Source organism: Diceros bicornis, chromosome 10, assembly GCF_020826845.1.
Source record: "Diceros bicornis minor isolate mBicDic1 chromosome 10, mDicBic1.mat.cur, whole genome shotgun sequence".
In the NCBI taxonomy this organism is placed as follows: Eukaryota; Metazoa; Chordata; class Mammalia; order Perissodactyla; family Rhinocerotidae; genus Diceros; species Diceros bicornis.
The window spans coordinates 46,410,365-46,554,207 of NC_080749.1; the positions used below are offsets into that span (position 1 = coordinate 46,410,365).

Below are 143,843 nucleotides of genomic sequence, written 5' to 3' on the forward strand. Positions count from 1 at the left end.
AACGAAGAGGCCTGTGAATTCAGCTCCTCATCGCCCTTTGTGGTAGCTGTTGAGCCAGTGTGTTAGTAGGAAGGAGAAAGGATAATAGGGCTGGTAATTGGCAGGGCTGTCCAACTACGCCTCTCCTTGCTCCCACCACTTGGCCCTGCCCAATTTATCTCTTCCATAGCCCCTTGATGCCTCCTCGCTTCACCAAACTTTTAAAAAGTTGCCCCCTGTATCTGGCGGCTTGTTATGTAAGGATTTTCATCAAAGCTTCAACCCGAATGTTCTTCCACTTGTTAAATTAATATTAAAACAAGAAAGGACCCCTAGTTTAAAGCATCTGTGTTGCCAGTGCCCCAGCTGGATGGCCACTGCCAATGGTAAGTGGTGAGGGAAAAATATAATTAAAACTTAACTTTCAAATAGATCTCATAGTTTATACCCAGTAAGAAGCTCTTTTCGCCACATGAACTTTCAGGTAGCTGTTCCGAACCAACTAGGTGCTGATTCCTTTTATGTGAAACCCTTAAGATAACTTTCAGATGGTCTTTTGCGGTTTAATTTATCATAAATTCTGGCACCATTTATCACTAAATGCAAAATGATGAAGAAATGGCTCTATTAAATCTGAATAACGACTGAATTAAAAAGCTGTTAAATGAATTGAAGCACAAAGTATTGTTAACAATATGTGGAAGTGTGTTTGGCTGGAATAAATTACTTTCACAGTCATCATTTGAAGAGTGTACCTTTGGAGAAATACGTTCAAAATTTCACATCTTGATTCCCTGACTAAATCCACATGCACTGCTAATGTACTTTTAAATTGACTTCACAGAAAATGTGAGAAAATGCCTGGTCTGAAATTCTTAGGTATCCAAACAAAATTCCTCTATTTCAAAAGTGAGGAAAAGAGGACTTTAAAATAGGCATGTAAAATATAACAGATTCCAATTAAGATATATTTTATTTTCCCACACAATCTTTCCATAAACTGCTTTAAAATATTTTCATGTAATCTGGCACACTAATTTTCCAACAACAACTCTCCCAAGACAAATATTTTAGCATAGCCTATACATGGCATTTTTAAAAACAAGAGTAATAATAGGATTGGCTCAAACACCTAATGGATTGATTTTTATTCTGAGAAATTAGTTGGTAATTATAAACAGAACGATTGTTAAAATGAAGGTTCTATCACACAATCTGTATGCATTTATATTCTGAATAGCATTAAGTAAACAGGCTTAAATAGCAAGACATTTATCAGTTTCAGAATATAACGTCTGGATTCTAGACTTTTACAAAAAACACTCCTAGGATCTGAGCTGATTGAGCACTGTTCCCCAGATATGTCCCCTTGCAGTGTCTTAGCAGATAGTGAGGTGTTCTTAATCCTTACCCACATGAGGGCATTTTCTAATGTCTTTAATTATCACCCTGGTATTGTGATTAGAAACAAAGACTTTTTAATAACAGCATCCTATTGCATGTTTAGAAATATTTCAGTGTGAAATCTTTAAGAAAGAGGATTTGTGAATGAACTTAATTAGCCCTGTTAAAAACATCCAGCAGACAGCAATCTCATGACCACAGAGGAGGCTGTGTCGTGGCATGGGGGCAGGTTCCTTGGAGAGACTCTTTATGAAAAGCAAAGGTATTATTGTGCAAGAAAGCACAAGCTTTATTTATATGTTTACCAAACACAATATCTGGTTTATAGAAAGCAGTTTATTCAACCATTCTTAAAGCCAAACAGATTATGTTGTTTTACTGAGCTTAAAAAAATATCTATGGACACAATGCTAATTTACACACATACACACACACAAAGGCACATTCTTGAATTCCAAGGTGATATAGACATATTTTGTCTTTGTTTTTCTCTTTTTTTTAAGGAAGCTATATAACTCTGTTGAAAAGAAAACACATATCAATAATGTCTATTTATACAACATGGATTCTTTCCTTCTATTTTTTTCCATGCACCGTTCTTTGCCCTCCATTCTGCCAGCCCATCCACCCCAGGAAAGGAGCTTGAAAGTCTCTAGGTTATTATGTGGAGTGGAACAGAGAGAGAAAGAGAAGGAAAGACCACAGAAATTAGAAGATTGAGTGGTTGGAGAGAATACTTAGCTTCTGAGTGAAAGGAGAGTAGATCTAAGAGCTGTGAGAGATTCTAAGTAGGCTTTGGTGGCCGTTGGCTTGTGAGATCCTGGGGGACTTTGAATCTGGCACCCACATCATTTTCTCCTCTCCAATTTGATTTTCCCTGCGTGTGCTTTCTGCTTGGCATGTGGCCTTTAAGTCTACAAAGCTAGGAAGCCTCAGGGGACAGCCCAGAGCAGAGGAAGCTATTGAGTCGGCTACTAAGCTTAAAACTCCTTGTTTGCTTGTTTTCTTAGATTTTGATTGTAGCTTCTTTGTCCTAGTTTAATTAAAAAAAAAAAAAAAAGCAGGTCAGGATTTAGGGATAGTAATCTATCCAGGATTAAAAATTATGCATTTGGCTGAGTCTTCCTTGTGCTGTGATGCCGAGTCCGTGTGTTTAAGATGAAGGATCCTTTAAGCATAGATATTAAGGAACCTAATTAAAGGACGCAATCCAAACTAGAACCCTGGAAGTCATCTCCTATTTTTCCCTTATAGTCATCCACCCAGTGGTAGGAAAAATTCTAAAGATACACCATCCCCTTTCCCCCAAGATTCCTGTCCCCTGGCTATTAAGTGGAACACAATTCTAGGAACTTCTGTGAAGGGACATTGCAAATAGAACTAAGGTTATTATTCAGCTGATCTTAAAATTATCCAGGTGGAACCGATGTAATCACATGAGCCCTTAAATACGGAAGAGGAAGGCAGAAGAATCAGAGAAATAAGGCAGTGGAAGAAGAATCCAACGTGCCATTGCTGGTTCTGAGATTCAGGGGACTACGTGGAAGGACCAGAAGGAGGCTCGAGGAGCTCAGGGCCATCCCCAGATGACAGCCAGTGAGAAAACGGGGACCTTAGTCCTGCAACCACATGGGGCAGCGTTTAGTGAACCACCTAAATGAGCCTGGAAACAATTCTCTCCTAGAGCCTCCAGCCCTGCCAACACCTTGATTTCAGCCTTATAAGACTAGAATCAAAGAACCCAGCTGAGCCCCCTGAACTTCTGACCTACAAAACTGTGAGATAATAAATGGGTTTGATTTAACTGCCAAACTTGTGGTAATTTGTTATGGCAGCAACAACAAACTAATATACTCCTTCATCTGTTCTGACATTAAGTCCTATCTATCCTGTCTCCCTAATGTCTGGAATCTGTCCCTTCCCCTCTGTGCTCATCACCACTATACCATGAAACCCTCATCACTCCTTCCTGGCGTTACCAAATACTCCTAATGGGTTCCCCTTTTTATCTTTCTTTATCATCATTTATTGACCTTCGTGCTGTAGGGAGGATTTTTTTGAAACAAAAATCTATGGTTTTTATATCAAGATGGTTGATTTGCTACACACAACAACCTCTTTCCCCTTCAAGATCCAATTAAGATAATATCATATAAAATTTTAAAGTCATAAACCCATAATTTATAAAAAAAAAAATGGGAGGCAAGTCTATGAGTGGATAAAAAATTTTTCCACGTTCTGGAAAGTGGAAAGCAGATACACGACTGGCAACTCATGAAGCAAGACAAACAAAATCACTGCTTAAATTCTTGCAGAGGGTACTGCAGCCAAAGAGGGAGCCCACAAACCCAGCAAAACTCCAAAGAAACTTGGGATTTGAAAGGGCAAAGTATCTGAGGATGGAAAATGAGCAATGGGTTGAAATCAGGGGGCCTAATGAAAAGTCAATAAACATAACAATTGAATTCCCACTTCTTCTCTCACCTCTGTACACAGAATTGCAGCAGCCAGATGTTTAATTCCCAGGGAAAAAAACAAACAATAAGAACAAAACCAATGTTCTACTTAAAAAAAGTTAGCAAATTACCTATGGAGGCTAGAGTAGCTGATGCCATCTGGAGGGCACAGAACAAAAGCATTTCCACTCTGGGCTGCAGGTGAGTGCAATAACTAACTCATTGACAACTCCCCATGTAGGAAAGTCTACCGGTGGACAGGCAGATTTTCTCCCATTTCATTCTTAAATATGAATAATCTACTAAGGATCACCAGACATTTGATGAAATTCTACAATATGGAAGAGAAATTTCACAGGAAACAGAGATAACTCAATGAATACAAGATTCTGTTTAAGCTCTAAATAGCATAACCAGAAAGATTTAAGAAGATATTACAACCATAAAAAAAAAGACATGATGCTATGACAAGAAAAGGAATCTTAGAGCACAAGGAAGAAACTTTAGGGACTAAAATTCTGATTACCAAAATAAAAAATTTTGCAGATGGGTTTGAGGAGAAAAATCAGTAGTCCAGAAGTTGAATAACAGAAATCAGAAAACATGAGAAAAAATATTTTAAACATGTAGAAGATTCATCTAGAAATTCTATAATCACGTTATGAGGAATTCCAGAAAGTTGTAACAGTGGAAATAAGAAGTGATTAAATAACTAGCAAAGAATTTCTCAGGGCCAAAGGGCACAAGTATTTAAACTGAAAATGTCCAGCACAACTAATGAGAAAGAAGCAGAACCAGACATATTATCATGAACTTTCTAAATGCAGAGTGAAAATACTTGGAAACCTCTAGAAAGAAGAATAGGTCTCTTAATAAGAATCAGGCTGGCATCAGAGTTACCATCTTCAACAATGGATATTAGGAGAAAGAAAACACAACTTCAATGATCTCTGGAAAAATAAATTTCAACTTAGAATTCTATATACGGAAAAATTATAATTAAAATGTGAGGGTAGAAATAACTAAAATTTCTGACATGGAAGAATTCACCTAGTTTACCTCTCATACTCTTTCTTCTGAAATTATTTAAGATTTATTCTACTGAAATAAAAGTGAAAAATACAAAAAAAAAGATAAGCTGTATTCAGGAAACAATGAGGGCAAGTTAGGAGAGCAGTAAAGAGAAGTTGTAAGGTGAAAGCTGTGCCTAGGCCTAGAGAGAATCCAGTTTAGATGGGATATGAAGGAGGGAGATTTCTGAGATTTTATATTATTATCAATCCATTGGAAGTCCTTAAATATGGATTAAAAACTCGTTAAGTATGCCAAAAATGCATGAAAAAGGAAGGCACTAAGAAACTCAGAGAAAAAAAGTTGTTCAATAAAGATAGTATAACTGAATAAAATTTGTAGATTAGCTAATAATAATATACCAATATTAATTTCTTAGTTTTGATCATTGTACTATGGGCATGCAAGATGTCAACAATAGGGGAAGCAGGGTAAAGTGTGGACAGGAATTTTCCATACTATTTTTGTAACTTTTCTCTAAGTCTAAAATTAATTCAACAAAAAATTTTTAAAAATAGAAGCAAAAAAGATAGGATACTTGTATGCCACTTGAATGTACAGTGAACAACAATCACACAGTCAAGACATAAACAATGAAAAATGGTGGAGTAACAGCATAAAGCACTTAGTAATTTAGCGTGTGGTATGATTTTGGTTTTGTCTGCATCAAAAACAGTGTCACTTGAGTGAAACATTGCCAAGGTAGATGGTCAAAATGCCAAATATAAAAATCTTTAGCTATAGTTCCTACCAGGACTCATCTCAGAAAATTGTCTACTGTTTGGGAATGGAATTAAGCAAAGCGTTTACTTAAAAACTCAGCAACTAAGAGAGAGGTGTGGAAATTGGTGAGAGTGTGGCTGGCCAGGTAGATATTTACCTTCTTCAGAGTGGTTGAGGCAAAGTCAATGACAATCTGTTGGAGCTTCTAATCATGATTAAGGCCTTCAAGATTGCGACAGCCAACTAGGTCACTATATTTGTCCCACACTTCCCTTGGGCCTGGCAGAATAAGAAAAAATAAGAGCCAAGCCCTAATCTTGACCAAACTTGCTGCAAATATGTTATGCATGGCAAACGCTGACCATACCATCCTCATGATGTGCGTTTTTCTAAGATTCAGAGCTTGTTGACATCCCGATGAATAACTTGTATGTCATGCCAGCTGATCTAAAGGATGAAGAATAATATCTTTGAGTGAAGCAATTATTTTCTCACTTAATGCTCATGGAGCTAAGAAAGTGACCTCCAGCGAGGTATATATAAAATATACACATATACTTCTATATGTGTATATAAAATTATGTACTATTTATAAAAATATATAAATATATATATGTACACAAAAGGTTAAAATCACAATATCTGCCACCTATCCAATAAAAAAATTACCAGGCATGCAAAAAGAAGAAAAACACAACATAACAAGTAGAAAAATCAGTAAACCAAACTGCCTTTGAAATGACACAGCACATATAATTAGTAGGCAAGGACATTTAAAAAATACTAAAACTGTATTCCGTATATTCAACAAGCTAGAAGAAAGATTGAACATGTTAAGTAGAGGCATGGATGATATCTAAAAGACCAAAATCAAACCCCTAGAAATAGAAATTACAATGCCTGAAGTAAAAAATACACTGTTGAGTAGTTTCCTTCAAATCATCAAGAAATGAAAAATCATGTGAAATATCACTATCAGAAATAATCAGAGTTAACATGGTGAAACATCTTTTGCTAGTAATGACACAATACGCATATACATGTGTACATATGTGCAAGTAATTCTCCATAAAGTGGTTCATACAATACATTTAAATAGCATCAAACTTAGCAATGTAAAAATAAGTGAAAAGATGGCAGAAGTTCAAAACTAAGGAGTCAAGAAGGAAGGAAAACTATGCAAGCTAATCCCTTCTCGAGGAAATCAGCGTATGCTACTACTGTTGAATGAACACACACACACACGGATACACACAAATACAAACATACTGTTTAAAATTGTAGTGGAAAGCTGTTACCAAAAATAGTGATGCATCAGCACTGGTAGAAGGTAGGAAAGAAAGTAGGGGTGATAAAAGTAATCTTCATCCATTATAGCAGGTAGTAATCAATAATATCTAAGAGAGATGGATCAAGAAATAGATCTATTAAATATATTATTTGGAAGCATATAGCAAGCATTATAAAAATGGAAAACAGGAAGAGGTGTAAGAGATTCCCTCTAGGGAGTAGATAGAGATGATGCAAATTAAATATCTAACCTAAACAAAAGGCACTACAACACTGTCTAAAATCAACTATGCTGCTGGTGCACAAAAAGTAAACAATGTAGGGGCGGGCCTCATGGCCGAGCAGTGTGGCATGCTCTGCTTCGCCATCCCAGGTTCGAGAGTTCTGATCCCGGTCGCTGACCTAAACATCTCATCAGCCATGCTGTGGTGGCATCCCACATACAAACAATAGAGGAAGAGTGACACAGATGTTAGCTTGGAGCTAATCTTCCTCAAGCAAAAAAGAGGAAGATTGGCACCAGATGTTAGCTCAGGGCGAATCTTCCTTAGCAACAACAACAACAAAAATTAAACAATGTATATTTTTAAATTTTTTTCAACTTTTAGAATAAGTCCATGGACAATACAGTGAAGATTTAATTAGTTTTTATTTTAGCTATTTTAATGTTTCTATGTATGAATTCAAAATAATAATGTTGTCACTCCTTTTCCACTGTGTACCTAGAATTTTGTTCTCTTGACGAAATGCTTTGGACAGTGGTGACAACCAGTATTGTTCCTGAGTTGCAGCAAAAACTTTTACTCTTCCCTTCATGCACAAGCATGATATTGAGGTGGTGAGGGGAGGGGAGTGAATGAAGATGCCACCTATTTTAATAAGGGTTTTTGTCAGGAATAAAGTAGAATTTTATCATTTATTTGCTTCATAAAAATAATGTAATTGCTGGAAAGAACTGTTATAATGTCATAAATAATAAGCTGAGAAATTATTGATGATTATCTTTATTCTTCAACATTTTGTTGTCTATTAGTCCTTCTGAAGCAGCCAATCAGAAAGCCCTCCTTCTGAAGTTAGGGACTCGATGTTATATAATGAAGACTAACGCCCAAGGAGACTTATAATTAAGCTTTAGTTCTTTAAGCTGAGTATTGGCATATTGGACACGTGACCTAGGAGTGCAAATCTCTAAATGGTTACAAGTCAGCTTAAAATTAATTTCCCACTAAGATGAATGGGAGTTTTTAAACATGACACCTGGGTTAATGCTATTGTTTTGTAGCCCTGCAGACTCAAACAAGAGAGTTGGTAACAGCTCCATCAGAGGAAGGAGCTTATCAATACAATCAAAGGAGATTCATTAACTTCTAAAGAAACATTAGGTTTGCCTTGTTAATGTTGTGAAAAATGCTGCAAAACCATTTATTAAAAAAATTTCTACTATTGTTTCTTTAAAGAAGAATAATATACCTGTCAGAAAATATTTTTTGTTTATAATTCCTATCTTTCATAAAATGATTTGAGGAAAAGTTTTGAAATGACATATTACTATAAGATTAATAAAGGCAAAACAAGGAACTGATGAGAAGGGAAGGAAGGGGAAATACATATACCAATGTATATTAACACTGTAATTTGCATAAATTTTAATTCTGAGCTCCCATGAAGCAAGGGCAAAAAGGGAAATATATTGATTACATATAACACAGAAGAATGTTAAGTTTTTAGGAAAAAAAAATTTTTTGGCATTAAATTCTAAGAGAAATTTCTTATATGAGACCTTATAAGGTGGCATTGACAATGATTTATGACAAATGTGGAAACAATTTTTAGGTTCTTTCTTATTAAGAACCACATAAAAGTCAAAGAAAACATTAAACTTCAAGTAAGGGAAGGTGATTTTGTAGACTAAGTTAAAGTACAACTTTAGTTAATGTACAAATTTAATTTTCTAGTAAACTAACTTTATGCAGAAATAGAATTTAGAATGACTCGTGTTGAATGGCAAATAAATATGTTTAATATGTTATTTTGTACTATATCTATTGATTCTGGTTTTGAAGAATCCCAGAGATCTACCAAACCATTTAAATTGTGTAATTATCTTCTTCCACCACCATTTTAAGCATCTCTGGTATTCAAGGTATCACTAGTGCCAGGGGACATAAAAGTAGAAGACATAGTTCATTGCAGATTCAGTCAACATAAAAATACCAAGATGTGTGTGTCCATACATATAGGCACTCACAGGGATGGCTAGATAGGCAGATGGAGGAAGGGTCAGGGGAGCAATGTCCCACATCTAGAAGTAATTGTCTCTGGGATATTTACTATTTCACAATATTAAACTTATCCTTTAGATAAACTTACAGGAGATTTTGCTTTTTAACACAAGGAATGTTATTATAAGCTACATTCTATTAGGCACTATGGGGTCAATGACCCCTCACGACTGAGGTTCCCCTGACTTACTTGAGAAATTCTAACTTAAGTGAAAATAAACTCAAAAGAATTTGTTCTGGTTTTTTTTTTCCTGCGCTTACCTATCAGTATACCAGCCAATAAAAGCCAAAATTGTGTTAATACTAGCTCAAGTCACAATTATGGAAGCAGAAAAAATCAATTAAATGTTTCCGTAATTATTGCTATTTAACTCTGAAGGCCATTCCCCTTACTCCATGTTAACTGCTATACTTCCAAGCTTCCCTAATCTGGGGTGGGTTGAGGAGACAGCATGTGTCATGGCGCTCAAGGCCAGCTAGAGTCAGAGTTCCGCCTACTGTTCCCAAGTTTCTACAGTTTCACCCCTGATAGGCTTGTTTCTAACAGAATCTCTCAAAGAGTTTTACCTTAACTTGTTCAGTGATTAGCCTTTTCCCCAAATTAAGTCTTAAAATGAACCTTACACCCTAACTCATCCATTTCCAAATCTTCCTGGGTATGTGCCATCTTTGTGCGATAGCTAAATTATCTCATAAAATTCCTGACATTTTTGTCCCTGATCAGAAGGATTAGACTAAATGAGTTTCAGGAATTTAGAGATGGGGGACCATAATCTCTGGGTTTTAATGGAGAAAGTTAAAGAACAGAAGATTAATTAGCAAGGCACGAGGTTAGAACAAACACCTGAGGAGTAATATATTGAGGGAGGCCAAACGGATGAGGGTTCATGTTGTAATTAACATGTATATTGGGTTGAAAGCTATTTATAAAGCTATAGAAGCCTACCAAAGGGACATAGGACATAAAATAGGCTGCTCCTCTTCCTCCTGAAACAGGGAAAACTAAATGGGATCACACTTGGAACACAGACTATAAATACTCGAAAAAAAGAAGGTAATATGAGAGATGCAGTAAGCATAAGACGTTGGCAGTAAACCTTTATCAGAATTAGAATGAGTGTCATTATGGAAGAATTAATTCAGGAAAAATCCACAAGTCGTGAAATCAAGCACTCATTTATAGAAGTAAATCTATTCTAAGCAATAAGTTGACAATGGCATGTTGAGGTGAGCAGGGTGTGCTCTGAAAAATATGACCAATTAGGTATCCAAATCAATATACGTTTTAACATATGTTTTCCTTTTCTGAGTTGTCTTAGATTGCCTTAGAAGTAGACTCTGAGCAAAGATTTGAGTGCAAGCTTTTTATTTGGGAAATATAGGAAGTGATGGCAGGAAGAGGGGCAGTGAGACTGGACAGGAGGGGCAGCCAATACATGGGACATCATGAAAACCAGTAAAACAGTGAGTGAGGCAGTGAGCACCGAAGCTTAACCCCAAGAGAAAGCTATGGGAAACAACACACACACACACACACACACACACACCCCTTAGAGTTGTCATACATGTGGGGCAAAGGAGCTGCAGTATTTATACACCAATTCCATCAGTCATTGGTTGAGGAGTATTAATTCCCTGGTACTCCAGCCTGCCTTCCCTGGGGTATAGCCTCACAACAAGCACTCCAGCCTATTGGTAGTTGGAAGTCATTAAGGATTCCTGAAGAGATAAGATACTAGGGATACCAGCAGGGCATAGACAGCATCCCCTACGCTGAGGAAAGCACTATTTTTAACAGAAGGAGATGAATAACATGGATCCTTGAAATAAATCATCAACAATATCTCAGCAGGGGCCAGCCCGGTGGCGCAAGCGGTTAAGTGCGCGTGTTCTGCTTCGGTGGCCTGGGGTTCGCAGGTTCAGATCCCGGGAGTGCACTGACACATTGCTAGCTAAGCCATGCCGTGGCAGTGTCCCATATAAAGGACAGGAAGATGGGCATGGATGTTAGCCCAGGGCCACTCTTCCTCAAGAAAAAAGGGGAGGATTGGCATTGGATGTTAGCTCAGGGCTAGTCCTCCTCACACACACACAAAAAAGAATATCTCAGCATATGTTCAGCATTGTCCCATTTGTGATTGTCTTTAACACGTCACTGTCACACTGAGGGAAGTATCCAACTAATGTTTAAGATGATCCAACTCAGTCCTCTTGCTCTGATTTCCTATTTCCCATAATTGATTTGACATTCCATATGCACTTGATGACAGGTTAGGAGGACTCAGTATTCTAGTCATGGTCAAAGTTTTTTCCTTATTGTATATGAACATGCAGGTATGCTGGATGATACCTCCCTCTCTTTGATTTTGTTTAATTCCAGTTGGTTACTCTGAGCCTAAACATCTCTGGAGCTCTTACTAATCTAATGTCTAGATTTGCTTCTGAGGATCGGAGCCCAGAACATGGGGATTCTACTGAGGATTTATTATACTTACGGTAATTTGTACAGATAAAACACAGCCTGGTGAGGACATGTGGAACAGAGTAGTTTTCAGGGGGTGTGGGTGTATTTGTACATGCACAGACACTCACATCCAAATCCATTAATTTTTTGTTAATGTTGGGATAGACTATCTTTTTTATGAACCTCAGTGGCCATTCATTACAAGTTTACTTGAAACCACCTTAGGTATTCTGTTGTCGCTGTGATATGGACATCACCATAACCAGTATATGTAGACTATGAAGATTATGTTGCCTATATTATCCAAGAGATAAATATTTTAATGTCATTCTGAAGTGGTCTTGTGTTTCTCTTTTTGTTTCAATCAATGTAAAAACTCACATGAATCTTCCAAGAGAATTTACGAGTGCTTTCAGATCTTTAGATTTTCCCTCCAATGTTACAGGTGATAAAATACATACCTAAGGAACTGATGGTTAACATTTGAATTATCACCAGTATTAATAATCTTCATTTGAATGCCTTTATATAAGATATTAAAATATTAGGAATTTAAAATGTTTAGGACCTTGGTTCCAGATGTTTCTGAATCTTTGAAAAGGGAATATAAATTGTAAGACGCAAATTCCATTCTCTCTTTCTGTCTTCTGGTGTAGTTAAAAGACTAAAGACTTAAGGGATTGAAGTGGCAGTAGATAGAAATACCCTAGGACCTAATATCACAGGTATTTCAACAGAATATTTGAGGCTGGAGGGGAAGGTAGGGTAGGTAATGAAGAGATGAATTTCACCGGACACCAGGTGTCAGATGTAAAAAAAGAATAAGAGAAAGTTGCCCATGAGTTCTAATTTCTCTTCTTTCCCTAGCTGTTATCTTTTGGGGGCTCAGTATCACATCTATAAAATGGACATGATCGTGATTTACATGAAAGTAGTAGACTCGACTAGTTGATAATTTCCAGTGTTTTCTAGACCAAAGATTCAATAATAATCAGAAAATAGAGTTAATTGACCTCCACAGAAAGTTAAAAAATACTTAGTATTCATTGGAATTTTGAATAAAGAAATTAATTCAAAAATTTTAAATGAAAAACCGTGCTATGCTCAATAGATAATGTTGGTCTCTGATAATAAGAAGAGAAGCAAAGGAGATTGGACGCCAAATATATTAAAATTATCATAATTGAATAACCTCCTTGTTACTATATAGCCATTAAAAATCATGCAGAGCATGTAACATTTTTATTGGCTTGGAATTTAGCCATTGCTCCTATTTTTAATTTTAATGACTGTGTTTTAACTCTTCCTATAAGGCCCAGAGAACTCCTGTTTCTTTTCCATAACAGGAACATTCCATGAGTAAAATTAGGAGAGGTGTCCTTGGCAAATCCATAGTTGAGGAAAAGTGGCCTTCAGATGATCTAATCATTTCTTGAGTTTGGTTTGATAGATGAAATTAAAGAAGAACATAGCTCTTGGGGAAATCTTCTTGGATTAAAGATTATTCATAAAGCACATAATCATTCACTTCTATGTATTATAGAGCATATATTATAGCATATAGATTAAAAATGTATTCTGTGTAGACATGGAAGATTACCTTGTCTGAGAATCAGAAAAAACAGAATGTGGTCATGAGCAATATGCATTATCTCATGTGCAGAAACCATTCCTAAGCAATGGTTTATTTAGATAGAAAACAGAATTGGAAAAGTTATAAGGAAATCAAGCATTAATTGCAAACATTTATTAAAGCTCTACGACATGCTAGAAATTGTGCCAAGTGCTGAAATACAGAGAGGAATATGATTCAGCCCTTGCCTTCTTGGAACACGCATCTGAGCTGGGGAGACAGGCAAACAAGAACAGTGATATAATGTGCTAAATGCAACGAGGGAGATTTATACCAAATTGTAAGGATGCAAATGTCTCTCCTAGTCCCTTCAAACATGAGTACACCCAGATCTTTCATGAACGATGGCAGCCTTTCTGTTTCCAAGGGATTTCAGAAAAGGGCAGCCAGGATGGGGTTGGTCCATAGTCTCCCTCAGAAATGGATTCCCATATTAAATGTGCTCCATTGACAGGTTAGTTTTCTTTGTATTCCTTGGGGATCATTTTCTTTCTCAACAGGGGAGTTGATTCAGTGATCTAATTAATAGCACATTTTCATGTTGGAAACGATAAGTACAATGGTTGCCAACTAAGAGATGTAATTTGGCAGCAATGCACAAGAGATCATGATCTTCAAATTATGTTACTTCTTTGAATTAGTTAGAAGACAATGGTAATAAATGAAGGTCTAAGTATAAGGCCTAACTGCCACCTTCAAGAATGCAGAATTAAACATAAAATCTAGGTTGCTATTTTGTCCCACGTATATCAGAACTGGGTTAATTGAACAAATTATTTTTAAGGTTTTTCTATTACAAATAGGATCCCAAAGTAGAGTAATAGTGCAAAACCTACTAACTTGTTTATAATAAAATCATCCTTGCAGAAAATTTATTTTAAAATTTTGGAAAACAAATATTTGAAACAATACATTCTCAGAATCTGCTAAAAATTTGCACTGGTTATGTATAATACTCCTTTCTCCTGTTGATAGTCTCTCTCTTTTTTCAAGTTCCTTACCTAAAACAAGATCACAATAGTTGTTTATGAATATCACACAGAATTGGGAATAATATCCTCCTGTTTTCAATTTCCTCTCATCACCTCATTGCAAAATATAAAAATCTCATTGGTTGATGTATTACCCATTTTACAGTGAATAGCCTTGCCTTGATATGACATTCCAGATTGGTAGCTTTATTCAAACATATCATACAGTTTCAGTAAAATGGAACAATCTAAAATTAAATGATATTCTCCTCTATAAATAATATGTATATGCTGTTATACTCTCATTTGGCAAAAATATCAATTTGTTCCCGATAATTCTGTTAATTAGAATGTTTATTTCCTCAGCCAAGGCAGATGTGGCTTTTTTTTTCACCTTAACAGCTCATATTTCATTTATGAGTGCAATTATCTGAATGTTGTCAATTGTCATTTAAAATTATTATTTATACAATGAACGGTCTTATCTCCCTAAATATATTATAAGCTCTTTCAAGACAGGAATTAGGTGTTAGAACCACCAGCACCTAGCCTAGATGTTTACTTACAGTCAGTGCAAAGACAAATATTTAACTATGATGATAACTAAAAAGAAATTAAGATTATTATGAATAAGATCCCTTCTTTTAAGAATCATAGGAGCTCAGTGAAACAGGTCCAGATGTGTTTATTATGAGCGAAACTGGGTCGTTAATCTGAAGATATCTAACCAATAACATTAATTAAGTATCTAAATATCTTACTGAGGTATAATTACCTACACTTTATAGAGAAGGGAAAGAGGCAGATGGCAATAATGTACCGGGACCTCCTCAGATACTTGTGTTGCACTGTAATAATGTGGAAACCAAGCATCCTGTCTGGAAGGAAATGTCTACATCACCTATTTTGGCCTGCCTCTAGTGTTGGCTGTATGATAGCCTAGATAAAATGACATTCTTTCAAGATTATATTTTTCCTTTCTAATGGCATAGAACATGAGTTAAGAGTGTTATCTATTGAGTCAATCAGATTTAGACTCAAAATCCTGTTCTACTACTTACTAGCTGTAAGACCTGAGCAAATTACTATCCCTTTCCACACTTCAGTTCCCTCATCTGTAAAATGGGGAAAACAATAACCGTGCCTGCCTCAATAGGTTCTTGGGAAGATTAAAAGAAATCACGTGCAAAAAACACCTGGAACGTGAGTCACGGTCAAGAAATGGCAATTAATAGCAGCACAAGCACATCAAAGCCGCTTTCTTTCTAGAATTGTATTTGTGTCTGACGTGTATCTGCAGGTTGTGTTCAGAGAACATTTTAGAAAATCTAATTCTTCTCCAGATGCCTTGCTTCACTGCTGGCACTGAATGAACTGCAAAGCCTGATGAAAAGGAAAAAGGTTCTCAATTTCTATGGACTCCATTTTCTTCCATTTAAAATGATGTACTAAATTTAGACAACGTTTATGATCCCATCTCTGAATATACTCATGTACTCAGAGTATTCATGAGTATTCTCCACCACCCTCTTCTGAGCTGTCTCTCTGATGTTATTTTTGTGCTCAGTGTCATTAATATGATTATTAGCCAATATTTATTGAGTGTTTACTCTGCACCGGACAGTGGTGTAGGTGTTTTACATAGATTCTCTCATTTAATCCTAATAATCACCTTATTTCATGGATCAGAAAACAGAGGCTCAAGAATGTTAATTAACTTGCCTAAGCTCAAACGTGTAAGAAGCACATGACAAATTGAAATGTAAGTTTTTATGACTCCAAAACCACTGTACTTTCTCTCCCTAATAAATTATGTTTCTCAATCAAATGCTTTCTGTTTTAACTTCTGACCATCAAATGTGCTTCACCTTAAAATTGAGGAGCATTTCTATTACCTCACAGTATCAGCTGTCAAGATCTTGTGTGTGTGTGTTTAACCTAATGTCCTAAATCTATCCTAACCATAAAAATCTAGTTCAAATCGATTGTGATACAGAATAGTCCTAGGGACTAATCAATAAAAACCATATGCACCAAAAGAAAAGAATGAAAATATTTTAAGAACTTGATATAGTGAAAGAACTCCAGCCTGTCCTCATTAAATTAGACCTATGGTTATTTTTCTCATAGAAAAACTGAGAGACATCATATGAAAGTCTGTTGTATACATTTTCTTCAAAATTTAAAAAATACCTCTTCTCTGTACTTTCATTTCTTGTGGCAATACAATTTAGGCTTCACATTTAAGGATTAATCTAAATCTATTTTGAATTTATTTGAACTTTCAGCATTACAGCAGTAAATTCCTTAAATTTCCTCCCAACCTATGTGTTTACACTTCCTTTTACCTTTTCTACATTTATTTCTCTTAGGCTTCAAGGGGCACACTCCTTTCTCTTTCTCTTCCTTAAAAGGGTTTGTAGCTTTCAATCACTTTTTAGCCTTTCTCTTTGCGTTGTTTAATGTGCACTAATCTGCTTTAGGTCGTCTCCCAATTCATAGCCTCAGTGGCTCACTTCCATTGATGATTTATGCTATTCTTCCCTGTGCCTCTTAGGATTCCATTATATCTTTCTTGAGGTGTACTAACAACAATTGCAAGTGGCACCTCAGATGATAAGCACCAGGATCTTGTACAATTGGATTTTATTTTTTGTTTCCAATGCGCTTCTATATTATAGTCAACAGTCTATTCGACTTTTTAATCACAGTAATATATTAAATTTGATTTTTAACAGAATCTTAATAACTCTTGAGTATCACTATGAGCCCAGAATCCTATAAATATAGTTTGGATTATTTTACTCTAATTTTACATTGCACTTGTCCATATTGAAATACTTTTATCATCTTACCATTCACTTGGACATTCTTATAAGAACGCCCTGAAATTTATATCTATTGACTTACCTGATTGTTATCTATTGGATAAAATCCTCTCATCAGATCATATTAAATAGTTAAATAAGACTATTGCTAGGTCTTAAATATCAGCAAAACTTCTTCACTAACTCCCCCAGACCTTTAAATTCCCAAGCATAAGAAGCTCAAGGAAGCAGAGACAATGTGTGACATAAGCCAAATTTCCAGCCTGCCTGTTTCATTTTAGTTTACATACAAATGGAACTTGGAAATGAGCAGCTCTAGTAACTATCAAATAATTCCCAAACCCAGGCTCAGTCCAAGAGCTTGAGAGCATAATATTATCAAAGGTTTATGAATCAGCTTGGACTTTTCTCCACACTGACCCCTACTTACCCTCTGCCCTTCACTTCTGGGCAAAGATAAATTCTGCTTTTCACATAACATTTTATTATTTGTAATAACAACAATATTGTCACAAAATATTAAATCACAGTAGCTAGGGTTATTTTCATGTTTGGCCCTACAGCTTATTAGCAGGGAAAAAAAGCAACTTAAGGGAACTAAACACTGATACTGAAAAATTAATTTGTAATAATTACACTTTTCATTTACAAAGCTCTTTATATTTTATAACATACTTTCAAAAATATGATCTCAGGATGGTTCAGAACGCAGACAGCTTGAGTTGGAAAGCTGGCTCCATGGCTCATGTTCTGTGTGGCCCTATTATTTAACACATTTCGGTTTCCTCATCTGTAAAAAAACTCTGATGGTCACTGTACAGATATCAAAGGTTATCAAGATTCAATGAGTTAATGTTTATAAAATGCTTGGAACTGTGCCTGGCATGTAGAAAGTACTATATAATTGGAAAAAAAAGGAAAAGAAAAAAGAAACTAAAAGAATAATACTTGTTTTAACACTTTAAGGCAGATGTCATCATTGCCTTTCCAGAGCTAAGGATTTGCACATCAGGATGATAAAGGACAGGCCCAACCTCATATGAGTACTAAGGATTATAATTCTGATTCAAATCCAACTATTCTAGTCTAGTCAAGTCTAGTTTCCATTTTTTCTTCACAGCCATTAAATTCTGTCAATTAAATCTTCAGATTACGCATATCTAATCACTTACCTCATTTATGCATTGTGCAGCCAGTAATTGTGATACACAGTTTCTGTATAATAAGGTACCTTCATCCAGAAACCCTCCATAAACATTGTAACAAGTATAAGATCACTTACTTTCATTGCACGATAGACTTCACATCCGGCTTCTGAACACACTTCATCAACAACATTTAAAAACAGTTCTCAGACAAGATCTCCTCTAATGAGAGACTAGAAGACAGTTAAAAGTCAGTATTATTATAGCTGTATCTTTTATGGTCTGGAAAAAAATGAAGACTGGCTACTGAAGGTCATTCTACAATAGTTCCAGAATAACCTCCACACATCAACAGTCAGATTCTTCTCTGTGACAGCACTCTCAACGAACACAGCTGCTCTGGCCTCATTACCAAGCATTTATTTTGACTTTCCATGTGCCAAGTGTTGTGTTAGAGGCTGGAGAAACAGGAAAGATACAACCTGTTCTCAAGATGCTCACAGTCTAGTGATAGAGATATAGACATATTTATAGAATTACAATGGAATATAATTTCTTGAGTATTGGAGATATAATCCAGATACCAAACTGTTTTACAATCATTATCCCTGGGGGTGGATGTATACAGGAGTTAAAGGAAACTTCTGCTTTTTAATTTATGTACGTGTCTCTCTTTTGCACTCTTTTTAAAGTGCATATATTAGTTTTGTAATTTAAATATTTTTAAAGTGCAAAAATGAAAATTAAAGCTGAATCTAATACAAAAAGAAAAGTATCTGTGCAGAGGTAAGCAAGGGAATAATTGGACTGTGGGAGGAAGCATGTATAAAGAGAGGTAATAGTGATGTAGAAGTATTTTACTAGGTCTACGCACATTGAAAAGAGTAGGAAGAGTATTCTGGGAAAGCTTTACTGAGAGCGTGATGCCTATGCATGTACGGTTTGCAAAAATTTTAGTTGTTTACTAGGCAAATGATATAGGGGAGATATTTCAGGCTTCGGGAGAAGCACATGCAAAGTTGCAGAGGAATGAAGTAATGTGGGATGAGCAAGGAATGATAACAGTTTTCTCTTTAGCAGTATCATAAAACGTAATGCAGGGGCTGGTGGTGAGAGATAAGACTGCAGGAGTAGGCGGAACCCAAATCTTGAGGGACTCCATACAATCTGCTAAGAATATTGTATTCTTATATTCTACAGAATTTTAAGCAGAGAGCTATCATGGCAAGATTTATGTTTTCTACTGATTGCTTTTAGATCACTTCCTAGGTTCCACTCAATCATTCAATAAATATCAAATACCTATTAAGTGGTAGGCACTGTTCCATGTACTAGGGATACATCTAAGAGCAAAGCAGACAAAAATCCAGTGGTATGCTAAAGCCAGCTTGTACTGGTTTATGGGAGCTTATTTTTACATTTTGAGCAATTTTGCAAGGTGGTCATTAAAACTTGGTAGCTTGAAATGGGCATGATTGGAACATTTGCACCACAGAAACTGGCCTATGTTACAAATCAGGGCTTTGACTCATCTAGAGAGCTGATTGTTAAACATTTGCTAGCCCACCACTGCACAGATCCCAAATCTAATGGGCCTTATATTTAATATAAATATGTAATTATATCTATTATATATATCTTACATTTTATATAAAAGGTGCTATGGATAAAAAGTAGAACAGGGTACAGCTGATCAAAGTACTGACTTGTGGAAGGCGAAGGAGTAAACCGCTCTGTGCAGGACTCTGAGAGAGGAGTGAGCCTGGGGTGATGCTGGGAGACTGAGGCAGCCAGTTGGGGCAGAATAAGTGAGAGGAGGAGCATTTAGGGGGTAACAGTGCACATAGAAAGGGCCAGCATGAGAACAGGAACATCCCTTCTTGTATGGACTTTGCCTTTTAGGCTGCTTGAAATGGGGAGTTATTAGAGAGTTTCAAACAGAGGGAATGATATGTTCCATCTATGACAACTGTCATTTGATACTTCTACTCAGCATCTAAACTCTAGTTGCATGGCTTTATAAATAACAACTGAACTTTACAAAACTTCATTATACCCTTTGCCTGAATGTAGCCTTGGTTTTATAATATTAACAAATCTGCCCCTACAAAAGCTTGACTTCCCTAATTTGCTCACACATAGCTGATTCTCATCACCCTCAAATGGTGCAACTGAAAACCTGGCCAACGAAGAAAGGAGTCAACACTACTCACCAGGCAGACATCCTCCCCTTCTCCGATATTACCAGAGGGATCTGCAGCTCCAGGCTGGGCAGAGCCACTGCTTTACATACGATTGTCCATGACCAAGTCCAATGAAACCTGCCCTGACTAAATGGAAGAGGAAGCCATTTCTATCCTCCCCTTTCATATTTCACAATATGAAGCCTGTTAATACTAACCCATGAAGACGGCACAAAGTCTACCATTATAGGTTTTCCTCTTACACCTACTCCCAGCAAATTGCAATGGCATAAGTCTTTATTTACGCACACCGATCTTTTAAGTGGTAAATTCATAGAGGTCAGAGGCTGTGTTTCACTGATTTTAAGAACTCTGTAAGATTCTTATTAGCAAGGAACTATTTAATAAATATTACAATGCTAATGATGCTGATGGTGATTGAGCAAATGTCACCAATAGTGAAAATTATTTTAAGCCTGGTAGCAGATGACTTTTTTCTCATTTCCATGAAAGAATGAGCGGAGACAGTGTTATAAATCATAGTGGAAATGAATCAGAACAGGGAGGTTTGATGTAAACTAGAGCATAGTCAACAGAGAACCAAAGAGAAGATAAAGAACATGTAATAGTACCAAGAGTCACAGTCTGCATAACTTCTGGATGCATAGTGGGCAGCTGGTTCTACCCCTAGCTTTTCAGCCACCATAACACGGTAGTGACAAGGGAGTCTGAGCTTGGAAAAAGAAGGGAACTAAAATGTGCATTATGAACTATACAAGAGTAAATAAAACAAAATATTTCCAAGCCCTTGATCACTCAGCCATGTTCTGCACAAGCCACAAGGATAAAATAATGATATTTCTCAAAGACCTCAACTATGTAGCCACCACATTTAGAAGTAAAATAGTGAAAATATTTTAAAGCATCGTTTAGTCACGAAAATAATGTTGATAAGTATAAGGTATTCTTTAGGGGTATCTATTTTTTTCATCTTATTTCTGAGAATGAATAAGTGAATAAACTAGAGCCATTTTATTTCAGTCAATGCTATATAATTTAACTAGCTGAATTTTCTCTATTTATCATTTAGTTCATGGTCTCTCTAGTCTGAATACAAGCTCAATGATTAAAATGTGAGTGTAGTCCATTTCCAAAGGACAAATAGCGTGTTGGTGTTCCTTGTGAATTCCAAACAATTTAATAAATAGATGAAACAGTTAACAAATGCGATTTGGGGACTTTTTGAGGTGCAGATTATTGATAGCATACAACATCAATAGAATGAATATATGCCACTTTATCTTCACTCTGTTTCAATTCTTTGATAGCTGTAGCAGCGATCAATACAATAAGACTCAGCACTTCTCCATCAAATTTGTGTTTGGTACAAACATCAAAAAATACTACCTCTTCCTTGTCTGATATAGAAACAAGTATAATACAAGAGGATATCCATTCCAGTCATTGTGTAGATGCAATATGCTTTGCATTTTTAAATCTGTTTGGAAGACTAATATTTAAAATATAATTGCATTAATTATACTTCCTCGCATTGATGTAATAGAATGACGCCTATTTAAGACACTTCTAAATTTGTGTGCAACTAATAAAGCAAAGTAGAAAAATGAGTAGTTTAATGCATTTGTGTAAGCTACGTCTTTAAAATAATTTAGTGGATTCAAGCAGTAACTGAACTGGTTAATTAATATGGTGAAAAAATTAGAAAACTGTGAGAAAACACCTTATCATGTGAGAGAGACTTTCTTTTTTTAAAGACAGGTTTTTTAAAAGAACTACAAATTGTCAAATCTCACAGAAAACTGGAAGCAATTTTTGATAAGATTTTGATGAAAAAAATCAGCCACTTCTAACGTTTGTTTCTTAAATAGAATTCTTTCTGCATCAATGTTTCTTTTCTTTCCAGGAGCTTTTTCAGGTGGCAAAAGCTAAAATATCTCCAAAATAAACTCCAGATTTTAAATAATTACAAAAACCTATCATTATCTAGTTATGCTCTCTGTTTCTAAACAGTTGTGGCTTTGTAATAGTTAAAATTCCATCCATTTAATATCACTAATTATTTTCCCTCTGCAGTTTTGATGGGTTAGTTATAGCCTGGAATGAAAAACACTGTGGTAAGGACAACTGTACAGCAAGGTTAAGTGCCTTCTTGTCTTCAGTACCAATAATTACCTTTAAACAAAAAAAGGCTGTTTTCAGATTTGACAGTTAATTTACTAATGAGTATGTGGACCCAATTTATAATAAAGTAATATTGACCAGAAATAATCCTACATTGGTACTCATCTGAATTATTTTATTGTTCACGTCCTCTATTAAATAAATTGGAAAGGATTAATTTTGCAAGATGGGATTGTCAGAGACTGCTGCATAAACTAGATGCATGTCAGCACTAAATTTAATTATTGATCACAATACAATAGTGCTGAGTGTTCCAATCCCCAAACAGCTTCCAGTAACTATCAGCAGATTCCAAATATAGAGACTGAAGTAAAAATTTGATTGCAGATGACTACATTTCTAATAAATAAATATTTCATCAGCACTAAATAAAAATTTAATTTTACAGTACTATTTAGATCCTTCACTAAACCATGGAGCAAATGAACGATGAATGAGGGTGACTCCCTTTAAGATACGAATTTTATTTTAATGGTTTAATGGTCTCCCTATCCGTGGGATTATTTTGCTCCCTTCATTTTGGCAGAGAAATCAAACCTGTAAATAGAAGGTCTTTTAGAGCATACCCTTATGTTGTTGAAAAGCATAAAGCGGCATCTGACCGGCTTGGATTCATATCTAGAATTCTGGACCACAGTCTCCTGCTGCACCTTATAAACTGACGTAGTACAAAAATCAGTATTGGGATATGACTTGAACTGTGACAATTTGAAATGAGTTGAAAATTGAGAAATTCAATATGTTAATTGGCTATAAAATATGAAATAAATAAATAAGGGTTTTTCATTGAAATTTTCTGTATCCATGAACTGGTTGTATTGTTGAGCAGAATTTACTAGTCACAGTGGACACTTATCTTAATTGATAAATCATTTTGACATAATGTAAAATACTCCTTAAGCTTAGCAATCAAACAGACTCACAGTTGTTCTTCCTAGGATTACAGTTAAAGTATCAGTGAGTGTGTATCAAGATACAATATATCTATAAGAACTGAATTAGATGATGAGTTCTGCTACCAAGAAAATAAATATGATCTTAGTTTCAGGGCTGCTTTCCATGAAAACCCAAATACTCAGTGTATTCAAGGTTTCAGTATATAACCATAAAAATTTTGTTTCAAATGACAAAATAAAAAGATATATTAGCATTACTATTGCAGTTTGTATGACTTAAAATATCCACTCTATGGCTGGTGTTCAAATAAAAACATAAAAATATTTAATACTATGTGAAATATATTGCGAGAGTAGAAGTCATTTTATTTTAAATCAGAAAAAAAGCAGCAAAATTGCCCTACTAAATAAATCTTAAGAAAGAAAAATATGCTTATAGCTTTTATCTAGAATTTATAGAGTGAAATTCATGCAAATGTTGATTAGATCATTTGACTCATTCAACCTTTTTTTAATTTGATATAAAACTTTGGAAATTAATATACTGTTTTAATTTTGATAAGCATTGGTAAGGGAGAAAGTCATCATTATTCTAATACATTTTTAACATGTATCTTGACAATTTTTCAATTTCCTCTGACCTTTTGAACAATAGCTCTACACATAATTCTTTACTCTAAAATTCATCAGTTTTGTTTGAAGTAGAATTTATTCTTCTCTATCTTGAATTTGAATCCAGTTATTCATTTTTGTATTACTGTAATAAATTAGTAAATTAAAAATAAAAGGCTTAGATCCATCTCAGAACTTACTCATTTATGTGACAGCACAGTACATTAAAAAGAGTCCAGAGTGTTACAGCTCTTTTAGAATTTGTCTAGCAGGTTTTCCAGTCCTCACCAGAAAACCAACACCCTCCCCCCCCCCCCAAAAAAAAGAGTCCAGGCTTCAGGACCAGGCAGATGGTGGTTCAAAACCCAAATCAGCCATTGAAAATGATGCCATCCTAGCAATTCACTTCACTTCACTGTGTGTCAATTTATTTATCTGAATATTTAAAAATTACCTTTAATTAAAGAGTAGTCTAAGTTTGGATATATGTCTTTAAAACTGAAAGGTTAGTTTTAAGAAGATTTGGTCTGTAGCTAAACTCATCTTTTCACCAGTCCTCTCTCTCAATAGAGTAAATGGTATCTCATACATTATATGCCGTATCATACACCATTCATATTGTGAATACGCTATCATGTCATTGAGTGGTTTGGAGTCACTACAGCACTTTTAAACTATTAAGTACATCAAGTAATAATTAAGTTCATTAAGTACAATAAATACCTGTTGCAGAACTTCACAAGGAAGTAAACCAGAACATTGTTTGGTGTAAGGTAAGACTATTTACATTACAAGTAACAGAAAATCCAAATTAAACTGGCTTAAACAAGAAAGGCTGTTTATTGGCTGACGTATCTGAGAAAAACGGGAGGAAAGTGGTCTTCAGACACAGTCCAATAAAGGCTTTAAGTCCATTTGTCTGCAAGTCTCTCAGCTTGGCCCATTTCTTCATGTTAGCTTCATCTTCATGCTGTGTCCTCTCATGAATGCAAGATATTTGCTTCCTTGTCATTTCAAGGCAATAGAGGAGGGGTCTACAAATCAGACCTGCAGGAAAAGGCTGGTTGTCTTGTCTGGTCCATGAGCTAAGAATGGTTTTTACATTTTTAAGTAGTTGAAAAAAATCACAGGAAGAGTAATATTTTGCGGCACATAAAAATTATATGAAATTCTAATTTTTCAATGTCTGTAAATAAAACTTTATTGGAACACAGCCATCCTTACTCATATACTTATCTATGGTGGCTTCCACCTGATAATGGCAGGGAGAATTGAGTGGTCACAGCAGGGGCAGTATCACGTGACCAACTATAGACCATATCCTGAGTTCAGCTTTGAGGGGTAACCATAAAATAATCCCACGCAAGGGGAATGTCACACACTGATGGTCTAATCAATCAACGTGAATTTCTGCCTAAAAACAACCACTGAGGCAAACGGGATGGGATACCCTAATTGGCTTAGTTTATCTTTGCCATCCAGTACAGAAGCCACTGGCCACTTGTGCAAGTGTGACTGAGGACTGATTTTTTAATTTTATTTCATTTTAATTAATTTTTATTTTAATTTAAAAAACATATTAAATTCAGTATATTTTGAGTATACCTGGAACAACATCACAATGTGAATTTGCTTTTTAACTATAAACTTTATGAAATCTAAATATAGATCAAGCATTTCAGATGAAAATTTAGCATCCAATTGAGGTGTGCTGTTTGTGTAAAATATATACCAGATTTTGAGGACTTAGTACCAACAAAAGGATGTAAAATATTTCATTAATATGTTTATATTGGCTACATATTGAAGTGATAATCTTTTGGATGTCCTAGGCTAAATAAAACATATAAAATCGATCTCATCTGTTTCTTTTTACTTTTTCAAATATGACTATCTAAACATTTAAAATTATTTACATAGTTTGCATTATATTTCTCTTGGACAGAGCTACCTTTATTCAAAATATACTAGCTTTAAAACGATAGAAATTGATTTTTTCTAACAAAACGGTTAAGAAGGAGGGAAATGTTTCAGGATGAGAAGGTAGTTCTGCTCCTTTAGTTCGTCAAGGTATCCAAAGTCCTTCTTATAATGGCCATTAAATTGCACCTCTCAGATATCCTGAAGCATGAAGCATAGATGACCAACAACTCTGGCTGTCACCTTCTGGATCCACCACCACTGAGGCCACACTTACCCCAGGATGCTTCCAACCAATGACTGTACAACTGAGGTACCAATGCTTCTCTGCAGAGCACAGGTCTGTCTCACAGGCAACTTTAGCAAGAGGACTCCCTGCAACCTTGGCTGAAACTTGCTAATAATGTGTTGCCATCTCTCGGATAAGAGTCTCATTTTTCCTGCCCAATCTTTCTTCCTTCAGAATCCCTTTATCCTTCAGAAGTGTTTCCTCCAATAAATCTCTTGCACATCTAATTCCCTTTCAGTGTCTGCTTTCAGGATCTGCACTAATACATTTCTATTCTGCTCCTGTCCCAACCCCCGGCAGGGCCCTTGTCTGCACAGTCAAACTTGTCTGACCAGTAACAGACCCACACTCCAGCCCACAGGAAGTGGAAAAAGAATAAAGGAGAATTCACACTCAATCATATTACAAGAGAAAGCCCCAGAAGTTGCACAAACCCCTTCCATTCATTTTCCAGGCAAGAACTTAGTCACGTGGTCACACCTAGTTGCAAACAAGGGAAGAAAATCTAGTGTCTAACTGGGAGGATGTGCTCTGCTAAAAATCATGGGGTTCTAGTTCTAAAATGAAAAGAGAAACAGTAAAGCCTAGGGGACATTTAGAAGTTTCTGCCAAAATATACTGTAAAAGATTTAGCTGTTTGGAAGATTGTTTACTATCTTTTTCCTAGCAATCATAAATAAAGTACATGTTACTCCTTTTGTAGACACTGCCACTTAGGAAATAGAAATTATATTTTATATGAATCATTTGGAAAGAATTTCTTGAAATTATTAATAAAAAATTAATCACATTTGGATATTGAATAAAATCAGCTGAAAATGTTAACCCTAAAATTACCATTTTGGCATCCTAATTCACAAATGACACTCACAATATCATTTCTAGCAGCAGTTTAAAACAAATACTTCAGCTTTCAAAGAGATTGTATTTACACTGCTCCTTCAGGCCTAAGGGAGGTAAAAACTCAGTCCCCCCAGATACCTCTACACACCTCATCTGTTTCCTTTATTAACAAACATATTATACCCATACTCCTATAAACTGTCCTTTCGTTAAAAAGCCAGTTCAAGGGGCCAAATCCATGGCCTAGTGGTTAAGTTCAGCGCACTTCGCTTCCACGGCCTGGATTCAGTTCCTGGGCACGGACCTACACCACTCCTCAGCGGCCACGCTGTGGCAGCAACTCACATACTAAACAGAGGAAGACTGGCACAGATGTTAGCTCGGGAAGAATCTTCCTCAAACAAAAAGAGGAAGACTGGCAATGGATGTTAGCTCAGGGTGAATCTTCCTCAGCAGAAAAAATAAAAAAGCCTGTTCAAAAATTCCAGCTGAATATGCCATATGATTCCCGCAGGGACCCTACCTGATACACCAACCCAAACCACGTATACTTAAGTTTAAAAAGATAAGTGTAAAGGACCTAATAAAGAGGAAGCCACAAACTTAACTGAGAGAGAGACATTTTATCCTAGATACTCTCTGTCTCTCCACTTGTCTCCTCCGTGGTTTGGCCCCAGGAGGCTGATCTCTATAGATTGCTTCACCCTGATTCTCTTGTCTTCTGGATTCGGCCAATACAAGGCTCTAGCAAAACACAAAAGTATGGTTGGAGAGAGCACTCAAGGTATTTCTTATTCCCTCTTCTCTCTCTGGAGGCCTGGGGGTTGGTGGTAGTTGAATTTCTCAAGTGACAGTTGCAGCTTCTGCCAGGTAGCCCTCTTCTTCAGTTACAGATTTCACAGTGTTTTGGTAACCATTGTCCCTCCTTACTCCTTCAAGCCTAGGAGTGATAACGGTTTCCTACTGTTACTAATATCAAGGTGCTTCACCATCCCATCTTGCTCCCTTCCATATTTTTGCAAATAGTCCCTTCATTACAATCTCTTCAATCATCCTTTGGGTGTGTTGTCTGTCTCCTGCAAGGTTTCTGCCTGATATAGAAGTAAAAAAATCTCTAAACACATAAAGACCAACTGCTGTTCTAAATGTGAAAACAGAATACTACAAAAATGTTGTTTCCCGAAAGTAATTTATAGACAAATAATTCCAAGGAAAAGTCCAGTTTTTATAGTTTTTAACTTTATAGAATAAATCGAGGAAACAAACAGAAATCTTAGAATGTTGAAGAAAATTTTGAAAAATAATATTGATGGCAGGAGAATTCTGTTAAGAAATACTAAAACTATGAAGTAACGTTAATCAAAGAAATATGGTACCACATCAAGACCTGACATATGGACAATAGAAAAGAAAAGATTCTCTGCAAGCAGAACCTGTTATGAAAAATAATTTTAAATAAAGATGTCATCATATATTAGAAAGGGAGGGGAATTAATCATCACAGGATAATTATGTAGTCATTTAAAAATGAAAAAGAATTTTAGATTCTCCTCTGAACACTTAAACCTAAATAATTTCCGAAAGTAAAATAGCTAAATGAAATCATTCAAAAGATGAAAGAATAAACTGCAAAATGATGAAAGGCACCATAAATGAAAAAACTAGTAATTTTGACTACTTCTGACCCCTAAAAAGAATTCATAAACAAAAAAGTTGTGTAATTAACTGGAAAATATTTGTAATGAATATACGCATATGAAGGATTAAACATTTAATATAGAAGTCAGTAAGAAAAATATAAGCACAACTGGGAGAATATACAATGAAAAGAGAAAAAAATTCTACTGAAAAAATGTAAAAACACTTAATTCTGAAAAAATAATCAACTTCACTAGTAATCCAAAGGAGGACATTAAAACTATCAAATTGATGGATGAAAATGCTACTCACTGTCTATAATATTATAGTATAAGATGCTTAAATGCTTCTGGAGGTAAAATAAACTGTTATCATCTTTCTAGAACTATTTACCAATTATTATCAAAATATTTAAAAATATTCATAACCGGGGCCGGCCCCGTGGCTTAGCGGTTAAGTGTGCACGCTCTGTTGCTGGCGGCCCGGGTTCGAATCCCAGGTGCACGCCGATGCACCACTTCTCCGGCCATGCTGGGGCTGCATCCCACATACAGCAACTAGAGGGATGTGCAACTGTGACATACAACTGTCTACTGGGGCTTTGGGGGAAAAATAAATAAATAAAATTTTAAAAATATTCATAACCTTTAACACAGCATTCCAAACTGGCTAATCTCTTAAGAAACTATTTAGTGATATTTAGATTTGTTAATTTAGGTTTAGATTTATTAATGAGCATATCAATCACAGTTTTATTTATAATAGTGAGACATGGGGGGAAAATACCAAATTACATGGAAATGGTTAAATAAATTGTGAATCATCTGGTAAAAGAGAATAATACATGGCCACAAAAATAATAAAATAATCCAAAAATATTTAGTGTCATGCAAAATACTTTAAGTAATATTAAGTTAAAAAGAAAACAAGATATTAGCATTATAATAGTATGATCCCTATTTTATTGGTATCTGTATGTATACATAACATATCAATCAAAATTTTCTACATCCACTCAGTATGCTGACTAGATGCCAAAACCTGATAAATACCTAGTACTTTAATAGGTTTAATTCATTCTTAAGCAATTTTGTTTATAAAATAAGAATTTTAAAGTCCCAAATCTTTCATTTCTGTGTCTAGCATTTTATAAGAATATACCTGTGTTTTTTGTGTGTGTGTGTATACTCACACACAGAAACATAGAAAATAGAGATATACACAATGCATTACTCTTGGAACTATGGGTAATTTTTTTCTTTATATTTTTCTGCATTTTAATTTTTTTACAATGATTTTGTATTGCTTTTATAATATGAAAAAAATAAAATGTTACCAAAAACATATTCACAACTCCACTGCACAAATATTTTATATTATCTTTCATCTTTTGGATACTGTTGGGTTGGGATAATTAGGCTAAATATTGTAATCCATACCTTTTGCATAGTAAGAGAACTCTTCTTTGCTCTGGGCAACGCAGTGTAGATGTGAGGCCTAGAATCCCTAGTCATTTGGTTTTCATAAGGGAAGTCAGCTTAATAACAAAGCTGATGTATGGAGGAATACGAACTTGGGAAAACCACAGACAACAGAAGCAAGAGACCTCATCAAATTTTACTTGAAGACTATCTGCATAATATTGAAATTGCATCCAGCTGCTAGTTACCGAAACTTTAAAAATTAGAGGTTTAATTTATATTAATGAAATCTGGAAATAGGCAATCCAGGGCTGGAACAAAGACTCTCTACAATCAATAACCAATAATTCAGGCTCCTAATAGACCTTCCATCATTCTGTCCTCAAGATGGCTGCCAGAGTTCCACCCATCTTCACCCTTTTTCTGGCAGGAAGAAGAGAAAGGGCAAAGAGTAAAAATGAAGGGTGCAAGTTGACTCTAGCTGAGTCCTAGAAGCCTCTCACAGGTGTTTCCACTTTTTCCTCTTTGATCATAACAATAACACATGACCAGACCTAGCAATGGGAGAGGCAGGATATATAGGGTTTATTTATTTATTTATTTTTAAATCTACACATATTTCCTCCCTGAGTAAAATCAACGTTCTGTTAATATGGAAGAATGGGAACAGATATTTTGGTTACGTAACAAGCAGTCTCAGCTACCCCACCCACTCTTGGAGACTTCAGTTAAGTATACCAATAAATTAGTTCAGTATTAAAACAAAAATCGGACAAAACAAAATAGGAAAAGTCAACAGAGTTATTTGTTTCTTTTGTTGTTTATTTGGTTGGTTGGGCGAGTGGGAAGTTTTGGGTTTATTTATTCCTATATAGAAATGTGTTTTTTTCTCTAATACCACAATAGAGGACTCAAGATATTTAAAAAAGGCTATCATTTGATGAGATCTTTAATACCTCCTGGTATGCCAGCATTTAATTAACACCCAGTTCTTTAATGTTTAATGTGTTCTTGACCAATTCAGTTTTCAATATAGTGATTGACTTTGATTTAAAGTACTAGACTTTTTTATTTCTTTCACTTGTAAAACCTTATTTTCCTTGGAATATCTTTGAGATTGTGTCCCACAAAAAACAATACTCACAAACTGTAATAAAATTCTTCTATAAATTTATTTATCTTACATTCATGTTATCCCTGAAAACAATTACATTCGAGTCTATGGCATGCCAAAGTGGGGGTAAGCCAATCTCTGAAAACCTTAGTAGTAAAGAGATTTCAATATATTGAGTCACTGCTATAATAAGTATGATGTACTAGAACTTGTATTACAATACTATGTATTGATCTCATTTATTTTATTTCATTCCATTTGTATAATTTTTGCCATTCATCAACATAAACATGAATGTCTACTTAAACTTTCCTTTCAGTTCTTTCTGCTTCAGAAATTTCTGCTCTCTCCACTATTCCTCATCTTTCCAAATGGGACCTATGAAAAAATACATTTTCACCCACTTCTCTATTTATATTCACTTATATTTGTCTCTAATATATTTCAATACCACTTTACTAAGTGTTATGTAAACACATTATTAATATAACAGAAAGGAAATAAGTTGCTTTTATTTGACTCAGTCATGCTGAAGAGCTAGCTAAAATTCCAATATGCATCAAGCATAATTTCCTGAATATGTCTTTACTCAAAAAATTCTAGTATTTCGAACAATAAAATCTATAGAGTAGTTTCTGCTTTAACTGGCAATCAGACTTCAGATAACCGCAATCAGCTTCAACAAAACCACAACCCCCAAAAAAGGTAATAAAGGCTCAGAGAAAGTAGTTGTCACAAAGACCTTGTACTACAGGTTAGGCATGGAATTATCCTCAGGACAGAACAAATTGATTTAGTGTGTGTGTTTGACTAAAGTAAACAGTGAAGGGTAAATAGTACAAATCCAAAAGAGTCTGTGGGTAGATTAGAGAAAAACATTTCTCAAGAAGGACCTAGCAAACAATCAGGAGACTCAAAGGCTATTATTCATCCATCCATTGATCCCACAGGTATGTATTGAGCATTGTTAAGTGTTAAGCACTATTCCAGGTAGTAAAGATACAACAGCAAACAAAGCAAATAAATCTCCTGCTCTCAAGAGGCTTACTTTCTACTTGGGTGAGGGATGTACAGATAGACATATACAAAATAAACAAAGTAATATGTATATCAGAGTATCATGAGGATAAATAGAAAAGAGTGTGTAAGTCCTTTTATTAGGATGGTCAGGGAAGGACACTCTGATAATGTGACATTTGTGCTTAATTTAGTTGGAAAACAAGCTATAGACATATAGGGAAACAAGTATTGGGGTAGAAGAAAGAGCAGCAAACACAAAAGCTGTACTTGATATGTCTGATGAACAGCAAAGAGGCCAGTGTGCCTGCATCACAGTGGGAGACAGATGCATAGTAGGAAATGAGGTTGCAAACAAACCAAATGGCCAGATTACACAGCACCTTATGGGTCTTACAAGGCTTCTTGATTTTTATTTTTCACTCAACAAGAAACCATTGTAGAATGGGAAAAGAGGTGTGCATGATGAGATCTGGAGTTTCATTTTTTAAAGATTACTCTGGCTTCTGGGAGGAGATTGGGCTCTAGAAGGTGATGAATAGAAGCATGGAGATCAGCTAAGAGGCTACTGCTGTGGTCTAAGAGGTAAGGACCAGGGAGGCAAGGTTGAGAGAGCCAGTCAGATTCTGGATATATTTCTGAGGTAGAACTCACAGGATTTGCCAAAGAATTAGTTATGGAGTGAGAGAGAAAGAAAGTAATAAACATTTTCTCCAAGCTTTTAGGCCAGAGCAACTGGAAGACTGGAGTTGCTATTTCTGGAGAGGAGGAAGACAGAGGAGCCATTTTATGAGGGAAAACTAACAGTTTATTTCAAGACCTATTAAGTTTGGAGGTACCTTTTGGGCATCTGAGCAGAGATGATAAATAAGCAGTTAATGTTCAGGATTAAAAGCAGGGTTTGAGATACAAATTTGATGTTATCAGCATATAAATAATATTTAAATCTGCAGGACTGCATGAGGTCAGCCAGGGATTCAGTATAAACAGAGAAGAGGCCCAATGTAAGAAGGCTGAGATATTTCAATATTTCGAAATCTGTAGGAGGAGGCAGAACCAACAAGGAGACTTGGTTGTGGCAGTCCATACAATTGGAAGAAAATCAAAACATGATGAGGTCCTGGAAGCCAAGTGAAGAAAGGTGTTTCGAAGACAAAGGAGTGATGTACTCTGCCACATGCTGTGGATAGGTCAAGCAATATGAAAACCGAGGCTGAACCATTGGCTCTAGCAACATCTAGGTCATTGTTGACCTCAAAATTAGGAGTCAAAGAGAGTTTTAACAGAGAGTAGGCCCTAGGTCATGTGGCTTGTGGATTTCAGGAAAACCAAAGTAAATGGGAGGAGGGGACAGCTAAAGCAGGGGAAATGGTAATTTAGTTGAACAGATCTGAAAGATTATTGTTGACTATAGTGTGAACTGTATCTAAGAACTAAGATTGGGGAACTAATAAGCTGTTTATTCAAAAGAAAATATCTCATATATAAATTTGAAGGGAACAAAGAGTATTGTGGAATCGGGATAAATAGGCTGAATTCCAAAGCAAGGGTACTTTTACACACACACAGACACACATAGACACACACACACACACACACAGAGTCTTCCATTATCAGATCAGAAAAGATTTGCATCATCAACGTTTATGAGGGAGGAGAAAATCACACAGAAACTCTCAATGTCTATTAGAAGCTACAAACATTATTTATATGTGAGTTACCTACTATTTTCTATTAATTAAATATCTCAATGTATCTTTGAAAAAGAGAGTTTTCTCATTTCAGATTTTCCAGGAGTTCTAGAAAAGGGGAATATGCCAACTGACAGTATTCTATGAAATCAATTATTTGGGAGAATCCATGTCACAAATGAATCGATTCAGGTGTTACATGTCTAAAATTAAGATTACTGTTTTAACAAATGTGGTTGTATGGTTTCCCTAGCAACTGAGAGTCACAAGTGACAGAAGAAAAGCAGTGGAGAACAGAAGACCAACTAGAAAAATACAGCAATTTGAGTCCATTAGATATTTGGTGCAAACCGTTCTGCCTAGTTCAATGGTCACTAAGGTCTGCATTGTTTTGCTGTAAAGTACAATGATTAATGCTTATTATAATGGACCTGAGTCATCATGAAATGGTTAAATTAACTCAAGCTTATTCTCCTATCTACAGCATGTAATACAATTTTGAAAAGATGTTTATCAAAAGTGGTTAAAATAAAGAGGTTTGAGAGATTAGCTTCAGTTATCTGAAACATTCATTTACCCAGAAAGACTTTTCTGATGCCAGATAGAGAAGACATTAAATAAAGCCATCAAATAACTAAATGATTAAAAAATTTTTTGTTAAATAATTGTATAAATAAATCATTAATACATAAATTAATCAATTTATTCAACAAAAACTTGACTGCCAATTCATTGTTCTTGGCAATAAGAAGAGAGATAACAAAGACTCATCTTCTATCTTTTAGGAATTGGTATTCTAGCAGTAAGAAAAGAGTCAATGTCATCCAAATTTCTCAACAGTTTTTTAGGACCAGTGGAAAGCAGTGGCTTGCATGGTTATAATCAAGATATTCTTAGGGGAGGCGGATGAGTTTGGGCCTCCTAATAATGAAATGCTGAAAATTACTGCATAGGAGATAAGCCTAAAATTTGCATAGAGAACAGGTAGACAACATTTCTGATTTTGGTAGTTGTTTTCCAAATTGTGTATTAGGTAAAACTGTAGTATAATGCTGAGTGTTTTGATGACAGTTGCTACATTGAAATGGTCTTTTCTACCACAGCTATAGGAGAATTAAACTCCAGAAATATAACTAGATATTTCTAGGTAAATAATAAATTGTTATATACTAGTAGGTTTAGAAATTTGTATAATTTGTATTGGATTTGAACTCAAGACTTACGACTATCATAAGAGTCTGCCAGATGCTCCAAGCTGAATTTCTAATTGCGTGTTCAATGTTTCTACTATATTTCCTGTCACTTTAAACTTAAGGTGATTCTGTATATCAGATACATTTTTTACATATACGTAAGGGCATAATAATGATAATATAAATAGTCATAAGCACCACATACTCGGTGTATCTGAGTCAAAACTCAGATTTCTCATCACATTCCAAAATATAAAAACTCTTTGGATTCTTTTTCCCTAATAAGGTACCGTAAGTCTCTCAGCTACACAGACATGAAATCTACACTTACGATGAGTTTCCAAGTTTTAAAACCACCGATCTGGTTGTTTCTCTCCCTTTTTTCCCATTTACAGCGCCATAGCCTCTAGAATTTTCTATGTGCTTGCAGTCCTGCTATCATTAAATTATAATCCACACTATAGTCAGAATGATCTAATACACAACTATTACCCTAAAACACCTAGTATCTCTCCATTATCTGCAGGCCTCCTTAGCCTGATATCCAAAGACTCAAACTCCTGGCCCTTTCTAGAATCTCAAAGCTGATTTAATACCTTCTCCATTTCACTCTATATGTCCCAGCAGTACCGAATTGCTCATGGTCCTATGTCTCATTTTGCTCTTTTATATTTTTCATTCTGGCCCTTCTACCCAAGATGCCCTTCCCAAATTTCTAAACCAGGCTGTCTTTTATGCAGCATTTAGAGCTTGTCCCAGGCATCATTTCCTCCAGGCACATTCTTTTAAAGTATCTAATTCTCTGTATTTTCACACTTTTGCTGAGCACATTTCTGTATTAATGTCCACCATTTTGAATTTGAACCTCTTGAATTTGAACCAATTTGAACCTCTAACACGAGGCTGCACATTGCTTGTGAATAACAGATGTGTCTGATGCAGCATTGTCTCAAGATTATTTTTCACTGGTGAGAGCACTTAATAGGTATATAATAAGTATTTGCTAAGTTATATTAAATAAGTGTCCAAGTTCTTTTACAGTCTGATTCCTACCTTTCTTTTCAATTTATTTTCCCCATCAAATTTCTTCCTATTCCCAAATGTTCTACTCATCAATCCTTTAAAACCCTGTACTTTCCTTCTTCCAAGGTTTGTTCATTCCTTTGACTTAGCTCACTCTCACTCCTCTCATTGATTCCATTTTCATGATCCTTGTGTACAGTGCTCTCTTGGGACGCCTGGGTAAGGAGGCTCCCTGGACTTCCAGATTTGGCCTACGACTGCCATTGGGTAACTTACTCAGAGTTTCATTGGTTATCCTTCAAGTTTCTGCTATAAATATTATACCACTTATCTTTTAAAATTCACTTTCCTTACTGTAGAATTTAGAAAACATCTAATGAGGCCTTTGCTGTACTTTTAGATGCCTTCGCATGTTTGGTGTGTAGTAACCTTTATCACACCTCTACGCAGATGAAAGTACCCAAATGGAATTCCTACCCAAAGACAAGTAGGAAAAGGAGAAGAAGAGGATGGAAATGGGGGAGAAGGAGAGGTTGAGAAAATAATGACTGAAGGAAAAGTTCTTTTATAAGTGATAGTAATTCATTATGTGTTAGATCAAGGGATATCATCATTTGGGGTAAGAACAGAGTAGGAGTAGGAGCAGGAGTAACCATTTCAAAAGTCTTTCATGCTTTTGGACTTAGGTTGTCTAGTATTTTTTCAAGTTCCATTAAATTCTGGCAATGGTGGAATCTTTGTGTCCTCATTGTATTTTTAAACCAGTGTCAACAATATTGTCATTTCTGCTTTTTCTCTGCATGTTGAAAAATATTCATTTGAGAATAACCAAAGCATTCTAAAGTAGATATATTCTTTTAGCAGTAAGCACAGGAGATTTGTGGCCATGACAATAAAGTCCTGGTACCTGCAGTAACTTAGCTGAGCCTGTGACTGGCAAGTTCTCTATTCCTTCTACAAAGCACCCCAAACATGACATACTAAGTGCTTGACTGTGGTCTTTCATGATTGCTTCACATGAGATATCTTTTTCCTTTCCAAAAGAAATTTCACTGCTATATTCATTTGTGTATGGGGCCCCAAATGCAGTGATATTCCCCCAAATGACTGCTGATTTCAAAGGAAGTAAGGTCTTTTCCGTGAATGTCCGTCAAACTTCCAGTTCTCTGGAGCCATAAAAATGGGATCCTTTGAGCTCCTGAGTAAGTGGAAATTCTTCACACTGTGATATTGTTTTAGCAGCTCAAGCAAGGACTTTTATCCTTTGTCTGCTCCTTATTTCTCAACGAACAGAAATAGAACTGCCAAAATGCCACAAGAGAAGCTATTCTCATTGTCAGGTCAAATTGTAGTCCCATTAATAATGCTAGTGGAAGTAAGAAATATCATACAATTATACCAATGATTGTTCTTGTTAGAATTTCACTGTCTTGATTTGAAATAACCATTTTTTCCTATTACAAGGGAGTTTAAATTTATTGTTGCTTTCTTATTATTAAGGAAACTTGGAAATTGTGTGCTTTCTTCTAGTCTGGCATTATCCTTAGATAATTGATTTCAATGACAGGTAAATGCATCCTCTAACTAGAAATTGTGTTTTGAGCAATTCATAGGTTCAGTTTAAGGTCTAGTTCATGTTCTCCTATATGTTTATTCTTCAAGTTCTGATTTAATAAGAGTCTTCCACCCTCATAGTACAGAGAACAAATGGGAGAATAAGTCAAACCTCTGGCTCATCCCTTTCACGTCCTAGAGAAAGGGTTAGCAAAATTTTTCTGTAAAGGACCAGACAGTAAATATTTTAGGTTTTGTGGGCTATATAGTCTCTGTTGCAACTATGCAACTCTGCCATTGTAGTGTGAAAGCAGTGATAGGCAATACATAAATGAATGGATGTGGCCATGTTCCAATAAAACTTTATTAAAAATAGTATATGGGCTGGGCTCCTGTCCTAGAGGAATTACTCTGTCAATAGATTAGAGAACACCGTTACTGTGGACTAGAAAATAGTGGGGATAATTATTTGATTGGGCACTCAAGACCCCACAAGAGCTCTGTTACCTACATCTAAATTAGAATTCATCTTACTTTTGGTGACAAAGTATATTTACACCCAAATATAGGCTATGCTTATAAAACAGAGGCCTCAAAATATAATGACTTAAATTACATGGAAGTGTATGTCTTTCCGAAGTGTATGTCTTTCCCAAGTGTTATGGATTTAATTGTGTCCTCCAAAAGGATATGTTGAAGTCCTAACTCCCAGTCTCTGTGAATGTGATGTTATTTGGAAATAGGGTCTTTGCAGATATAATTAGTTAAAATGAGGTCATACTGCAGTAAGGTAGGCCCTTAATCCAATATGACTGGTGTCTTCATTAAAAGAGGGAAAACAACATGAATACACAGATGCACAGGGAGAATGTAAAGTGGAAGGCAGAGATTGGAGTGACACATCTACAAGCCAATGTACGCCTGGGGCTTACCGGAAGCTGGAAGAGGAAAGGAAGGATTCTCCTTTGGAAGCTTCAGAGGGAGCGTGGACCAGTCAGCACCTTAATTTTGGACTTCTAGTCTCCAGAGCTATGAGACAATAAATTTCTATTGTTTAAGCCACTCAGTTTGTGGTACCTCGTTACAGTAGCCCTGGAAAACAAAAACACCCAGTGATAGTCCAGCCATGAGGCTGGCAGGGCAACTATACTCTAGAAGCCCAGTCAGGAACCGAGAGGTCTCTTCTTCCATATTGCTCCCTGACACCCAATCATCTTGAACCAAGACCCCTTTGGCTATACTCAAAGGTCCTTTAATACCTTATTAGATTAACATTTTAGTTGCATAAAATAAAATAAATAGGGCTGCAAAGGAAACCAATTCATATTAAAATATAAATCTAATCAAAATATTAGAAAAACAAATTCATGATATAGCAATATATATAATTCTTTATTAACACATTAAATACCAAGATTAGGTGGTTGGTCTACTAACTACCAAAATTTTTTAGTAAGGATGAACATAAACAATGTTTTGATGTATCCTCAACTATAATGTAATATGAAAATATCTGTTATTTCTATAGATGTAAAAGGCACGGATACTGCTAAGATTACAATGGTTTTTCCTTACATTCATAATTGAAAGAAATATTAATTTTCAATTAGAGGTTAGTGAAAATTAAGATGCAATTGTTCCATTTCAAATTCATGCTCCTCTTGGGTTCTATTCACAGATCCCTAGGTTCATGGACTTCAGGAGGTTAAGAATCTCTCCCAGGATGTTCTCATTTGCAAGATTCAAGCTAGTTTTCCATAAATCCTTTGTTCTATCTCAGTAAAAGGAAGGTTAGAGTTTGTCCCAGATAAGGGGCTTTTTGTTTAATTAGGTGTCCCAGAAGTTGCATATAGTCACTTCTGCTATATCCAGTAGGAAGGAACTTAGTCATAGGACTACAATTAGCTGCAAAGGAGGCTGGAAATCTAGTCTATTGTTGCACTGCCATTTTACACTATGGGGTTCATTTAATAAAAAGAAAATATGGAAAACCAATAATTGGGAAATTATTAGCTGTCTCTGATCAAGAAATATATTTTCCCTTTGGACAGGCTTATTTCTAGAAAACTAGGAAAGAAAGGTGCCAAAATAAACTTTTAAATTTTTTTAATATTTAAGATACTAGTTAAAAGAAAATGCAGGAAGAATCAAGAGCTAGGCCTAAGGAAGAATTATACTGTTTGCCTTAGGTTTTGTTTTATATCTAATTGTGCCCTAACACAAAGAAAGAGGGTTATAGGGTATAAACAAATTTCACTGTTGTTCTTATCTGCTTTTGATCAGATCTCTCAGGAATCTGTGCATCTTTTCTCATATGTATTCCACATGGTTTACATGACACTAACCTCTGCTGCCGAGGTTGCAATGTTAGGCAATCAAAAATCACATCAGCGTGGCCCCAGTAACTGGTTGAACAACAGATCTCTTCAGAATTTTGACCTATGAGAAAAACACTTTTGAGTATCATAACCGGTGAAGGTAATGTGGTCCTGCTGTCATAGGGAGAGGACCTGTCTGGATATAGGCAGAGGTAAGCAAATCCTGGAGATTAAGAATTATAATCCTTGTGGCATCACATGGACATCTGGATCCAGTCATGACTAAGCCAGACACACCCATTGCCTAGTTGCATAGCCAATTAATTCCCCTTTAGGTTAAATGAATACAGGATGTATCTGCATTCCATGTACCTCTGTCTGAATCACAGTAATGGTTTTCATTGCATTTTAAAACTTTTGGACTGGTGCAGATGTTTGGAAACTATCTGGAATAAGCACCACAAGTATAATCTTATGACACTGCTATGCACCCCCTCAATGCTTTTCTTTATTTTGACCACGCTTCCTACTTGATTTGGAGCAAAACTGACAAAGATCTTGCATAATTCTACTTTCTGTAATACACTAGGGATATTAGCTAACGTCAGTATATATTTATTCTCATAATTGTAAAATAACTTTCTTAAATTGTCATTTGGTAAGATGCCATCATCCCATACTGAGGGATATCAGAAGAAATAGCATATGAAACTGGTTACTCTGCTCCCTGTGAGATGTGAATGCAGACAATATCCCCTAAGTTAAACAGTGCCTGCTCAATGGAGACCCAGAAGAAGAAGAAGTTTATCTTTGTTACCAGTATCTCTGTGTTGCCAAGGCAACTAGATCATTTTTAGATTATGGATACTATGAATTATATAACTCACAATGGTTTTTTTTTCTTATAGGTTACTTGAAAGCTTAAAGCCAATGTGTGACCCATCTCTACTAGGACAGCAAACTTATTCTGCACTTTGTGTACCAACCTCACCTACAGGTTCAATTTTTTTCTTTGTGTCAATTCACTCAACTTTAAAAGTTCTTTTATAATTTGTTGTATGGATCTTCACACATGGCTTTAAATTCTTCTTTTGGGAACAGAGTGAGGAGTAAATAAATATTTTCTCTTACTGTCTTATTAATGCAAAAATAAATTGTTATAATTAATTATGTAAATTAATGATGTCAATAACATAATTGGGAGTCACCCACGATGAGATATCATTGATGCCCCTATTACTACATATGGCTTCTTTATTAATTTAGAACTGTATTTTGGGTTTACTATTCCAGACAAACTGCTTATGTCTCATCATGGGTTTACCATGGCAACAGTGAAAGGAAGCGATAGAGTTTTGAATATTAAATTTTTATCAGTGACTCAATGCAAGTTTGAAGGCTTGGTTATATTGGATAGACATAATGCTTAATAAAATACAATGAGTTTTCAATAAAAAAAGAAAGGAAAATTTGAAAACATGGGCATTAGCCATGAAAATTATCTTTAATTGGAAAAGGAAATCACAGGCCACTGTCAAACAGAAGAATGATGTGGAATATTATAGTAAATTTATCTGAAATTGGCATCTAAATTATTAAATATACAGGTTTTCCCCTGACTTCTGTTATTTATTTTTTTCTTATTTCTCTAAGATATATCTGATACAACTGAAAAAAAAAATACACTATATTTTGCATAGCACTTAAGCAGTGCCTATTATATGTTAAGTAATTTTCCAGTTGGCTTACGATTTCCCCTGTTCCTGATTGCTTAATTCTAAACCCTATTTCATCTACATTGACAGCAATACTGAAAGCAGCCCTACATTTACAAGATGTAAATGAGAATAGCAACTCACGCCCTAACTAGAGCTCAGTTAATTAATATTTATTTGGACAGCTTTACCATCAGTTTGTTTATATAATTCAAAAACAATACCGATGCCAAATAAGATAAAATAGATTGGACATATGGACTTGAATATAAAGTCATTGACTGAATTTTTCACTTTGCTCTCTCATTGCTTTTATGCTGTGAGAGATCAAAATTGGCTACCCTGAAATATGTCTCTTTACCTTGATTATTTTCTCTGATGGACATTTGATCTCCCCCAAACTGCCTAAAGAATTTAACATAGAAGACCTGTTTCAAGAAGGAGCCACTATCATATGATGGCTGTAATATAATGTAAAATTGATGTTACCATAGGAAAGCCACCTACAAGCCCATCTTATCAAAAATTCTGTCTCTTCCAGGCCACATTCTCTAGGTGGCCCTGCAAAGAGTTGCCAGACAAACATTTACATTTACAAGGGAAATCTTCATTTGTAAAGGTATCTCCCTCTCTGTATTGCGAAGAGGGGGGGATGGCCTTCTCTGTGGAAACTCTTATCAGTACGGAAGGAGAGGACTTAAATCTGCATACTCTTGATTACTGTAATTTCTATCTCCCTTCTGTCTCCCTCCCCACCCCCAACGTCCTCCTTTGTCTTTAGCTGAAGGTGGTATTTAAGATGAGAATCTCCACTATTGTGTTGAGAAACTCAGTTTCTCTGGTTTCTCCCATGTATACATGTTATTAAACTTGGTATTATTTTCTCCTGCTAACCTGTCTTTTAATTATTTGCCCAGCCATAAGAACCTAAAGGGAAAGGGCGGAGGGGGATGCTCTCTCTTCCCTGGAAATGCCGTGGTGTCTTTAAGCAATGGTTTCATGGGAGATACAACCAAATTATTCCATCATGAATGTATCTTTTCCTGGAGTAGAGAAAAGATATATGATATAAACAAAGATGACATAAAGAGGAAAACCCTTGCAACACCGCTTCGCTCCAATCAGTGTTCTCAATCAAAGCAAAAAATAATTTTTGGTAAACCCTTTGAAGGCAATAGTACTGCATTATACTATTTTGCAGGCCCTAGGAGCACATACCACAGTGGTTTGTACATCCTAGGTACTAAGATATATAAGAACTCCTAGCCTTTGAGATAAAACCATTCTCCGTTAGTCCCTTCTTTTATTGAATCAATAGCTATTAATGAAGCACTTTCTATGAGTCAGACATAAGAGATCTCATTATTATATGGTAGGTGAGAATCCTGCCATCGTGGGATTTAGATGCTTTGTGACAATACAGCACTAAAAATAATGTTAAGGTTTGGGCTACGAGAAAGAAAAGGATCTTCCTTATTTTCTCAGGAAATCTTAACTATACAAGTGTCTGGGCAAAAAAAAAACTAAAACAAAATAAAATAAAGATAAAACTCAATGTCCAAAGGACAGTTTATAACAAGAAAAAGACACAATATCAACTATTGAAAGAAATAGCTTGGAAATATGGAAAGCATAAGTATATTCTGTCTAATCTCATTCAGATTAATTAACTAATCTTGGATCTTTTACATTATCAAAAATATTACATAATGGAGCCGGCCTGGTGGCATAATGGTTAAGTTTGTGCACTCTACTTTGGTGGGCAGCCTGGGGCTCATGGATTCAGATCTCTGGTGCAGACCTACACACTGCTCATCAAGCCATGCTGTGGTGGTGTCCCACATACAAAATGGAGGACGATGTTTGCTCAGGGCCAGTCTTCCTCACCAAAAAATAAATAAATGTATAATTACATAATATCCAGCAAAAGATTATATACTTTATGAACAAGCAATCAACAGTAATGATGAGAATGTTATGAACAGTCAATGATAAGAAGGAACAAACTGATGAGATGAAGAATATTCTATTCCTCTACTTTCTCTGTTTTTTGAGCAAATTTCATATATGATTTAAATTGAAATAAATTCCAGATATTTAGAAAAGAGCTATAGATTTCCCCTTCTAATAATATTCTATTTCCCTACAAATCAATATAGATTTAAAAAATTTTAAGTATTTTCATGATACGAAACATAATACTGACACACTCAAATTTCCAGTAACAAGCAAACTAATAAGAAGCAGAAAAATGCCAATGTTGTTCTCACCAAGCTGTACTCCAAGCTCCAGAAAGTAGTAACAATTTAATCATTGGGCTACTTCAATGACATTGAAAAGATGTAATGAAATCATTCTACTTCTTCATAATTCAATAATATAATTCATACCAGAGAATTTAAAATGGATTTCACACATTTAAGGATACATTTTTATTTTTATTAAATGTATTTTATATATTACCAGAGGGAGAAGCTAAACAGCTCTGATAACATTGTAACTGACTGAAAGCCTGAATTCCAGCCAAAAAAAAAAAAAAGCAAATTTCAAACTCTATTTTGTATTTTAATAGGATCAGTTAGCAAGTTTAAATTCCCTCTGCTCATTGTGCTTTCAGGTTACAAATGAGATCTAAAACCATAAAGCAAAAGGAGGAAGAAAATTATTTTCGGATTCTCTGATGCTGGAGAAAATATATACAATGGGTTATATGAAGAAATGACCTTTATCTGCCAAAGTAATCTGAATATATTTCATATACATTTTTGAATAGTCAACGAGAAAGCAAATTATGTGAGAGAAAGTTGTTAAAATAAAAGCTAAATGAGACAAAATGTCACTTGATTTAAAATGTAATGTTATAGAGATAAATTAATGCAATGTAACCAGGTATAAAAATGCAGAAAAGGTCTTTTTTTATATTTCTCTGTTTCTATGACTATTAGTAAGAAGCACGTAGCACGGCTTGCTGTACCAGAAGATACCACAGTATCATCGTCTATAAGACCTTCGGATTTAACCTGACCTCCTCAGAATGGATAGCCACACTACAGCATGTTAGGAGACCTTTTTGATACCACTTTGATAATTCTTTGCAAACCTCCACTAGAAACAGAGAAAAACCACTTCAAGAGTGTGCACTTAACAGCTTACTGTTTACCTATACACTCCTAAGATCAAAACCCCCGGTCTTACTGTTTTTGTTAACAAGGAGCAGTAAAAGTCTGCCCACATACTGAGTTTTGGTTTCCATTTTACAATCTGAGATGACAGACGGCAGAAAAATGATGAGAAAACTGTGGGGAGGCTTCCAGAAGATTGATTCTCTCATCAGCTGATTCTTTTCTAGTTAGTCTTTTATTGACTACAAAGGTATAGCCAATGCAGAAAAGGAAAACCAGACTGCCCTGTTTAATCCTGAGGGCATTGGCAAAAGGTGATCACTTTTTGAGAAAACAGAGGCCTACAAGGAAATCAGCACTCTGTATGAGCCGTTAAGCTGATTTAAACACACAAGGGATGCCTGGGGTTGAGCGCAAGATCTCTGAGGTGTGAGATGAGAATGAAACCATTCCACAGACTAACATTACTGAGCTTTAGTCGCAGGTGGTACAGTTGATCAGTCAGGAACCTGTCATTTGGAGAATAGGCCAATATATCTGAGAGACACGGAAAATCCTTCATTTTTTTTCCTCCTTCTCACCAAGAGTAAAAATATTGCGATTTCGAACTTTTGACAATTATCGACTGTAAGTTATCACAATTTAAGCACCTGTAAGAAGTGAGCAAAACCAAAACATATCTACATTTTCTAATGTTTGTCTAAGATGGCAAACAATAATAACTCATAGTGGCCAAACCAGATATTTAGTTCTGATGTAAGTCCATCTGGAACGAAATCTTTACATGTTGTCAGCATAACCTGCAATCCTGACAGCCCAGAAAAATCTACATGAAATTTTCATAGCTAGAGACAGAAGATTCACATTTCCCCTTTTGTTTTGCTGATTTTATGGTTTGGATGGTCAGTTTTATTACTGGTGTATTATTACTTAAACAATTGCAGAGAAAAATCTGCAATTTGACAATATTCAGTTACTGATTGGAGTCTTAGAGAGAGAGCAAAATGTTAAAATGTGTCATTAACTTATATTTGTAATGGCTGTATATGATTCTATCACTCTACGTTTGCTTATTGCTACAGACATTTCAACACCAATCTAAGACTGAAGTGACAAATTAAATAAAACATAGTAAATGAAATACTACATGTTTTAAAAGGGTATTTTCACTACAACCAATTCTGCGTCATGAACGTTTAGGTTTACAATATAAGCTAATAAGGATGTTAAGATATTTTATTAAAATGAAGATACCATCAATTTCAAATGCACCTAATTTCAAACATGTGATGTCCTGAATTAAGAAAACACAATATTTGATTTTGCCTTTATTTACAAAGGGTAAACCGTAGAATTCCTAGATATAGTAGTCTTCTCTTCACATAACACTCTATGACAGTACATATCATTAATGATTATACCAACAATTATTTTTTGAGTGTCCACCAGATGTCATGTAATTTCCTCAATTCTAGGAGACTATGTAGTAGTGTGGATTTTTTGCAGTTTACAGTCAATAATCAAAAATTGAAGAAAAATTTGATTCATGACCTCATCTATTTACCTCCTTACTAGAATCTTTTAAATAATAGAGTCTAGAAATAATAGACTAAAAAAATACCAGAAAGAAATACATACCAGAAATAACTTTGCAGAGGATAAATTCTTTTTAGAATTTTAACCTATTAAGCTTTACATGTTTTTAAAGACATGTTTGCAATATACTGCCTTCTCATTACTTCTCCCAGCTCTTTGGTTTAAACCCTGGCATAATGCAGTAATGCTTACACGCATGAGCTCAAATCATGAAATTATTTTCTCTGACTACAATCCTCTGTGTTTATGCCCCTCTCACCCCCTTACACCTACTGATTTCATATTGTTTCTAGTCCACTCATACTTGCTTATTGTAAAAGCCAATCAGCTCCCTTTGGCCCCCATTTATCTCCCTATCTCTAGTTAGTCATAACCAAGATCTGTCCTTCTTCAAGCTAGAGATGATGTCTCTAGACTTTTTGATTGTCAGAATATGGCCAAGCAGCACACACACATACACCAGAATGGCAGACAGCATTCACGGGGGCAAATTCAAGGAACAGGCATTGTGGCAGGTACTCAGGCCCAGTAGCCCCATCACAGACTGTGCAGAGCACAGAAATCTTTCAGGACCAAACCTCAGACTCCTGATAAAGATCACAGACCCCTGGACCATGGAACCTTTAGACTGCAGGATTAGAAAAGTATCATCCCTCCACTGGCATGATCAGGAGTCGGGATACAACAATAATATGATATGCCACAAACTGATTCCAACCTTAACCTTGCAGTACCAGCCCCTCCCCAACACAATCATGGAGCTGGAGGACAGCCATGCGGTTGAAGTTGTGTCATATGACAAGCACAGTTATTCAGTCATCACAAGCGAGGAAACACCAGTCCCTTCACTGGTGGGGTAATGAAGCTGGGGTCCAAGTCTCGCACAGGAACCTGCACTATGTAGTAAGCAGAGCGCATCAGCCTTCAGGACTGATGAAGCACCAGCCTCTTCCTGAGCATAATGTGGGGCTGGGATCCAAGCCATGTCATTGACAAGGATCACTTGCCTGAAGCATTAGGTCAAAACTGGTTTTCATGGAACTTTGTAGGAAGCCTGTGCCTTCTCTGAGTGGCCAGGCTGCAGGGGTTAAGTCTTAAAAACTTTTAACTTTTACCTCTTAGGGATTAAAAATTCAAAATGAAATAGAAGTTCTAATCGTTTATTTTCATATCCCAATTTTTACATTCTCTGGAGCTCACATTTTCTCCAACCCTGGGTAAATGGTAACACCTGTGTTCTCAGCTCCTGCTGCCTCTCTGCCAGGCATTGCTGAGAAAGTCATTAAATTGTGTCCACTTATTCCATTATCAGTTGGGTGCTTACCTGTCCTTTTAAGCAACTCTCATTTAATCTCTATGCAATTTCTTTCAATATCAATTACAAACTGTCCCTCTCTGTGCAGGCTCTCATTCTCAGGAGAAACTTTGCTGCTATAACTACAGAATCTTAGAAAATGAACATCTTCAATGTTTCTATTCCAACCTGAAAATGTTTCTCCATACTCCTTTATTCTTTTTCCTGTTTTACTCTTTCTGTATTAGAGTACACAATCCTTTTTTCCTCTAGCTCTATATTCTATTAGTTACCCATTAGTTATTTATTAGTTATTCTATTAGACATGGCTCATGCCTTCAATTTCTTATTTATACATTTCCCCTCCCCATATCCCAATGAATCAAAATATAATTTAATAAAATCTCCATTTGTCCTCTAGTTATCTTTGCTCTGTTGCATTCCTTTCATTATAAATTTCTTAAAAGAAAAGTCTTTCTCTTTGTCTTGATTTTCTTTACCAATTCACTCATCTCTTAATTCCTATTAACCAGGTTTTCACCACCAAAAATGTTCTCTTGGAGATCTACAACATCAGAAGTACTGCTCTGGGTGAAATCTGTTAAGCACTTTACAAATATAAGAGGTCAGTCTTATCAATTGTCCTCAAATTTTTACTTCTCTTCCTGTCTCTGATTTCTCCTGGTTTCTTGGGTGAACCTCAGATCAGAGCAATTCTTCCATCTTTAAAAATCTTATTTTATTTTATTTATTTTTTGTGAGGAAGATCGGCCCTGAGCTAACATCTGCCAATCTTCCTCTTTTTGCTGAGGAAGACTGGCCCTGGGCTAACATCCATGCCCATATTCCTCCACTTTACATGGGATGCGGCCACAGCATGGCCTGACAAGTGGTGCGTGATGGGTGGGTGCCCGGGATCCAAACCGGCGAACCCCGGGCCACCCCAGTGGAGCGTGGGCACTCAACCACTTGTGCCACCGGGGCCTGCCCATTTTTTTTTCTTTTTTTTGTGAGGAAGATCAGCCCTGAGCTAACATCCATGCCAATCCTCCTCTTTTTGCTGAGGAAGACCGGCCCTGAGCTAACATCTATTGCCAACCCTCCTCCTTTTTTTTCCCCCTTTTTCTCCCCAAAGCCCCAGTAGATAGTTATATGTCATAGTTGCACATCCTGCTAGTTGCTGTATGTGGGACGCGGCCTCAGCATGTCCGGATAAGCGGTGCGTCAGTGTGCGCCCGCATCCGAACCTGGGCCGCCAGTAGTGGAGCACGCGCACTTAACCTCTAAGCCACGGGGCGGCCCCTTTAAAAATCTTTCTATCCCCTATCTTATCGTATTAGCCTGACCCATACTGAATAAAGATATCGAAAGAATTAGCAAGGATGTAAGCAAATTAAAGTGATGAAACGAATGCATTCAATAGCAATAGCATAAAAATTACATGTATACATGTATGTATTTAATCTCCTTCTCCTCTCATACATTATGTGCTTATTGTGAGTCATATGAATCTGCCAAAAGAAAATTACATATGTTTTTTAAACTGTGCTTTTAAAATAAGCTTTGCCAACTGCATATTTGTGTTGCTTTGCATTAGGATTAGAATTAATTCTTCATGGTGTTTTAGATGTTTTGTGAAATCAAGTCTTTAAATGATTCCTCTCTAACACTATGGCAGTTTTTGCTTTCAGCTATGCATATATTATATATGACATGCGTATTTAATATAAATATTTCACACATAGATGAAAAAGTATGATTGTACAATTTACCACACCTTCAGGAATGGGGGTTAAGAGACATTTTATTTTTAAAAGAAATTGCTTGAATTAAAGATAGACAGATCTTCTCACTACCAAGCCAAATGTCATGGTAAAAAAAGAAACTCCTAGAAAATGTAGACATACAATGGAATTGATTGATGGATAAAATAAAAGCCTTGTTTATCTACAGTACCAAAAGATATATTTCAATATTCCCTTTGCAAACAGGAAAAAAAACATAGCAGGGGAGAAATTTTATTTCTCAGTCTTTAAAGACAGAAAGGAAAATTCTGTGGAAGAATACATAAATTGTAAATGACATTTAACAGATATCACATGTGAAAGTGCCTTCAGTGCACTATTTCCAATTTGCTTAGACATCTTGAAAGTCAAACATCAAGATAAGTGCCTATAACTTGCCCCAGAATGGCCAAGCTTTAAAGAGAAACGGTGTTTTCTGATTTAACTTATTACTATTGATTCACAAGGGAGAAGTTGCATTCAAATATATATTTTCAAAATAACATATCATAGACTAAAAACATCAAAATACATTGAAACAGTGTTTAAACAAAGAAAGAAAAATGAGAATAAAACTATAGTAATTCACATACAAACATATCCATTCTAGCTCACACTGGCAGCTTAAAATATCAATAATTTGTTTCTTTTAATATACACTTGTTAGAAATCCAATTAAAACCAATGGTGAGAAGAAGAATGAATCTACCAAATATTTATTTTTACACTATATTCAAGGTTCTTTTGTATCTCATTCCAAGTTGTAACCTCATTTAAACAGCTCAATCACCTAGCATATCACAAAAGCATAATTACTGGCTTATCTCATTCAATCTTGCTTTTCATGCCCCGCCTTAGCGCAGCTGGCACTGAACCATAGTTATACCACAGGAAATCTACTAGCTGGAAGGACTCTGCCATACATCTCACAGGGAAGCTTTTAATACAGCCCTTATTTTAAACAGTTACTCAAGCATTGCTAAGCAGAGGGTTCAAAGAAGTCTGGGTTCTTACTCACTTTTGCACATCTTTACTCCCAAACCTGGGATATACACCAGATTCAAGTTTAGTTTCCATAGTGTGAAATCAAGTAAAATTTAGGACAGTCTTTGAATAATTCACTATATGAAGCTGCAAACCTAGACTATCAACTATCTCTGTAATATTCTGACACAAAAGCAGTTTCAAAAATTAAAGTATCATGATAATTACATTATTAAATTTGAAAACCTATGTGAAATGGACATATTCCAAGAAAATTACAAAATGCCCAAATTGACAAAAGATGAAATAAAGCAGTGAATAGGCCACTAAATCTTACGGAAATTTAAATGTTAACCAATTGCTCCCTTTCTCCAAACTAGGTCTAAATGGCTTTACCTGTCAGTTCTACTAAACTTTCAATGAGTAACTAACTTCCGTCTTTCTCCTAGGGCTGCTGTAATGCTAAGACAAGGCAAATGAGAAAAATCATGAGGCTATTTCACTTATAAACATGTAAGCAAAATCCTAAAGAAAATATTAGCTAACTAAAACCCCAACAAAATATGCCATGATCCAGCAGAGTATATGACAGAAATGCAAGGATATTTCACCATCCAAAGTATGTATTCTACCACATTGTTATTAAGAAAAAGAAAAAATATGATTTTCTCAAGTGATGATTAAAAAAACCTTTAGCAAACTAGAAAGAGCAGGAAATTCTCTTAAAAAGTAGGTAAACATATGTGTTTGTTGTCTATTACTGCATAACATATTTCCTCAAAACTCTGCAGCTTAAAACAACTAACATGTATTATCTCATATTTCCTGTGAGTCAGGAAAGTGGATACAGATGAACTTGGCAGTCTGCCTCAGCGTTCCTCACAAGGCTGCTATCAAGATGTTGGCGAGGGCTATAGTCATCTCAAAGTTCCAGTGAAGGAGGATCTGCTTCCAAACTCACTCACATGGCTGTTAACAGGCCTCAGACGAACTGCTTCCAAGCTCATTCACACGAATTGACTGACCACTGAAGATCCACTTCCAGGGTCACACTCATGTGGGCCTTCTCATAGGGCTGCCTCGTGACATGGCAGCTGACTTCCCCCAGAGCAAGCAAGAGAGTACACCCAAGACAAAGGCAACAGTCTTTTTATAACCTAACCTTGGAAGTGGCAACCTATCACTTCTGCCGTATTGTATTCTTTAGAAGTGAATAAATAAGCCGACTCTGCACTCAAGGGAACAGTATAAATACCATAAGGCAGGGATCATTGGGGCCATCTTAGGGGCTATCTACCAAAACCTAGACGAATGGAAGAACTTAACCAGGAAACTAGAAAATGGATGCATTCAATTTGAGAATGGGAATAAAACAAAGATATCTGTTGTCTTTATCCACACTATTTCTAATGATTAATATACTCCAGTAGTCTTGGCCAATGTGATAAGGAAATAAAAAGTAATGAGGTATAAGAATTGTGAGGAAAGATAGAAACTCTCAAGACATGATCATCTACCTTAAAAGAATAATTAACTATAAAAAGTTTAGCCAGTTTACCAACTAAAAACTCAACCTACAAAATTAAAAGCATTTCTTTAAATCAGCAATAACACCATAAAATATGACTTAAAAATAAGATAGCATTCATAATAGCAACAGAATCATAAAATATCTAAGAATTAATCAAAGCAAGAATACAAATTCCCTCTTTAGAGGAAACAATGAAATTATAATAAATGACTATTATTGCTCAGCTCTGGGTACTGTAACAAAATACCATTGACTGGTGGCTTAAACATCAGACAATTATTTCTCACAGTTCTGGAGGGTGGGAAATCCAAGATTAAGTTTCCGGCAGATTTGGTTTCTAGTGAGGGCCCTCCTTCTGACTTGCAGATGGCTGCCTTCTTACTCTATCTTCACAGGGCAGAGAGAGAGAAAGCTCTGGTCTCATTTCCTCTTCTTATAAGGACATGAATTCCATCACCGGGGCCCCAACCTCACTTAAACCTAATTACCTCCTAAAGGCCTCACCTCCAAATACCATCACATTAGGGATAAGGGCTTCAACATATGAATTTGGGGGAGACATAAACATTTACTCTATAACAAGGACATAGATGTTTATTTGAATAAATGAAGAGACATTGAAAGTCTCAAAAGGGATGATTCCATATTATTAAAAGATCAATTAAAATTCCAGTTGGATATTTTTGAGTCACTTAAAAAACTTACTCTAAAATTTCATGAATATGTAAAGGTAGATGGAAACTAGGTCAACCTTATAAATGAGTGATAAGAAATTACCTGTCCACCCAGATATTAATTCATATGATAAATCTAAAACCATAAGAAAGTGTAGTATTGACACAATATTGACAAACAAAACAATAAAAAAGAAAGCTCAAAGACAGACGTTGGCATATATGGGAACATTTTATACTCACAAATAGTCAAAGAATGGGTATTTTGAATGTTATACCAATCTTACATTCTTGGGATAAACACTACTTGGTGATGATATAGTGGTCTTTTTATGTGTGATTGGATTCAATTTGCTAGAATTTTGTTTAGAATTTTTGTATGTATGTTCATGAGGAATATTGATCTGCAGATTTCTTTTATTGTAATATCTTTATGCAGTTTTGGTATCAGGATAATCCTGGCTTCATAGAATGAGTAGGGAAGTTTTCTCTCCTTTTCCACATTCTGGAAGAGTTTCTGGAGAATTGACATTATTTTTTCTATAAATATTCATTAGAATTCACCAGGGAAGGCATCTGGGCCTGCAGTTTTCTTCACAGAACATATTTAACTACAAATTCAATGTCTTTCATAGATATAGAACTAGTTACGTTATTTATTTCTTCTGAAATAAGCTTTAATGGCTTATTTCTTTCAAGAACTTTTTCCATTTCATCTAAGTTGTCAAGATTATTGGCAGAAAGTTGTGCATAAATTTCTTAATTATCTTAAATATCTGTAGTGATGTCATCTCTCTCATTCCTGATGTTGGTAACCTGTGTCCTCTCTCCTGTTCATTCTGTTAATTCAGACGCTTATCAATTTTATTGGTTTTCTTAAAATACTAGATTTTGTTTTTATTGATTTTCTCTATTGTTCTCTGTTTTATATTTTATTGACTTCCACTTTGATACTTAGTTTTTCCTTTCTTCTTCTTACTTAGTATTTAATTGCTAAGGTAATTAATTTGAGACCTGTTTTCTAATATGGGCATTCAGTGCTATAATTTCTTCCTAAGTAATATGTTAGCACTATCCCATACATTTTAATATGTTCTCATTTTCATTCATCTCAAAATTCTTTCTAATTTCCATTTTTATTTCTTCTACAACCCACAGGTTATCTGGAAGTAAGTTCTTTAGTTTCCAAATATTTGGCTACTTTCCAGATACCTTTGCTTTTATTGATTTCTAAATTAATTCAACTGTAGTCAAAGAATATATATTCTATGACTTAAATCCTTGCATATTGATTGAAACTTGCTTTATGGCACAGAATATAGTCTATTTTAATAAATGTTAATGTACTCTTAAAACAAATGTGTATTTTGCTGTTGTTTCACAGTATGTTCTGCAAATATCAATTAACTCAAGTTGGTTGTTAGTGTTGTTCAAATCTCCTATACCCTTATTGATTTTCTGTCCACTTCTTCCATCATCTATTGAGAGAGAGATGTTGAAATCTCCAACTATAATTTAAACTTATCTATTTCTCCAAGCAATTCTCTCAGTTTTTGCTTCATATATTTTGGAGTTCTGCTATTTGATGCATACACATTTAAGATGACGTCCTGTTAATAAATTTATCCTTTTATTATTATGAAATGACCTTCTTTATCTCTGGGGATATTTTTGACTCTGAAATCTAGTTTTTCTGATATTAAAACAGATTCTCTGATTTCTTTTGATAGGTATTAGCATAGTATATTGTTTTCTATCCTTTTACTTTTAACTTATTTGTGTATTTATATTTAAAATCCATTTCTTGTAGACAGTAGATAGTTAATTCTTGCATCTTTGTCCAATCTGACAATCTCTGCCTTTTAATTGGTATATTTAGACCATTTACATTTAATTTAATTTATTAATATGGTTAGGTTTAAATAAAATATCTTGCTATTTGTTTTCCATTTGTCATGTTCTTTACCTCTTTTTTCTTCTTTTTGCTGCCTTCTCAAGACTGGATTCAATACTTGAAAGGGAAGTATGATGAAAGAAGTAGGCAGATGAAGTGAAATTTCTTATGTATCTAAGTGGAGAATTTCCATAGAATATGAACTTGAAGTTCAAGGGAGTGGTCTAGGATAGAGATAATAATTTGAGGGTTGTCTGCATATTCTTGGTGTTTAAAGCCTTGAGACTGGATGTGATCACTTGGAATGTGAGTATGTAGAGTAAAGATAAGAAGATCAAAGAAAAATCCTAGGATACTCTAAATTTTAGAAGGGAGAGAGTTAAGGAGGAACTTGCAAATGGTATTGGTAAAAAATCACAAGAGAGGTTGGAGGAAAACCATATTAGTATGTTGTCTTGGAAGCCAGGTGAAGAAAGGCTTTAAAGTAAAGAGAATGATCAATTGTTTAAAATGTTGCTTTAGGTCAATGAGAATAAAGATTGTAAAGTGACTAATAGATTTAGCAATGTGAAAGTCCTTGATGACTTCAGTAAGAGCAGATTTGGTACAATAGAGAGGGCAAAGCCAGATATCAGTAGGTCCAAAAGAGGACGGGAGGGAAAATATTGGGGACAGTGACTATAGATAATTTTTTTCAGATAGTTCTCTTGTAAAGGGGCTTATTTATGATCAACTAAATAACAGCTCATTTGTTGGATAACGGAAAAGATATAGTAGAGAGAAAAAATTATCAGAAAATAGAGGAGAATGTTTCATTGCTCAACTCATTTTATGATGCCACCATAATCCAAATCCCAAACCTGAGAAAACATTATGGAAAAAAAAAAATTGTAGAATACCCCTCATGAATATAGACTAAAAGTTCCTAAAAATATTAGCAAATTGAATACAACAACGTAGAAAAAGTGACAATACACCATGGCCAAGTAAGTACCTTTTATTCTTAGAATAGAAAGTTGGTTTAGCATCCTAAAATCAATCACTGTAATTTACCATATTAACTGAATAAAGGAGAAAAATTATATGATTTCAAAAAATTCAATATCCATTCATGATAAAAAAAACTCTCAGCAAAATAGGAATAATTAGGAATTTCCTCAAATTGATAAAGTGTTCTATGAAAAACATACTTATTGGTGAAAAGCTAAATTTGTTCCCCATAAGCTTGGGAACAAAGTAAGGATGCTCACCTTAACCACTTTTATTTATTATTTCACAGAATGCCCTAGCCATTGCAATACAATCAGGAAAGTAATAAAAGGCATGAATATCCAAAATGAACAAGTTAAACTGTCCATATTAGTAGATGATATGATATTCTATATAGAAAATACCAGGGAATGTACAAAATAACTACTAAAAGTGAGTTTGATGTATGATACAAAATTAATCTTAAAATTAATTTTATTTTTATATACTAGTAAAAAAAACATTGGACAATGAAATTTTAAAATCTCACTTAGGGTAGCACCAAAAATCATGAAGTATCTACCAAAACATGTTCAAGCCATGTACACTGAATAATAGAAAAAAAAAAAAAAAAGGTGAGGGAAATTAAAGAGTTAAATAAATGGAAAGATATACCATGTTCCTGAATTTGAAGACTCAATACTATTAAATGGCAATTGATCTATTGATTCAAAGAAATTCCAATAAAAATTCTAATTCGTTTTTTCTAGAATTTGGCAAACTGATTCTAAGATTTGCTTGGAAATGCAAAGGACCTAAATTAACAATACCATTTTTTCTAAAAAAAGAACAAAGTATAAGAACTTACCCTACTTGATTTTAAGTCTTACTATAAAGCTAGAGTAATCAAGACAAATTAATATTTCCAAAAACAAAACAAAACAAAAATAGAAATGTAGATCAAGGGAAGAGAACAGTCCAGATACAGACCTACAAGATACGATCAACTGATTTTTCATGAAGGTGACAAGGCAGTTCAATGGGGAAAAGAAAGTCTTTCTACAAATTGTGCTTCAATAACTGGATATCTCCATGGATATGGGAAAACACTGACCTCACACCAAACACAAAATTAACTCAAAATGAATTATAGACCAAAATATGAGATCCAAAATAATGAAATATCTAGAAAAAAACCATAAGAGAAAAACTTTGTGACTTTGGCAAAGCCAATTTTCTTAAATAGAACAAGAAAGCTTGAGTCAAAAACGAAAAAATTAATAACTGGACCTCATCAATACAACAAATTTTGCTCTTTGAAAGAGGTCATTTAAAAAAATGAAAAGACAAACCACAGACTGGGAGAAAACACTCAAAATATGTATATTAGACAAAAATCTTGTTATTTGCAGAATATGAAGAATTCTTACAACCCTATAATAAGAAAACAATCCAATAAAAATTAACACAAAAATATATATACGAATGTCCAATTAGTAAATGAAAAGATATTCAGCATTATTATTCACCAGAGAAATGCAAATTAAAACTAAAATGAGATACCATTATATAACCATGAGAAGGGATCAAAATAAACAATCTTACCATATCAAGCGTTAGTGAGGATGTGGAGCAACTCAGCATACAGTGCTGATGAGAATATAAAATGGTATAATCACTGTGGAAAACAGTCTGACAGCTTCTTAACAAAGTGAAACACTCACCTACCATGTGACTCAGTCATACTGTTTCTCAATATTGACCACAGAGAATTGAAAATATATGTCTGCACAAAGATTTGTATATGAATGTTCATTGAAACTTCATTTACAATAGCCCAAAACTGGAAACAATTCATATGCTCATCAAAAGATAAGTGAATAAACAAATTGAGTTATATTTGTTCAATAGAATATTCCTAGTCAATAAAATAAAATAATGTTATATATAACAACATAGATGAATCTCAAAATCATTGTATTGAAGGAAAGAAGCCAGGCAAAAAAAAAATGGTATATGCCTTAACATAAAGTTCTAGAAAATGCAAACTGAGCTGTAACAGATAACAGTTTACCGATTGCTTGAGGATGGGGATGGTGGGACGGATGAATTATAAAGGGGCACAAGGAGACTTTGGAGGATGATGGAAATGTTTATTCTCTTGATATTGGTAATGATCTCACAGTTGTATAAATATATTGAAACTGATCAAATTAAACACTTTATACATTTTCAGTTTATTTTACTTCAATTGTAATTTAAAGTTAAAAAATATAGCTCCTATTGAAACTTCTATTAAGTTGCCAAATATAATTGAAAGTTATTATAGCCTCAACAGAAAATGAACTGGTACAATCAGTGGGGCACTTATAGTTTAAAGACAAATATCTTTTGTAAAAATATCTTAGCACGCAGGAAAACTTAGAATTTTATTAAGCAAAGCAACTTATAAGCAGCAGATGTTGTAAAAGCAACAATTAGCGCACTGCTACCACCGAAGGATCTCCTTTGGGTATTTCTACCACTCTGGTATTACAAAAAATCCTAGCACCTGCAATGTTCAGGAAAAGAAAGCAGCAGGGATCATGAGTCACGGGAGTAGGAGAAAAATCTTTCAACTTAAAAAAAATTTTTTATGTAACATACAGTCGTATATATTATAAAAATTCCAAATGTATTTCTATCTCTGAAATATGTACAATCTGTCCACCCTCCCCCTTCTCTGCCTCTGTCTCCCCCAAGACCCAGCATGTTTCCTCTGGCTACAGTCAGCCTTCTTTCTGGCTCTCACTCTTTCTTTTTCTTCTTCCAATTTCAAAGCAGGTCAAGGATATTTCTAAAGTACAAATTCCTCATTTCATTACCCCGTCTTCAATATGGGAATAATGCACTAACCTTGTAGTGTTTTTAAGGCTGGGAGGGCTATAAACAGATAGATAGATAGATGATAGATAGATATTCCCTAAGAGATAGCGATTAATCAATTTAAAACATATGAACAGTGTTTTCATCACACAGAATTTGACCAGTGCTTTTCATGCAGGCCATCAGCACACTTATATACACATGAGCTCAAACTGTAGATTTTTGCCTCTCTACTTAACTGGGACTGCTTTCTCCGGGTGATATCCAAAACTATCTTCTCCTTTGAATTCCTTCCCCAATGTAGAGTGAGATTTGGAATCAAGCGCTACACACAAAAGCAAGTGTGTAAAAAACAGCATAGGAGGGCCAGCCTGGTGGCGCACTGGTTAAGTTCACACGCTCCGCTTCGGCAGCCCAAGGTTCGCTGGTTCAGATCCCCGGGCATGGACCTATGCACCGCTTATCAAGCCACACTGTGGCAGGCATCCCACATAAAGTGGAGGAAGAAGGGCACAGATGTTAGCCCAGGGCCAATCTTCCTCAGCAAAAAAGAGGGGGACTGGCAACAGATGTTAATTCAGGGCTAATCTTCCTCAAACAAACAAACAAAAAAAGCCAGCATAGGACTCTTTCTACTAGAATTTTAGCTACTGTCCTATTGACATTAAAACCTGACGTCTCTTAAACCAGTTTTGCAAGTACTTATGAGGTGGAAGTCTTCCACGGAACAGATTTCTGGCAATTAATATGGACAATAGAAAGGAATAAAGAATGGCTTATGAAGGGACTCAGTTCTGACACCGTTTCATTTAAGCCAGCTGCAGTCACTTGCACAAGGGTTGTTGTACATGGGTTCAACCTTTTATTGTAGATTCAGTGGTGTTCCACAATTGAGTCATGGCTGGTGCTACTTACTCTACAGGTGATATATATTCAAAGACACGAATGCATTATTTGTGCTTGCCATCTACCATCCCCCTGGATTTATTTATGAAGACTATAATTGATTTTACAACCAACCGCCAACCCCCATCAGACATGTTACCCACAATGCTCTTTCTGCTATTTCCCGCAGGTGCTGTAGTCAGACTTTCCTGCTGGCATTTTCTTAGATGAGTATTGAGAAATGAGCTTTATTTTAACATACACACACACACACACACACACACACACACACACACACACAGCTGAATTTCTGCAAAAAATAAGAAAATTCAAATGTAATCAAACCAAGACAACCACTTCAGCTTGCAGTTCAGTAAAGAAGTCAAATTCTTGATATGGTACTTAAGAAAAGTCTTAACATTTAAAAGTTCTATTATCAAAGATTTCCTAAAATGTGACCTAAAATACAAAGCTACTCTTGCTATTAGTTGCTACTATTCCTATTGTTCTTTCCTTCATAGGCCAGAATACTGTTCTAAACAGTTTCATTTATTTTATAATAAATCTGATGCTTCAAATTGTCACTTGTTGGAGGAGACCATCTGTGCTTCAGTGTTGGCATTCATCTTGCAGGCTAATAAATTTGTCATATTAGTTACTATTTCAGCCAATAAATCCATAGATAGGAAATCTGAGTATGGGATGTGTCATTAACAAACTGTTACTTCAGATTGAAACAAAAGCACCTGCTATCCAATTCTTAAGATCTGTAAGTTTCCCTAAAAATATTCACGATTCTATTTTGTAGTAGAGTCTACATACACACAGTGTTTATTCGCCAAAGACCCTGTCTGCCTAAGGATACTTTGGCTATCTGAAAATGCCATTATCTTATGCTAATGTTGTATCACCACAGTAAGCAATAATTAATTATTCTGCTTGGTAAGACACCCAGTATAATGGGGTCGATATAACTTAGCAGCTAGCGTAAGACACAGAAATTTTGTGGAACAAACTGTTTATTTTATAATTGAATTTCACTGAGGTTGTTTTGTTTTGTTTTGTTTTTGCATGTGTTATTTCGGTAGAAAACGTTTTACCACAATTTTTCCCTGTATAAAACAGAATTTTAGTGATCAAATATTTCTTCATGTAGACTTTTTTTAAGTTAGTTACTGATTTCAGCAAAGAGATTCTTTCACATAAGTTAAAATATTAAATAGTTTTATAAAAATTATTACAAAATAATGGTCCTTGTAACCCCTTTCTCTATTTCCATTCCCCAGAGGCAACAACTTTCAACTGTTTGACCTAGCTAAGTTTATTATACCTAATTCTTAATGTTTTTTTAGTTACAGGAATTATTAATTGATTTCCTAGTATGGAAGATGAGAATTTAGTCATCTGTCAAACACCACTCACCCTCCAAACATAAACAAAATGTATATCTCCAAAATTATTTCAATTTCTGAAATATATCTGGATCCACTCATCCTCTCAATACTTTTATATCATACTTTTAGTCAGGTCAACATTCAATGCTTAGATTATTATGATTATGTGAACACTATTCCTGGGTGAACTATGTACTAGATGGAGATTACATTTTTGGGGGGAGCACACCTTTTTGTTTACATTGAAGGTAATATTTAGCTTGTTTTTACATTTTTGTGTTCTCTTTCCCACTAATTCAGCCCCAAGCTTCCCCCAAGTTGTCTACATTTTCTCTCAATATGTTCAAATACCTGTTGCGTCCTGTCAATTGCCTTACGTCCCCTGGAGTTTTTTGACCTCCTTCCTACATCTGGAGCTCAGCTCTCACCCTCACATCCCTTTCACCATCATCCTGGGGCTTTATCTTTTTCTTGAGTTGAAGCCGTTATTTCCTGGATCCTATTATTTCTTCTTTCTGGGTTTACCCATTCCTTCAGTTCTTGAGAAAGGATATGTAAATAGTAAACTTTTGAGCATTCTCATATTGGAAAATATCCTTCTCTCCCCTTACACAAAATTGTGTATAAAATTCTAGGTTGTTACGTCATTTTCTTTCAAAATTGGAATGCCTTGCTCCATTGTCTTTTATCTTCTGGCGTCACAATAGAGAAATCCAGGAACATTTGGACTACTGATTCTTTGTATGTGACCTCTTTTATTGTTTGCTTGTTTTTTTTCAAGAAGCTTTTGCAATTGTCCCATTTACTCCAGTGTGTTGATATTTCATGATGATGTGCGTTAATGTGGGTCAATTTTTTTCCATTGAACATATTTTTGTTGAATACAGAAACTGATGTCCTTCGATTCCATGAAATCTTGAATCATTTCTTTGATAATTTTATTCACTTAATTTCTCTGATCTCTCTTTCTGATATATCTGCCATTTTGTTTTTGGACTTCCTGGTCTGATACTAAGTTCTTTTTCCTATATATCTGTTTTGGCTTTCTGTGTTTTGTGTATTATGATTCCTGGATATTCATATTTAAAGATGGAACACCTAAAAGCTGATTCAAAGCTCTGTACTGGTGAATGGTCGTTGTCACCTTGGAGCCTGACTGTAGGTCAGCTGGCAGAGCTATTTCATTAGGGAATCTTGGATGTGGACGTCTTTAGATTTCTCTCTTTGGCTACTCAGATTCCCCAGAATGGAATCAGCCTATCTCCTGCATGGAGAGTATAAGACTGGCTGTCAGTATTCTGGGATTTCAGCTGGGGAAGAAAACAGGACATTTCAGTGATAAAAGAAACAGTTGAAAAGAAAAACCTACTTAAAATACTTGTGATGTCACAAAGAAGGCAGTTCAAAATAAGTACTATAAATCAACATATTTTTATGTAACAGCAATAAACATTTAGATCTTTTAAAGTCTGTTCATCTTTTTTATCTTAGTAAATCTACTTTTTAAAATTTAATTGAAGAAACAGAAACTTGGCAAAGATTTCTGTGCAATGTTACCTAATATTATTTATGATACAAAAAGCTAGAAAATACCTAAATGCCCCAAAATAGGATTAACTCTATTACATATTATGTACTATGTATAATACATTATTAGAATATATTATGTAACATATATATTGATCTTATATTTTACTACACATATATGGCACTTGTTATTTTAAACAGGCATCAATCAACTTCATTTCTTACCCAATTTTTTGCAACTTAAAAATAGAAAGAAGAAAAGAAAGAAGGAAGAAAGAAAGAAAGAGTGAAAGAAAGAACGAAGGAAGGAAGGAAGGAAAGAAGGAAGAAGGAGCGAGGAGGAGGGGCAAGGGGAGGAGGTAGGATGGGAGGAAGGGAGGGAGGGAATAACCTTTTCCAGTTTTTTTTACAATCTCAGCCAGTAGAACAGAATGTCAGAATTTCGACTCTGTCCTTTATTTACTCTCAAAGCATTCAGCATTTTTATTGGCTTCGTGGAAATCTCTTCATGCCATAAGTTGCCAAGAATATGGAAGACACTGATGACTAGCTAATAAATTTATACGGGATGGAAAATATTCTAAAGCCCCTTTGCCCCACGGCCAATGCTGTCTTTTTATCAAAATTTTGTAAATGCTGAAGTACTGAAAATCAGAATCTCAAAAACATAAAAATAATGTAAATTTAGCTCTAAGGCCATCTCAGCGCTCTTTTCAAGGCTCTCGCCTTTGAATAAGCAGTCAGAGTCAGAAGTGCTGAACGTTTCTCTGTCTTGTAAAAGGCAGTAGTAACCTGGCACAAACCAGAACAGTGCAGCCAGAAAGCCTAAGAAGTTTCTTTTGTTACATAGAACAAAGAAATGAGCTACACGGTTTAAAACCCATCAGGGTTTCTGGAACAAGTGAAACTTTTTTTGTTTGTTTCAGAACTGTTAAAAAAATTCTTATACACCAAAGCTTTTACAATCAAAATAGGCTGTATTCATGGTATCTCAAGCAAAGGAAATAACTTATTTGAAGAAAAATACTTTAAAAATAAAAAAATAATAACCTGACATGACTCTTACTGAGAAGTCAATATCATAAAGTTCACACATTAAATATACACAAGTATAATCAAGGTATGCAGTAGAGCCTTTCCTTTAAAGGCTAATTTCTTTGGAGGGTCACATGACAGGAAGAAATAAATGTTTAAAACGGTGCTCAGCCCTCTCCAAGCTCTGCTAAATAACTCCAACTAAAAAATCTAATTGGAGAAGGAAGAAGTGTATTATATATTCTCTATACACCTTCAGTGATAATGATCATTTTTAACTATTATTAACTATATCTTTAATTCTGTGTATCTTCATTTGTCCAAACAGTTTTTATAAATTACAAGAGCTTGGAGGACTTGAATTTGACTCTACTGCCTTCCTTCCTGGCAAGTAGATTACAATCATCGTTAATATGCAAACCCAAATAGAACATAAAACTTTTGTTTTAAAGTACCACACACACACATCTATCATATGACTCCAATTTCATTGGGAATTATACTATTTCTGAAATTTATTGTTAATGAAAGTCAATTATTAAGAAATGTGATAAAATTATTAATGAAAGTGTTCATTGGATTTTTTTTAATAAAGTGTTTACCTTATAGACAGTAACTGGGGGTTAAACTTAATATGATATATGTAGGGGATATCTGCTCTTTTTGCCTATTCGGCAACTCTTCCTCCTTCTTTTAGTAATAATAACCCACTCTTTACTGGGGAACTGCGCTTCCCTATTCTATGTGGTCCTGAAGATACTGTCAATAACTAAGCAAGCAAAACCAAGATATGAATAAAAAGATAGACTCCTGACAACACTGAAACTTATGCCACACCTAAAACGATTCTCTCCCATCCTCAGACCACTCCTGAAAAGCAAATTACTTAAAGTTATATGTTTTTGAATAAGGTTTATGCAAGAAACTCAAATATGGAGTAGTCTTGGTACAAAAAAAACTTGTAGTGAATCTGAAAGCAATTTTAAAAAATAAAAAATAAATCATTTCCCCAACAAGGTTACAAAACTGAATATGATGTCAAAGATTATTGATGGGAATTAAAAAGTAAATACAGGGGCCGGCCCAGTGGCGCATCGGTTAAGTGTGTGCTCTCCGCTTCAGCGGCCTGGGGTTTCTCAGGTTCGGATTCCAGACGCACACCGACGCACCGCTTGTCAAGCCATGCTGTGGCAGAGTCCCATATAAAGTGGAGAAAGATGGGCACAGATGTTAGCCCAGGGCCAGTCTTCCTCAGCAAAAAAGAGGAGGATTGGCATCGGATGTTAGCTCAGGGCTGATCTTCCTCACACGCACAAAAAAGTAAATATATTAATCATCATCTGAATAGTCTAATTGGCTAAAATATACTTGTAGCAACAAATACAGGGCTGAGAGAAGGGCCAAGGAAGAAATTAACTTAGCAATTTAAAATAGAGAGAGTTAAATCAAATGAGTTTTGAAAACAAATGAAAAAAAGTATTTTGCATTCTATTTGTGTTTGGAGTTGTTAGGATTCTTTCTTTCCATCTATTGGAGAAGAAAGTAGAATAAAAATCACATCAGCCACAATAAATGTGAACAACAGAAAATTAAAATCCCAAATGAAAAATCAGCCACACTCAGATACTTTAAAAAAAATACACACAAACCAATTATATGTTGCTCACAAGAAGGCAGTGAAATAAAAGGAGGTGAGAAAATATTAAAATAAAAAGATAGTCAAAATATAGAGATTGGATCTTCTCTCTCCCAAAAATATTAGGAAGGAAGGAAGGGAGAGAGGGAAGGAGGGAGGCAGAAGTAAGAAAAAGTTGTTAAAGAGAAAGGGGAAAAGGAAAAAAAAAGAAAAAAGGGCAAACATTAATAGCAAAAAAAAAAGTAATTCAATGGACTAAAAAACAAAAATTCATTTTTCTAATCTGTGAAATATTTATTAAATTAACCAAGTGATTGTGTATAAAGATATAGATAGATGATAGAGAGGTGGATAGATGATAGATGATAGATTAGATAGATCAATAGATAGATAAAGTTAGATGTATATTGTGCTATAAAATCATCGTATTTTCACTTTATACTTTGTAAAATTCCGTTTGTGTTTCTGTTTAATATCTATTCTCCACTTTATATCGTTCCATTAGTTCAATATACAGCATTTTGATCATTCTTTTCCTTGGTTTATGGACAAGTAAATCACTGCAATTCTTTAGTTTACACAGAAGTAGGGGATGAACTTACTTGCACATCTTTATAAAGCATTGGAAGAATTTCTTTGGAGTATGTGCTCAGGAATTGAATTTCTGTATTAAAGATTATAGGAATATTTCATTTCCCAAAACACTGCAGACCATGTTGCAAAATACCTTCATTCATTTACATTACCATAAACAGCGCATTTCCTCACATTATCATTAGCAATAGATATTATTCAACTTTCTAATATTTGTCAAGTTGATGAAAATAATATGCAATTTCATTAGAGTTTTAATTTACATTTCTTGAATTACTAATGGTAGGTATGACTAAGTCTTTATATATTTAACAGATATTTGTGCTTGACATTTTGTGAATTAGTTTTTTATATCCTCTGCTCATTTTTAGACTATATTTTTCATGATGATGTATGCGCAATCATTGTATATTCTAGAGATTAATCCATGTCAGTTACAGACTTTGAAAATATTTTTCCCTGATTTTAAATAATCTCTTAGCATTTTTATGGTATCTTTTATTAATCAACAAAATCTGTAAAATATAGTTATGGTTGAATACATCTATTATTCTCCCATACCCCAGGTTATAGGCTCTGCTTTTTGGAACTTGTTTAAGAAGGCCTTCCTGGGCTGGCCCTGTGGCTTAGCGGTTAAGCGCGCATGCTCTGCTTCTGGCAGCCGGGGTTCAGATCCCGGGCGCGCACCGACTCACCACTTCTCCGGCCATGCTGAGTCCGCATCCCACATGCAGCAACTATAAGGATGTGCAGCTATGACATACAACTATCTACTGGGGCTTTGGGGGGAAAATCAATCAATAAATAAAAATTATTAAAAAAAAAAAAAAAAAAGAAGAAGGCCTTCCTTACCCTGAGGTCATAAATATGTAATCCTTCATTTATAAAAACGATTTTTATTTATTGATTTTATACCCAAAAAACTTGCTATATTCTCCTAGAAATTTTACTAATATATACATAGAGATAGATAATTTTGTGTTGTCCATATATAAAATTGCATAAATCAAATAAAAAAAAATTCTGGTTTGGTCTTTACAATTTTAATATATCTTGTTTTTCTTGCCTCAATGTACTGGTTCGGCCCTCTATTTCAATGATGAATAGAAGTGGTGGTAACGGGCCTTTTTATCTTTTTAAAGATTTCAAAAAATATTCAGTGTTTCACCTTTAAATTTGAGTTGTTCCATGCTTATATAGAATTCTTTTTCTCAGGTTGACAAACTTCTTTTCTATTCCTAGATTGCTACATGTTTGCATCATAAATGAATGCTGTGTTTCATTTTTTAATTGATGCTTCTTTTATGATTATGGTAATCCTTTAACCTGTTAATGTGTGGATTGCATTGACTCATTTCCTAATGCTAAACACATTTTCATCCAAGAGTTTACTCAACCGGGTCTTAATATATTTTTGTTTCAATAGATTGTCAAATTTGGTTTGCTAACATATATTATAAGATTTTTGAATTCATGATCATGATATATGTTGGCCTGTAATTTCCAGTTTTATTATGTGCCTGCCACAATTTTTGAGGTTAAGATTAAATCATTAAAAGGAAAATAGAAAACCATCTTGAATAAGATCGTGCAACAAATTTAAAACTTAAAGATATATAAATATTTTGAAAAATGCAATTTATCAAAGCTGACATAAGAAGAAATATAATATATGAATGATGGCATAGCTACTAAAAATTGAGTTTCTTATCCAACACCTGTTCACAAAGAAAACTCTAAGCCCAAATGGTTTCATTGGTGAGTTTTATCACAAATTTAAAGAAGACATATCACCAAGTTTACATACTCTTTCAGTAAACAGAGAAGGAGAGCACATTTTTCAACTCAATTTATGAGGCTAGTGTAAGTTAAAACAAAAACCTGACAAAAAATTACCAAAAAGAAGAAAATTATGGACCAATATCTCTCAATGAATGTAGATGCAAAAAATACTTGAAAATATTGGCAAATCAAATCCAGAAATATGTAAAAAGTATAATACATCATGCCCAAATAGTGTTATTTCCAAAAATGCAACGTTGATTTAACATTCAAATAGTCTGTCAATTTAATTCACCATATAATGGAATAAAGAAATCATCATTTCAATATATGCAGACAAATCATTTGACAAAATTCAACACTTCATGATAAAAATTTACAAACTCTCAACAAACTATGAATGAAAGGAAACTATTTCGACTTGAGAAAGATTGTCTATCAAAAACAAACTAACAAATAAGCAAAAAAGACCCTACAACTGCTACTTATTTAATGATTGATATAATATGTATTAAACACTTTATCACTAAGATTTAAAAAAGGCAAGGATGCCCACTCTTACCGCTTCTGTTCAACATTGTTCAGGAGATCCTACCCATAGTATTAAGGAAAAAAAAATTAAGTACAAATGTCTCCATTTGCAGAGGGCATGACTGATTACATAAAAAATCCTAAGCAATCTATAAAACAACTATGGGAACTATTAAGTGAATTTAGCAAAGTGACAGGATAAAATATCTACTAGTTAAAATAGTTTTAATTTTGATGAAATTCCAATTTATAATATTTTTTGTTGATGAATCATGCTTTTCATGTCTAAGAACTCTTCATATAAATCCAGGTCAAGAAATTTTCTTTTTAATTTTTTTAAGTTTTGCATTTTACATTTAGATTTATGATAATTTTGATTTAACTTTTGTACAGGTTTAGACTGAAATTCATAATTTTGCATATGGATTATCAATTGTTCCAACACTATTTGTTGAAAAGCCTATCTTTTCTCTATTGAATTTCTTTTGCACCTTTGTCAAAAATCAAATGATCATATTTGTGTGGATATATTTCTGAACTCTCTATTCTGTTCCATTGATTTATATGCCTATTCCTTCACCAATACTACACTGTCAATGTAGAGGTCCTTCACATTTTTGCTAAATTTATTCTTCAGTATTTGATATTGACATGAGTGTAGGTGAATTTTTCTTTGTTTCATTTTCCAGTTGTTTTCTTCTAGTATATAAAATACAACTGATTACTGTAGCGTGATTGTAACTTTTAAAATCACATAATGATTCCTCCAACCTAATTCTTATCTTGTTTAGCTATTTTGGTTCCTTTGCCCTTTCGAATAAAAGGGCACAGTAGTGACACAATCTAATTTAATTTCAACAGGATCATTCCAGTTTTCATGCTGAGAATAGCTTGAAGGAAGCAAGGGTTTATTGGTGCAATAGCTTATTTCTATTGCATTCATACAAACAAGAGAAGATGGTGACTTGAAGTAGGATAGTTTATATAGAAGTGGTAAAAAATGGTTGAATTTGGGTGTAGATTGTAGTTAGAGTTGAAAGGATTTGACAACAGAATGGAAGTAAGGTAGAGAGAAATAGAGGAATCATAGAAGAATTTGTTTTTTGCCCTGAGAAATTGGAAAATATGGACTTCAAAATCTGTACTGTATGCTAAGAAAATTATAATATTTTTCAAAAATTAATGGATAGAAATTTTCATAAAGAAACTGTTTATAATAGCAATAAAAAAAGAAATAGACTACTTAAATATCCAACAATATCAGAATGGTTAAATACTATATGGCAAAAAATAGGGAAATGATACTAAAATACAATATTATATTACATAATTTTATAAAATTATATATTTAAGATTTTTTTAATGACACGGAATATGTTCATAAAAGAAAGTATTTTCTTAAAATAAAATTAACACTAAAAAATTCTAAAGACAGTAAAAGGATCAGTGGTCGCCAGGGGCTCAGTGGGGAGAGAGGGATCAACAGGCAGAGCAGAGAGGACTCTCAGGGCAGTGAAACTAATCTGTAGGACACCAGAATGGTGGACACATGTCGTTACACAGTTGTCAAAACCTATAGAAGGTTACAAATTCAAGAGTGAACCCTCTGTAAACTATGGACTTTGGGTGACAATGATGTGTCAATGTAGCTTCATTGATTGGTACAAACGTACCACTCTGGTGCCAGATGTTGATAGTAGGGGACGCTGTGTATGTTTGGAGGCAGGGGGTAGAGGAGAAATCTCTGTACTTTCTCCTGAATCTTGCTGTGAACCTAAAACTGCTCTAAAAAGTCTATTAAAATAAAGTCTTATTTATGTTATAAATATATATGTATATATACATCTATGTACATGTACACATATACATATATACACATGTGAAATGTGAATATGAGAGGAAAACATAAACAGTAATTATCTCTATGTCTAGAATTATAGAACACTTTTTATAGTTTTCTGTATTTTATAAAATTATCATGGATGTTATGTTCATAATCAGAATATAAATGATAGGAAGTTATTTTAAAACAAAACTACCACATATATAAATTTATTTTTATGAAACAGCATATTAAACTCAAATTTACATATAAGGATTTAAATTAAATAAAATGTTATTTATTGTGAAAAGGTATATGTACGTACAGTTAATATATGGCTAATAATATATGTAATTATATATATATATATGTAATTATATATATATATATATATATATATAATTTGGCCCGGAAGCCGTGATTAACATGTGCAAATCATTGTTTGCAACGTTTAAACCAAATGGGCTTTTCTTAGTATTTAAAAGTTTCTGTTAAGAAATTTGGAACATCTAAGTCTATGAGATAATTCTATAGGCTTATAATAAACACTAGTATTTAATTTAAAATATTTTCCTTTTGGAGGATTTATGGTCAAATATTGAAAAATGAAAATCCTCAGTATTACATAATATTCTTTATTCTCCTTGGTTTCATCAACAGTTGTGTATTTCACTTTCTGACATGACAATACATTGTAAAATTAAAAAGCAAAAACATCAATGATCTGATCGGTTTAGCAGAATGTTTTCACCCTGTTCACAGATGGTACATGAATACAGCATTCCAGATAAGCCAATGGAACACAGCCAAATGTATTAATCCTTGAAATGCTTAGTTCACCAGGTTGCTTTGAAAATTAAATGAGGTAATGTATGCGCAAATCCTGAGAAACCTGCACAACACAGAGGCATATGAATGTTAGTTACATAATGATGTTGACAATAGAAATGACAGCACTAGTCAAGGGCAATGTTAAAGTTTAATTGGGAAAAAAAAAAATATCAATTGAGTACCAATTGAGTTGAAGATTCCTGGATAGAGATTACGACAAAAAGCCAAAATCAGGTTAGGTGGAAACCTCCTAACATCAGAATCTTGCCATTCAAAAGCAGAAGATATATACATGGAAATATTAAATGTACAGTTGTATACATACAAACAATACATATAAGCACAAACGGGAAGATAAACAAAAGGTAATTATGAGACTGCCTTTAATCTAAAATGTGGTGATACGCCATGCAAAATGGCATTCATCAGGAACAAGACCCCAGGTAGTCCCACTTAGGGAGAAAAGCCATTTGTTCTTTCTCTTCTATCATTTTACTAAAAAGTCTGGATTTTAATCTCAGAAAGAAATCATTGTTTGTGACAGGTCAAGTAGAAACTGGTAAATATTTAAGAGCAGCTTTTGTACATAATGAGATAAATGCTTTAGAGATATTGATACCTTATTTCTTTAAAGCTTCTTAAGATAGTATTAGTACTCTCCCATAAACAGATTTATCTAGGCAGTTTTAAATAAATATGTGTGTGCGTGCACTCACACAATAGTATTACAAAGTTCACACATTTTATTTAATTAAATATGTATGGGGACAGTTAAAAAATAGGCCAGAAGAGTTAACAAGACTTTCTATTTGCCCGACATTTCCATCCCTTCCTAACCAAGGTAACAATGACTTTTGATGGAAAAAGTCATGGACACTTTAAAAAAATATTTAAAAAGTCAAGTGTTGGATACCTTTTTATTAGTCACATAAAAAAAAATTTAACCACTTTTAGATGGATCTTAGCCAACTGTAGAAGTTACTAAAATAACAAATAAGTTTCTATATGTTACTTTATGTGGAGCTGCTTCACTATTTTGGCAAGAGTCATTCGCTATGTGAGTAATGACAGTCAACTTCTCATATAACGGGTGCTAGGGATTTTGCAGCTAACTCAAAATTTAATTTTAAAAAATTTAAAGGAAAAAGGAAGGAAGGAAGAAAGGAAGTGGGTGGGGGGAAGGAAAATGGAAACATGCTTATGCAGAGCTGAATCTGTGCCCTCAATGATCCGCTTAGTAACTACGCCATATGTCAGCCACTTTACTTAAGATGTTTGGGGCACAGAATTCATTAGAGATAAAGTCAACAGAATAATTACAGGAAATTGAAATCAATTGAATACTGAGTTTTAAGTCCCATTAATCCTTTAAAATGTCCAGCTGCTATGGGATAAACTCATGGAGTTGTTACCACCTTATATGAGAAATAGCTCCTTTTTTCATAAGGGACTTTGTTTATAAAAAGAAAATTCTCTCCATTGATATAGGTGTATGAGAAATACATTAACTCCAAATAGTCACTGAATTTCAAAAGAGTGAAATTCCTGGCTAAATTTAAATTAAATATAAAACAAAAAAATATATATATTTAACATTTACATTATGTGTGACTGATTCCCTTGACGCATATGGTTGCTTAGCCAGTTTTGCCTTACCTATGTGGTAGCAATTACAGTTTAGGAACAGAAATTGAACATTTCTCAACGTTAATACTCATGTCTACTATGGATAGTGTTGCCACGGGAGTCATTTCCTTCTTTGTTTCCATAAGAAAGGGACAATAATACTTATCTTCCTCACAGGGGTGCTGTAATATTAAATACTAATGCTGGTGATTTCCACAGGCTGAGTTTTATTAGGAACCTCACCAAATGATCTTACACATCAAGAAGAAAACCATGAATTTCTTATCTTGCAAATTTTGAAACTAAACTCTCTTCTTATACATTGTGATCAACAATATTCTCTCAAATTTTATAGCTTTTCTTCAAGCTTTTAAAAAATCGGTATATATCAAAAGACGATAACATCTCTTACAATAAAAAAGGGGTGAAAATAGTATTCTCTGGTTGAGAAAAGCCTTATGCACACTTGTATTGGATTCTTCAATCTTGAAAGGAGGTCATGCATATAAATTCAGTAAAGACAGTAATGTGTGGTTCTGATACTACCCTGACCCCCAGCCACCTTAGAAGGCAGCTCGAACATCTCAAACAGTAAAATTCAGACCAAAAGCTACCTCTCCTGCTGCCAAACAGATAGATAGCCTATATCTGAACTCAATTTACAAAACAGGGACATCACTATATGTTAGCCACTTTAATAGATTCAAGTTTATTTTCAGAATATACATCTATCTTCAGCAGAGAGTAAAGCAATTCAAGACCAAAAAAAAAAAAGTGCTGACTGGCCAATAAGGCAAAGAAAAGAAAGCGTCAATTAACCTACAGTGGTAGACTCTTAAAAAGAAAGAGAATAGTGAATCAATTTATTCATCTTCAAATACTGCTTCTGGGGTACTATTTCTCCTCTTCCAAAAGTTTCTAGATATGGTAGATATATTCACTCACAGCATGTTGTAGAAAGCTGTCAGTAGTTCTGATATAGTCACCCCAAGGTCTAATTCTATTATATTAGATGAAAAAAATACAAGGATGCTCACAAGACCAGGCCTTCTTAAGAGACATCAAGAAATACATAAAGTACCTTAGGTGCTTGGCCTCTAAGTGTTGCTAGAACAGTAACATGCTGCAAACAATCTATGAATCTAGAGATGGCAGTAAACAGGATTGCTTTCACTTTATGAGCTGTTAAGCCTGTTTCATAAAGTAGTTCATGGTGACTGACAGCTAAAACATTGGGTCATTCACTAGTTCCTGTGTTATGTGCCAAGTGGCACAAAGCCATAAAAAATGATGGTACTAGGAGAAAAATCTTACAACAAATGCTCTTCCTGTGCAGCCACATATTGGGGAGATGAACAAAAGGTGTAGAAGTAGTTCAAAGCTATAAACATCTGCAAAAGCAAAGTCTCAGACTGCTGTAACCAAAGTAAATAACCACCTATAAAAAACAATTTCAAGTGACAACCCAATGCTGTCAATATTATGGTATTATTTAGGGCAATATGGGTGGAGGAGTTAGACGAGAGGTTGGAACCAACTTTATCTTGAACGACCCACATTCAAAATTGTAACAATCTAAACCAATTATCTCGGTTAGTGTTTATAAAGATTCATTCTGTGTATTGGTAAGTTTGCACTAAATACACCATGTTTTGTGACAACAAATAGTTCCCTATGTGATCTATGTTATAAGTACATATATTCTGAACTTCTGGATCCAAATTGTTGATTGAGCATGGAGCACACACTGTAATCCCTCCTCCCATTCAAAACTAATTAAAATATTTGGTAACATATAAATAAGTTAAGAAAGGGAAATACATTTACAGGTGCCAGAACCTCATGGGAATTCACAGAAGTAACAAATTAATCTGAGTAGCTATGGCGTGTTAGGACTAAGTAGAGGCCACAGCGTTTCAGGTTTCCATTGCAATTACAAAAGAGAAGCCAAAGCCACAGGCTCCTTGCATGCCAGAGAGGCAGGACTGCAGAACACACTCCTGCCTGCGAATTGGGGAAGGAAGTCACTGCTGGAACAAGCCACTAATTTTGACTATGGGGAGAAAAATCCTACAAACCAGAAACCCAGGTCTGCTTTTTGAAGGTGTTGAGCCTGAATTCACAGTATCCACACAGTACCAACCTGCTTAAAAGCAAAATAAGCCTACAGAGCCCAAGAAGAAGATACAAGCAAAGCACTAGCCAGAAAGGCCTCTATATTTCAAGATGAAAAACCTCCACTTTACCTCAATTCCCAAAGAAGATAAACTCACAGAAAACAATTACAGAAGGTATGAGGAATGTCGTCTTCAAAGAAGAGAATTTACACCTGAAGGTACGGCTTAACAGATGCATCGGAACTTTAAAATAGTTACAGTAATCCTCAAATAGATAAAGTAAGGAATAGCACTCATGCACCAGGAACAGGACGTTATGCAAAAAAAAAGCAAGGATATAGGAAAAAACAAGGAAAAGTCTTGGTAAATAAAAACATAGCCACATATAAAAAAGTCAATAGATGTGGGCAATTAGTAAATCAGACACTAATGAATAAAGAATTAGCAAATTGGGAGAAGAACTGAGGAAGTCTCTCAGAATACAGCTCCTAGAGATAAAGAGATACTAAAACATGAGACAGAAGATAAGAAACATGGAAATAGCACAGAAGCTCCAGAATCTACCTAATGGCATGGTATAGAGGCAACATTTGAAGAAATATTGGCAGAGAAATAACTAGCAATGGAGAAAGCCGTAAGCTCTCCAATTGGAAAGGTACATCAAGTGGTAAGATCAATTAAGAAAAAAATCATATACAAGCACATTATAACAAAACTGTAGAACTCAAATATAAGCAGAAAATTCTAAAAGCTACTGAAGGAAATATATATATGTATACACGTACAAAGTAATGGTAATTAATTGATAAAAGCTTTCTTTGTTAGGGGTCCCCAAACCTCCTCCCCGCAAGGTCCATGACTCACTAGGAAGATTCACAGGACTTACCACATAGTCAGACTCATGGCTATGATTTATTATATCAAAAGATAAAAAGGAAAACGGGCAATGGGAAAGGCTCATGAGGCAAAGTCCAGAGGAAACTAGGAGCAAGCTTCCAAGAGTCCCGTCACTGGAGTCACACAGGATGCACTTAATTCCCCCTTACTATGTTGTCTACCAGGGAAGCTCATTAGAGACTCAGCACCCAGGGTTTTTGTTGGGGGCTGGTCACGTAGGCACTCTCTGCCTAGCATGTACCCAAATTCCAGATTCCCAGAAGGAAAGCAGGTATTCAGCATAAACCACATCGTTTGTACAAACAATTTAGGTACGGTGAGTCATTCTTATCAGGAAATGGTGGAAATCCTCCCAAATCCAAGTTCCCAGAACGCAGTTGGGCTACTCTTGCAAGCAGGCCTTTCTAAGGATAGCAATCTTAGGCCTGCTATGCTCTTTTCTGCATACCTTCTCAGTACCAGGGGCAGATACTAAAAGACAATGGAGAGCAATTCTGTTCCACTGTCCATCTTCAAATTTTAAGCAGTTATGCAAATGATTGTTGATAGGTGTTATAAAAGGGCAAAATGAAAACAAATAATTACTACGCTCCTCAGAAATATTTCTTTCTGGTGTTTTTTCTTATCCTTTTACACACTCTGGATTGATCTCATTCATGTCCATAACTTTAGTTAGCAACTCTATGCTGATAAATCCCCAAACTGTTATCTCCAAATCAGACATCCTTAGTGAGTTCTAGACCAAGATCTTCAATGTGTATTGAAAACGTCAGCACGAATGTCCCAAAGGGCACTTCACATCCAATAAGCCCCTAAATTTTTATTCCTCTGATGTAAAATCAAAAACTTTTTCCTTCACTTCATATCTACCAACGTCACCAATCACATAATCTAGAAATCTCATAGAAAATCCAAGAAAAATCTATCAAAAAAAGTTCCTAGAACTAATTAGTATGTTTTACCAGGTCTCAGAATACAAGTGCACAAAAGTTAATTGTATTTCTATATATCAACAATGAACATTTAGAATTTGAAATCAAACAATACCATGTATAATGACACCAAAAAAAAAAGCACTAATCAAATATGTGCAGGAACTATACCCATTTTCAAGACTTAACTATAAACCTACTAGTAATTAAAAATGGTATGATATTAAAAAAGGATAGAAACATACATCAATGAACAGAGTAAAGAGCCCAGAAATAAACAGATCCACACTGACAGAGTTAACCGATATTTGAAAAAGTACAAGGGTAATACAATGGAGGCAAAGGTCTTATCTTTTCAACACATGGTACTGAAAGAAATGGGCCTCCATAAACAAAATAAATTGATGCATCCCTACAACTCACTAAAAATTTAACTCAATGTACTATAAAACTTCTAGAAGAAAAATAGGAGAAACTGCATGATCTTCAGTTAGATTATGAGCTTCAGATTAAAAAAATCATGATCCATGAAAATACTTGATAAATTGAACATCATCACAATTAGAAACCCATACTCTATTAAGAGAATGTAAAGACAAGCCACAGACTGGGAAAAATATCTTCAAATCACATATACAATACAGGATTTTTATCTAGAATATACAAAGGACTCCTAAAGTTCAATAATAATTAAACGAATACCCAATTAAAATGATAGGCAAAAAATTTGAACAGAAGCACAAACACACTAGTACAGTGTGAAGAGCTCTATGGGCTCACTCCCCAGTGAAACAAGCATAACTTGTGAAATATTTAGAGAAACAATCATTTAAAATGTCTGGAAATTGTGCTAGGGGCATACGGCAAATGAAGAAATGTTTATTCAAGAAAACCTACTAAAACTTGGTAAGACCAGTAGGAGTCCATGCTATATGAACCGTGACTCACTTCTTCCTTCCACTCCCAGCTCAGCACGGCAGAAATTCCACCGTGGGAATGTCCATCTACAAACTCTGAGATCTCCTCCCCACAAGTCCCAGTCAAGGCAGTATCTCCCTAAGAGGTACAGGCCACCAGTGATTCTCATCCGCCCTAGCTTCATGTTGCAGAGGCTAAATTCACAGTGAGTGCAGCCAATAGGTCAGGAGTTCCCTTCTTCCATCCAGGCTACACTTGTAGAGCGATAGCTTACCTCAGGCAGAGAGACTGAGAACACTGGGGACCTGATCACCGTGATCCCAGCACACTCACAGGGTGAAGAATCCACACTGGGAGAGGTAAAGCAAGAAAACCAGAGGCTACTGCCCCCACTCAGCATGTTGGCCATAAAGTAAGGATGTCATACCAAGAGAAGCCTGCCTGTCCTTGCCCCCTGATACAGAGTAGTGTTCTGAGATTTTTTCCACGGGGAGAGGCAGGCCATAAAAACAGAGAGCTCCAAAGCTCTCCTCTAAGAAACTGACCTTATTTCAAACAAAGGGTGGATAAATTCAAACCTCAAAAACAATGGATATTTTGGTGGTAAGCAATTAACAAGAAGCTGGTGGCTTCTTGAGAGCAACAAGCTAAACCACAGACCCATTAATTTACCACAGAGAACCAAGGAAAGAGGCAGCTAAGAAGAGCCCTCCTGAGGTCAGAAAAGACCTCAAAGACTGGCCTCAAAATCTAATCCTGAAAAGTTAGATTTGGATCAGATTATGGAGGAATTTATGTCTTAGGACATAGCTAGAAACAATAGAGAAATCAGCTGCAATTAGTGGAGTTTAACAGCTGGGTGTAATACTAACAAATGCAACAGTTCAACTGAGTGATTAGGGAAAAAAACAGTTGAAGAGAGCCCTACTAAAACCACTGTCATCCCAGGGTGAATGTGCATCTGCCTAAGGAGTGACATTAGAGGCTTCACAATGTGAGCAAATAGACAGAACTAAAATAGCTGGCCCAATGCAAAAGAATGACTCTGGACCCCATCTCACATTATATACGAAAATAACTCAAAATGGATCATACACATAAATTTAAAACTATGAACTATTTAGTAGCAAGTGTAGGCCTAAATTATTATGTCCCTGGAGTAGACAATGATTTCTTAAACATGATACCAAAAGGACAAGCAACCAAAGTAAAAATGATAAATTGGAATTCATCAAAACTTAAAACTTTTTTGCTTCAATGGACACCATCAAGAAAGTGAAAAGACAGCCCATAGAATAGGAGAAAATATTTGCAAATCATATATCTGATAAGGGACATTATAAAATAAATCAAGAACCTTCATGACTCAATAATAAAAAGATACCCCAGTGTTAAAAATGGATCTGAATAGACATTTATCCAAAGAAGATATATAAATGACCAATAAGCATAGGAAAAGATGCTCAACATCATTTGCCATTTGGGAAACATAAATCAATATAATAGAATGTTATTTGACAATAAAAAGAATGAATTACTGATATGTGCTACAACATAGATGAATCTTGAAAGCATTATGCTAAGTGAAAGAAGCCAGTCGCAAAAGACCACATATTACATGATTTTAATTATATGAAATGTCCAAAAGAGGCAAATGTATTGAGACAAAAAGTAGGTTAGAGGTTGTCTAGGGCTGGAAAGTTCAGGAGAAATCAGGGAGGAAGGGATGACTGCTAAAGGGTATAGAGTTTCCTTTTGGCATGATGATAATGTTCTAAAATTGATTGTGTAGATATTTTCATAATTCTAGAGATACATACCAAAAAACAGTGAATTGTACATTTTAAATGGGTGAATTTTATGGTATATAAATTACATTTCAATAAAGTTGGTACTCCACCAAAAGACGATTTGAACAGATATTTTGCCAAAGATACATGGATAGGAAATAAAAGAAAAGATGTTCGGTATCATTTGTCCTTTGAAAAATGCAAACTAAAACCACAATGAGATACCCATTAGAGTGGCAAGCAAGTAATACCACATTTTGGCAAGCATGCAGAAAAACAGGAAGTTTCATTCATTGCTGGTGGGAGTGCAACATGGTACGGCCACTTTGGAAGATAGTTTAGCAATTTTTATAGTTAAACATGCACTTACCATATGGCCCAGCTCCATACTGCCCACACTCCTAGGTATTTACCCAAGTGAGTGGAAAACTTAGGTTCAAACAAAAATCTGTACACGAATGTTTGTAGCAGCTTTATTCATAACCACCAAAAGCTTGATGCTACGGTCTAAATGCTTGTGTCCCCCCCAAAATTTATATTTTGAAATCCTAATGCCCATTGTGATGGTATTAGGAGGTAAGGCCTTGAGAGTTGATTAGGTCATGAGAGCAGAGCCCTCATGAATAGGATTGGTACCCTTATAAAAGAGGCCCTAGAGATCTCCCTCACTCCTTCCACCATATGAGGATACAACGAGAAGTCTGCGACTTGGAAGATGGCCCTCACCCAACCATGCTGGCTCCCTGATCACAGACTTCCAGCCTTCAGAACTGTGACAAATAAATTTCTACTGTTTATAAGCCACCCACTGTGTGGTATTTTGTTATAGCAGCCTGAACAGACTAAGTCACTGGACATAACAAAAATGCCCTTCAATAGGTGACTGGATAAACAAACCATGATAAATTTATACAACATAATACTACTTGGCAATAAAGAAAACAAGGAACAAGCTACTAACTCCAGCAACAACACAGATGAAACTTCAATGCATTATTCTAAAGGAAGCCAAGCCCAAAAGATTACATAATGTATAATTCCATTTATATGCTATTATTAAAAAAGACAAAATTACAGAGATAGAAAAAGATCAGTGGTTGCCAGGGGTGAGGGTGGGGGAAGTGTTGAATACAAAGGGGCCTCACATTGGAATTTTTAGTATGATGGGCTTTTTCTGTATGGTACTGTGCAGGAGAACACATGGCTATGCATTCATCAAAACCCACAGAAGTGTGGTCTTTACTGTATGCAAAGTCAAATAAAATCAACCAGTATTCTGGGTGGATCCCAAGATGGAATACAAACTGTACTAAATGAAAATAGCTATATTACAATTTAGGAAATAAATTCAGTGAAGTAGGTGAAGGAAATGGGACATTACCTAAGTTACTTTTGAAAAATGGTGTTTGACTAGAAACTGTAAGCATGAAGACAAAAAGCACTTTACATACACACAGTACTCTAATTAGTAAATTTGATCCTCACAGACATATGGGTTAGCAATGCTGAAACTAATTTACGTACCAGAGTTGAGCAAGTAAGCAAATAAATTGTAGATCATGTGAGCCAAGTTTCTCACTGTCAAAGACATTACAAATAAGCTAGTAGTAAGGTTAGACTGAAATCTGTGGTTCTAGATTACAGTCAGTGACATCAGTATGAACTCATGTTCATTTAAAAAAATAGAGACAGAGCCAGCCCTGATGGTCTAGTGGTTAAAGTTCAACGCTTTCACTGCTTTGGAGGCTGGGGTTCGTTTCCTGGTTGCAGAACCACACCACTCGTCTCGCAGCAGTAATGCTAAGGAGGCGGCTCACATACAAGAACTAGAAGGACTTACAACTAGGATATACAACAATGCACTAGGGCTTTGGGGAGAAGAAAAAAATGAAAGAGGAAGATTGGCAACAGATGTTAGCTCAGGGTGAATCTTTCCCTGCAAAAAAAAAAATAGGTAGATGATAGGTAGATTAGATAGATAGATAGATAGATAGATAGATAGATAGATAGATAGATAGATAGATAGATAGACACATAAATACATATAGATATGTATGTACACATAAGTTACTATATTTTTCCTAGCTGTGTGTATTGAGAGGGCCTAGAAGTGGTGACACCCTATAGCAATGATCACCCAGAACTTGGTTTCTAAATCCTATTCTACAATAGAAGGTAATCAGGATTCCTTGGAGAAATGGCTGAATATAAGACTGTGGCAATGAAATATAAGATGAGCCTGGAACTTCTCGTAGCAAGTGTCAGAAAGAAAGTGCTTTAAAAAAAAAAAACTATACTTAGTATCATCATACATAAAATATGTATTTCTATTTCAAACTGTTCCCTACCTGCCTGCCCCTCCCGCTCTTGTGTTGAGTTTCGGTATTAGGCCTCTATGCAAAAGAAAGGCTGCATTACCCCTTCCCAGAAGAGCCATTATTGGAAATGCATCCTCTTGTTTTCTTCCATTTAGAGATGCCAGCTTTAAATCATTCTCAGCTTTCAAAGCTAAATGAAATCTCACTTCCCAAAGCAGTATCACCATCCACGTATAAATGAATCTTAAACCAAATCTATATAATATTCTGGGACATTATTTTCCCCAGAAATTGAATGATATATGGTGTATACCAGTTGCTCTTTATTTAATATACATAAACTTTGTGTATTCCCAAAATCAAAGAGAACTTGGACAGTGAAGCAGCAGTTTTGTTTTGTTTCCCAACGGTTTTATCTGAGACATAGACAATTAAGTATCTATCTTCTGTGTTTATTTCATTGACTCTGTCTCAGTTCATAAACACATAACACTGATGCAAGTTCTAAGTCCTGGTTCTAGTGTCAGCTAAACCAAAAGCTAGCTGTGTAGCCCCATATAAGCCATTAACTCTGCTGGGATTCACAGGCGTCCCCTGAAAATTAGGGAATCAGAATATATTTCTAACGTCTTTAAGACATAGAAGGTTGTATGTGTTTTTATCATTTTTATTGTGTGATTTAGGACTGATAATTTAATCAGGTCTTTGAATAACAGTAAATCTGCCTCCCACTTTGGGCCTATAGTTATAATACTGGCTATGCCTTGTCAATTTTCATCCCAGGGTTTTTACTTCAAGTTTCTCTTAAGGGAATTAACTGTTTAATTAGTGAAGAGCATGTACAATTCATTAGCTCAAAGTTTACCAAAAGGCATCTGAAGCAGCTTCATTAGTCGTCCACTAAACCTCTATCATTATCAAGAGATAAGATCAGTCTCTTTAAGTTGCTTATCCAAAGTGTTGTGATCTCTTTGTTTCTCTCTATCATTGTGAGTTCCATTTATAACTGGCATACTTATGTGATATCTATTGATCAAATATGTTCCAATTAAGAATTTTTGTTCTTAGTGCCATCGAGCGAATATGGACTCCTAGCAACCCTGTGTACAGCAGAGGGGAACCCGGCCCAGTCTTTTTCTGCCATCCTCTCACCTTCCAGCAATGCTTCTGACAGTATCAGACAACGCCCAGCTGTTATTCATAGGGTTTTCAAGGCCAGTTTTCCAGAAGTGGGTGGCCAGGTCCTTCTTCCTAGTCTGTCTTAGTCTGGAAGCTCTGCTGAAACCTGTCCATTATGGGCAACCCTGCTGGTATTTTGAAATACCAGTGGCAAAGCTTCCAGCATCACACAACATGCAGGTGCCACAGTATGACAACCGACAGATGGGAAGTATTGTTCCCTGACTGGGAAAAGTACCCAGGCCACAGCAGTGAGAGCTCCAAATCTTAACCACTAGACAACCAGGGTTGGCCTAGTCAAGAATAGATGTACTTTAAATATGGGATGGGAGAGGGATAGGATATTATGGGCTTTGGATCAGAAATCCTTGCATGGATTTATAATTAATCTTTATCCCAATGAGTTTTTGTTTAATTTTACTCACAATACTTAATATTTCTGGGCCCAAGACTCAGTATCTCTAAAAATTTTAATCATAATCTCTTCCTTGAAAGAGTGCTGAAAGTATTAAATGAGGTGAAATTTGTGAAATGTATAGTGAAAGGTATAGTGTAAACACAGTAAGTTTTTATTAGATGGTTACAAAAGAGTTCTTTTTAATAAATTTTCTAAATTCTACAAGACCTTTTGATTCATGGTCTTCCATATATCTTATTCATATAGAAACCTCATGATACCAATGAAATGTCAACAATATCATCTTTAATACTACTTTATAGTCACATCCTATGATCACTCACTAGTCTTCCCAAAGATATGCCGGCTTTTTAGATTATAAGGTACCTAATTCAAAAATCAAAATTTGTTTTTCCACTGAACAAAATATATGAACCAGCTATTTCTAAACATTGGAAAAGAGGTAATTTAGGGCTGTGATCCCTGAAAAAAAAGAAAACAAATAAGGGTATCTCTACAATTGTCCCAACATTCTACTGAGGACATGGTGCAAGGGGAAAAAACCCAAACAGAACACAGCGATCTTACCAAATTGAGAAGACAGATTGGTGTTTGCGGTACCAGAAGGAGCTGCAATTTTCAGGGCAAGAGTACTGGAGAGGAGGGCGCTATTCAGGGGAAGAGCTCCAGAAATCTGTACGGGGTTCCTCATAAGTCCTTGGCTGAATACTAAGATGCACATGCGTCAGGCGAGAATCCAAGAGGTCTCACAAAGAAGGTCTAATAGGGAAACTTGGAGCTACAAGCTGAGTAATTCCCAGAGGTCATGCAAGGCTGGAAGCCTTTCAAATTCCAACCAGGCAAAGTGGAGAGACCTGGTTAAATACTCAGAACATTCAACGGAGACCTCGGGAGAGCTCCACCACAGGAACAGGCCCTAGAGTAAAGGTTACTCCAGACCTCTTCTAAAGAAACTTAGAACAAGGCTCAAAAGAATCAGGCTAATCTGAAGTGACCTGCAGAAACAAAAGTAAAAACACATTCAAGTACCTCAACAAGGTAACCGACAATACCCAACATCCAATTAAAAATTACCTAGATATGCAAAAAAGCTGCAAAATATTCACCCAAAATTGGGGGGGAGGGGTAGTTAAAGAAACAGACTCATAAAGATGTTCAATAATTTTAAAGGAAATCATGAGGACGGCGCCGTGGCTTAGCGATTAAGTGCGTGCGCTCTGCTGCTGGCGGCCTGGGTTCGGATCCCAGGCACGCACTGATGCACCGCTTCTCTGGCCGTGCTGAGGCCGCGTCCCACGTACAGCAACTAGAAGGATGTGCAACTATGACATACAACTGTCTGCTGGGGCTTTGGGGAAAAAATAAAATAAAAAATTTAAAGGAAATCATGAACATCATGAGGAGAGATATGGAAGCTATAAAAAAGCAAATGGGATTTCTAGAGCTTAAAAATAAAATATATGAAATAAAAAATTCACTGTATGGAATGAATAGCAGATTAGAAACTGCAAAAAATAGACCCAGGAACTTACGTAAATGTAAGAGCCAGAGCTATAAAACTTTTAGGAGAAAACATAGGATTCAATATTGATGACCTTGGGATAAACAATGATTTTTCAGATATAAGCCAAAAATACAAGCAACAAAAGAAAAAATAGATAAGTTGGACTTCATCAAAATTAATTTTTTTTTGCTTCAGAGAAAACCACCAAGAAGGTAAACAGACAACCCACAAAATTGCAGAAGATGTTTGCAAAGCACATATCTGATAAGGGACTTTGTAAAATAAATCGCTAACTCTTGCAAGTCAATAATAAAAAGACAAATAAACCAACTTTTTAAGTGGGCAAAGCCTCTAAACAGACATTTATCCAAAGAAGATATAAAAAAGGCCAATAGGCACGTGAAAAGATGCTCAATATTACTAGCTATCAGGGAAATGCAAATTAAAGTCACAGTAAGATAGCACTTTACACCTACTAGGATCATTATAATAAAAAAGATGAACCATAGCAAGTGTTGGCAAGAATATGGAGAAATTGGATCTCTCCTACACTGCTGATAAAATATATAAAATGATGAGGCCACTTTGGAAAACAGTTTGGCAGTTCCTCAAAGTGTTAAACATAGTTACCATATGACCCAGCAATTGACTCCTAGGTATATACCCCCTAGAAATAAAAACATATGTCCACACAAAATCTTATGCATGAATGTTCATAATGTACAAAAGAGCCAAAAGTGGGAACAACCCGAATGTCCCCAACTGATGAATAGACAAATAAAATATGTTATATCCATACAAAGGAATATTATTCAGCAATAAAAAGGAATGAGATTTAAATACATGCTACAACATGGATGAACCTTCAAAATGTTACACAAAGAGAAAGAAACCAATCACAAAAGGATACATAAGATATGATTTCATTTAAACTGTTTAAATGTTCACATTAGCAAGAAAAATGATAAGTGTTTTCCTAGTTTGGGCAGGAGGAGGGGATGGGAAGTGACTGCAAATTTGTACAGGGTTTCTTTTTAGGAGATAAAAATGTTCTAAAATGGATTGTGGTGAAAATTACACGACCCTGAGAATATACCAAAAATTGAATTGTACACTTTGAATTGGTGAATTGTATAATATGTGCATTATATCTTAATAAAGCTATTAAAAATGATGCACAACTATATCCTAATTTTTCATCCATTTACACATTACCTCAAAAAATAGCATGACTGCAGGTCCCCCCCTAATATTTGTAAGTCTGGGATAGGAGTAAAAATGCAGCTCCACATTCCATATATCCAAATATTTAAACGTAAATTGAGTGAACAAAACTATCAGCTGCAATATGTTCTTTCCTCCTGCCTTGACAAATGCACCTCCAAAATGACAAGCATATTTAAAAACATATGAAACGATGATTTTTGCAGGACTGAAAGTCAGTAAAGTATGAAAGATGACAAAATTAAAGTATTATTAAGTTTTTCTGCATTTTCTGATAGAACAACAAGGTTTACATGAGTAACAAAATGAACACATATATAATTCATAATTTTTTACGTATTTATACCATAAAATCTACTTTTTCTTGCCGTCATTTCTACAAAATCACCCATTACCTGATTATAATTAAGATATTCATATCATTTGTGTTCTAGTTAAAACAATGATTTAGAGTTAAGACATAAAATGTAATGATATTCAAAATGTAGAGAAATTGAATTTATTTTTGTCAAAAACTAAATATTAATACTATTTTTCATCTGTTTTCAAAAATCATTATTTTTCTTCTAAAATATACAAAGTACTTAAAGACAAAAGTCCAAACTATTATTTATTTCATAATTTTATTTCTAAATTATATAAATCAAGCTGCAATTTTAAATCATATTTTGAAAATTTACTAAAAATGTATTAAATATGTTTTAAATAAAACTGTTTAAAATTCTAGTATTCAATGCCCATTTAGTGGTCAGTGTGAAGTCAGTTAGGGTTACAGGTGCATTGTGCAAGGGATGACTCCAAACCTCAAATGACAGAGCTGCTCATATGTTCTTTAATAAAGTTTGTGTTTGTGTCCATGCTATGTCAATCCCTCTAAAGAATAACTCCTCTTGCCTGTGTCTGGGGGCAATACTAAACGATTACGTGTATGGGTCGGTGTATTAGTCTTCAACAGTTGTGTAACAAATTATCACAAACTTGATAGCTTAAAATAGCAGATATTTTTTATCTTACAGTTCTGTAGGTTAAAAGTCTGACACTGATGTCACTGAACTAAAACCAAGGTGTTGTCAGAGCTGCCTTCCTTCTGGAGGCTCTAAGGGGAAAACTCTTTCCTTCCTCTTTCCAGCTTCTAGAGACTGCCCACATTCCTTGGCTCTTGGCCCGGTCCTGCTTCTTCACAGCCAGCAGCATAGCATCTCCCTGACCCTGCTTGTATCTCTTTATCTGTTCTTCTTTACTGCTTCCCTCTTGCATTTTTAAGGAGCCCTGTGATTACATTGTACCCTCATAAATCAGGAGAATCTCCCTATCTTAAGGTCAGCTGATTAGTACCTTAATTCCGTCTGCAGCTTAATTCCCCTTTGCCATGTAAGCTAACATATTCACAGATTCCAGCGTTTAGGGTGTGGACATTTTGGCAAAGCCGTTGTTCTGCCTGCTACAGACACAGTAGGCTAAATTGTGCTGTGATAACAAACAAATAAAAATGCCAACATTTTAGTGACTTAGAATAGCAAAGATGTGTTTCCTAGTGGTACTGCGTGCCCCTCTCAAGTCAGCAGGGAGTCTCTGGCTCTTTGTGTTTGAGGAGAAACCCAGGCCGACAGAGCAGTAGCCATTTTGAACATAGCTGATTGCTGTGCCAGACAGAATAAAGAACTCTAGGAGGTCACCCACTAGCAATTCAATGCCGGGCCCAAACAGCAACGGGCATCACATCTGCTCAGAACTCACCGTTCAGAACTTGTCCTTTGACTGCACCCACCCTCAGAGCATTCAGCCAAGACGTTCCTCCTTTGTGCCTCGAAGGGGAAGATCTGTAAGTATTTGGAGAACAACATTAATAACCCTCATCTACATGTTACAAACGTATACAAATGTTGGATAAACAAAATAAAATGTAATTGATAGCTGAGCTTACAAAAGTGAAATCCCCAGATGCCAGAAATGAAATCATAAGAATGTGAGCTATTGTTGCTACTGCTTTGAAGGTGGGAGAGGGGAGCAGGGCATGGTTAATTAGACCGAATAAATACCAAGGGGTTGAGGTTTAATATCCTCATAGACAGGTAAGACAGGCCCAGAGCCAGGAGAGCAAAAGGAATTGAGATTTCTGCGTAAATCCAGGATCTCTAAAAGGACATACCATTTGCAAAAGAACTAGAGGCAAAATTCTATTCACTGAATAAGAAAAATGGTGTTTCTACCCATGCTCTAGAGAGGGAGATAGAAGTGTCTCTGAAGAAATCCAGCCAAACACCATGTTAAATTCTCCGACTTTAACCATGGATTTGTTTTTTTCTCCTTTTATTTCTCTATATTTTTGTTTTATATATTTTGAGACTTTATTGTTAGGCACATTCGTATAAAAACGTATATCATAATATTGTATTGGTTCTTTCATCATTACGAAATGTTTCTTTTTATCTCTAGTAACATTTCCTGTATTAAAGATTGCGTTGTTTCATATTAATATAGCTACACCAGCATCTTAGATCACTGTTTATTTAGTATCTCTTTTTTCATACTTTATTTTCTACCGTTCTTTAACCTTAGATTTTAATTTTGCATCTTTTAAGCAACATGTAATTGGTTGCATTTTTAATGCATTTTTTAAATTAGAATATCTAGCAAATACTTGTGTCTGAAAAAGGACACTGTGACCACGGTGAACACTAAGCCACAGACCGGGAGACATTAGGTAATATATATAATGGACAATGTAGAGAAGTCCTACAAATCAAAAAGAAACAAATACTCTAACGGGAAAATGAGCAAAGTACATCAACAGGTAACATATTGAGGATGTAACTCATATGGCCAACAAGTAAAATTTGTGTAGCTTCAGTAGTAATCAGGGAAATGTAGATTAAACCCACATTGAAATACCATTGTAGAACTGTCAGATTGGCATTTATTTTTAAAAATTTGTTAATGCCAAAGGGTTGCTGAGGATGTAGAGAAACAGGAAATATATATGGTGCTGATGGAGCACAAACTGGTACAATTACTTTGGAAAACAATGTGGAAATACCAAAGAAATTTGTGGGTGCACATACTCTAAGGAAAAAATTTCACCTACTGTTTCCCATCGTAGAGAAATTCTAAGGCACTCATAAGGGAGCACTGAATGGGATTTTTACCAATTCATCTGTAATAGCATGAAATTTGAAACAAACTAATTGTCTATCAGAATGGAAGTTGGTAAATAGTGGGTAAATAAATAGAGTTCAGTAGTTGAAAATTTGAAATCTGCAACAAAGCAAATCAATGCATCAACATGGATAAATCTCAAAATATAACATTGTAAATGAAAACAAAAAGTTCCAAAAGCATTAGAGTCATATGGTACTATTTATGTACATTTTTAAAACACCCAGAACAATTTTTTATATTGTTTGAAAATACATATATGTTATAAAAGTATACAATTGAATACACACCAACTTGAGACAGCTGGTTGAATCTGGGAATGAATCAGGGTCAGCAATTAAGGTTGGGATTTAACTATGTCCACAAAGTTTTATTAATTTGTTTTTTGAAGAAGAATACCTCAAGCAAATATAGCAAATCAAGAGCAACTTTTGGATTTAAATGAGGTGTCCACGGAAGTAAGGGCTATTACTTTGTTTACTTTTTTGAATGTTTGAAATATTTTACAAATAAATATTAAAAAAAATATATTCCTGGGGTCAGCCCAGTGGCATAGTGTTAAGTTTGTGCACTCTACTTTGGCGGCCCAGTGTTCATGGGTTTGGATCCCCAGCATGGACCTGCACACTGCTCATCAAGCCATGCTGTGGCAGCATCCCACATACAAAATAAAAGAAGATTGGCACAGATGTTAGCTCCAGGACAATCTTCCTCAAGCAAAAAGAGGAAGATTGGCAACAGATGTTGCCAAATCAGGGCCAAATCTTCCTCACCAAAAAAAATAATAAGAATAAAAAAATAAAGATAAAATATTCCTTGGTATTATGGGTTTTCAGAATGAAGTACGCATATAAAATAGACCCGTTTTTCAGGTAGTATGGCAGAGATAACAGTAGATATAAAAATAAATTTCAAATCTGACCTGAAAAATCTATACAGTACAAATACATAGACCCAATTTCTAAATTTTATATTTATCCCACTGCTATTTCAGAGAGAGCTTTCATTAATGTATAATTGTGCAAATGCACAATTATATATTTAAACAAATAAAATCATAAAACAGGTTCCACTTTAAAAAGTAACAGCATTAAGGCACTTAAAATCAGCATTAAAAATATTACTTTAGGGGCTGGCCTGGTGGCATAGCGGTTAAGTTTGCGTGCTCTGCTTCGGCGACCTGGGGCCCATGGGTTCAGATCCCAGCTGCAGACGTACACACTGCTCCTTATGCCATGCTGTGGCGGTGTCCCACATAAAAAAATAGAGGAAGATTGGCATAGATGTTACCTCAAGGACAATCTTCTTCAAGCAAAAAGAGGAAGATTGGCGACAGATGTTGGCTCAGAGCCAATCTTCCTCACCAAAAAAAAAAAAGGTAAAAAAAATACTGCTTTAATCAGGCAACATGTTTGTCTTAAAGATTTTTAGTCACTGATATAACTTGGAAAATGGACATTGTTGATTAGATTCTGTTTTAGGAAAACTGAAAATCTAATTTTCCCTAAAATTAAATTCAAGTGGACTTTTATCTCATGGTTCTTCTTATCAAAACCATTGAGCAGCCTAACAATACTTTCTATTACAGTTTTTTGAAAACTGCAGAAGGACTGTTCTGCAAAATATTTATTTCTTAAATTCTCAATCCCATAACTAAGGTCATTGTGATCACAAATGTCTCATCTTCTCTTTACAACGTTTCTCTCATTCCTTTACTTACAAGTCTTCTAAATTGTACAGGATTTTCCAAGAATGAGTTAAGGATCTTTCCCGTGAGTTCCTGTAGAACACTGTACTTTCCTAATCTCTGCATTTTCCATAATATAATTCCTTGTTTACTTGTGGGCATTTGCCCTAATCTCAGATCACACTCAGATTGGTCACCCTTTTATGCTAGTGCCTAGTACAGCACCAGTCATAAAATTTGTGCTCAAATAGTCATTGGTTCATACTTTCATCCATTCATTTATTCTCATTAGTCTGTATTCCCTATTTCCTTTATTTTAGTTCCTTCCGGCTTAGGAAGAAAATCAGTACTGTGTAAATATAGAGAAATAGAAACAGTAAATATTAACAACCAGTTAATTTATGGCCCACATTATCTTCTTCCTTCATCTTTTGCCTTTGGTCATTTTTTACATTCAGTTGGAGTGAATCAGGAATGGGGTTCAGATCCCAAACCAAAGCAATATTAATGGGGTACACACCTGGGAACTTCCAAAAGTCTCCACTTCAGCACACATTCAGACATACATTCGAAAAAAAATAAAAATAAAGTTATTTCTATGCCTAAAAGCCCCCAAAGTCCACTTCTGGAATAGTCAGATTATTAATGAAATAAGGTTTTTATTTGATTGGGTTACCTGGAATTGAACCGCACCCATTTTCTATTGCGAATATGAAGGCAGAGACTTGTGCTTACTATCTATGCACGTTTTCAGTAGCATATTTCCAGAATTCGCTGAGATGGCAGAAACCACAGGAGTTTCTGCAGAGTCATCAGGCACAGGCCAGAGGAGTGTGTTCTCTGGGAGTCATCAGGAGACGTGGCTTGAACAGCCAGTGCACACTTTCATATACTCAGGAGCATGAACTGTTGTAAAACTTTGTCAGACAAGTACTCTCGGGTCTCACAGCACTGGGCCAAATGCAGCAGAATTCTTAATCAGCAACGATGTGAGAAAAGCAAACTTCTTTTCTGATTTTGGCTCTGGTGTCAGTCTGTGGACAGTCCTCTAGGATAAGGCCAGCAATTTCAGTGGCATATGTCAAAGCTAATTCTGATCTTTCAAATACCAGTTAAAGTTATGGGGCAATATCAGTAGAAATCTAACCTCTCAAGGACGCATGCATAGGAAAGCAGATGGCTTGCAACAGACTGTTTAATCCCAAATCAAATAACAGAATCAGCACTTCAGGATGACTGCTTATATAGACACTTTTGTCAGATAATGTGGCTGAGAGCTACACTTCCCACAAAATAAGCTCCATAAAGAGTTTGTGGTACACTGATTGATCAGTGGCAAATTCATTAAGCTCATACAGCAAACAGTGAGCTGTAGGATGCATAATAAATACTGTCCCAGACTGACATGAATTTATATTAAAAGATAACAAGACATTAAGCTTTTGGTATCTAAAGCCTTTTTTGTTGTTTATTGTCTTCATTGCTTCATATCGACTGCAAGAAGATGTAAGGAAGACTGACAGTGAAGCCTGAAGATGGGAAATATCCTTTCTTGATTTAACATAATTGAGGGAAATTTCCATGAAGACAGCAGTAAAACTGCTTCCAAATTAGCCACTCCTGGTATAAATCATCTGTATAAATCCTCCCACCAGGGGAAATAAGCCGCTAACAGTGCTGCTCCTAGTAGGCAAAGCTTTCTTTTGGTTTCAGACATGGTGGTTGCAGTTTGCTGGAATCTCTACCTTTTTTACTTTTAGGCAATTGCAGACTTTGCTCTCCTTTTAAGAGAAAGCTCTGAAATGTAAACAGATGGAGGTATAGCATAGAATGACTTTTCCCAAAATGCACTCTTTATATTACACTAAAAAAAAAATATTAGCATAGGAATGATTCCGTGGTCAAGTAAATTTAAGAAACATTGCCTTAAATAACGCTGAAAAAGATTCGTGTTCCCACAGGACTTCTCATAACTTTGAGTAAGCTGGTGTGAATTTGACTCTTTAAGGGAGGATATTGTATGTAGCATTTCCCAAAATTATCTGAGCACAGAAGTGTGTGGTGTGTGTGTGTATGTGTGTAATATCTCAAGAGACTAAAAGTGCCATGGGATGCACTTTTTGAAACGTTGATGATCGTTTGTACCTTCAACAAACAGTAGCTTTCGCTTTCAACATAATCATTTTGAAGTTAAGCCATTTTCTTTCTGGTTTAGACGTGCCAATAGATACATGGACTTTATAGCAACCTAGTAGTTGAGATGGAAGCAGAAAGATATGGAGGCAAGAATGTGGAAGATTGCAATAGTTGGAGCAGAAATAAAAGAAAATAAAAGAAAGTAGATTGGGGTCTTGGTGGTGGAAACCAAAAAAGAAGAAGCTAGCTTTTCAAACATTATAAAAGAAAGAAATGGCAGGACACAGAAAGGTCCTAGACGCAAGGTAGAAAGAGAGATAATCAAAGATGGACTCAAGGTTGTAACCCTGGGTGATAGGCGAGCTGTCGTGCTGCTAGCAATAATGGAAAGTAGAAGAGGAAAAATGATAAGCCTGGACTATTATTATGGCATTTTTAACTGAAGGGACACAATGAAGGAGGTTTTTATATGTGAAGGAAAAAAAAAATCAAAATCAAATAAAAATTTATAAAATATAAAAAAAATTAAACATATCTCAAGCAAGTGTCCAAAAAAGTCCCTCTAAAACAGGATTTTATTTTTAATTGGTCCATGTAGAGTTATTTGATTTGGTTGTCATGGTATAACACGTTTTTGTTTTGTCCCTCAACACAATTCATTGGCATTTTACTTCCCTTAATAACATAAAGACACACACACATTATGTATACTATGTACTAAAGGCATATATCCTCACAAGTACATATGCATAAATGCAAACATATATCTTTCATATAAGAAAACATAAAATTGCTGGAAAAGCAAAGGTAGTCTTGGGAAAAAAATCTGAAAATTTAAAACTGTCAGAGTTCTGATTCAACTTGCTAGTCTAATAGAGAGAGAATGACAAAAAGTCTTTATTTGCTTGAAGAGCCTCTGAGGTTTTTCAGTACCATTGAAATCCTGTCCTCAACTCAAGTACTTTTCACATATCAGAGAAGTGGCAAATTTAACAAAGCCTGCACTATGTTTTGTATTTCTATTCTAAGTAAAATGCTTCAGAAAGTAAACACGAGTATTCAATAATACTACAACTGGAGACAGTGAAAAAGGCTCCTGTTTTATAATATATTGATAAGTAAATCATTTTGAAAGAAGCAAACAGTCTTATTGAACAATGAAAGGTTAAACCAGTCATAAAGTAGAGACGGCTTAAGTACCTTTGTTTATTTTCTGTGATAACACAAAAAATGTTGGCATACATATGTCTTGTAAACTGTGTAAATAATTTAACATTTGAACACATTATGAAGAGCAAGTTCAAACTATTACTACTGGAGCAACTTTTAATACTCTCTAGAACAATGAATCCCCAAATTACAAAAAAGAAAATGAAGACAGAGTAACAAGCTTTCTTTGAAATAATTCCAGAGAACTTAGGAGACCCAAATCAAGAAATTGCATTTCATGTTAAAAATTGCATCTTTATCATGTCTTTAATAATCAAATCTGTTATGTGTAATTTATAATTTGGCTGGATACTGGGGAAATTTCACTTTTCTGTAGAATAGTGATTAAGAAGTCATCAGTTTAAGTTGTTGCTATCTGGCATATTAGCAGCATGAATTTGGGCACATTCTTTTAGTCACTCTGCGCCCCGAATCCCTTAGTTCCAAAAAAAAAAAAAAAGATAATAATAGCATTTTAATAAATGCAAATGTTTAACCTGATATCTGCCATATAGTCAATATTCAATAAAGATTAGGTGTTTTTGTCATAATTATTGTTATAAATATTATCAGAGAATATCTTCCTATAAACAGCATCATCTGAAGCTCAATTACCAAAATAGTTTTTAAAGTCTAATTCAACATATAAATCTTTAAAAATAAGCTAAAGTATATATAATAAAAGGTTTCAGGCTAGCATCTTCACTAAGACTCAGTGATAAATATAGAGGATAGGAGTAAAATGTCAGTGAAGATATATATATACATATCACCTCTTCTTTGTCCATTCATCCATTGGTGGACACAGGTTGTTTCCATACCTTGGCCATTGTGAATAATGCTGTCATGAACATGAGAGTGCAGATATCTCTTCGATATCCTATTTTCATTTCCTTTGGATATATACCCAGAAGTGGGATTGCTGAATCATATGGTAGTTCTATTTTTAATTTTTTGAAGAGCCTCTATACTGTTTTCCATAGTGGCTGCACCAATTTTCATTCCCACCAGCAGTGCACGAGGGTTCCCTTTCCTCCACATCTTCACCAACACTTGTTATCTCTTGTCCTTTTGATAGCCATTCTAACAGGTGTGAGGCAGTGGACCTTGAGGGCATTATGCTAAGTGAAATAAGTCAGACAGAGAAAGACAAATACGGTATGATATCACTTACATAGAAAATTTTAAAAAGTCAAACTCATAGAAACAGAGAGTAAAACGGTGGTTACCACAGATTGGGGGGTGGAGGCATTGAGGAGATGTTGGTCAAAGAGTACAAACTTCCAGTTAGAAAGTGAATAAGTTCTGGGGATCTAATGCAGAGCATTCTGATTACGGATAACAATATTGTACTATATACCTGAAAGTTGCTAAAAAAGTAAATCTTAAATGTTCTCACCACAAGAAAAGAAATTATAATTATGTGACATGACGAAGATGTTAAGGAATAGTACTGTGGTAATCATATTGCAACATATAAGTGTTATCAAATCAACACATTGAACATCGTGAATTTACATAACGTTATATATCAATTATAACTCAATGAAGATGGAAAAAAAAAGAGGCAAGGGCTTCAGCTCCAGACAAATAGCCGGAGACTGGTGATAATGTTGTTTTGTCTTCGTACAGGGCAAGGGCAAAAAAAAAATTTATTAATTGCCATTGTACAAAATACAATACATTCATTAGCTCATTTCAAGCTCCCAATAACTCAAAAGGTTATATTTTATACAGACCCCCTGAAAAAGTATGGTTCTTGTGGCTTAAGGACATAGAGATCGGCCCAAGACTACTGAGGTTTGAATACTGGCTCTGACATTTGCCCATTGGGTGATCTAGGGCAAGTTATTAAACCTCCCTGTAAAAGAGGGAAAATAATAGGAATGGTCTCATAAATTTTCTTTGTGTGTGTGTGTATGTGTGCACGTGTGTGTATGTGTGTGTGTGTGCATAAAAAGAGTCAATGCCTAATAAAGTGGTTAGAACAGTGCTCAGAACCCAGCACCCACTATGTTATCAATGTATAATAATGGCCAAGACTTGTAGAGCACTTGCTCACGGTCACTTAGCCAGTAAGTGTGGGAGTAGGAGTCCAACCTAGATCAGAATACGCAACTGTAATATATCTGACCAATGTTAGGAATTCTCTTAGCTTTGCTATGTCCCATACCTAAAGGTCCTATGGACCTCAATTACTTCATGTATGAGTTGAAGGGATTTTATTATCAGATGTAAATTCATGGCACTCCCCACCCAATCCTGCCCCCTGGTACCTAACAGCCCACCAAAATATTTACAGTTTTAATCTGTAGAGACGCTTTGCTGATCTTCAACTGGATCTCAGAATCCTTGTCAGCTCAGTCCACTAGGCAGACACTAACAATTAACTCAACCAGTATCTACTAAGTGCAAGTCCTGGCATTCCTTTTTTATATATAATTTTTTTGCTGAGAAAGATTCACTCTGAGCTAACATCCGCTGCCAACCTTCCTCTTTTTTTATGTGAGCTGCCGCTATAGAACCGAACCTAGGCTGCCAAAGTGGAGTGCGCCAAACTTAACCACTAGGCCACCAGGGCTAGCCCATATATTTTTTATTTTAGAACAGTTTAAGATTTACAGAAAAATTTCAAGGACGGTACACAGAGTTCCCATACAACCCACACCCTATTTCCCCTATTGTTAACATAGTATATTAGTATGACACATTTGTAACAATTTGTGAACCAATATTGATATATTATTATTAACTAAAGTCTATAATTTATTCAGAAATCCTTATATTTTACCTATTGCCCTTTTCTGTTTGAGGAACCCATCCAGGATACTACGTTACATTTGAAAGTCACCTCTTCTTAGTTTCTTCTTAGCTGTGAGAGTTTCTCAGACTTTTCTTGTTTATGATCACCTTGACACTTTGAACAGTACTGGTCATGTGTTTTGTAGACTATCCCTAAATGAGGAATTATCTGATCTTTTCCTCATGATTACACTGGAGTTTTGTGTGTGAAAAACCACAGAAGTAAAGTGCCGTTTTCATAACATCATATCAAGAGTACATACTATCAGGATGATTTATTGCTGTTGATATTAATCTTGATTACCTGGCTGAGGTAGTGTTTGTCAGGTTTATTCACTGCAAAATTATTCTTCTTTTCCCCTTTTATACTCTTTTCTTTGAAATGAAGTCACTGTGCACAGTCTACATTTTAAAAAGTTAGGAGTTCCTTCAGAGACCTTAGCATGGTAATCATAGTTATCTAAATTTCTTTTCTGATGTGTTTAATGATTGCTGTAGATACAGGTGCCAGAAGTTTCCAATGCCTCTGTTGTCTTTGTTTTTTGTCTCTCCTCTTAACTTAGGGCTTCCCTAACTACTCCTCTTCAGAGGAAGCCTATGTCTTACAACTCTGTCACTGTAATACTCTGCTATTTTACTGAAGGCTTGTTAGCATGGTAGGAACATATGGGGATGGAGAAGTATTCTATAACATTCTGATTAAATCTCAGTCTTTTAGCGATTATGTCTTAGGGCTGTGACTTTCACAAGCGTTTCCCCGGGACTTTTCCCTGACTATTGGGAAATAGATCATTCCCAATCTATTTTCTTGGAGTCCTGGCATCTGTTGACTATGGTTGGTTGTTTTCTCCCTTAGTTAAGAAAGGAGAGTGAGAATGGAATGAAGTGTGAGAAATGCCTTCCCCCCACCTGTGACAATACTCTGGTAAAGTCCTTTTCCTCGGACATTAGGATTTTGCTATGGAGGACCCTCAGGATGTATTTCTCAATGATTGCTCTTCCATTCTTCCAGTTCTCTCAGCTATAATCACTGTTATTGTATGCAATCCTGCTGGTGAGGTGATAAGGTATGGGGGGAAGTGAAATATTCTATCATCTTATGACTAAATCTCCATGTTTTAATGGGCCTGTGTGTCTTACTGTAATATTCACAAGTGTTTCTCCAGAGGTATAGCTTTCTTTTCCACCATAGGTGAAACAGGAAGGTTAGGAGAACTGGAGAAATGCCCTTTCCTAGCTATAATAAGCTTCTTGTAAAGTCTTTTTCCCTTAAGAGTATTATGGAGAACACTCAGGTTACATTTCACAATGAATACAATTCCCTTGCCCCTACCATAGATATGAGGGGATATTTCTCAAATCTTTATCCTCAGAACCTGGTGGGGGTTTTGGAGGTAATAACCCAGGAAACTGTGAAGGCTCTGCTAAGACTACAGCCCCAAGGAGTTTCTCACTCTCATGCTAGTCCATATTCATATTTCAGCAATTCATCTCTTATTCATGCCATTTAAGTGTTCCTAGCAGTTATGGCTCCAGCAGCTCCTCCTTCAGGCAAACAGATCTCAGCTGTTACTCTCTGTATTCCTCTGTCTCTCCAGATTTTGAGGTGGTCATTTGCCCTGAAAACTTAGTTCTCCAGTGAATCCAAGAAAGAGATTGATTTTCCACTTGTTCAGCTTTTTCTTTTTCTTTTTTTTGCTAAGGAAAATTTGCCCTGAGCTAACATCTGTGCCAATCTTCCTCTATTTTGTATGTGGGTTGCCACCAGAGCATGGCTGATTAGTGGTGTAGGTCTGTGCTCAAGATCTGAACCCACGAACCTGGGCTGCTGAAGCAGAGCTCCCTGAACTTAACTACTAGGCAACAGGGCCAGCCCCCAGTTTTTTTCTTTTGTAAGGATGGGAGCGATGACTTCCAAGCTCTTTACGTATTGGGGCCAAAGCTAGAAGTCCATGATTTTAGCTTTTTAAACATAAATAAAGTATAATCTCTAAACTCATGGTTAGTCTAACAAAAGAACATAGACAGATAAAAATAATGCACACATTAATGTGTTAACTTAAAATGGTGACAATTTCTATAAATGTAAAGAATAGAGTTCTATGAGGAAGAATAACAGGGCATAATTAACTTTCCTAGATATTATACAGCAGTGTTAACTATAGTCATCATGTTGTACATTACATCCCTAGTACTTATTTATCTTATGACTGGAAATTTGTACCTTTTGACCACCTTCCTCCAATTCCCTCTCCCCCTAGCCTCTGCTTCTGGTAGCCACGTGTCTGATCTCTTTTTCTATGAGTTTGCTTTTTTTTTTTTTAGATTCCACATAGAAGTGAGATCATACAGTATTTGTCTTTCTCTGATTTATTTCACTTAGCATAATGCCTTTAAGGTCCATCCATGTTATCACAAATGGTAGAATTTCCTCGTTTTTTATGGCTGAATAATATTCCATTGTGTACTCATACCACTTCTTTATCCATTCATCCATTGATAGACACATAGGTTGTTTCCATGTCTTGGCCATTGTAAATAATGCTGCTATGAACATGGGGTGTAGATATCTTTTTGAATTAGTGTTTTCATTTCCTTTGGCTACATTCCCAGAAGTGGGATTGCTGAATCATATGGTAGTTCTGTTTTTAATTTTTTGTGCATTCTCCAAACTGTTTTCCATAGTGGCTGTACCAATTTACAATCCCACCAACAGTGCACAAGGGTTCTCTTTTCTCCACATCCATGCCAGCATTTGTTATCTCTTGTCTTTTTGATGATGGCCATTCTAACAGGCATGAGGTGATAGCTCATTGTAGCTTTAATTTGCATTTCCCTAATGACTAGTGATGTTGAGCATCTTTTCGTGTACCTATTGGTATTTCATATATCTCCTTTGGAAGAATGTCTATTCAGGTTCTTTGCCCATTTTTTAATTCAGTTATTTGTTTTTGAGTTGTATGAATTATTTACATATTTTGGATATTAACCCTTTATCAGATATACAGTTTGCAAATATTTTATGTCATTCTGTAGGTTGTCTTTTCACTTTGTTGATGGTTTCTTTTGCTGTACAGAAGTTTTTTAGCTTCTGTAAGCTATGCTATATTGTACTATAAGCTATACTTTACAAGCTATAATATAAAGCTTTAGTAATCAAAACAGTATGGTACTGGCATAAAAACAGACAAATAGACCAATGGAACAGAATTGAGAGCACAGAAATAAACCCAAGCATGTATAGTCAACTAATATTTGACAAGTGAACTAAAAATAATGGAGAAAAGACAGTCTCTTCAATAAATGGTGCTGAGATAATTGGATAGTTATATGTAAAAGAATGAAACTGGACCCCTGTCTTACACTACTCACAAAAATTAACTTGAAATAGATTAAAGACTTAAACGTAAGACCTGAAACCATGAAATTCCTGGAAGAAAACATAGGAATAAAACTCCTTGACATGGGCCTTGGTAATGATTTTTTGGATATGACACCTAAAACACAAGCAACAAAATAACAAATAAACAAGTGGGACTACATCAAGCTAAAAAGTTTCTGTAGAGGAGATAATTTAAGTTGATGTGTCACGGAAGACTTTTCTGAGGAAGAAACAATAAAACTAAGACCTGAGAAATTAATAAGATTTAGGATGAGGGAACAGTGTGTAAAAAGGCACAGAGATGGAAAAGATTTGGACTCAATTAGTTGCCTAATTTGTAACTGGAGCAAGGGCAGAAACAGTTCTGAATGAGTTTGGAGTAGATTGCAGGAGTCAGTTTGAGCAGTTATATTAGGCCATGCATGTCAAGGAGTGTTGTTACTCCAAGAGCCTAAGAGAGCCATCAGAGGTTCTTTAAGTAGTGAAGTGAAATGATCTCCTCACGTTAGATTATTCTTGCTACAGTGTGAAAAACTGATTAAAGTGAGGCCAACAGAAGTGGAGGCACCAATTAGGAAACCACAGTGTTAGCTCAGAAGTGGATGATGGTAGCTTGATCCAAATTCATGACAGTAAAGAATGAAAATAAGTGAACTGATTCAGGAAGGATTTATGGATGTAAAAACAACAAGACTGGTAATTACCTTTTGAAAAGATTATCAAGGGCCAGTTTCCAGTTCGACATGTTGGAAATCACCACTCCATCCTAACAACAAGTAAAATGCGGAACAGACTGAAAAAGCATCAACTCTTTTTAGATCTGTAAGAGAGTTGGGGGAGGATATAGGGAAAACTGCTTCCCCCAACACTGGAGAGACAGACAAGCAAATACAGGGAGTCATCGCTTACCAGAGCAGACTCACAAGTGGAAACCTCTGCAGAAACCAGGGCCAGGACAGGAAAATCTTAACTGTAATTGAATTGCTGGAGGTTCAGTGTGGAGAACTGTGAGAGTTAAAAATTACAGAGGGATCAGTCATAGCAGGAGCCCCCATATTACTGTGAGATTTACCCTCATGAGCTAGACTTTAAGTTCTCACAGTAAAATTCAGAGAAAAATCCATGTAGAGGGGAAGGAAAAGGGACCATTTTGATTTACACCAGAGTATTCTGTTCTTCTTAACAAGGCTTGCCCTCAGGAGAAAATAGTTAACCAGAGTCTAACCATCTGGGGTATTGTCAGAGCCTAACTGACCTGGGGGAAGGAAAATACCCAACTCCAAACCACTCTAGCCATTCTGTTCCACATAAAGGGGGAGAAAAACATTAAGAAACACTTGTGATACTGACAGTTCAATGGCATAGGCTTGCTAAAAGACTGGGACCTAATCATAGGAATATAGAATGTGTCCCCTCCCCCAACACCTTACCACCATGTTACTAAAGGACTATTTAAAACAATTCTTTTACCTAGTACATCATGTCCAGCTATCAATAAAAAATTACAAGGCATACCAAAAGGCAAAAAAGACAATGCAAAGAGAAGAGCAAGCATCAGAACTGGACATGGCAGAGATGTTGATAATTCCAACAAAGACTGAAAAAAATAGAAAGAATATCCAAAGACTGTGAGACAACTACAAAAAGTGTAACATATGCATAATGGGAATACCAGAAGAAAAAGAAAGAGAAAAAGGAACAGAAGAAATATTTGAAACAATAATGACTGACAAATTCCCCAAATTCATTTCAGACACCATACCACAGATCCAGGAAACTCAGGGAACATCAAGCAGGATAAATGCCCCAAAACTACACCTAGGCAAATCATTTTCAAACAGAAAATCAAAGATAAGGAAAAAATCATGAAAGAAGCCAGAGAAAAAACAAACCTTACTTATAGGGGAACAAAGGTAAGAACTACATCTGACTTCTCAGAAACCATGCAAGCAAGAAGAGAGTGGAGTGAAATATTTAAAATGTTGAAGGAAAAAACCCACCAGCCTAGAATTCTGTACCCTGTGAAATTATCCTCCAAAAGTGAAGGAGAAACAAAGACTTTCTTAGAGAAAAAATGAGGCAATTTGTTGCCAACAGACCTGCCTCGCAAGAAATATTAAAAGAAGTTCTTTAGAGAGAAGGAAAATAATATGCGTCAGAAACTTGGATCTACATAAAAAAGAAAAGAACATCAAAGAAAGAACAAGTGAAGGTAAAATAAAAAACTTTATTTTTCTTATTCTTAATTGATCTGACAGATAACAATTTGTTCAAAATCATAATAGCAACAATGTATTTGATTTTGTATGCTTGTGTATATATCATATATATATGCTGATGTATGCTTATATATAATTGAAATGAATGACAGCAATGATACAAGGGATGAGAGGGAGGAATTAAGATTATTTTGTTATTATAAGGTACTCACAAAACCGTGAAGTGGTATGGTGTTACTTGAAAATGGACTTGGATTAGTTGTAAATCTATGTTGTAAACTCTAAGTAAACCACTAAAAAAGTGTTTTAAAAAATTTACATTTAATTTGTATGCTAAGAAAGGAGAGAAAATTGAATCATATAAAATGCTCAATTGAAACCATAAAAGATAGAAAAAGAGTGGAAGACAAAAAAAGGAACAAAGAAAAGAGCAATAAGTAGAAAGCAGTAACAAATATGGTAGATATTAATCCAAACATGTCAAAAGCACTTTGAACATCAATGGACTAAATGCATCAATTAAAAGAGATTGTCAGCGCCTGCCCCATGGCTTAGCAGTTAAGTGCACGCGCTCCGCTACTGGCAGCCTGGGTTCAGATCCCGGGCACGCACCGATGCACCGCTTCTCCGGCTATGCTGAGGCCGCGTCCCACATACAGCAACTAGAAGTATGTGCAACTATGACACACAGCTATCTACTGTGGCTTTGAGGAAAAAAAAGGAGGAGGATTGGCAATAGATGTTAGCTCAGAGCCGGTCTTCCTCAGCAAAATGAGGAGGATTAGCATGGATGTTAGCTCAGGGCTGATCTTCCTCACAAAAAAAAAAAAAATTGTCAGAGAGGATTAAACAACACCACCCAAGTATATGCTGTCTACAAGAAACCCACTTTAAATGTAAAGACACATGTGGGTTAAAAGTAAATGGATGGAGAATACCACACTAACCCTAATCAAGAGAAAGCCAGAGTTACTATATTAATTTTAGACAGAGCAGAATTCAAAGCAAGGAAGGTTATCAGGGTAAAAGAAGGGCATTATATTAGATAAAGAGGTCAATTCTACAAGAAGACAACAATCCTTAACATGTATGTGCCTAAGAACAGAGCGTTAAACAACATGAAAAAACTGATAAAACCGCTAGGAGAAATAGACAAATCCACTATCATAGTCAGAGACTTCAACACTCCTCTATCAGAAATGGACAGATTCAGGGGGCATAAAGTCAGTAAGGACATAGTTGAACTCAACAACATCATTAATCAACTGGATAAAATTGACATCTATAGACTACTTCATCCAAAAGCAGTAGAATACACATTCTTCTCAAGCTCACATGGAACATTCAACAAGACAGACCACATTATGGGCCATAAAACACCTTAAGAAATTTTAAAAATAGAAATCATACAATGTTTGCTCTCAAACCATCATGGAATTAAACTAGAAATCAATAACAGAAAGATAACTGGAAAATCCCAATATATGTGGAAAGTAAACAATGTGCTTCTAAATAACATATAGGTCAAAAAAGAAAGCCCAAGAGAAATTATTTTGAACTAAATGAAAAGGAAAACACAACTTATCAAAAATTTTTGGATGAAGTGAAAGCTGTGCATAGAGGGAAATTTATAGCATAGAATGCATATATTTGAAAAGAAGAAAGATCTAAAATCAATAATCTAAGTTTCTACATTAGAAAATTAGGAAAAGAAGAGCAAATTAAATCCGAAGTAGACAGAAGAAAAGAAATAATAAATATTAGAGCAAATCAACAAAATTGAAAATAGGAACTCAACAGAGAAAATCAATGAAACCAGAAGCTGGTTCTTTGAAAAGATCAATACAATCAACAAGCCTCTAGCCAGGGTAACTAAGAAAAAAAAAGAATAGACACAAATTACTAACATCCCAAATGAAACAGAAGGCATCACTACATATTGAAAGATAATAAAGGAATACTATGAACAACTCTATGCCCACAAATTTGCTAACTTAGATGAAATAGACCAATTCCTTGAAAGACACAATCTGCCAAAACTCACACAAGAGGAAAGATATAATCTGGATAGGCCTATATCTATTAAGGAAACTGAATCAATAATTAATAACCTTCCAAAATAGAAAGCACCAGGACCAGATGGGTTCACAGGTGAATTCTACCAAACATTAAAAAAAAAGTTATACTAATTCTTTACAACACTTTTCAGAGGACAGAAGCAGAGAGAACACTTCCAACTCATTCTATGAGGCCAGCATCGCCCTAATACCTAAATCAGGCAAAGACATTACAAGAAAAAGAAACTACAGACCAATATCTGTCATGAATATAGATGGAAAACTCCTCAACAAAACATTAGCAAATTGATTGGGGCATAGTGGTTAAGTTCACACATTCCACTTCAGCAACCCAGAGTTCGCTGGTTCATATCCTGGGTATGGACTAACTGCTCATCAAAAGCCATGCTGAGGCATCCTACATAGATGAACTAGAAGAACCTACAACTAGGATATACAACCATGTACTGGGACTTTGGGGAGAAAAAAAAAGAAAAAGAGGAAGATTGGCAACAGATGTTAGCTCAGGGCCAATTTTCCTCAAAAAAATATTTATATTAGCAAATTGAATTCAACAATGTATAAAAAGAATTATACACCACAACCAAGTGGGATTTATCCCAGGTATGAAAGGCTGGTTCAGCATTCAAAAATCAATTAATGTAATCCATCACATCACCACGCCAGAAAAGAAAAATCACATGATTCATATCAAGAAATGCAGAAAAAGCACTTTCCAACAAAATCCAACACCCATTCATGATAAAAACTCTCAGTAAACTCGGAATAGAGGGTAATTACCCTCAAGAGGATAACCTGATAAGGAGTATCTACAAAAAAACTACAACTAACATCACATTTAATGGTGAGAAACTTAAAGCTTCCCACTAGGATGAGGAACAAGGCAAGGATGTCCCCTCTCACCACTTCTTTTCAACATCGTACTGGAAGTTCTAGCTAATGCAATAAGACAAGAAAAGTAGGTAAAAGGTATACATATGGGGAAGAAAAAAATAAAACTGTCTTTGTTCACAGATGACATGATCATCTATGTAGAAAATCTGAAAGAATCAACAAAAAAACTCCCAGAACTAATAAGCAATTATATCATAGTTGCAGGACTATATTAGTTGCAATTATATCATAGTTGCAGGAGGTTACATAACCTCTAGGTAGAAAATGCAAAAGAATCATAAAACAACTCACTGAACTAATGAGCGATTACAGTACAGTTGCAGGATACAAGGTTAATATACACAAGTAAATTGTTTTTCTGTATACCATCAATGAATAAGTGGAATTTGACATTAAAAAATGAAGGTCAAAAAAATGAAATACTTAGGTATAAATCTAAGAAAATACATACAAGATCTATATGAGGAAAGCTACAAAACTCTGATGAACAAAATCAAAGAAGAACTAAATAAAGGGAGAGATATTTCATGTTCACCAATAGGAGATTTAATATTGTCAAGATATCAGTTCTTCCCAATTTGATCTATAGATTCAATGCAATTCCAGTAAAAATCCCTGCAAGATATTTTGTGGATCTAAAAAATGATTCTAAAGTTTATATAGAGAGGCAAAAGACGCAGAGTAGCCAACACAATATGGAAAGAGAAGAACAAAGTCAGAGGACTGACACTACCCCATTTCAAGGCATACTATAAAGCTATAGTAATCAAGACAGTGCCGTATTGGTGAAAGAATAGACATATAGATCAATGGAACAGATTAGAGAGCACAGAAATAGACTCACATAAATATAGTCAACCAATCTTAGACAAAGGAGCAAAAGCAGTATAATGGAGAAAAGGTCATCTTTTCAAAAAATGGTACTGAAACAAATAGATATCCTCATACAAATAACTGAATCTAGATACAGACTTTACACCCTTCACAAAATTGACCCAAAATGAGTCATAGATCTAAATGTAAATGCATAGCTATAAAACTCTTTGAAGATAACTTAAGAAAAATCTGAATGAATTGGGTACGGTGACCACTTTTTAGATACAACACCAAAGGCACAATCCATGAAAGAAAAAACTGATAAGTTGGACTTCATTAAAATTAAAAACTTCTGCTCTGTGAAAGACCATGTCAAGAGAATGAGAAGACAAGCCACAGACTGAGAGAAATCACTTGCAAAAGACACATCTAATAAAGAACTGTTATCCAAAATATACAAAGGACACTTAAAACTCAACAATAAGAAAACAAATGACCTGATTAAAAAATGGGCCAAAGACTTTAACAGATACCCTACCAAAGAAGATATACTGATAGCAAGTAAGCGTATGAAAAGATGCTTCACATCTTGTGTCATCAGGAAAATGAAAATTAAAACAACAATGAGATGCCACTGCACATCCATTAGAATGGCCAAAATCCAGAACACTGACAACATCAAATGCTGGCGAGGATGTGAAGCAACAGGAACTCTCATTAATTGCTGGTGGAAATACAAAATGGTATAGCCAAACTTGAAGGCAGTTTGGTGATTTCTTACAAAGGTAAACATACTCGTATAATAAGATCTAGTAATTGCACTTGTTGGTATCTACTCAAAGGAGTTGTGAACTTATGTCCAGAAAAATACCTGCATGTGGATGTATAGCAGCTTTATTCATAACTGCCAAACCTTGGAAATAACCAAGACATCTTTCAGTCGATGAATAGATAGATAAACTGTGGTACATTCAGAAAATGGAATATGATTCAGTGCTAAAAAGAATTGCACTACCAAGCCAAGAAAAGACATGTAGAAACTTTAAATGCATATTACTAAGTGAAAGAAGCCACTCTGAAAATGCTACCTACTGTATGATTCCAAATATATGACATTTTGAAAAAGGTAAAACTATAGAGGCAATAAAAAGATCAGTTGCTGCCAGGGGTTGGGAGGTAGAGAGGGATAAATCAGCAGAGCTCAGAGGATTTTTAGGGCAGTGAAACCACTCTGGATGCTATAATGGTGGATATATGTCATTATATATCATTCATATACATTATGAACCATAATGTGAACTATGGACTTTGGGTGATTATGATGTGTTAATGTAAGTACATCAGTTATAACAATTGCACCACGCTGGTGGGGGATGTTGATAATAGGGGAGTCTATACAACTGTGGGGGCATGGGGTATATGGGAAATTTCTCTACCTTCCTCTTAATTTTGCTGTGAACCTAAAACTGCTCTAAAAGATAAGTTTTTCATAAAAACAAACAAATGAAAAAGGGCTTTCTGATACCTTGGATATGAAAGGTATGGGAGAGAGGAAGGCGTTAAGGGTGACTTCCAAATTTCTACCTTAAGCAATAGGGTGAATTGTGCTGGTATTTCCTGAAATAAACAATATGAGGGGAGCATATATGGAGGTGTGTAATTGGTGACCAGGGCAGGGGTCAAGAGGTCACATTTAGACATATTAGCTTTAAGATATCAAAGAAGCAAAATGGAAATGACAGTGAGCTTGCTGGCTTTTAAAAGACTGGGGCTGATGAATTACCCTGGCTAGAAAATGTCGAGTGAGTGGAAAATACAAAGTTAGTAGTAGCAAACGGAGCCCCACCAGTCAATTATAGAGGCCTCCTGGAAAGAAACCTATTTTCTGTTCCTGATCTAAATGATTCCTAGATTTTCACCCAGATCTAGCACTGTGTATATGAATCTAAATTCCTATCATAGTTTAGGGGCCAGATAAAATATTTTGATGTTGTTTCTTTAGGTAGAGAAGATAGCAAAGGGAAACCAAAATGACTAAGCATCCCCTATATTCCAGGCACTCAGTCCATGTCTTGGGAATACCAGAGGAATGGGAAAGCAGTTTTTAAAAAAATAAGCACAGAAGATAAAAAAGAGAAGATAGTAATAGAGGAAAAAATGGAATGAAAGAGGTAACTACAAAAAAAAAGGGAAAGCATGGAAGAAGGATGGAGTGATTATAAATCCACAGATCTTATTAAGACCATTTTAGTCATTGTCCAGTCAAATAATTCTATTAATTTTCTTTTCCCCATGTAGAATAAAACATTCATGTCTGATTTTAATTATTGTCATTCCCAATTATCAACTATGTAAGAAGATGTACAAGACAAATTTCTGACATTTGAGAGCTTTTAATATATATAAAGTTGACCTTATCCTTCAAGTAATGCTCTCTGATGGAGCTGCTGAATTAGGTGTAAACTTGCCTTTACACATGCAATGTCAAGTATGCTGTGAAGGTAATTTTGTAGCCAATTTGTAACAAAAAAAAGAAAAAAGAAGAAAAACGCATCCATAAGAGAATACATACAAAAATGATAATGATCCTTGTTAGTGGATGCTTCTTATAAGCTGTCTGAGTCTTTCATACAAAACATACATTTGCTTTATAATTTTTGTTTGTTTGTTTTGTTTTTTGTGAGGAAGATCAGCCCTGAGCTAATATCCATGCCAATCTTCCTCTTTTTGCTGAGGAAGACTGGCCCTGGGCTAACTAACATCTGTGCCCATCTTCCTCCACTTTACATGGGACGCCGCCACAGCATGGCCTGACAAGCGGCGTGTTGGTGCGCTCCCGGGATCCGAACCCGGGCCACCAGCAGCCGAGCGTGAGCACTTAACCACTACACCATGGGGCTGATCCCATCATTTGCTTTATAATTTGAAAATATATATAGTGATCTTTATAGTCTACGGGGAGGAAACATGAATTCTGCTTAAATTCTTCGTCATTTAATAAGAAAGGAAGTGTTGTTCCCTTGAATTATTTAGACATGACTTCATTCTTCATTTTGCTAATATGGTGCTCACAGAAGCATTTGACAGTCAAGCAAGGCATAGAAGAAGCCTGATACGATATCAGAGGAAATGCTTCAATGAATAGTGTATTAATATATATCTCATTGGTACCTATACCCTTTTGTTGAACAAATTAGTTTCAATTGTGAACTTATCTATGCAATTGTTATTACCACATAAATCACAATTTACAGTGAACTATAAGAATTTTAGAAATCAAAAATATCTATCACTCTTTTGCATGACAAGAAATACTTGTTCTGTGAAGTTCTCCATGCTGCCATTTAAGAGGTTCCTTTAACTTGTATGTCTCTCTGTTGATCCCCTGCTGGTGATAGGATCCCTTCTGGAGGGCTCTTCTAATGCATAGGAAGCACTTACTGTCACCTTATGTTGACCATATGGGAAATCATTTTCTATCACATGGTTGTAAAGCCTACTCTTATATTCCATAATGTTAGGACAGGACAGCGCACAGTCAGATTATTAAGTGAAAGTGGTGTTCAGATCCATAAATGTGGCTCCAAATGTCCTAATAAGTTACAACTGCAATAATGGCATATACAAGCACTTTCCAAAGTTTCTTTTACATAAAATCTTCTAGAAATACAACTGTTGCCTAAAGAATGTTGGGTCTCCTCCTTCCCATGGTATTTGTGTAGGGAAGGATGAAAAGGTTTCACCTACATGTCAACAGCCTAGGTCAGGGCTCATCTTTTCGTGGGCTTCCCAGGGTCCCTCGGGAGATTTTTGTTTCACTAACTGACGTATCCAGGCTTTTCCACAGTAGCTGACAAGGGGTCCTTTTAGGCAAAGGCTGGAGAGTAGTACCATGCCTCGGATATGAATCCAAGAATTTACATTTTAGGCACTAGTGGGAGAGCCCAATTCCTATTTCTTTTGCAGGTTTGCAGGGAAAGTTAACAAGTAGCCAGCTACTTTTCAGAAAACAATCTGTGAGGGGACAAATTCTCAATATATTGCTACGGTTGACTTAGATGTCAAAGCAGAATGTTATCAAGAGATGGCTTCCTAGAGCATTTTTACATACACCACCTGTTAGGGACTGAATTGTGTCCCCCAAATTCATGTGTTGAAGCCCTAACCCCAGTACCTCAGAATGTGACTGTATTTGGAGACAGGGCCTTTAAAGATGTGATTAAGTTAAAATGAGGCCCTTAGGGTGGGTCTTATTCCAATCTGACTGGTGTCCTTATAAGAAGAGGAAATTTGGACACACAAAAAGACATCAAGGATGCACATGCACAGAGGACGGACAATGTTAGGACACAGCAAGAAGATGGCCATCTACAAGTCAAGGAGAGAGGCCTCAGAAGAAACCAAACCTGCGGACACCTTGATCTCAGACTTGTGCCTCCAGAACTATGAGCAAATAAATTTCTGTTGTTAAAGCCACCCAGACTGTGGTATTTTGTTATAACAACCCTAGCAAACTAACATATAACCTAAGATTTTCAAGAATGATCTATATGTTAAAATACATATTTCCGGGCCCTATTCCAGTGCCTAAATCCTGGACCTGGTATGTAAGAATCTGCATTTCAACAGTTATCCCAAGAGTATTCTGATGCCAATTAAAATTTGGGAACCTCTGATAAGTAAGGTCACCTAATCATATTGATCGATCAAAACAGATACACATTTCGTCTTTTCCATTTTAAAAAAATGTTTTATGATTACATTTCAGTAGTAGCAAGGTTTGAAAATTAAGATCACAGAAAACACACTGTCTTTCTCTCCTCAGCTCTGCATTAGCTGACACTTCTTACAGAATCAGAATCTTTCACAGTGGTCCCAAGACCTGCCTCTTACCTTCGATAGGGACATCTGACAGGTGGCGGACAGGAAACTCTTCATTAACACAGATGGCTGATTTCATGCCTAACACTTGCCAACACTTGCAGACTCGACCAAGACTTGCTCTTTTAACTAATTCTATCTTTATTCTTAAAATTTAAAAGACCATTAAATTAAAACCCAGTCACCATATGTAGAACATATGACATTTTTTTTAAATAGAGCAATACTTGGAAAAATCTTGAGGCCAAATATCACCCTCAGACACACAGATATCTCCCACTAATGTCATATTAGAGCCCTCTCACTATTTTCAACTTAATAAAGAAAACAAATCTTACAAAGGTAGAAATGAACATTCTAATCAATTGTAGGGTAGTTTTTTTTCTCTGCTCTTACAAAAAGAAGAACCCTGTGTATATGCATATAAAGAAATGTGAAAACGGGCAAGGAGGGGGGGAACATTAGACAAAGTTATTGCAAAACATTAAAAATAGCCTTGCTCACTTCTTTAGCTTGCTTTCCTGAAAAGGAAAATTTCACCTATCTGCTGTTATACATTCTGAGTAACTAGTTTCTGAAACTATGTCAGTTTTTTTCAAGTTTGTTTTTTGTCAGTTATTTCACTTATACACTCCATCTTTGATAACAGAATTAACAACTTGCATATTCCTTATTACTTCAACTTAGCCCAAAAGACATTTATTTAATGCTTCCTAGGTGTCAAACGTTGTGCTAAGTTCTGTGATGGTCACTCATCTAACTCTATAGATGTGACACATCTTCTTTAACTGAAAATGCAGTATGTCCAAAGAGTGTACATATACACAATATACTCATGCACAAAAATACACATGCACAAAGCATATTCTCCCTTCCCTCTCTCTCGTCTTCCACCCCCTCCTCCTCCCCCTCCTCCTCATTCTCCTTCTCCTTCCTCTTTCTCTCATGTTAATTGCAACCATCCTTGCTTGGACTGTCAGTTTCTATCTGATCAATAAACGTAAAGTCAGGGAAATTTTTCTAAGTTGCTGTGGAGGAAATAGATATGATTTTTATTCCTGTAACTCAATCATATATTTCCACTTTATATTCTAATAACAACAACAAGAAGAAGAAGAAATCATAATATTTACTGGTTGCTTGTTTCTGTACTAAACACTATGCTATGTGGTCTACATGGATTATATGATAACACTACTATCTCTGTTTTGCAGAGGGAATTAGAAAGGGTGAATTTTCCTAGGTTGCCGAGCTAGTACCTGGTGGAACAAGGCATCTCACCTGGCTGTTCTATCTCCAGAACCCGTTTGCCTCGTGAAACGTGCCACTTTACTTTTGCTGAAACAAAGAGTTCCACTGTGAAATAAAAACGCTCTTAGATTTAACTAGGGTCATCACTGGAAACAGCCATTTGAGGATGGATTTGCAATGGAGAATATCATTCATTAAGGAACTTGATGACTCGCATAATCAATTGTCCTCAAAACTCAATCCCATTTTTCTTCACATCTTATGTTGGCATGCTGATATTTGGATTTTTTGTACTGTTTTTAGTTCCTGGAATTTTGACTACTATATTTCTTTTTATCCTGCTATTATTTTGGATTTTATTAAATATTGTTTTTGCCTTTATTTTTTCCTCCCTTATCAGAGTTTTATGTTTACTTCCGGGTAACTCTTCTTACTTCTTTAGGGGAGTATGGATATCACTTATTTTCATTTGTTTGTTCTTCTATTTTTAACAAAAGCATTTGAAACTGTCAATTTACATAAGAGTACTATTTTAACTGCATGCCACAGGATTGCATGCACATATTGATCACTTTCAATTTCCTCAGTAGTAAATATTTTGTGACTTCCATTAGGATTTTTTGAATAATCCATTACTTACTCAGGAGCTCATTATAAAGTCTCTTAATACGAAGAAAATTTCAGTCTTTTCATTGTTGATTTTTAATTTAATTACATTATTAAAGAATATGGTATATTTCATATTAATTTTTTAAACTCTTTGAAATTCCCTTTGCAAACTGATGCCTGGTAAATCTTTGTAAATGTTCTAAAAATACTGCCAAAGAATATAAATTTTCTGTTTATTGGAAGCAGATTTCTATTACAACTATCAGCTTAAAATTTTTAGTATTGTTGTTCAAAGTGTCTAGAACTTACTTATGCCCTTGTTATATTTTTGCCTGTTTGGTCAATCGGTTTCTGACAGAGCTGCTTTAAAATTTCCTGTTCTCATTATGGATTTGTGAATCCCTTACTATCATTTTGTCTGTGTTTGCCTTGATACATTTTTGAGCTAGATTGTTAAGTGCACATAAGCTTCTGAATATAATATATTTTTGGTGTATTTTTCCTTTATCATTACATAATGACCTCCTTTATTCTTTTTAATTGTGCAAGAAAGGTAAAATTCCATTTCATTTTACACAAGTTTTGCTGTTTTTGTTTTTTAAATTTTGTATTTTCCTAGAACATTATTTTACATTATTTTATTTTTGACTGTTCTTTGGGATTTTGTTCATGTATATCACTTATACATAACATATAGCTGGCTTTTGGACTTAAAAAGGTAAATTTAATTTGTTAATGTATATTATGGTTACCAATATATTTAAAATTATTTCCTCCATACCATTTTGTGTTTTCTGCTTACCATTCATATTATTTATCCTATTTCTTTTCATTCCTTACTTTCATGTGGATTGACAAATATTCTATGCTTTTTTTCATTGCTGATTTTTACAATCTAAATTGGATTTCTCATCTTTTACTGTTTACCTTCATTTTTATTATTTACAGACATCTTAAAATCTACATTATCCAGTTCTTCTAATCTCTTTTTGGCCATCACAAGGAAACACTTTCACCGTTCTTTAAACTTACTGTCCCTCAAATATTATTTCTTGTAAATATTTTTTAATTCTTTAAAACTTTTCATCTCTTTACCTTTGCAAAATTAATGTTTTCTTTTAAGGAGGATTAGTTAATTAAATTTAACCAGAAAATTTTGCTAATTTTTATGTTGACAATTCCATTATTTCTTGTAACCCACAACTTCTCTATTTTTCTTCACTTTTTTTTTCTCATTGAAAATACATTTTTAACAGGTTTCATTTTTGTCTGTCTGGATTTTTCGTTTTTTGGGTTTTTTTAGATATGGCTTATGAGTTTATATATCCGAATTTCTGATGTTTTAATTTTGGTTTCACTCTTGAATGACACTCTAGCTGGGCATAAAATTCTAAGTTGACAGTAATTTATCTCAATATTTTAAAGTTATTATTCCATAGTTTTGGCATCCATTATTACCAATGAAAATTCTGATTATCTAACTGTTGTTCCTTTATATGAAGTCAGTATTTTTATTTCTTCTGATTATATTGAAAGATTCTATCTTTATCCTTATTTTCTTTAGCACCACTTCAGTGAGTCTAAAAATGACTTGTTTTATTTTTACTCTCGGTTCTTGGTTCTTGGAGTGAGCTTTGGATCTGAAGACTAATGTCCTTCTTCAGTTTTGGAAAATTATCTGAAATTATCTTTTCAAATATTGTTTTCCTGCTAGTCTTACCTATCAAACATATTACTAAGAATTTTTAAAACTTAATAAAACATCACTTTTTTAAAATAAAACAAAAATTATTAGAAGAGATACAAAAACGAAGGGAAAATATGGTGAAACAACAGAAGAGATAAAAACATGTGTAGGCATAGCTCAGGAAAGAAGTTAAAGTGACATAAATGAAGGCCACAGAGAAGCAGAACAAAGGAAAATAAACATATATGGGAACACAGGAAGGTACATGGCAGTTAGGATCAAGAAAAATGAAATGGATATGAACAAAGAGTTTCTGTAATTAGCCACTTAACTAAGGGCCTGTTAACATGACTCCTAGATGTCTGGGTCACCACCATTTGTTCTAGGTATAGAGCTACACGCTCAGAATTTTATTTCATTAGGTCTTGTTAGCCTGAGGAGTTAAGGGATAAATTAGGACTAAACTCATGCTTAAGTATGCTCTGCCATTCTCTCATCTTATCATATACTCTATAATCCTGAGATTGATAAAATATATCTAGCTTTGATGAGATGGTCCCTAGCAAACAGTCAGACTAGTTTTTATACATATCGTTATGTATATAAGTCTGGGTTTGAAGGTGCCAGATAAACTAATTTAAGGTCTAATATTACCCTCGCTAATTCAAAATTACCTTGATACTAAGTGCTGACTAATGATAAATTTTACTTGAGGTGGGTGGATGAGAATCAAAAATATACATCTCTGTCTATTCATATTGTTGTTGAATTATCTGTTATGTATCATCATTCACTTAATTCCTCCTATATCCTTTAAAGAATTAAAACCTGCTTGATTTACCCAAATGATGTCTATATCTCGTCTTTCTATCAATTTGAGATTAATTTAGAAGTCTTTTTTGCTGCAAAAGATTTAGAGTGAAAATGATAGCTAGGGAAAATAGATAAGGGATATCCTAAAGCATAGTTAACTGATATCCCTAAAGAAGAGAATCAAAAAAAAAAACAAAAAACTACAATAAGATATCACTTTACATCTGTTAGAATGGCTACAATTACCAAGACAAAAAATAACAAATGTTGGAGAGGATGTAGAGAAAAGGGAACCCTCATACACTGCTGGTGGGAATGCAAACTGGTGCAGCCACTATGGAAAACAGTATGGATGTTTCTCAAAAAATTAAAAATAGAACTACCATACGATTCAGCTATCCCACTACTGGGTATTTATCCAAAGAACATGTAATCAACAATCCAAAGAGATTTATGCACCCCTATGTTCATTGCAGCATGATTCACAACAGCCAAGACATGAAAGCAACCCAAGTGCCCATCGACTGATGAATGCATAAAGAAGATGTGGTGTATATGGACAATGGAATACTACTCAGCTATATAAAAAGACAAAATCATCCCATTTGAAACAATATGGATGGACCTTGAGGGTAATTATGTTAATCAAAGTAAGCCCAACAGAGAAAGAAGAACAATGTATGATTTCACTCATACGTGGAAGATAAACACATGGACAAAGAGAACAGATTGGTGGTTACCAGAGGGGAAGGGGATGGGGGGGTGGGCAAAAGGGGTACTGGGGCATGTATGTATGGTGACGGATAAAAATTAAACTATTGGTGGTGAGCACAATGCAGTCTATATGGAAACTGATATACAATAATGTATACCTGAAATTACACAATGTTATAAGCTAATATGACCTCAATAAAATAATTGGAAAAAAACAAAAACTATTTGACTAAGAAAAAGATATAAATTAAGAAAACTTTCAACCTATTGATTGAAATCACATACCATTATTCCAAAACAAATGTGGAGGGAAAGTAATACCAATGACATAGCTTGTTAAAGTTTTTGAAGATTGAATACGAAAAAAGAGACTCACTTAAAAATCAAGGTAAAAACAAATAAAATGATAATAGCGGGAAAAGCAAGCTGGCTTCAGACTTTTCCACAGAAATATTCAGTGCTAGAAATGAGTGAACACCTACAAAACCCTCAAGAAAAGAGGGGATGATCAAACAATGCTGTATCCAGCCAAGACGTAGTACAAGATAAAGGTAAAAAAGGATGATTGAAATGTGCAAGAACTCTGTGATTATAGTTTTCATGAGAATATAAAATCCTTTTAAGTCAATGCAATTACAGTAAAAGGAGTGGAAGTAAGCATTAAATACATTTAAGTGTAGGATTGAGGCTTTTAAAAATAGGGTTTACGGCTACAAAACAGTCTGAAAATATAAAACAATATCAACGGAGGAAGAGAATCTAAAAGGTAGGGAAGTATAACAATCTTCATCTTTAAAAGCTGGTGGCCAAATGAGATTACTTTAAAAATGATAAATCAAATAATAGAAATTTAAATATAAACTATGGCAAACACCATTCTTTTCCTTCAAAACACAACCTCCCTCTTCTACGCTCATAGAATCTGAATTCGTTCAGGCATAATGAGAGATCCCTTCATCCTAGGGAGCACAGGGCTCTAGTCTAGCTGCAGGAAGTAAATCGAGCTTAGTCTAAAATAGTTATGACACACTTCTTCCATTTAGTCATTACTTGTCTAGAAGAGCCACGTAGCCCAGTTCTGACCAATAAAATATAAGCAGAAATCTTTTGGGTGGAGCTTACAGGAAAATTTTTACTATACTGACTTTAAAATAAAGGACAGTTCAACTAGAATCTACAATTGCCCCTTCCTCTTCCTCTTCTTTTTTGCTAGATTGGAGAAGTGGTAGCTGGAGCTGCAGCAACATCCTTGTGATCATGAGGTAGCAAGAATGAGGAAAAGAATGAGAAAAATTTCAGGCATGAGTTCTGAGATTGTAAATCCACTGAATCAATATGGAAAGCTTCTTGCCTACAGATGTTTTACTATATGAGACAAATAAACCTTGATCTGTTTATTGTTATATTCAGCCAAAAGCATTAAGCGTAATAGTTAGGCATTTTCCTTTGCAAAAGATGGTATTCAATAAACTGCCATATTTCAAATCCATATGAAAAATAAGTAAATACCTGCTTCACACTATTCAGAAAAAGAATGCCAGATGAATTAAAAACTGATATATAACAAACAAAATTTAGAATTATTAGAAGAAAGTGAATAAGGATTATATTACATCCTAGAATTTAAATTATTTTTGTACTGGTAGACCAAAAGATAGCACAAAGTTGAAAGACAAGTCACAGACTTCGAAAGATTCTGTAACACATCCAGATAAAGAATTGGTTTCAAAAGTATATAAATAACTCCTATAAACTATTATATTATCCTTTATACTTAAGTATGTGTGTGTCTATATATATTTAGACATACATAATAGACATATACAGATATAGACACAGGTATATAATTTTTTTCAACCTGGACAAAGGAAAAACAAAACATGCTGAATAGATCTTGAGTTGTTTTCTATCTCTCAAGTTCAATTTTGAGAAAGGTGCTGTTTTACAAAAACACAAATCAGCTTCAATGAAGCAAGGAGTAAGGAGTAAAAACTCATTTCTAAATTTCAGTGGGATTATTTGCAAAAGGACAAAAGAGATTAAGGTAAGGGACTTTATGCAGTTCATGTAGTCCTGTGTGTTCATGTGTTTGTAGAAAGGTGTCATACTATAGTGAAAAAAGTATAAGCTAAAGAAGGAAAAGAATATGAATTCAGAGGTAGTTCTACTCCTTATGAGCTGTGTAATCTTGGGCAAACAGCTTAACTTCTGTGAACTCTATCTTTAAAGTAGGGATAATGGTACCTAACTTATGTGTTTGTTGTGTTTAGTAAGTTAATTACACAGCATGCTTGTACAGAATTTAAGAAATATTCATTCTGTTTTCTTCCTATAATACTTACTACTTGTATAATTGATTTTTAGAATAATTTTTAATTTATGATTTCCATGTGTTACTTTTATTCTATAACTACTTTTTTTGAATTTTGTGTCTTTTTGATTTGAGCTTGGCAAGAATCTGTTTTGATAGTGGTTCTTTGGGGATTGCAGAAAGAAAGATCTACGATTACAACCTGCTTGTTTTTTCTCATAAAAGGTCATCAAAAATCATGTGTTTAAAGTCATACCCATAGGGCCGCCCCTGTGGCTTAGCGGTTAAGTCCACGCGCTCTACTACTGGCGGCCCGGGTTCGGATCCCAGGCGCGCACCGACGCACCGCTTCTCCGGCCATGCTGAGGCCGCGTCCCACATACAGCAACTAGAAGGATGTGCAACTATGACATACAACTATCTACTGGGGCTTTGGGGGGAAAAAGGAGGAGGATTGGCAATAGATGTTAGCTCAGAGCCGGTCTTCCTCAGCAAAAAGAGGAGGATTAGCATGGATGTTAGCTCACGGCTGATCTTACTCACAAAAAAAATAAATAAAGAATAAAGTCATACCCATAAAAAACAAAATAACTTTTTTTCCAAAACAGGAATGCAAAATATTAACTTGGGATCACCAGAGCTACAACTTCATGCTAGTGATATGACATAGTTGACTAAAGCCAGATTATTAATTTTGAAATCCAGTAATGAAAATGCAATCCAGAACTGTTAAAATATTCAAGGCAAGATCTCTCATTGGGCAGTCAACTTATAGGAGTAACAGTGTATTAGCAGCATAGATTATTTTCCATAATGTACAAGCAATCTTGATTCCATTTTATTATAAACCATATAATTTATTAACATTTTGATTTCTTCATACTGAAAATATTCTTTTTCCTACACTTTTATTTTTAGCCATATTTGGATAAATTATTCTCTCAAATTATAGTCAATGACAATAAAATTTTAGAAATTTATTCATATTGATCTTCTTTTATTCTACTCACATTTAAATTCATTTCATGACGAAAAGATAAATTTTCTTTTTATCTTTCCCTGGACTGGTAAACAATGACAACAAGAACAACAGTAGCAATAATACCTTACATGGTTCTTATGGGATTTCTCGGTCAACGCCCTTGCAATCTACTAAAATGAAGCTGGAATTATCAACAAGTTCTCTTTTTTTTGTTGTGAGGAAGATTAGCCTTGAGCTAACATCTGTTCCCAATCCTCCTGTTTTTTTGCTGAGGAAGACTGGCCCTGGGCTGACATCCATGCCCATCTTCCTCTACTTTATATGAGACGCCACCACAGCATGGCTTGACAAGCAGTGTGTCGGTGCGTGCCCGGAATCCGAACCCTGCACTTCACCGCTACACCACTGAGCCTGCCCCAACAAGTTCTCTTTCTTTCTCACCCTCCAAGTTAAATGATAACAAATTTCTATCAATTTGACCACCTTCACCCCTCCGTCACCCTCCAAACAGCTACTCCCTTCATCTGAGCCTTCATCAGTTCTTTCCTAGGCAATGCCCTGCCCTAGGACTCTCTCTCCACAGGGCACTTCCATTTCCCAAACACACATCTGATAATGTGACTCTTTAGTTTTAAAATCTAATTTTAAATTTATGGTTAGTGTACATACTTAGAATTTACGCAATTTTTTATTTACATAGATAACTTTAGAACCAGAAGTTTCAGCTTTAAAAAATGTTGTTTATTTTAGATAAGTGTGAGGAATCTGGGTGGGAAAAAAGACACCCTTTTTCACTCTGGATGGAAATAAGATATTTTTTTACAAGAAGAGAAGAGGAAATTAAAAAACAATGATATATGTCTTTCAATTTGAATTGCTGATTTAAGCTCCTTATTGGTCAGGATCATTAGACCAGGGAGGGTATCATTTTAGGACATATGGTCACATAAATTTATTTGTATGAGAGTGAAATTTTTGGAAATGTACCAAGTGGTATTTCTAACCGCAGTCTCGAAGCTGAAACAGAATGGATCAAAGAAATAGCTCCATCTTCATAGAAACAGCTTGGTGGGCTTAAGTTACCACAATAAGCAACAAAAAATAAAGTCCTTTTGCAAGCAGAAGAGTCACTTGTCTTTTTCATTGATTTTGTCACTGCATCACGCACAACAAATCTATGTCAACATGAGTGGCAAATCTCAGAGGGAAAAAATGTACAAGTCAAGGCCATGAAAGCAGAAGACACACTTAGGAAATTGTCTATTGTAGTCATAATGAGAGGCTTTTCTTTCGGGATAGGATTCACAGCACTCTGTATCCAACGAGATGTTAAAGACCATTTTATTAATTTCATAGTTGTATCTCAGGCAATATGAATCAAATTTTTTTAAAGAAAGAGAAAAAATATGACTACATATGGTAGCCCTACTAATTGGGCATCATTTTCATCAAGTATTATTAGTTTCTTAGTGTATTAGTTTGTTAGGGCTGCTGTAATAAAGTACCACAAACTGAGTAGCTTAAACATCAGAAATTTATTATCTCACAGTTATGGAGACTAGAAGTCCAAAATCAAGGTGTTGCAAGGCCATGCTCCCTCTGAGGATGCTAGGGAAGGATCTGTCTCAGGCCTTTCTCCTAGCATCTGTGTGTTTCTGTGTCCAAATTTACCCTTTGTATAATGACACCAGTCATATTGGTTTAGGGGCCCAACATACTCCAATATGATCTCATCTCAACTCATTACATCTGCAATGAACTTATTTCAAAATAAGGTCACATAGTGAGGTACATATGTTTAACATATGAACTTGGAGGGGGCACAATTAAATGCTTAACATTTACTAATATTTGGTATTTTCATTACCTGTAAGCATTATGAATAGTGTGGGAAATAATTTTTCATTGGTTGTTTTTGAGAGATTTTACTCTGTGCAAGACAACGTACAGAAAATGAAAACACAGCTATTTTGCTCATAGAACTTGCAATTTTGGAAGAGAGATACACTGTAGATATGTGAAGAAATGTCTAACAACACAAGACGGTGAATAATATGGTCAAATGATCATTACTAAGAGCAAGGAATAATGGAGCTCTAGAAAGCTTTTACAAGGATAATCAAGCTATACAAAAAAGAAAGTTGTACAGTGAGCAGAATTTTATGAAGAAAAATGTGGAAGTAGTGAATTGTACACACACAAAGACACACACTCACACATAAAAAATCAGGATTCTTAAAAGAGTAAAAGCCGGCACAAGGCTGGACTCTTTGGAGAGATCCTTAATCACTAAGCTAAAATTTTGGATTTTTGTCACGTAAGCAATGGGAAGACATGGAAGCATTTAAGAGTAACATTCTAAAATGATATTTCAGGGAAATTAATTAAGGCAGCATTGTAAATGACTGAAGGAAGGAGATCACGGAAATAACATATTAAATCTCTTTATGAGGATAAACCAAAAGATGGACATTTTTCCTTTCACATATGTGAAATCCCCATCGCTCTCTGAAAGAATCCATTTTGCCAGTTTTCTTCCCTTTCTGACACTTCATCAATTATGAAGCAATGGAAGCCTGGAGAAGCTGCAGAAGTGGACTTACTGCTGTCCCTGATTATGGTGTGCTGGATCATCACGAATCAGAATGACACAGTCATTTGAAAGCCCTGGCCTCAAAGAACTGGAGATCACAATTTCCCAATTCTACCAAACACCTGCAGTCACAAGACGGGAAGTGAGTTCATATTTCTGAAATACTTTAAATATTATCAGAAGGTAATTATGAGCAGGTTCATACTGAAACTTGTTAAGTGAGGAAGGTCATTGTTATTCTGGACTGCATACAAAAAAAAAATGTTATGGAACAGAGGAAAAGAGTCCCCTCTTTGTAAGTCAGGAGAGACTGAAGCAGGAATATGCGTTCAGTTTGGGGATCTCATTATGAGAAAAAGAGAGAGATACTGCAGGAAGTTCAGAGGAAATCAACAGGAATAATTAAGGAACCAGAGGTATTTACTCCAGAGGAAATATTAAAAGAATAAATAATGTACATGTGGTTAGCTAACTAAGGGGAACATGAGAATTGCCTACAAATACCTAATGTGCGTAAACATTGAAAACTGAAAGTCAATATAAAGCCTAGAGCAAGAAGGTAAAATTAAAAATAAGGCAATTAAATGAAAAAGAAAATTCTGGCAGAATATGAGAGAAAGCAAGGCAAATTCTGTACAAACAGTTGGTCTAACTTTTCCCAGAATATTTAAAAACAAACTAGTCAAATAATAGCGTGTGTTCTGTGGGATATAAGCACTCAGGAATAAATGTTTTACCTAATAATATGCTACTTTCTTTTCTTGTTTTAAAAAAATGAACTTTAATATTTGGTCACTAACAGAGTAAAGATACAGAGAAACTATTTTTTGGTTTACCTGGAAAACAAAAGTGCAATTTAGCCACCTGAAATGTTCGAAGATAGAATGTTGTTTCTGGAAGGGCGGAGATTCCAATCGCTATCCTCTCTTATCTGGAACAAATTCTACTTACCTGCAAATGGGAGAAATGAGCTGAATATTTGTATTGCTTATCTCTTTTTCATTACCACTCTTCCCTTAGGAGCAAGATGAGAGAAAAGTCTGTTTCCTCAAGGCTATGTAGCTGGCTCCCATCCTCCGCCAGGCTTCTCTTCTCCCCTAGGACTGCCTTGATAATCCTATCACCACCAAATCACACATCTACACTTCCATCTTTCATTTACTTAACCCAGAGTCTCTTATTTTAATCTCTCTGATTTGAGGGCTCCTACTAGTACCTCTAGAGGGCAGAGGAAGACCACTGAGGGGAAGCTGTCATCACCAGAAGCATGATAACTCTGCTCATTATCCGCAGTGCCCAGCATGGTGCTGGTTCAGATCTCAGAAAACATTTGCAAATTAAATGAATTGTTGGGGTCCCAATCCTTTCTTCATAGTGAGGAGTAAATGAGTCTAACCCTCTTTAATACTCTGAAAATGACAAAAGAGTTTCTAATTATTTTGTGATCATTGTTATGAATTTGTTTGTTTGTTTGTTTTCTTTTTTCTGGAGCGTGACTATTTCCTCTCTGATAGAGGGAGAATACTTCATTCAAAACAGTCTTCATGACAAAGCACTGTTCAGATTTCTGTTTTCATACAAAGGTACAGATTGGACATTTACCCTAAAATCAGACCTCACTATGAATAAGGTGGGTTGACTGGAGTGTCCTCAAACTGAAGATGTTCTCTGAGGTTTAATTTGCTGCTTTGTTTCAAGCCAGAGTTTCAGTTTGCATATGTGTAAATAGGAGCCACTCCTGCTTGTCATCAGAGATGCTTCCAAAGGAAGTCTGGTTTAGGAAGGCAAATAGAAATATCTTCAGAAGACCAATGCAAACTGAAGTAACCACAAGATTTATTGACCACTTCTATGTAAAAGGACACAGCCTGAAAGACTGGTTCCCAACTCATCACCATTCAGAGAGTAGCTTGCATCCATGGTCTCCTTTCAATTTTAATATAGTTCATCCTGTTACCCCAGTAGTCTGGCATGTTATAGTCTCAAAATAACACCTTTGTTTATAATAAAAAAATGACTTTAATCATGTCTGAATTTCATAAACCTTCTAAATAAAAACACCTTAAATTTCAGCTCATTGCACAAAACCAACTGACAAATTTTCTGCAGTTTTATACTTCAGGCATTAAAAATTACTGCTTATTCCCTGACCTATACTAATAAAAAATTAATTCTATTAAAAACTTAAATATAAAAACACATATTCTTATAACTTAAACTTTTATTGCTATGTATTTTCCCTTCCGTTTAAATTTTAAGAAAGCAACAGTGAGATCCAGTGGGCAGTAAATTGATCACAAGTCCATATCCAATGAATTTGAAGACGTATGGTGTGACTTGGAGCTGGAGAGAGAATGTTCTCTTGGTCTAGCACAGTTCATGAAGTAAAGTATAAAATAGGACACAAGTGATTTGGGTACAGTCATTTAGCATCTGTGCAGTCATGTTAATTCAGGTTGGACATCGTATGAAGGCAGAAACACAACACGATGCAGAAACACTTAAAAAAACATAATTGCCAGTTTAATAGCTTGGCAAGAAATTAATATTTAACCTTTGTAGGCAGGAAACTGGGTTTGTTTTAACAGTAAGAATCTCCATTCCCCGGAAACCATGACAACATACCATGAAATAAAGGTGCCCTTCACTCTAATAAAGGTAATGGTGATCACTATTCAATCATTTATTCATTCACTCATTCTTTAAATCTCAGCTCAAATATGAACCCCTCCATGAAGAGTGGTTTACAGTTTTAAAGGGTATATTAAAATTATGTGTATTAGAAGTAGAGATAATAGCAAGTGTGAACGAGTGCCCAAAATCAAAAGTAAGGGAATTCAATAAATAGGATATTAGTTTCATACGTAAGACAGTAGGTGGAATAAAAACAAACTACGTGATATGAAGCACCTTGATTAAGGACTTGAAGAATATGCTATGTTTTAGTCAACTCTTTATTCCTGTAACAGGGTGAAGAAAATTTTCTTACACATGGTTTTGCCTGGAAAAGAGCAAATAGACCACATCCTCACCTTTATGGTGTTTTGAAGCTACATCAAAATTTCAATTGACTTACTTTAAATGTAACAAATGTAGCCAAAAGAATATCAGTCAATATGCTGTGTTCATTAGCATCAGGGTCCAATGGCAATTCAATAGTCTCATGGCATAGTTTTAGAGAACAATCGCTAAATGTGTGAAATGAGGGCTATCCATCATTTACACACAAAGCTTGGCAATGGGAAGATGGCATGATATAGGTGGCAAGAGGACACAGGACTGGGAGTCAGGAACTGTGGCTTCTACTCATGAGCATTAATTAATTAATTGTCAATCACTATGAGCTTCAGTTTCTTTATCTATAAACTTAGTCAGTGGGGCCAGATGGTCTCTAAGATCTCTTTCATCTCTACAGTCTATTTTAAATTTGTGGCCTATTATCGTTAACAAAAAATTTTAAATATGTGCTTTCATTTCTAAATAAAGTTGATATTACTTAATAAACTATAATTTCACCTGAGCTATACATACTGTTAATGAATCTCCATTAGCATTAATACTATCTATTTCCCAGAAGGCTTATTGAGAAGAAGCTTAAGGATAGAAAATAGACTGTTTCTCGGAATCACGTTTCTGAATATTTTTGGAAATAAGACTCACAACTTTAGTCTCATTTATTTATCTATTTAAAAAAGCATTTTATTGAGTGCCTACTATCTGCTAGGAAATATACTGATTATTGGAAAATAAAGCAAGTGCAAAAATGTTTTGCAAACATGTTTGCTGCTACTAATATTCTTATGTCTTATAAAACTTTTCTGAATTCTTTTCTCATAGTGATATTTCCAAAGCTAATTTTTTTCCTGAACTAAACATAAAATTTAGTAAACTTTTCAAACTATAATATATAGAGAGAATTAAAAAAAACAACAACACTGAAAGCCTTCAATAAAGGAAAAATAAGAAAATATAAAATAGAACACATGTACCCATTGTCTTGAAACCAAATAATTCCTTGGAAGCTACTTCTATAAAATGTTGGTATAGCTTAGAGAAAAACTGGAATTGTTTAGCTAAACATTGTTACATAAGGCAACAGGTAATACGTCAAGTTTATCACTTAATTTTTTTCAATACATTCTGATAGGTAACATATAAGCATAAACAAAATTAGCATAGTGAGTTTAAATAATTTTTAGTTGTAAAAAAATTCAAAAGCATAAAATAAAGGTATGTTAAAATGAAGTAGCTTTACATAGCACATAAATTTTTAAAAAACTTCTTTATGTTTGTAACACTCCAGAAAATGCTCCAAATAGATTTCCAACCTCAGTATTTCCTTCCCCATGCCCACAGCCCCTATTCTAGCCAAAGATACACCACCCATCTTGTTTCCTCAAAACCTGGCTCAATAGCCTCTCTCCACCTCAATTGGTTTCTTAAGCCATTCCCACCTGCAAAAAGCGCAATATTGTTCTGAAGCACCATTAGATAGTGCACATGACAAGGAGGTAGTAAGCACTTTGGCAGATTGTATTATTGTTCTTAATGTTATTGTTCATAATTTTTCAGGCCATCTCCCTGTAAGAAGATCATATAGCCCTGCCCATTGCCTTGTAGGGCCTTCCTGAGGGAGAAATTGTATCCGGGAAAACACTCCACACATTGCCTCTCACATACTAAGTAGTCAGTAATGGTTGTTTGAGTAACATATGAGTTATTGGAGAAAATAAGAAAGATGTTAGGATGTAAATATACATAACAATATTCTGTGAAAAAGAAATTAGAGGCTCACAGTTGTTTAGAAAAACCTTAATCTTTGAAAAAAAATTATTTTCAATTTTGGAAATCAGTGACTCTTCTCAAAGATACCAACTAGATTGAAATCTCCCTTGAGAACCAAGCATTTCTCATTTAGCATTGTGCCCTCCACAATGCACACAACCATCAGAATGAATAAATGTTTCCTGAATTGAAACAATTAAATATTTTGTAATAAAATACTAAACATGTATTAATTACAGTTAAAGACACTGGAATCAGCTCATGTTTGGAATTTTAATCATGAATATAATAAAGCAACTGGGTGATTTTGTAGCAAAAAGGCAAGTAAATAGCATGTCTTGAATAACTGTAAGTTAAGTAAGACTAACACTAACAACTATTAATAATACCGATGAGGATACTAGCCAATCTATAGTAACTTCTAAATGCCAGAAACTGTTCTAAGCCCCTTATATATATTAACTCATTTCATTTCCCCCAACAACCCAATGAGAAAAGTACTATTATTATCTCTATTTTACAAATCAAGAAACTGAGAATTAGTGAGCCTAAGAAATTTGCCCTCAGTTGCTTATTACATGCCAGGAACAATGCTAAGCACTCTATTTGCATTATTATGTCCAATTCTCATAACTACACCTTGAGGTAGGAACCATTTCACTTAAGCCAAAGCAGAGACTTTGCAAGGTTAAGTCATTTGCCAAAGGTCACAAAGTGGTAAGTGACAGAGCCAAAATTTGAATCAAATTTGTTTGATTTCAGAGAATGAGCTGTCAATCACTACCCTATTATGAAGAACTATACATATATACACATGCAACAACACACACATATACATGTCCACACATATACACGCGAACGTGTATAGCATGGTGATTTGTGAGTTATGAAAAGCTTGGAGTGATACAAAATAGGTTGAATGATAGAGATTGGATTCAAAAAGATCTCCACAGACAGGAAAGGACATAGACTTTTATAAGAAGAGGCTGAATAGGAATAAACATCATGCCCTGTGTTTGAACCCAGTGAACCATCAGCACAAATAAAAGATAAAACGATGTAACTTCTTAGGATAACATGTATGAAAATAAAAAGGATTCGGAGGATCTATACTTAATAATTTTGACAAAAGTCAATACTTCAGAGTGGCCACCAAATGTCAAATTGATCTGAAATTGCTTCAACATAAATTACGGACCTCTACTCTGTACTGGTCAGACCACCTGAAATTCCACAATCAGTGATGAAGGTCCTGGGAATTTTTAACCTGCAGAACTGAAGAAGATGTGATAGTTGTCTATAAATATTAGTAGGACTGTACCAGGGAGGAAGAACATGATTGGCTTAATATGGACCTAAATAGAAGAACAAGGTATGGTAATTACGAGAAGACAGATTTGAAGTTCAATCTAGCAGTTAACGACGTTCAAACATGGAACTAGCTCTCTTGATGAGGACAACCTCACTCAAGAAGTGGCTGGACTACAGAATGTTGGAGATATTGTCCAGTGGATTCAATCATCTGTCAGTAGGTCATATTTAACATCTCTTCCAAATCTCACTTTCTGTGATTCCATGGAGTCTCATATAAGTAAAAGAAAAACAAAACAAATCTAAAAGTTTGAGTAAAATTTGAGCTAACACTTGAAATAAAAGTGGCAAGTTATTTAATATAATCCCTCAATTCCTCCCACCAATCCTGGACTAGCTTACCCATATGTACATTTCAGAAAGTAAAAGAGCAAGGAGACCGGCTGATTGTTTTGTTTTCCAATAAACAAGTCCCCCTTATTTTCCCACTGAAATCCATTGGAAACAAACCTTTTAAAATTATTCATATTTCAACTCCGTACTCCGTACTCCGCCTGTGCTTTTCTCTCATGTACATAGACTTTTCCTGGCCCTAAACATGAAATATGATGTTATTTTATAAATAAAAATTATTATTTCTATTAAATTCCATTTCAAAAGAACTTCAAGGATTCAGTGCAGGGAAAAACTCACATATTCTTTTTCTTTCTTATAAGGAGTACAGTGTGTGAAAAGCAGGAAGAAAATGTATATTGTTGCTTTAGCTACAGAACATTTAGTTACAGAAAAGGTCTCTCCTCGCTCCCCACCTAACTGTTGTTTCCAGCATTCTCTGTCTCTCCATTATCCTTGGCTTGCTAAAGTAGCTTAGTGTATAATAAAGGCAACCGAGTGTCGGCTTGAGACTGCCATGAAAACTCACATCCATATAGAGCATTTTTCCACTTTTGTTAAGCTTCTTATCACACACACACAAAAGAAAGAACTCTCTCTCCTTCTCTCTCTACGCCTCTCTCTCCCTCTGCCCTTTTTTAACAATCGTTCTAATTTTATTGAGACTCTTTTTGCTAGGGTACCGCACTACAGTTCACTCACTATAGGAAAGTGAACCCCAAAGAGCCAGCTTGCAGCTATGACAAACCATTTCCGCTTCTTATGTTAACATTTCATCTCAGAGGACTCCTTTCTCTCCCCGGCAGTTGCAAGGCACCTCTTTGTCTCTATTGCACTACTGTGTGAAGGTGCGTCATTGACTATAGTGAAGTGAACTCAAAATTGCCAACTTGAAGCTGGCACACGTTTTCTAAAAATTTTGTTGAAGTTGACGCCCCCATGGGACTTGTGCTGCCCTGAGCAGCAGTTTATACTTTTATAACTTTTCCCTTCTGAGACAGCCTTAGGTAGAGCCAACATGCCAACTTCTCTATTTGGGGGTTGGGAGAGTTGATGATTTGATGGAACTCATTTGATCACACCCGCACCCCCCTCCTGTGTCCATCACAGGTGTCCTTTCTCATTGTTCTCTCTTCTCTCTTCTGAACTCACTTGGTTCTTTAAAGTAGAACAAGTTCTAAAATGCTAACGGTGGTGGCCCTCTCAACAGGAGGATTTCCCAGCAAGAGAAAATGCAAGGCATTAAGGCAGTCCACTTACCAAAGCTATAGACAAAATTCTCTTCTCAAAGTCCATTTCTACATCTCTTGCTAGGACATACTTCATACGAAAAATTATGCAAAGAAGCAGCTGCTGTTTCTTTCCGAGGGGATGCTAAGCGTGCTGAGTATCTTTTAGGCTAGTGGTTCTCAAAATATGATCTGCAGACCAGCAGCAGCAGCAACACCTGGGAACATGTTAGAAATGCAAATTCTTGGACTCCACCTCAGGCCTACAGAATCAGAAACTCTGAGGGTAGAGACCATGAATCTGTTTGAACAAGCCCGCCTGGTGATTCTGATACATCGGAAAGTTTGAACTGTCTAACTAAACTAACAGCTCAAATACTATTGCATTTGATGAAAATCTGTAATTGGAGTAGAATCAAGTAAGTGCACATTGACAATAGGAAATGAGGAAGAAATACGATAATGGAGTAATTCATGATGCAGTAAAGCAGATTTTAGCATATTGAACTCATCAAAACAGGATCACTTCAAAATTGATACTTCACTTGAAAATTAAGAACACGAATAAAATAACACCCCCAAATCAAGATCAGTCGCTCTATACTAGTATCTGCTAAAATAAATGTGAGGATCAGTTATTGCCACAACAAATACGTCTTAAGCATTTGCTTTATGTGTTGTACTGTGCTAGGATCCAGGAAAAGAGACCAAGATTCTGGCCTCACATCTGTGAGGGGAACTAGGACATTTACATGCAATGCTACAACACAAGAGAGAAAATAACTCCATAAAGCAAGGAGAAATGCTCTGGAAGTTGAGAAGAGGATGAAAAACTTTTACCTAGTGACTCAAGAAAACCTTTATGAAAAACATACCAATTCAGTTTACATACAAAATATAAAGGCCAACAAGTAAGTGCAAACTGTACTAATCTCATTAAAAGTAGTAAGCAAAAAGCTATAGGATATGATTGTTACCTATTAAAGTTGCAGTGCTTTTTAAAATAAGGGTGCAGTGAAAAAGGGTGCAGTGATGGGGCCAGCCCCGTGGCATAGTGGTTAAGTGTGTGCATTCCGCTGCTGGCTCCCGGGTTCGGATCCCGGGCGCACAGCTACGCACCGCTTGTCAGGCCATGCTGTGGCAGCGTCCCACATAAAGTGGAGGAAGATCGGCACGGATATTAGCTCAGGGCCAGTCTTCCTCAGCAAAAAGAGGAGGATTGGCATGGATGTTAGTTCAGGGCTGATCTTCCTCACACACACAAAAAAAGGGTGCAGTGAATCAGAAACTTTAACCACTAAGAGGGTAAATTGGTATATTTCTGGGAGGAAATTTATTCATCAAAAGCCCTAAAAGTACTTATATTATTTGACATAGTAATTCTATTTTAAGAATTTAACCAGAAGGAATAACCAGAAATGTGTACAGTGTTTTAAATACAGGAGTAATCACTGTTAGATGGAAAAAAGGCAAGTCACAAAACTATATCTACACTCCTGATCTTATTTTTTCTCATGTATTTCTGCATATGCAGTAAAAAGTACTGAAGAGAAAAATGATTAGATATTCTGTCCATAGTTAGAGCTCACTATTAGGCTACAGGTTATATTTTTCTTATATTTATGTAGTTTTTATATTTTATGATAGAATAAAATCTATCCCTTATCATGGCCCTGGTTTCTGCCTTCTTCTGTGACTTCATTTCATATTTCTCTCCCTTTCGCTCTTTAATCTCAAGCTACCTTAGCCTTTTGTTGTTTTGTCAAATATACCAAGTGCGATCTGGTCTTGGAGACTTTGGATCAGCTGTTCACTGTGCCTGGAGCACTCTGCCCCCAGACCATTGTGTGACTGACTCCTTTGTATCGTTCTGCTCCATATATCACATCCTCAGAGAAGACCACCCAAACTGAAGCCTCCTCACTGCCCCACACATTCTTCTTCTTCCTGTCTTCACATCACTCATCACTATTTGAAATTATCTTGTGCATGTGTTTACTTGTTATCTCTCTCCTTTCTCTAAAATGCATTCTCCCTGGGAGCTCATTTATCTTGAATATTACTGTATCTAAGAACCAAGACCAGTGCCAGACATGGAACAGAACCTTGTTCTACTAGAATTTGTATAAAAACTGAAAATATAGGTTACTTGGTACTTCCTAAGGATCAAAGTCCTCCTGTACCTAGAATCTTCCTTCATCTCCAATCAATTTTAATTCTCTGCATCCTATTTTCTTGCTCAGTCTTTCTGAGTTGTCAGAAACCCAAATGTCCATAGGAAAAATTAAGCAGCTAAATGACAGTAATATGCATACAACGATACATATCATTGTAGAGTTAGGATTATGAAAAAGAAAACAGCTAGCACAAAGTGCAGGAAACAAGAAAGGCTTCTTGGAAGAGACGTACCTTGATGTTGTTAAGGAAGTGATGGGACACAGCTTCACAGAGAAGTGGTAGAAGGATACACACATGCAGGGACAGCATGAGCTGGAATTAAGCAAATCACATTTGATTCACCTCAGTAACATTATTCAGAGTGTTCCCATGAGTTGGACGCTGTTCATGTATTTTTATTTAATTATTGCATAGTATGCACACAACAAAAACCATGATCTCTGAAACTTTAATATTGTATGATAAAGAATTTGGTCTTCATCTGCTTGTACCTGAGAGAGATATTCTGCATCTTTAGAATTTCCTAAATGATAAGAGGGTCTTTTATTATTCATGGTGGACCTCTCAAACTACACCAGAGTTTATGCTAACGAGGTGACTCACAGTGGGCCACTAGAGAGTTTCAGGATGGGAGCTACCCATACCAGAAAGACCAGCCAGGTGATTATATGGATGGAACTTTGAGCCACATGATATCAGCCCAATCTCAGGGAGGGGGGAGGGGCTGGAAATTGAGTTAAAGCCAAGATTCAATCAATCGTGCCTACCTAATAAAATTCCAATAAAAACTCTAAACACTGAAGCTCAGATGAGCTTCCTGGTTAGTGATACACATAGATTTTCTGGGAGATTGACAGGTCTTGAGGTTTCGCATCTGAGACCCTCCCAGACATCGCCCTGTGCATCTCTTCATTTGGCTGTTTCTGATCTGTATCATTTTATCATAAAAATATAATCATAAGTATAACATTTTCCTGAGCCCTGGGAGTCATTCTAATGAATTATTGAACCTGAGGAGTAGTAGGATCCCCTGAATTTATAGCCAGTTGGTCAGAAGCACAGGTAACCTGGGCACCCCAGAGCTTGTGGCTGGTGTCTAAAGTAAGGTGAGTCTTGTGGAAAACAGTACCCTCAACTTGTGAAGTCTATGTTAACTCCACGTAGTTAGTGTGAGAATTGCATTGTATTCAATGTAGAAAAACTTGATTCTCCTTGAGTTTAAAGCAATTTTTCTTACCACAGATGCCTATAAGATTTTTATTTAATAATACTCCCATTACCCAGATGTTCATCAGTCAAAACTTACACCACACAGAGTTCCATCACTAACAAGACAGTGTTATATCCGTAAACTGAAGTTTAACCAAAGCATATTTGACTTAGCCTTTCCTCATTCAGAAGCAGAAAAAATAAGTATAACATACTTCTGGGATCTTCCAAATGAAATTCAACAATAGAAGTTCTAACTCTACAGAGGCTCTACATGTCCTGGGGTCTTATTTTATAAAAGCAGAAATTCTCCCTGAAAAGTAATTTTGTCTCACTTGTTGTAGAATTTGAAGAATAATATCACCTACATGATTCTTATTTGTGCTGAACTATAGACAAGATTAGAGAAAATTTGAAGCTATATGCAGTATACCACTGTTGCTTTTATATTTTCAATGCAAAAATTTAAGATTTATTTGTGTATCTTCTGTACTCAAACAATAATTGTGAGATCAAATAGTTTGGAGTAGAGAGAAGAAGAAAAGAAGAAAAGCTTTAAGAAGACATCAATTGACTATGAAACTGTTTTTTATTCTTCATGTTGCTTATTTCAGGGAACTAACTGTAAATATTTCCTTGATATGGTAACATTCAGGAATTCGCCTGAATCTTCTGAAGAGGGAAAGTTTTCATGTTCATATCAAAAAGTTCCTGCTTTTCTTGAAAATGCCACAATTGCACCTTTAAAAATCTCAATTTATTTTTACTTTTGCTTTGTAAAATACCAAAGTTGAGAAATATCTAGCTCAACACATAATTATGGAGTTAAACTATAATGTGACAGAGATGGTAGATTTGCATCCTAAGATCAAAAGTGACGTTTTTGATCCTTAAAAGAACCCCTAAGGGAAATGGATCAAGTAATATAATAGCCATTTTGCATTTAATGATGTGAAGTGTTTATTTTGAATAGAGTGAAAATAGGTAGGGAATGAGCAAATCTTCAAAACATCCTAAATCTTCTACAAACCACGATAGCATTTAACTATGGGGATGCCAAAGAAAACAAACAATTGGAATTGAGCTGGGTCCTCTGCAACAACACCATTCTCATTAACAGCCAAGGTGCAAGTCTGGCTCCATATTACAAAAAGAGTACAGAACCCCAGGACTTCTCCAGCAGTTTCAATGGCCAGAGAAGAATTATTGCTTCTTTCACTTAGTGACTTCCGTGAGTCTTCAGAAGTACAAACCATGCCCACTGACCTCATAATCTCAATCATTATGACAAAGACCTTGTCCTCTCTATATTTCATAATAATAATAATTAAAATAATTAATATTTATTAAGTGCCAAAACTGTATGATAAGCATATTTATACCTTATTTCATTTCATCTTAATAACAGCCCTGTCAGGCAAGTAGCATTAGTCCTATTTCAAACGAAGGTAATTGAGGAAAGAGATTGTTACTTGCTCAAGATTACTTAGTGTTGATGGCTTAGCAGCTAATAAGGAGTAGAGCCAGGATTTGAAGCTAGTTCTGTGTGTTCTAAAGCCCAGAATCTTAGCCACTATAGAACACTGAAAAGAGTGGCCCTGTGGGGGAAAAATAGTGGAAAGTAGACTTCAGCAATCTGTATCTAGAAGGTGTTCTATTAAGCTTTTAGGTCCTCAGCTAAGTCTAGTTAAACAATCAGGTGTTGCATTGGACTCTTTAACATCAGTCCACTTGTTTATTTGGAATATAATTTACTCTTAGGTAAAGCTAAGTTAAACTATACCCAGCCCCTTACTTTTATACATAATGAGTACCTGAAAAAATGTGAAATATATAGTGTATGAACATCTAATGACATACAATATAACAAAATTAAAATATATACAAACTATAAATGCATACATTTTTAGAAGCAGTCTTTGATGCTGTGTTTCCAACATTTTACGCATATTCTAACTGTTAAGAAAACTCATGGTCAGTCAATTAAGTCCCATGAGCTTCCAAATGAGGCTTAAGATTCATGCTTTTCAGCACTTAATTATTTCCATCTTTCTCATGACTGTTTTTTAAGTTTAATAGTCTACACTTCATATATCTAGTATAAGCATATTCATTTCCTATTTTATACTCACTTTTATATATTAACGGTAAAATTCAATAAAATTGTCATCAGTTGCCCAAACTTTTGCTCAAAGTGGCAAGGCTCCAAAAGAGAATAATTGGCTGGGAAACACCACCAAGAAATTTGGTGACCAAAACGTGGTTTTGAGAAGTCAATGTAGATTATACACAATCATGGACTTTGTGAATATACAAAAGTCAAGGGGAGAATTATGGCAGAATGGTTTTTGGAGTGAAAGCTAGAGACAAACTGACCAGAATTTGAATCCCAATTCTAGACATGCTTAGTATTTTATGGCTTTCTCAAGCATAAAGTAGGGATGATATTAACACCTGTCAATCAGTTCAGGCTGCTATAACAAATAACCATAGACTGGGAAGCTTAAACAACAAATATTTATTCCTCTCCGTTCTGGAGGCTGGACGTCCAAAGTGCTAGCATGAGCAGGTTCTGGCGAGGGCCTTCTTTTCCAGTTGCAGACTGCCCACTTTTTCTTGTATTCTCATATGGTAATAAGAGGGCAAGCTAGCTTCTTAGCCTCTTCATATAAGGGGACTAACACCATTCATGAGGTCTCATCACCTAATTACCTCCCAAAAGCCCCACCTCCAAACACCATCACATTGGGGGTTAGACTTCAGCATATGATTTTGGGGGAACACAAACATTCAGTCCATAACAATATTTACCTCATATGTTTATCTCAAGGATCAAATGACATGGTGCAGGTAAGGTACAATTTCGGATATTCAGTAAAGACAATAAATATTAGCTATTATCATAGTTATAATTTTATTTATTTTAAGTACTACACTTTAGCATACAGGAACTCAATGGATCTATAGCACTAAGATTAACTCCATACTACCACTTGGCATTCAGATCAAGCATTCATCCAATAATTGATTTGAGCCTAGATCACATAGCTATATAGAGGCACTGGGTACTTTGGCCTGACAGCACTTTCTTCCACCCTAATGGTGCAGAGTAATCAGAAGTTGCCCAGTTTAAGAATGAGAAATCTTTTGTGACTTTCAGTAAAATACCACTCAGCTATCTCTTCAAAACAAAAAATTCTTTCTAAATTACAAATTGATTTATTTGCCTTAGGTCAAAGATAAATCAATTAGTTTAGAAAAGATCTTCAGTCTCCTGAATAAGCTACTGTTTTCTATTAATTTTAATTTTGGGACATTGGTCAAAATTTAATATGTTAATAACACTTAATGAAGCAGACTTTGTCATTGCACAGATTCTTATTAATAACCAAAGTGAACACTTTGTAGGGAAGTATGCATTATTTCTAGCCACTGGACACCATTTGGTATGGCCAAGAGCAATTTATTGGATGGAAACAGAGGACTCTAGATAAATAAGTGTAAAACTGTATACCAGAAAAAGTGTGATGAAATCATATCTTGCCATGTAAACTTACAGCAGTACATCCCTGTGAATGTTAATAAATGTGATTTTCCTCCCAAGGAGAAGAGAACTACGCTCATTATTAATCACAATTTTAAATTGGAATGAAGTAATTTGATAAGGGATAGGCATGATGTGTAGAGTCTAGCTTTGTTCTCTTGCTAAGGAAAACAACATGAAGAGTTGCCTTTGAGATGAGATGAAACAGTAGTTTTAATCAAAACTTTTAAGTTTGTCCATGTAATCCCAATCCTAAATCAGCTTTAGAAACCAACGGGACCAGAACTGGATAGCTCTGGGTGGTAAGTTACACTGAGAATCACTGTGAGAGACCTGTCTTACATCCAAAGACTTTTATAGAGAGAGAGAAGAACAAGGACATTTTAAATTTGCAAATAAGAACTCTGTTAAAAAAAGTCAAAAGTTTAAAATAAATTGCCCCAAGACTTAAATATGTCTTTAGCAAATTGGAAGGGAGATACAACTAGACAATTCAATGAAATTTCTTTGGCAATCTTTCAAAGAAATGAAGAAGCATAACATGAACACTTTGTCAGGCCTCGGGTGTCCTGGTGAATATTCTGTAAACAATGGTATTTCAGCATTATCCCCAGTCACAATCTTACCAGATGTTTTACTTCCAACTGTTATTCCCTGGTTTATAGTAAAAAGAAAGGGAAAAAATTATCCTTCTATTTATGACAATAGGAAAAAAAGGTAACTATTTTATAGACTATCAGTTCAAAGATGGTAGGCTGGATAGTTTTGACTTGAACAGAACCATATTAGAATGGCAAATAATGACAGTGTGGATTTATGGTATCCTGTTTTCTCAAAACTCAGCTAAACTTGAATTTTGCTCTATTCACAGTATTTCAGAGGAAAACTGAAAGAGACATAACCTCTGCAATAGTTAGTGGCAACTTCCTATGAGATTGGAAATGTATTCACTGTGAAAATATTAAGTCACTAAGCCTTCAGACTGCATTCCAAAAGTCTACCATGGACATTTCAATCAAGAATGTGAGAATGTGACAGCCAGGTCATTTGGGCTAAAAAGCACTGTACGGAATTATGTCGGAGAATCTAGTGCCCTCCAAATGACCTCATGTGCGGCCTATGGTATTAAGTCATGGAGAAACCTACTCATAAATTGAATATTATTTTTTCCAAAAAAGAGGAGTAAAAGAAAGAGTCTTGCGTTCCCAGTAAAAATGCTAAATTACCCGATCTCCCAATGGAATGATTCACTTTCATTCCCAATAGCAGTAAAGCCTATTGACCCTGTGGTGTTATATCCTTCTCGCTGCTCATGCAGTACTTGCTTTAATCTCTCGGATCAAAGATTGGTCAATAAAAATCATCTCTGCTTTTGTGGGGAGCAAACAAACTGCACTCAGTCCTATGATAATTGTAAGTTTTCACAAAACTCTAGAGAAAGAAATTCCCATGTGTTGTTATTAAATTGGCAAAGGAAAAAAACTTGCCTTCCATTTGGTGAGTCCATTTAAAATGCACTAGGTGTTCCAAGTAAGGTACACATTACCTCTCTTGGGGAGTTCTTGTTCTGTTTTTTTCCCTTCTGCCTAAAAATTTTAAAGGAATTTTGAATCAGTGAAAGATCTCTTACCAATGACCCTGAACACTGAAGTCCAATTTTTCTGCAGAAAAAAATTACATGGAGGTGTCATTTTGAAAAAAGAACATCAATATAAATGACAGCCTCAATATGAACTGCCCTTTGCAATAAAGGAAACATAGCTCAATCCCAAATGAAAAGGACGACTTCTTTGGTGAAGGTTTAGACCAGTTGTTTTCTCCATTAAAGTTTGGTCCATTTTGCTAAGTAGTAGCAAGTTTCAGGAGAAGATGAGAATAATATCTAGTTTTTGTTAGGTCTTTGATTAGTCAATTGAAACTAGACTCAGTTCATTGACTTATTTCATAATAGATCATCTAATAGTCACTCATGAGAGATTCATGGTTCTACTGAATTATTTTGAAATTGACAAATTGCTAATTTAGTAGGGCACAGTTTGCCATTTCCAATCCAATTAAGCTTTTAAAATTTTATTTCAATTTCCTAATTGCTGAGCATAAGAATACATACTACCTTGTGAACTCTCTTTCTTCCATCCTTGTTTAAATAAAAAAGGGATAGGAAATTAACACTTTGCAGAAGTGAACTCTATGGGGATTAATCTGACGTCTTTGCCATCAAAAGGAAATAATGATCAATTTCAATGATATGGTGTGAAATACCAATTATGGGAGATGGTTATTCTAAATACTACTAGTTAGTTTATGTAATGAACCAAAAGAAAAGACGTAACTGAAAATATGAAAATCTATAAGGACTATTAAATACAAAGTAGGAGAATTGATTGCTGGGGAGACAGAACACATTCGACGTCGAGGTTTACATTCTCACATATTTTACTCTGCATTAATATGGATATGACTACTGGTATTTTATGTATAAACATGTTTTTAATAACTTTTTGTGTTATGAGGAATCACAATATTTTCCTACTCCGTACCTTATGGGGCTATTGTAAAAACAAATGAGAGCATGTACTACAAAATCATCAGAAGAATAACATTAAATAAATCCAAGCATTATTGTTACACTAATTTGAAAAAATAATTCAATGAAACTTTGTCATGTTTAAAAAAAAGTCATCATGATTTAAGAAAATAATAATAATTAGGAACATTAGCTTTGGAGTTAGAGACACTTGGGCTAAAATTCCTGATTCATAACTTATCTTCGCAAAGTTCTTATATTTATTGAGTTTTAGTGTATTCTTCTATAAGATTGGGATTAAAAAAATACATCATAGCTTTGTGGATTAAATATAAACAGTATATAAAAAATGCCTAGTGCCGTTCTTGGCTTACTCTAAATACTTTAAATAGCTCACATTTATTGAGGACTTAGTATTGCCAGGCCTTGTTCTAAGCACTTTTCTTATATTAATTCATTTAAACTCCAAACTAGTCTATAAGGTGGACATTATGTTGACCACATTTTACAGATGAGGATACAAGGGCATAGATAAATTCAGTAACTTGCCTAAGGTCATTGACGTAGTGAGTGGCAGAGGCAAGATTTGAACCCCGGTAGTCCGACTCAAGAGGTTGACCTCTTGGACACCGCACACTATACTGCCTTTCTAGTTGATAACTACTAACTTGTCAGCTATTTATGTTAATGTGTATAGCACTGTCTTGTACGGAAAGTAGGTGAGGTTTGCATTCTTTTAACTTGAGATCAAAACCTGGCTTTGGCCCTCAATGGTGAGTCAACTTGGGCAGCCCATTTGATGTCGCTAACTTTCTTCTTCAATAGTAATATGAGGAATTGACTCTCAGTGCTAAAGAGAAGATCACAAAAGATGATAGATATAAATATGCTAAATAATTATTATATTTTAGTAGGCCATGTTGTACCCTGGAGAAAAAAAATATTCTACATGAACCCAGTGATCCAAATGCTTTGTGATTCCATGGTTTTCAGCCTGTGCTTCCCAAATCCAGGCCCCTAGGGACCCTCATTAAGAGTCAGATAGGAACCTGAACTCCTCCCACCCCATACAACCAGAACTTCTTGTTTGTATTTAATTTTTGTGCTCCCACTAAGAATATATTGAAAAAAGGATTCCAATTCTAAACATATTTAAAATCTCTGAAACCATAGTCTGTACCTTCCAGCCAAAATTCAATTATTCTATCCACATTACCACTTATATCACATGCTAAAGAGATTAGGAAATGCTAATTAATTTAAATGTACATTGCTTTTTTTTTTTTAATATTTTTGTCCTGCTTCTGTTTTCCTTTTTTTTTTTTTTTTTGTGAGGAAGATCAGCCCTGAGCCGACATCCATGCTAATCCTCCTCTTTTTGCTGAGGAAGACCAGCTCTGAGCTAACATCCATTGCCTAATCCTCCTCCTTTTTTTCCCCCAAAGCCCTCCAGTAGATAGTTGTACGTCATAGTTGCACATCCTTCTAGTTGCTGTACGTGGGATGCGGCCTCAGCATGGCCGGAGAAGCGGTGCATCGGTGCGCGCCTGGGATCCGAACCCGGGCCGCCAGTAGCGGAGTGCGCGCACTTAACGGCCAAGCCACGGGGCCGGCCCCTACATTGCTTTTTAAGGAACGATATACCAAACAATATGTTTCTAAATTTGGGGAAAATTTAGTTAAACCACTCATTTACAAAATGCCATGATGTTTGGGAGAAAATAGGAAGAGAGCATTGAAGACTGTACTTTTCTATCACTACCCTGACTTGATTGTGTGTGTACAAATTAGCCACTGTGATTCAAATTATGGATAATACCATCTCAAAATTTATAATGCAGATACATCACAGTTAACATTAGTTGTGAAGGAGTAAATTCTACACCCATGCATTCATTCATTCAAACAATACTTATTACACATTTATTGAAACTCATGTGGCAGCTGCTATAGAAGAAATACATCTTCTATACAGAAAACCAAAAACACAAAAAAGTATAGAGAATATTTTGGTGTACTTTCAGTCTTTCTGTGGTTTTTACATAGTTTCATCTGATAGCATGAACAAAACTGCTTAAGTTTTAAGTAATATAATTTTCTGACCATAAGAGTAATACAAACTTCTTGTAGCAATATTGGGATATACAGAAAATTTAAATGAAGAAAAAGAACTCATCTGGAATTCTGGTGAAAATCATCATTAGCAATTTGTATATTTTCTTAATATAATGTCTCCTATGCATTTTTTAAAATAGTTGAGATTATTTTGTATGTTCTGATTTTTAAGTGTACTTAACACAGAGTCATTCAGAGATCTTAGTTGAAGAGGAAGTTAAGATGGAATCAATGAATGATATCTGCCACTAGATAGTCTCTGTCAAATTAAAGCAAAACATCATGTCCCAGGTCATTTAGTATAAGTTTAAATAAACGCAAAAATTAATTACTCAAGTACCCTAGAAATTTAAAAAAGTAAAAAAGGCCATTTTATTGTTCTATGCAACTCTGCTGTGAATAAAGAGAAAAAAAGACAGTTTTTCCCAGGTCTTGTAACTTAAAAATTGTCAGCATGAGCTGAAATCCAGAATACTATCGTTTGGTTGAAATTCTCATCCTCAACATCTACAGTTTCTCTCAACATGTATATTTCTTAATACTACATATTGGGAGATGGTCTCAAAGTTTTAAGCAGTGTTTTCCAAACTTCGATGAGTATACAAATCACCTTTGGACCCTGCTCAAATGCAGATTCTGACTGAGTCAGTCTGGGCAGGATCTGAGATCCCTCATTTCTCAGGCTCCCAAGGGATGGAGATGCTTTTGGTCCACAGGTCACGGTCTCTGTCCAGCTCCCACAACCCACCAACAGGGGTGAGATGTCCTCTAGTTTTCTGCTAGATACAGACCCTAGGCTTCTGAGTCAGGGTGCACACTTTGAAAGAAGAAAGAATCTGCCCATCTTCTTTTAGGCTATTGAGACTGGTCTGTTTCTTGCTTAAAAATTATTTATAAGCCACAGAATAATTTTGTGTTTTGATTTTCATTATTTCCTGTGTCTTCATAAGCATAGAAATTAGAGAGAAATTAGGAGAAAAAGCATCAGGGACAACTAACTCTTAACACATTTAAATCAGAAGTTAGTTTTAGTTCATATTAAAAAGTTTTTAAAAAAAGAATGTAGTGCCACGAGTTGCTTCAACAGCCAGCAGTGAGGAAGTTGGAAAGGAGGAGCTGCCCAACGAGTTGTAAGAATAATGACTCTCCCACAGGACACAAAACTACCTTTTTATTCCTATTTCTTTCAATGCAAAGTGTTCAAATGATATTAACAGCCTAAACCTGTGGTGCTGACAGGTGAATGTAGACATATCCTAGGAGAGTCCCTGCCTGGGGCCAGGCACAGATGGCTGTTAGTGATCCTGTTCGGCATTAAAAACATCCTGCAGCATGAGAACCAGAGCAGAATATAATTTAGACCACATTGCAAACAAAATCAAGTGGGAGAGAATTTCACTTTTAAATGTTCATTCGCCAAAACAAGAAATAAACAAAAACAATCTACATAGCATTGTGTTCCCCCGAGGCAAATGATTGCATCTCTGCATCAATTGGTTTCAGAGAGAGCTCTGTGAGCCAAGATAATTAAGTACTGTCCTGCCCAGAAGCAGGGGGATGGATAAAATGACCTCTTGAAGTCCCAATCCTATAATTTAGGAAATGGTAACTGACTCCTTCAGTATAACCACAGAAGTGGTGGTAAAGGGTGTAGCAGGCATTGGTAGCCAACAGGCATCATACTTTAACCCTCTGTCCGCGATGCCAGAATGTTAGCAGAAGAAAATGTCTTTGTTTCCAATACCTGGAAACTTCCAGATTCCTATGGCCATCTAATAGTGGGAGTCATCATGTAACATCCTATTGGCATTAGGACATTCTCCGGGGAGTCTCAAAACCTTTCTGGGTAGCAGCACTGTTTGGTAAACAAGCATAGATTTTTTTTTTAACTTACAGTTTTACAGGAAAAGTACAGAATCAAAGGCATTATAGTGTCTTGAGATACCATCTTGCCTTAATGATCTCAGACAAATGTATTAAGACTAATTTGGAGTAATCCTCAGTTATCCAGAATGGTGTTGGCTGAGAAATTTTTATTTTAAAAATATATGTTGTAAGATTTGATAAATTATACTCTATGTGGATGATCAGTTTCCAAAGAATTTGAATACCTGATCCTAAACTCTACTGCTAACCCTAGCTGGCTGTCTTTGCAATGTGTAGCATTAGTAAGAAAGAAATTTGGACAAGAGACCCAATGACTTTGCAAATCTATTACCAACTACTAAAAACAAAACCAAACCAAGAAGCTAAACTCGCTTACTGATGGGGTTCAGAATAATCTTCATTGTTGACGGAGGAGAGAGATTATGTGGGACATTACAGGTGCTGTGATGCGTTTCTACGTGGTTTGGACCAGGCTGTCAATTTCCAGTTTAGAATCTATACCACAGAAATGCAGCAGCAACCAGGCCTACCCGTGATATCCTTTCACAGCCTCCTCGGCTTTTTCTTCACGGAATTCAACAGCTTACGATTTTGTATTTGTGGATCAGTTGATGAATCCCCTTGCCTTTCCCCACTGCACTGTATATCCACATTGACAGAGACCTTTTATTTTATCCTCTTGAATCCACAGCACTCTAAGATTAGTATCTTGCATATAGTAGGCCTTTGCTAAATAGTCATAGGATAAATTTTTTAAAATTCTTGAATTTTTGTATATAAATTTTCCTTGAGCTAACAGAGATTCACTGACCCTTTGACAAAGACATTTTTTAGGTAGAGCTCATTTTAGTTATAGGAATGGTATATTTAAATATTAATATTGTTCGTAGGACTATC

General features: G+C 35.4%; 1 long non-coding RNA gene and 1 other non-coding gene across 2 annotated transcripts; one reads left to right on the forward strand and one right to left on the reverse strand.

Annotated features, from left to right (window-relative positions):
* The first annotated feature begins 24,377 nt into the window (after window positions 1–24,377).
* On the forward strand, window positions 24,378–24,439 carry LOC131411089 (U7 small nuclear RNA). The gene has a single exon (XR_009221483.1). It is a non-coding gene; the product is annotated as a U7 small nuclear RNA (small nuclear RNA).
* Window positions 24,440–38,740: 14,301 nt separating this feature from the next.
* On the reverse strand, window positions 38,741–121,150 carry LOC131410781 (uncharacterized). The gene is made up of 6 exons (XR_009221415.1): window positions 121,043–121,150; window positions 110,821–110,954; window positions 100,830–100,925; window positions 100,625–100,740; window positions 87,286–87,368; window positions 38,741–38,871 (listed from the first exon to the last, which is right to left on the reverse strand). It is a non-coding gene; the product is annotated as an uncharacterized LOC131410781 (long non-coding RNA).
* Between the last annotated feature and the right edge of the window lie 22,693 nt (window positions 121,151–143,843).